Below are 144,179 nucleotides of genomic sequence, written 5' to 3'. Positions count from 1 at the left end.
GATTTCATACAGCTAGTAAAGCAGAATTCTAATTACCAGAATAAGTAAAGTAAAGACCTGAAAACTTAATCTATTTTTATTTAAGAAAGAGAGGGAGAGAGAGAGAGAGAGAGAGAGAGAGAGAGAGAAAGAGAAAGAGAAAGAGAAAGAGAAAAGAGAAAGAGAAAGAGAAAGAGAAAAGAAAGAGAAAGAGAAAGAGAAAGAGGAAAGAGAAAGAGAAAGAGAAAGAGAAAGAGGAAAGAGAAAGAGAAAGAGAAAGAGAAAGAGAAAGAGAAAGAGAAAGAGAGAGAGAAAGAGAGAGAGAGAAGAGAGAGAGAGAGAGAGAGAGAGAAGAGAGAGAGAAGGAAGGAAGGAAGGAAGGAAGGAAGGAAGGAAGGAAGGAAGGAAGGAAGGAAGGAAGGAAGGAAGGAAGGAAGGAAGGAAGGAAGGAAGGAAGGAAGGAAGGAAGGAAGGAAGGAAGGAAGGAAGGAAGGAAGGAAGGAAGGAAGGAAGGAAGGAAGGAAGGAAGGAAGGAAGGAAGGAAGGAAGGAAGGAAGGAAGGAAGGAAGGAAGGAAGGAAGGAAGGAAGGAAGGAAGGAAGGAAGGAAGGGGATAGGAGGAGAGGAGAGGAGAGGACAAGACATCCACTACTTCAATATTAATTTCTAGAAATATTCACAGTTCATATTAATACCCTGTTAACAAAATGGAACTAATCTGACACTTGTTGTCCTTGAACCTCCAAATTGGATTTCACAAAACAAAGCAATTATTTCTCTTTTTCATCACCACTCATTTTCTGAAATATGTTTTTTGAGGAACTCTCCATAGGAAAAGTAAAATTTAACTTCTTTGCAAATTTCTACATCCTATATTTAAGTCATTGTACTGTATTGTTTTTCAGAAGTCAACTGTCTGTTCTCACTCTGCAAATGTAGACAAAGACATGTCCTGCCCTGAGGATCTGGTGGGCTAATTCATAGCTCCAACATGAATGGTACATATGTTCAAGATAAAATTGTCAAGCTTGATGTTGTGAGTCATCTCAACCAACGCCCACAAGGTTAGTATTGTTGATTACAAATATACTGTTTATATGACTAAACTGTAAAGTGCAAATTGCTTGCAAATTATATTCTTAAATTGGTGATTTTAAAATGTGACATATAATAACTGCATTGTGTTTGATAAGTGAGTGATTTTGGAGCGCCTGGAAAAATATTCTGCAAAGAATGAAAACAAAATATTCATCTCACAAAGGTGATCATGCTGTAATATGAAAAAGGTGACAAATCAGAATTTTGGAATTTTTGATAAATAAAAAAATCACCTGTCTTAAATGTTTGTCAGATACTGAAATGAATGATTAATTCAAACATCGAGAATCATCAATATTAAAATGTAGTTAAGACTTCTGAGTTCAGAAGTTGGAACCTGATGGGTAACCATCTTGTCTTACAATTTCATTGAAGGGGAAAAGGGAGGAAAAGGTTTTCTCTTTCACACAACAATATAGAGGAATATCCTTCCAAAGTCAGCTGTGAAGGCGCAGCAGAACATGGAAGGAAGTGGATGTCATGGGGAAGAACTTTACAGGGAGTGGTGAGGTGCTGAAATAGGCTGCCTAGAGAGTCTGTGGATGCTCTGACCCTGGAGATGTTCAAGACCAGGTTAGACAACGCCCTGGGCAGCCTGGTATAGTACCATCCCTGGGGGTTGGTGACTCTGCCATGGGAGGGTGGCTGGAACTTGATGATCCTTGGGGTCCCTTCCAACCTAAGCCATTCTATGATTCTATGTGGCCGAAGGCAGAGAGAGGACAGTCCCCACTCACTCACCAGGCAGCTTCCTGCTCTGCTCAAGACTTTCTCAGTGGGTCACGGGGCACCCTGCAGTGCCATGTTGTTTCGCTACCTGAGTACTGAGCAGGGCAAATAGGCCCTTGTGGCCTTTTCTAATAAAGCACAGCTGATGTGCTAGAGAGGGTTTCAATGTTTTTGGGCCCACACTGCTTCTTATCACACCACTCATTACTCTTCCATCATCTTAAGTCATATTCTTTCTAATCCAGTGGGATTGTACTAATGAGGCAGTCCCGCATAGTGCCAGAATCCAAAATTGAGTTGTGAGTGAGCTACCTTTAATACTGGAAAAAGTATAGCAGTAGTAGCATGGCAGAAAAGTTAAGTTATACCAAGAGAAAGTACATAGTGCCTCCCTGTAATGGTGTGGTCCTCTCAGTGTGTGCTGTGGTTCAGCAGAAAATTTTTCCTACCCCAGCAGCTCACTCTATTGTACTTCTCATAGCATCACAGAGATCTGATCACTTTGTCTAGGAAAATGGGACAGTCTGGTCTTCACCAGATGCTGCATATCACTGTTGTAATCTGGGCTGTGGCTGCAAAATCAAATTATTGACAATGATGATTGAACTGACATCAAGATTTAAAAAACAAACAAACAAAAAGCCTGTGTGAGCTGGTCTTACTTATTTGCTGCTACATTTTGATTCAGAAAACAAGGGGAATGGGCAAGTTTGGGACAGCAGAAGTGAATTAAATACATCTTTTCAGCCTTGCAGACTGTACAAAAATACAAGTCCAGTACTGCAGAGTAGGTCAGGAAAAAAACAATACCTTTCTGGTATGCGGAGAGAATCTCTCCAAGTGCTCCCACTTCCTATACTGCTTTCAGCAAACATACCATTTGCTCTACTTCAGGGCTTCAGCCAGCCACATCTTCAGAAAAGCAAATTAGGTTCTTCCTCATAAGGACAGACTGGCTTCAAGTGGATACTCTGAACAAATTTAAAATGGTGCACACTCATCTGAATAAGAAGTAAATAAAAATAGGGCAGCATGAGAGAGCAGAGGAGATATCCCTGCACTAAATCAAAATTAAATTGGAAGCTAAGGGTAAAATGGTGGAATGAAACAAAGAGGGGGGAAATAAAAAACCAAAAACCTCAGAATGAAACACTGAAGTCAGAACCTGAAGTGGAAATGCTGAAATAAGGTGGGAAAAGAAAAACAAAAAGTCAGAATCTCTCTGGTCTCTCAGAGCCATGACATAACAAGCAAGTGAATATTTGTTTTTTTGTTAATCCTACCATAACCTTTATAGCAAATGGTTTTCCAAGCTTATCTTTTTTCTTTTTTCTTTCTTTTTTTTTTTTTTTTTTTTTTAAGGGCTTTGTTGTTGTTGTTGTTGTTTTCCAAGCAAAAAACAACAAGGGGGAAAAATAAAGGAAAAAAGAAAGAAAGAAAAAAAAGAGCTTAGTCAAGCACATGTCTACAAGACTGCTTTAATGGTATTTAGGAAACTGAGGACTGCAGAATAAGAACATGAGAAAGAAAAAAAGTCAATGACTGAAGAACAGTCTTTGAAAGGGAACTTGGAAAAACGTGGACACTCTCAGTATGCAGCTAACACAGTGCCAGGCAGATATCATTTGGTCTGTGTTGGAAGATCTTTGGTTAAGCACAGCCACATGGATGCAACCCACCTCTGAGAGAAGAAGCAGATACTTCTTTGTGTTATTTGAGTGGCATTAGGAAGATCTGAATACAACGTGAGTACATGATGTTGTTCATTGCTTTACCATGATGCCCAAGTTAATTGTAGCTAAGGAACAGATTTTCTTGTGTGACTAGTAGTGCTCGCAGTGGTTATAAAGTCTGAAATTCAGCAATATGTCATAAGCAAAGTAGAATGGAGAAGCTTCCAGTATTCAGAGATTTTACCAACATGCTAAAGAAAATATTAAAAATCTTATAGAAACAGCCATGGCTTTGTTGTAGCACACTATGCTGTCTGCAGTCCATCACTTTAATGTAGACTTTTGCTTTTCAGTCTGTAAATAAGAGAATCACCAGTACTTGTTGTATGCATTCAGCATCGAGAAGAAATAATTTCTTTTGTGTCTGATAGAACATCGGTTGTTTTCCATATTAAAGTTGATGTGCATGGGTGAAAAGACAAGAGAGGAGTCAAATTTGATGCTGTGGGTTCACAGGAGGTGCTTTGTTGTTGCTCATCGAGAAACAGAAATTTTATGATACACTTTTCACAGTGACAGTGCTTACAAAATAAACATATACAGAAAGTGTGTATCAAGACTATCAAAGAAACATTCTGAATTATATCACAGTGATGATCTATTTTTACATACTAAAATCTAAATAATTATATGAACAGTTAAAGCTCTCTTTAAAATCTTTTCAGAGACCTGGCTTTTGTATGTCCTACGTGTGTATATGAAAATATAGGTGCTCAATTTCTATATTTAAAATTTATTATGTAAATCTCACTGAATAAGGAAATAAGTACACAGAGGTGTGGAATATAAGCACAGGGATGTGACAAAGGATAGATGCACAAACATTTCAGTTGCTACTTCTAAGAACCTGTCACAACTATTTACCAGCTTCAGACACAGATAAAAGCTTGCTTCCTTTTTCTAATACAGTGCAATTTATATTTCTGTCCACTTCAGAAATGGCTAACTCAAACCATGAGCACAGCAAGTAACAGCAAGCTGTTCATAATTTTTGTGTTCCTCCTCTTTCCTTTTGTTCATTGTTCCAAGAAAGCTTGAAGCACTTCACAGAAGGTCTCCCTCACTTTGAAAACCAGTTAATGTAGTCTTGCAAATGTAGCACAACCCACCTCATTTGTTTTTAACGTCACAACATAGCACTGATACAAAACCCAGAGCAGACTAGAGAATGGGTTCAGTGGAAAAGGAAATTAGAAGTTGGGTGTCCATGATGTCTGAGGGAGAAGCTGTTACCCATCTTGAGCTGCTGGCCTTCCCAGTTTCTGACTCTAGTGCTCCTGCGGCTGAGGAACTTCGGGGCATGGGACAGGCAGAAACAGCACTGTTGTGCAGCGTGAGAGAGCTCTCCATGCTGTGGGTAGTTACAAATGAATGAGGGTAGTTCTTTTTCTAGGGCACCCTACCCCCTGCTTTTGGCCTCTCCACCAGCATTTCCTCTGAACTGATTTTTCCTATTATGACTAAACACAATGCAGAACTTAAAACACATTTAATTATCCAGCTGGTATACTTTCTTTTTCATCTTTTAATTTCCTTTATGTCTCTTTTCCTCTCCCCATTCCGTCTGCACTATAGCTACGTTGATCTTTGATAAAGCAAAGCTGGATGTAAGTCTCGACAGTTGTATTCAGATTATGAACACCCAGTCAAAATTTTTTCAAGGAATTGATAGGTTGGTTAACTCAAAAATTGAGATAATCTTTACTACCTCTAGAAGCCAGTATTTGAACTCTGTTTCTACGCAGTCTATTGCTTAATGAAATGGGCTGAACTGGTACCTTTTTCTTTCTGCACCTATTCGCATTGCAATTGTTCTCCCAGAAAGTGATTTGTTTTGTGCTGCTTTCCATTCACATCACGACCCAATCAAACTGTGGAATATAGGAAAGATCAAAAGTAGTACAGCATACTCGCCTACAGTAATTCACAGAATATATGAGGCATTAAAATTTTCATTCCTCATTCTCGTAAGAAAGACTATAAAGGTAACAGAAAATGATGCAGAATATGAATCTGATCTTGAGACAATGATTGTATCAAGAATGGGAAACAGTATAAACCAACAGACCCTTTCTTGTTGCTATCTTTATCACACAGAAGGCAGCCCTTGCTTGTGTCGTTCACACTTTTATTTCCTTTTCATATTCTCTTGGTGTATTTTTCTTAAACAGCAAGTACAATTGAAGAAGAAAATCTAACACACCTTTGCAGAGGGTAATAATTTCCCCTCTTGAAATGTCTGGTTTTGCTTAGAAAAATTCTGCCTGGTACATAATAGAAAAGATGTGGACAGAAAGGATAAAAGTTGCAGTGAAAATGATTTAACATACATTCCTGATCTGAACTACATCTACAGAGCAGATCTCAGAACACAAATGGAGTTTGGAATTTGAAAGAAATAATCAGAGAACATTAAAGCCTTAACAAAGATATGCTCTGCAAGTTTAAATGTTATGTTGAAATTTGTGTCCAAATATGCAGAGAAATTTAAGACAAATTTTACAGAATTGTTTTGTACTGGATTAATTAATTGCTCAATTTCTTTTCTCTCTCCAATTCTCTCTCTCTCTCTCTCTCTCTCTCTCTCACTTTCTTGTATTCTTAATTCAAATGTGAAAAGCAGGTGTCATATTACAGACCTTTTTTCCAGTGCCTGTTTGAGTAACTGAAAGATTTTTTTGTTTCAGGGTATTCTGGCTGCCAGAGGAATTACATCGCAATGTGACAAAGGAACAACAAAACTCTGGCGCATGAGCTGTCTATGGCATTTCAGAACCGTGCTACCAGCACTCAAGGTGTAACACCATGCATTAGCACTGTGCTTTAGAGACTGCTCTTGTAAAGCCTTGAACAATTTGGCCCTCCTGATATTAAACCATTTTAGTGCACATTTACCTCAATTTGAAAGGCGACATTCAGTCAGTGACTGATATTTTAACATCATTTGTATACATATTCTTATCAACAACCACTGTGAGATTTGATCACCATTGTTTGGTTTTATCCACCCCTGAGGAGTGTTTGAGTAACATCATACTTTTGACTCCCTGACGACTCTGCTACTTGGCTGCTAATATTCATCAGCACTCATATCATTGCTGATTTTGGAAGCTGTATTTTAGAATTTTTTATTTTTTTTTTTTCCTTTGGAATTCTAAAATTACATATTTGTACAGATTCAGTTTAAGTTCTAGTCTGCACAGGTTAAAGTTAGACTCATAGTGCTTTGAATACCAATACTCTTCATATGATTCTTATTTTATGTTTCGTAGCTATCACCTTGTCAAACAAGCATTTATGTCTCTGTTCTCTAGTCAATTTAATGCATTCTGCATTGCCCCATCTTTGTGTGGTAATCAGCGCTGCCATTCCCTATTTCTTGTGTTACAAAACTAACCTTAAAATACCATCATTAACTGAATGTGAAGTTTGTGACATATGTACATCTTTGTGGGACAAGTGCCTCGTTTACTTCAAATAGATCTGCAATCATATATCCTACAAATAAATAATATGCAAAGTAGCCTGTCATGTACACTAAACCTTAAAGATTATTTAATTAAAGGAAGATCAGCATATCTTTTTTCAACAAGCAGAGAAAGACAGTCGGATGCACCAAAATTAAATGTCTCTTCTGAATAGGTAGTATTCCGCCCAAATTTTGCTTTGTTAGACATAAATGAGTTGGTAGTCTTCACAGACCACAAAGGGTCCATCTGCTTATCTTGAGATCCAACGTGTCCACCGAGAGTATAGAAAATCAGTAGGAAATATTAATGTTTTCTGCACACTTTGCTAACTTTTGCTTTCTGATATTGATCTGATAGAAAGTCTACTGTTAGGGATATTAGTCTACACAGCTGCATGGGTTTGCATCTTTCAATTGTCTTAAATTACAAAAGTCCTTAGAAATCATGATGACGGTGAATACTTCCTGTCTTCTTGGGATCTGGACTTAAGACTTAGGACATTTCCTTCCCTTATGAGTGCTCTGACATACGAACATGCAAAAGGGAACAGTGACCATCAGATGAGCTTGTTTGTAGTACAAGCATCTAATTTGGTTTGACATCATGAGGATTCAGGCAGAGTTCAGGTTCCTGTCAAACCTGTCTGGGTTGCAACAGAGATTTAGGAGAGAGATAATGTCCATCACTTGAGAACAGAAACTGGGAGTAAAGCTGAAGAAACAGTAAGAGTGAAATGCAAGGAACTTCAGCTTATACTCAAGTACTTTGCAGAGGTTGGTGATAGCTTTGTTTGTTTTTCCAGCGAAGGAGCTGGATTTCATTTGACAGAAGTTTAGGCAAGGAGTAGTTCACTCCAACTGTAACAGATATTTCATGTTACATAGGCACTAATTGCTAGGAAAAAAACAAAACAAAACAAAGCAAAACAAAAAACAAAAAAAAACTGTCTAGTGTTTAACAACTAATAGATGATATGTATCTTATTTCACACTTGTTAAACATCAACAGCTCAGTTTAAATAACGTATTTATATTTCATTCACATAAAGCTGTTTTACTAAGCCAAAATTAAAACACTTATTTGAGAGATTTAATCTAAAGTGCAACTGTCTTCTCTAATGAACTACCCATTATTTTTCCCCATGCTGCATGTTCTAATTCATGTTTATGATGATGCCTAAAAACATGTGTGTACCAAGTGTGATTTTGCATTGTAACTATCATCTTTACATATACTTTAAATCCCCACGGTTTTATCCCTAGAAACATTGTTTTACATCTTATGACTCAACACCCAAGCATTTTTTCAGATGAATTTATTGTAATGAGCTCAGTGGATAGCTCTAGTTAATCTGTCCGGAGAGTTTCTACTCCTCAGATAAGATCAATCCCTATTCTTACAATTTACAAATTGTTCCCAGATATCAGACACCATCAGACTTGTTATTTTCATACTGCAGTAAACACTGAAGGAGAAGGAGACATAAAAGGTAAAAGGCTTTTTGCAACATAAAAGAGAATGCAAGGTTGATGTATCCTTTACTCGTGGTATTTTTTGGCAAAAAATACAATAATGCAAGTATCTTTCTGATTGATTAAAGTATTGAAGCGTATTCTTTGCTTCATAAATAATGCTCTATTACTTTTCTTCAAAGACAAGTAAACCTTGACAGACTGACCTTTTTCAGGGCAAAGAGTTGTTTCAGTGCCATAAATTATACTGTAAAACGAGTGGAAATGCTACTGAGAAGTGTGTGACAAAATAAGATTAAAGATTACTACACACAAAAGATTGTTGTTTTATTAATGGAGTCCTGTCAGTAGGATGAAAAATTCTCAGCTTTTTACTGGATGCTGAGATCACGTCAAACAGAAAATTATGAATACATTTTCTATAAGGCAACAAAATGTGTCAAAAAAACAATATACTGATTAGTTGCCCTCCCCCTGCTTTTATGTATTCACTTAAAACAATTTCAGTGTTTTTCAAATAAATTTTAAGTGCTGCACTTCAGCTTGTAATTCTAAAGGATCATACACCCTGCTGGCCTGTGATGTTACAGGCAGGTGTATAAACATAACAGGAAGATGCTTTACTAGAACAGAAGCCTAGGTATCTCCTTTGTCAAGATACATTAAACCAAGAGGAAAAGCATATAGTATTTTTGTGCCCATTATTATATCTAATAAGCATGCATTCAGAGAAAGAAAGCAAGAATACGATAAAGAAAGAAAGACAGTGATAGCCACGGAAAAATGATCCTAGCTTAAATAAGTAGCATTAGGGCTTTCTTAAATGCTATTTCATAACTTGACAAATGACTTTGCTGTGCAAACATGTAAAACCTTGTTAAAATGAAAAGAAGCAATGTAGAAGATTGTTTGAAATGGAACATCTTGATGTGTTTTATTTATAGGAAGACTCTGAGTTTGTTGTTGTTTTCTTCTATTCAGTCAATTTACCTGAAAGTTCTGATCAATGGATTTTGGCTCAGTGACATTTATTGAAATGATAAATAATGAAGGGAACTCAAGGAAAATAAAATACAGCATGGTGCCTAAGTGTACAGTACAGACATCAAAGTTTTTGTTGATGTCTGAATCAGTAGAGTTTGTTCAAATAATAACAATAATATTAAAAAATTTATATACTCATTTGCCATACAATAAACCCATGCTATACAATGTAGTTATAAATTACCACCCAGCACAGACTATTATCAGGATGAGTGGACAGAATGCCCATGTACTGGCATTCATTTGCATTAGCAACAAAGGTCTTGATCAGAATTACCCTTATTACTGTAAGCCCTACAATGACAGAATTCATGTCAGAAGCTGTAAACACATTTCAAATGGCATGACAGACCTTGAATACAAGAGCCAAAGGCTAAAGGGATGGTTAGATTAGATGAGTTTACTCACAACTCACCATCTGATGCAAATGCTACTTTGTACCTGGGGCCAGCCTTGGGTATTACACTACCCTGGGCAACTAGAGAAGGTGTCTTCCTGTCTCCCTAGTCCACGAGGCTTTCTCATCATATTGCTTTCCTTTCTTTACCTTCACATTTTTCATTTAGCTTGCGGTATTGAGATCAAATGTCTTTAAGAAATATGTTTTAAAAGCTAGATACTTTACCTGACCTTTCAGTTGAATCATCATTCTATTTCTTAGAGTCCTTTCCTAGTCTGCAAATAACATATTTCCTCACACATCTCATATCTCATATTTCCCTTCAGATTTATTCTCATGAAGAATTAAACGTTTTCATCTTTCTGAATTTTGCCACCCATCTCCATCTTCTGTCTCCCTCTGTTCACTGCTCTCCACATAAAAATTGCTATGGTCCTGGCCCTCAGAATGCCAGCTATCCTCCTATATTCTATTTTGCAAATCCACAAGTGAACACAGACTTGGCAAATTTCAGCTCTACCATCTCCAATAGCAAATGGCCCAGTTTTCTGAGAAACATGAAAACACAGTTACCATTCCCTTCATCCCACTGCATATCATGTCTATTTATTCTTTTTAGGAGTCTTGTCCAGGCTAACCTTGAATGTTGCAAGAGACACCTTGTCCACCACATCTTTGGGCAAATTGTTCTAGTGCTTCACTAATCTCACTGTAAAAAAACATTTCTTTATATTCATTCTAAATCTCCCCTTTTCTAGTTTGAAATCATTTCCCCTTGTCCTGCCACAACAGACCCTACTAAAGATAGCCTGAATGAATATACCTGATTTGTTGGAGAATTTGAATGAGAGAAGTAACATGGCTTCTAGATCTTGGTTCTCTTGCTGAAGCTGTTGATCTTTCTTTAAGCTTTGGAATAAAGACAATTGATTTAGTTCATCAAGCTGCTGAGGACTGCACTTAGTCAGATGATTTTGGAGTGTAAGAGAATCAGAAGAGGAGAGTGAAAATGAAGAGATCTCAGAGCTAGAGAAGACATGAAGAAAATATGTTTTAACAATGAGGGACTTCATAGTGCAAGTATGAAGAAGCCCTTGGGGAGGATACTGGCTCATCATTTTTTAGCTGTCTTATAAACTGGTTAAATAATGTGTGTTCATTTGAAATGAGATGTGAATTTTGCAACATTTGGAACAGCAAAGAGTATTATTTTAGTGTTCTACCAGCTCTGGTTTATTTTACTTGACTGTTTGGTTTACTTTCCCACTTGCCTTCTCTATTCTGTGGCCACATGGTTTACCTATAGGGTGGAGTCAGCTCTCTCTATTCCAAAAGTTAAGAGAAAGACAGAGACATCCACGACACATACATATAATGGAAGCTTAAGAAATCTGATTGTGACAGGGCTTTACATTTGTAATTTCAAAGCTTCTATCCTCTTCTAGAATTATATACACTTCCAGTTATTTAGAAATCATGAGTCCTCGCATGAAGAAAGGCTCTTTTCTATGCCAATCAGCAGTAATAAGTTTGTCCACATTAACTATGAGCTACTTGGATTTTCAAATATAACTTTTAACCTCTTATCATATTTGCAACATTTATGACTCAGGGACTTAGAGTAAATCTTTGGTGATAAACATTGTTAAATTGATAGACAAAACAGTGACTCACACTGAAGCTGGAAAAAGAACATTGCAGTAACTGCGTATACAAAATGCAATTGAAAAGGAAATATGAGATGTCACCCTGATAATGTCAAACAGTGGAACTTTGTTCATTTTGGTTTTGTACAGAATAAAGTTCAGGGTCTTCTGGAAACATATAAAAATAAAATGTTGTTTTAATGTGTTTGAAGTCATAATCACTTTAATGACTTTTAAATTCACAGACACATGCAGTCTTTCTCTAGTGTCAAGTTTTACAGGAGTTTACATTTTTTTCTAGATTAAATTGTAGTTACTCAATTAAAGTACAGAAATATTTTATATCTGCACTTAGTGGTCACTTGTGCTCCTTGAAGTGACAAATGCTTCACCATGCTGGCCAGTTTATTAAAGGCATAGAAACAAATGCCATTTCATGCCATGTGTCTTTGCTTAGTCAGTACTGACCTACTATGGAAGGAGGAATTATATATCCATGGGAGCCATTTTGCTCCCTGTAACCCATACAGAGAGTGTGAGAAAATTTCTATGCTATCATATTCTTAGTCACACCAAAGACTTACTGTTGTACTCTTTACAAAGAAAAGCTATATTCAGCCCAGAAACATTTGAGAGGTAGCATAAATGAATTTGCCCTGCTGAATTTTAAAATCAGTGTGTCAAGGTAATTCTTAGTTACATAGCATTTTATGATTCCAAGAATTAAATTCTGTCTTGGATTTGTTTTGAAACAGTATGCCAGGCATCAGAGCCAAGAGATTTACAAATGAGATGGGAATGCAGTAAAATTCAACTTCATTTTATTATTCTACCAGCTTAGCTTGACCTACAGCAACCATGCAAAAGGTTTCTATTAGACAGTTCCTCACTTGCTAAATAAATTGGACCAAAGATGATTTTCTTGAATGAGAAAACTCTCTAATGTTGGCTAAAGAATTTCAGCTCTGTCTATAAATATTAATGTACTTAGTAATAAATTACACACATGAATGGCACTTTATTACTTGAAACTAAACTATTAAAAGCCTTATTTAGATTGCACAGAAAAAAAAAAAAATAATGTAATTAAGGTCAGCTAAGCAAGTCCAACTCTACACACACTGTCTTAAGCTAAACCTGGACTTCATTCATGCCTCTCTACTCTTCACCAAGTGTTTTTCCCACACAAAACTCTCTCAGCTATCACCCCAACATTCCAACCATGTATTTTCCTCTTGTAAAGCATTTATTTCTGCTCACTCACCTGGACCTTTCATTCCTGCTTCTGATTTACAGTTTGCAAAAGGACTGTAAATGGAACTGCTGAAATAGGTGTACTGAAAAGGATTCTGGGATCCATGTGAACTCCAGAGATATCCACGCTGCATGGCAGAGGACAATCCCTGAGAATCTCTGTTTAGAAGAACGGAAGAGCTGATGGAGAGAAACATTTAAATACTGGCAGGTCAAAGTATTTCCAGCACTATTTCAGTGCCTGTGTGGAAGAGCTGCACCCCAAAATCAGTCAGCACAGATGGCTTTTTAAGATTTCTCCCAAAGTAAACAAGAGAGCAGAAATGTGTCTTACAAAAAAAATTTACTGTTTCATGCACTCATTCTTACTTTTCTCTACTGAAGTAACATTTGAAGTAATCATTATTAAGCAAGCATGCCACTATTTGAATATTTGTCCTCCTCTGTACTTTTCTGGTTTTGTTTGTATGAACAACTTAACTCAGAGAACATGATTGGGATTTTCTTATTCTTGAGCGGAGTTGTGAGTTTTCACTCTGTACCAAATCCAGACCTAGAGGCATATCTGGGTTTGTGAAATCTTTATTATGGGTGATGGATGGAAAGGAAGTATCGAAACACAGTTTCAGACATACAGCTAAAATTGAAAATATAAAACAGATACTTAGAAGATGAAAATGTACTTTCACTGATCAAAGAGTCATGGAGAGATAGAGATGCAGTGCAGACAGATGCCCAGCTGAGTCTGAATATAGACACTTAACCATCACAGCTATTAGGAACCCAGTTATTTTTCAAAATACTGTTAAATGTCTCTCTGCATCTTCAAGCAACAACACACATTAAAATAGTGTCCCGGAGACTATCACTGTGAGGCACATTTCCTTGGGCTCTTATTTTCCCATCCTTCATCCCACAAAACCATTACTGCCAGCTAGACTTCCAAGCTACAACTGAAATGGGTGTTGTGAAATACACTGTGCTGTGCTTCAGCTCACAATCATTAATAATGGCCCAAAACTCTGCAAAAATTCATTCTAATTTGTGTTTGATTCCGATGATCAGCTGTTATGAATCCCCCAAATACCAAATGTATGACAGAAAAATAGCAAGTAGTGCAGAGGTTAAAGAGTTTTCCATGAGAATAATTAATTCCTACTCTTCTGCATGATAGCATCTAATCTCATTTCAGTAAGAATGTAAGAACATTTTGACTGTGTCAAGAAATGTGTACGTGCCAGCCAACAAAAGTTTACAACAATTTTTACAAAGACCACTTGATAGAAACTGTATTGCTGGGACTTAAAGAAAATAGTTTATTTCCATTTGCTCTCAAATTTTCATTTTAAAGTTTTTAGAACTGCTTGGAAATGTAATTAGTGAAAATGTATCCGCTGACATACTATAGTTATACCCAAGATGACTATATATCTGCCAATATTCAGAAACTAGAATACTAGCTAAGCCTAATAATCTTAGATCACTGACTCACCTTTCCTGTGGTAAACAAACTGTAAGAGGAAAAGAAACAGCACATTTTCTTCCTTGTTTCTGGCATTTACTTCTGTTGAATAGGTGACTTCATCGTTCCCTTAATCTGTTTGTAGTTCTAGGACAATTGCCAAAGACACATTTTCACAACTATTCAAAGGCATCATTCAAGACTTGTTTACTCAAAAATTGCCAGAGAAAATATTCCCCTGAAATACAGTTCCCCATTCTCTGTGGTCAGTGTTACCCATCAGAAGTGCTAAGATGTTTTTTCTGTAGCAATTAATAGGAAATTGCCACCATCCATCATTTTTAATACAACTGATATTCATATACACCAGGGAAATATATGAAAGACAAATACCCGAATTGCTTAAGGTTGATCTCAAGGTCAGTCAAAATGATCCACAGGAAACATTTACAGGCAGCTGAAATTGCTTATAATTTGTCAGTAATCTTTTGGAGCAGTCTATTGTAGATAAGTTGTGTCTTGATAATTTGGAGTGGCCAACATGAGTTTTGATTCAAAGAGACAGGTTTTGAGTAGGTTAAATGAAAGAGAATGCGCTTATGTAATCTTAAGCTTTCCAAGGCAGGGAGATCAGTGGTAGACATCTCCCAGTGGTGCTCTCTTACACTATGTAGGTTGATGCACTAGTTTGATTTAATACCAGATTACACAGCCATAACCCTGTACTTCTTTTTTGTTTACTGAAAGAAAAAAACCCACAATGTTTTGAAAAGATGTCATTTGTGAGGGTTTGCAGAAGACCTGTCAATAGAGCATATCTGAAACAAATGTGTCTCACAACCATAACAAATTTGTAAATTGGATGTTCAACTGTTTCTAATATACATACTGGAAATGTAACTATTTTTTCCCATAAGAGATGAAGATCCATCACGGCAGAAGTTTTGCATACATGAAATAAGACACTAAGTAAAACACAGCCACTGAATCACTATAGCAGGAAAACATTGAGAATTCAGAAACATAAACTCCTGATAGAATAATAAATATGTGATTTTTGTTGTGCTCCAGAGAGGAACAATTTATGGATCTAATCACCAAAAGAGTCAAAAGAACAGGTAGAGCAAGTATTAATGTAGCGAAACAGCGTTAAGATTAAAGGAAGAGAACTAGAGGGCATTTTCATTTCTTTAATGTTGACATTGGTCAGTTATAAAGAAGAATAATATGAGATATAGTCAAAAAGATTCTATGATTTTGGATGCTACACCCTCAGCACTTGGAATTAACATTTCAGAATTCAGTCTTTGGGAATTTCTTTTTCATCCATGTTTTCTTTCACCTGTATCTTTACATCAAAACACCAACCAAGGCCTGTACAATGTATTAGGAAGTGGCTGTCTGAATGCAGTCAAAGGGTTGTTATTAATGGTTCTGCGTCAGGGTGGAGGCTGGTCACAAGCGGTGTCCCTCAGGGGTCGGTCCTGGGACAGTTGCTTTTCAGCATCTTCAGCAATGACATGGACAATGGCATCGAGTGCACCCTCAGCAAGCTTGCAAATGGCACCAAGCTGAGTGGTGCTGTCAATACACTGGAAGGAAGGGAAGCCATCCACAGTGACCTGAACAGGCTGGAGAAGTGGGCCTGTGAAAACCTAATGAGGTTCAATAAGGCCTAGTGCAGGGTGCTGCACTTGGGTCGGGGCTATTCCAGGTATTGTATACAAACTGGGGGAAGATCTCCTTGAGAGCAGCCCTGCAGAGAGGAACTCTGGGGTCCTGGTGGATGAGAAGCTGGATGTAAGCTGGCAGTGCGTGCTTGCAGCCCAGAGGGCCAACTATGTTCTGGGCTGCATTAAAAAAGGTGCAGGCATCAGGGAGAGGGAGATGATTGTCCCTCACCACTCAGCTCTTGTGAAGTCCCATCTGCATTACTGCATCCAGGCCTGGGACCCCCAGTACATGGAAGTGGGGTTCTTGGAGCAGGTCCAGAGGAGGGCCACTAAGATGATCAGAGGGCTGGAGCACCTCTACTATGAAGAAATATTGAGGGAACTGGGCTTGTTTAGCTTGGAGAAAAGAAGGCTCCAGGGAGACCTCATTGCAGTCTACCAATACTTGAAGGGAGTGTTTAAACAGCAGGGGGAATGGCTGTTTATGAGGCTAGATAGTGATAGGACAAGGGGGAATGTTTTTAAGCTAAGATGGGGGAGGTTTAGGTTAGAGATTAGGAGGAAAGTTTTTCACACAGCAGTTGGTGGCACACTGCAACAGGTTGCCCAGGGAGGTCATGGATGCCCCATCCCTGGAAGCATTCCAGGCCAGGCTGGATGTGACTTTGCACAGCCTGGTCTGGTGATTGGTGACCCTGCACTTAGCAGGGGATTTGAAACTTGATGGTCATTATGGTCCTTTTCAATGTAGGCTTTTCTATGATTCTATGAATCTATGCCTAAATATTAGAATAGTGGGTGCTTTCACACAGCTGCAGATGAGTTCATAAAAGCAGTACAAATGAAGAAGCTTTTTTTTATTTTTAACCAAGAGATATATCTGAAAATAAATAAATAAATAAATAAATAAATAAGTTAAAATTAATTCAGAGCCATTCAGATTCAGAGAGGCTGCATATGTTTGAAAGAAATTCATTCCTATTTTTCCTATTGATGCTTTACAGACTGTTCCTGAGTGAATTCAGTGTGAAGAAGAATGTAATAAATTGTTGCTTTTTCTCAGTTCTTTTTGTCATTGTTGTTCATTTTGCTCAACATTCCAAATTTGTTTCTGATACAATTTTTAAAGCAACACAGACTTCTAAGAAAAACCTTTACTTTCTGAGAATTTTTCATTTGTTTCTCTCAGTATCCTCTATACCCTTGCACCTTTCCTAGATCTTTTCTGGGAAATGGATGAATAGCGCAGCGTAGCGTATAGCATAGCATAGCATAGCATAGCATAGCATAGCATAGCATAGCATAGCACAGCACAGCACAGCATAGAATAGAATAGAATAGAATAGAATAGAATAGAATAGAATAGAATAGAATAGAATAGAATAGAATAGAATAGAATAGAATAGAATAGAATCCATTGGAAAGAACCCAGTAATTTTGGGATAACCAAAAGTATTATATACTAGGTCTGGTGCTACCAGTGCCTTCTACAATTTTACTGACAGGTTTTTCTTTTGTTTTGTTTCATTTTGTTTTGTTTTCTTCTCCTGAAATTACTTCTAGTACTAAATGTTATGATTGCATTTGTTCTGTCTATTTCATATTTTAGTTTATGTTATGATATTTTGACAACTTTAGAACATCCAATGGCAAAGTAATTCACCTAGTATTTCCTGCAGTCATTTCCACATATTGACTCCCAGTTCTTATTGGATGAAATCTGTAAATCCTCAAACTTCCATTTTGTATTAACATGCTTTTATCCCAGTGTTATAATTCAGACACTGGGGATACTTGAGTTCATTCTGATACTTCTTTCCTTCACCAGCATGAGATTTCACCAGCCACCCCTTATTTTTCTCTTCCTGTCACCAGAGAAAGAGTGCAACCATAAGTGACTGAGACCTAAACCAGTAAAAGATCAGCACAAACTGGAAATGTCAGAGAAAATCATAAATCTGAGGATTTCCTCCATTCCACTCATGAAGAGGCCTGATATCCTGATTAGAGAGCATGTGTTCTTGCTTGTCTTGTCCCCATTCAGTAGTGCCCCGTTGCCACCCTAGTCTCTGTTTTCCTTTTTAGAAGAGAAACATATTTCCACTACAAAGACCAGCAAAAGTGGATCTAATATATCTTTATGGCTTAAAAAAAAGAAGTGTAGTCCTGTGCAGGAAGCATCTTAGTAGCAGTTCAATATCTAGGACAAAGCTATGTTAGTTTAACATGCATATTAACTTGCAGAATTTCCAGCTGAATTTTGTGCCCAGTTCCCATGATAGGTTTTCATTGAGTTATATGCAGTTTGTTCTACACATTTTTGCAGAGACAGAGTTGAATTATTACATATGACAAGATCAGGGGTGAGCAAAAGGATGAACAACAGGTGAACAAATCAGGAGGGAGTGAGAGTTTCAAAAGACTTTGAAAATCTCAGGAAATCTGACAAGAAGAGAAAGACATCAGCCAATTTTTTAACCTACTTTTACATTTCATTTCAGGGGATGTTGAGTAGGAATTCTATCCTTTAGCAGAACAATTGCACAAAAATAGGTCTGCCTGTGTCTCCAGTGGTGTTATTGTGAGTTACTGCAACATCTGATTCTAACTTGGGTAAATCTCAATGAAGTGTTAAATCAATCAATAGTTTCTACTTCTTCCTAATAATATTGTCCTGGAATCATTTTATAATTGCAATAAGGATTTGCTGTGTCAGTCAATGTTCAGATGGCATTATCTCCAGGTGATACACCCAGCCATCAACCTTTAATCTGATCTGCAACAATACAGAAAAGAAGCGAAGGTACCTTGGCAAGTCTCACCCTATGAGGTTTCATAAAACTATATGCAGTATTTTTAAAGCTTAGTTCTGAAGTCAAAGTGGGAAAACAAGAAAAAAGTAAGGTGTACATTTAACCTATCAATTTTTTATGAGATACCCATGGAGGAGATTTCCAAGGTGTGAAATACTTTACTTCTGACATCTATCAAGCATCTGAGCTTAGACTGCACATGGGTACCCCTTTCCATCACCAGCTCCACTGCCAAATAGAGTGGTCAGAAACACACAGAATCCTCTGGATAATTCTGAAGTGAGACAGAAAAGGTTAAGTGATGTCTTGTGAAGATGTTTCAGGGTTTCCCCTTGACTATCATCTCTAATGTGAAGGGTATGTGACTGCAGCCATATGATGAGAGAGGATGCATTTAAGATACTGAGACATAAAACAAGAACAAGGAAACAGAATGTTTGCCTTCAGATTAAACCACTGCAGGTCAGATGCTAGAGATATGTTTTTTAATTTACAAGCTAGGGATGATACCACTAACCTGACAAGAGTATACTTTAGTCTGCAGGTCTCTGTTGGCAGCCAGTGTCCAAGGGCCCAAGTGCAATTATTTTGCCTACTTGCAGATCTATTTTTGCCTTCACTGACTGTATTACTACCTGACAAAGTCAGAAAACAGACTGACAGAGAGCAACATCTCAAAATGCCACAATGAGATCAGGGTGCACATTTCATTGTGCTAGCACTGGAGTCAGAAATAATATAAAAATTCATACAAACTAAATTTTAGCATATGCCTGATTTATCTAAGAATAAATAGCAAATAATACCCAAAAAGCCAATAAATCTGGTAGCTAAGGCAGAAAAATATAGTTATGAGAAGTTTTTAAATAAATGTCATACAAGCTATGATATATATAAAAACATAAAGGTCATGTAATGTTAACAAAAAAAAAAAAATCAATATTCTTGTTTGTTCGTTTTTTTGTTTTTTTTGTTTTTTTGTTTTTTGTTGTGTTTTTTTTTTTTGTTATTCATAAGAAGCTCTTCAAATAGATGAAACTACGTAATGCACTGTTGCCTATCTGCAAAGAAAAAATTTGCATGATTTTCCTAAAACACACAGCTATTTGACAGCTGCAAAATAGAAGTTGCATGTGGAAATTAGGGCTACAGTACTGTTGATAAAGATAAGAAATTGAACTACTAATTCACAGTTTTCTCTTAGATGAAAAGCTTAATATATCAAATATCTACAGGAACACTGCCAGACCATACTGAGAAAAAGTAAATCCAACTCCTTTTTGTCAGGTGGCACTTATCACACTTGAATTTCTTGCATAAAATATTGTCTTCTCTCCCAGCCTACTAGCTGAGAGTTCTGAATGTTTACTGTAGGTCTGAGACATTTCTTCAGAGCTCTAAAATTCTTGCTTATCTTAAATATATATATATATATATATTGCAGATAAACTAAACACAGGGATGGAATAGAGCCCTTGATCTCTCCTTTGCTTTCTAGATGTAAACATAGATCTGTTCCGACTTTTGATCATGAAAGACCACATAAGAGAATTATTGAACACATACTTAGACATAGGTTGTAAGGAGAAAGTGTTGATACTTAGAAATATTAAAGAAAAGAAAGAAAGAAGAAGAAAGAAAGAAAGAAAGAAAGAAAGAAAGAAAGAAAGAAAGAGAAAGAAAGAAAGAAAGAAAGAAAGAAAGAAAGAAAGAAAGAAAGAAAGAAAGAAAGAAAGAAAGAAAGAAAGAAAGAAAGAAAGAAAGAAAGAAAGAAAGAAAGAAAGAAGAAAGAAGAGGAAGAAAGAAGAAGGGAAGAAAGGAAGAAGGGAAGAAAGAAGGGAAGAAAGAAAGAAAGAAAGAAAGAAAGAAAGAAAGAAAGAAAGAAAGAAAGAAAGAAAGAAAGAAAGAAAGAAAGAAAGAAAGAAAGAAAGAAAGAAAGAAAGAAAGAAAGAAAGAAAGAAAGAAAGAAGAAAGAAAGAAAGAAAGAAAGAAAGAAAGAAAGAAAGAAAGAAAGAAAGAAAGAAAGAAAGAAATCGTTAATTGTTATGCGCACTTTGGTATTTGTACGTGCAGTAAGAATACTGAAGATGTATTGAAGATGTTCAGGAATACCAGGGCCATGGGCAGTTCTTACAGACCTTCACACTGCCACCTTCCTGATCCGATTTCCCTCAGACAAACCTTGAATTTTCATAAGCAGATCAGCAGCTCTGTACCCCATTCCAAAGACAAAATTACAAGAAAACTCTTTTGTAACCTTGTAAGAGAAATGAGTAGGTGAAATATATTTTACTTCCATCCAAACCCCATTTATATTTAAGTTTACCTTTTTAACTTTCTTACCCATCCAGCTGGAGCTATATTTGGTCACAAAAACCCTTTTTTAAACTTTCATGTCATGATTTTACACATCTGTATAGTAATCACTAAAATCTCCAAGTATCTCGAAGACACCTTTTATTTCCTGGTGATCAGTTCTTACTGGATTTGACTTCAGTGTTAGTGTACTGTTCACATCTTTACGTATCTTACTGGATTTGGTCTTTTTGTATGTAATCTCGGGTCAGTATCTCACCTTATCTATGAGATAAAATGAAATTAAGAATAACTTGTCACCTCTCAATAGGCTTGCAGGTAAAGGATACTGAAATGAGGCACTGATACAAGAAAAAAGTCAAACTTGCATACTTTTCTGAGAACTTTTTAGTGAAAATGGAATATATTGCTGATATTTAAGTAAATAATGTTGGAAAGCTGAATGAGTCACTGAATCATGAATTAGAGTTATTAATTCTCCAGTGATGCTTTCAGTTCTTCCTGGAACCACAAAATACTTAGGACTTGTAGTTAAACCACATACCATATCCCCGTGTTTCTGCTATGAATCTTTAAAAAATATCCTATAATATTTAGTACTAGTTTGGATGAGAGTAAAAAATAAATAAATAGATAAATAAATAAATCCAGAATTAAGGAAATAAATCTTTGGTTTGAAGAAACAAATATAGAAGATTTGCTTTTTAAACAAAAATATCTGGGGACTCTACTTGACTATACAAATGACAATACTGTCCATTTAATCACTTCCAAATCACTGTTGTCAAATACTTCTGTATATATCAACCTTGATAAAACATAGCACCCCTTAACATTTTCTTTCCCAAGTGCTGTCTTTATTTTGAGCTTTAATTGCTGATGCAGTAGGTAACATTTCTTTATGTACTTGAGTTAAAGCATGAATACTTCAAATCATGAAATGACAGGACTCTGATTCTGTTTTTTATAATTGGTACAGTGTTAGTTCCAAACAGTGCCTTTTATATGAAGCACTTTTCATACAAACTGACAACTTGATCACTGTGATGCTGCAATATTAACTTATATTTTGGCAGGATGACATTTCTAGTAACATCCATACATTGTATTTATTTTGATTTTATTCCTAATCCAAGAAATGTGCAGTGCTGTTCTCCTACAGCAAGAACAAATAAGACATTTTATTGAAAACATTCTTCCTAAACATGTCATGTAGGAAACAATACAATAACATTGCTCATTACCCCAAAGCACAAGCATTGATTAGGAAGATGCTACATAAAATGACGGCTATAATTTGCTTTTTACAAAATTAATTATTACATTAATTAGTATAATAGCATTAATTGAATGCTAACAAAGTAAAATTCACAGTCAACTGGAATTCTAAACACTGGTTTCTTTAGCTAAAGATCACGAGAGGCAATCCGTTCATATATCTCAGTATTGATGCTATTTTCTTTGCTGCAGTTCAATAGCTTTTTAACAGGTACTTGCATCAAATTCTTTAAAGTTAATTTTGACAATCATATTTGGAGGTCTGATTGCTCCTGATTGTGGATACATTAAAAACTCCACTATCAAAATCTACCTTGCCAAAATCATTGCAGTAATATCTTCAGGACTTTCTGTTGAGTGTCCTCTATATGTAAATAAAGAACCTTGAAGTGTGGCAAAAAGTACATAGCTTTTCACTTTTGTAGAGAAATTGTCTTTTCTTTGAATGAAGAGCTTATTAGGAAAGTTTCACATGAACCTCACTAGCACCTACATGATATGATTTTAGTCTGTCCTGAGGGTCTGAGTAGCTATCACAAAATTAACTTGACCGATATAAACCTGCTTCCTCGGTAACTATATAGGCTAACAGGCTACTGTCCTGACAACACTCAACTTCCATCAATGCCAGCCAAATCACAGCTTCTCAGTAGGATGAGTAGATGAGACTATGTAGGAGATAAGCAGTGTCTACTCTTACAATTTGTGTAAAAGCATTCACAATGAATCATGAAGATCTCTGTAACCACCTGGGAAAAGAGAATCTATACCTCATAGTACTTTAAACCAAACCCTTACAGGCTGTGGCTCAAATTTAAAAAAAAAAAAAAAAAAAAAAAAAAAAAAAAAGTGTATTTCCTTCTGATTTTTTTTTTAACCTTTCAGAGTATTAGAACAGGTTTGAGTTATTGTGATGAACTCTGAGCCCCCATCAATATTTGTTTTGTAAAATTCCACCATCATCATTATTTCCCTTTTTTTATTTTTTTAACCAGTAGAGAAACAATTTACTAAGACTCTAGTTCATTTCACAGATCTGTCCAAAACACAGTCAATGTTTAGTTTTTCTGCTTCCTCCAAGACAGAAAGCAAGGTCCCACTCATGCTGCAGCTTGTTTCCAGCCTCCTACAATTGGAAATGAGCTAAAAAGAGATGCAAACACTCTAGTCCCACTGAGTACGATGCTCTCTAATAGCAGGTGCTGACAAAAGAGGCTCCACTTAACCAGTGCTGTGGATTATACCAGCCATCTCTTCATGAACAACTGTTGGAAAATATGCCTGAGACCCTAATAATTGTTCATTAAGTTGTCAGCTACTCCTGCTATATAGCTATCAATTTTGTCTCTCTGGGAAAGAATTGAGAAGATAAAAAAGGAGGTAATGTTAAAGGTAACAACAACAGGAAAAAGTGAAGCTCTATTATTGCTAGCAAATCATTCACAAGGAATTATTTATCCAGCCTGCTTAACCTCAAATTCTGTTTGTGCAGTGTTTCCTCAGTCAAGTACATTTGTTGTTCAAATTAACCAGCCATATTTTTGGCTACATTTTGTTTAACTGTAGATCAAACACAGAAAGTCTACTGCAATTGTTCTCTGTTTAATGACTTCTATTACATCAGTGTTAGCTAGCCATTAATTATAAAATACATCACGTGCCATTGCCTGTTTCCCTATTAAACATAACTATATTTGGTGTAAATATTTGTATGTGGAAATTTCAAATTTGATTTTTTAATTACTTTTGTGTCACTGTTTTTCTCATTAACAAGAGAATTAATGGAAATCCAATGCAAAAGCAGTTCAATCATGGCAGAAACAAATTTGTTTAAAATGTGAAAGAAAACTTACGGAGCAATACTAGTAGTCTGCATCTACTTTTAATAGTACTCAAGCTGAATTTTCTTAAAATATACTATCAAAATACCCACTGGTTGCTTGCAATTTGATGTAGAATGTATTTTAGACACATACAAGGAAATGCCAGCCCATGCTATCTTTATGAGCCTTAATGAAGAGGGATAAAATAATGGATTTCATCCATCCATGGGGAGATATCAAAGAAGTCTAAGTATGTTAGAACTCCCTGCATAGCGTGTGGTACAACAGCAGCACCTTTATGCTAGAAGAAGTTGGTCTTAAACAATATGTTTTGTTTTGAAGCACAATATGCTGCATCTGGTTCAAAACTGTGAAAATGTTGTGCTAACAGAACCAGACTACAGGCTGGAAACAAAGGCAGGATGCAGTAAAACAGTTCTTCCACTACAAGCAGACATCAGAAAGATCTTAAGAGAAATTAAAAGGGATGTGAAATCGAGGCACAACATGGCAACAACAAAAAGTTTGCAAGACAGAGAGATGGCAGACTGCCACAAAGCCTTATAAAGGTAAGTGCTGGCAGACAGAGCTAGTGAGGTGCCATGTGCAGAGACATAGCCAGATGGGCTTAAAAGAAGGGAGAGCCAAAATCAGGAGAATTATGACCCTGCATTGCTTTCTAATTTTAGTTGCTTTGGAAGAGGAAGATAGATGTCTTCTCATGAAAGCACATACACTCAAAATTACTGTGATACTGCTAGGGGACTTGTCTACTGCATGGTGTACATTATTCATTAGCAATAATTTGTCTTTCATTAGCAATTACTAAAAAGCCCAACATTTGTTATCAGAGGATATACTTTTTTTTTTCTTTTTTTTTTTTTTTTTTCATGTTTGTGTTCATTCTTGCTTTACAGGGAAAGTGCATTGCCTTACATAGCATTTAGTATTTTTTTGCAATGGTTATTATACAGTCATTGACGTCTTCAAAGTATCTAAAAATAATCTACCTTAATAAAGAGAGAGAAAGAGAGTAAGAGAGAAAGAGAAAAAGAGAGGAAGAAAAAAGGAAACTTAAAAATATATCATATTTTTATATATAATATAAAAATAATATTCATATAATATCAAAAGCAAAATGTATATACATAAGTCTGTCTTACAAGACTTTAAAGAGAAAATTCACTTGTTTTTGCAAATCTGAGCCATCCTACTTGAAAGACCAGCAAAATTTACTGTGTACTGTTACTAAAAGGGTCGGAGATGCTGGTGATGCTAAATCTCAGTGTAAGGAAAGATCTTCATGGAAAAATCATTCTGAGTAACATTACATGACCTCATCTCAAACAGGCACTCCAATTCTTCACTCTGCTGAGGACTTATCATCAAGCCATGCTAACTGAAATAGTCAAAATATTAGCAGAGATGAATATCAGACCAGTACTGTTGATACTTTCCACAGGTCAGCTCAAAATAAAATCAAGTTGTGCAACCACAAGTATTTATTCTAAAGGTTCAGCCAGAACACAGATGTTTTTCTGTAGACGATTCTCTGAAATAGCCTTTTTAAATCTCCTTAGAACTTCATTACATTTGGCTCATTTCAGCTGCTTGTTTTGTACAGAGCATAAATTGGTCTTTCTGCAGCATGAGAAGAAAATTCAAGGAAAAGAAAAAAGAAACATGATCTAGTGTATTTAGTAAAGCATGTGGATCAGCTGAAAGTCGTATATTGTGCTGAAAAGTGAGCATCACATAGACAAGGTGTATGCTGTCATCAGTTCCTTTCACTGAAGTGCTACTGTCTCTATGTCTTGCCCCTTTTTCTCTTCCTCACAGGGTTTGTGCAATGATTATTCACCATTACAACTCAACCTGTCTGATGGTTAGTGGAAATATGCATACTGTGTGAGCACTGTGAAGATTAGATTTACAGAGCTTGGCAAGTCAGCTGGTCCTCAGCTGGAGTCGCTGTTGGTTTAACATTATTTAGATGTATGCTTAGCAGCTTCTCTTAATGTCTCTCATAATGTATGTTTTAGCAGTTTCTCATCTGTTTCTCATAATGTGAACTAATGTGTCTGGGTAAACTAATAAGGGAAAGTGGAGGATGCTGAACACAGTCTGCCAGCCCCCACTTTCCTCCCACACATCACCATCCTTTCATTCAGCATTCTTTCAAGTGGGAAAAAAAAAGAACTATGAGAATATGGGGGGAGGGGGGGGGGGGGGAATCAATTAAAGAAATGAGAACATGAGAAGATTCTGTTTTCTCCAAGAAGCTGCCATATATCTGATACCTGGTTATGTGTTTCCTTGCACTCAGAAGTTCATGAAATTGCTACATTTAGTGACATCCATCCACTGCATCTTCCACTGACGGTTTGTCTTCTCTGCATCAAATGCTGAAATCAAATGTCTGTGCTCTGTAGGCAGCACAGCTGACACCAGAAGACTCTGCATGGCTACAGAAATTTACTCAACCACCTCTAATCACACAACTGGTCTGCAGATTGCAAATCCTTTGATTCATGTTGTTTCTGCCTTGTCTGCCTGTCAAACACCATGCGCATCTACTTTCTCACATCAGTAAGACCTACATGGAAATATAAGGTTAAAGTCTGGATTATGACACCTTCCTTTTGGTTCTATGTTTTTCATTTAGGTGTCTATCAGTTGTAGAAAAATGGAAATAACACTTTTTTTTTTTTCCTTGAAAATATGAAGTATGAAAACGACAATTTTTACAACACTGTGTATAAGCATTCTGTTTTCAGAGGCTCATGTTGTCGTGCCTTCCAGCTGGCAAGAGGTTCAGTGCAATGTGACGGAGGGTGGTTCAATTGTGCCATTTTATTCCATCTTCATAGACATCATCCACTGGCTGACCAACACTGAAATACTTCTATATCAGCAGATGGGCTGCAGAATATTGTCTAAGTCCAAATGTAGTTGAACACAATGAGTTTAAAGTAATCTCAAACTGTAGAATTCACATTCTACTTGAGGATGAAAGAAAAAAAAAAAAAAAAAAAAAAAAAAAAAAAGTCAAAGTGAGATAAAAGGAAAAATGACACAAAAATAATTGGCAAAAGGATAAAATAAAGGTTGTGTTTCACAGAGAAGAAATCAGCAAAGAAGGTAAGAAGGAAATTTCTTACAGGAATAAATGTGCTGATCCCTTTTCTCAGATCAGCTAAGCCTTTTTGCAGGGTGACCCATACCTAACATACAATAGAAACATCCCTTTAGCTGAAAAAAAAAATCATCAGTGATTTCCTTTTATAAATTGAATTACTCCTGAGTCACAGTTAAAAGGAAAAAATGATGAGTAAGCCCACACCACAAAGAAACCTGCCTCGGGCAGCAGCACAAGGTGCTGACAAAACTTGCTGTAGACACAGAACTCTTCCAATAGCAATACCACAGGACTCTGAAAAGGTTCCCACTGACTTCAGAAGGATTTTGATCAAGACCTCCTAAAATTTCCAAAAAGCCCAAGTGCTTTCTTTATGCAAACTCTACCAAACAGACAAGAGTGTGTACTCATAACCCTATTTACCACACTACAGCTAAAACGATCGTTACATGGAAGCTCAGAGGTTGGCTGGTATAGCCACAGGAGAATCAAAAGCAACTTGCTGAGTACTTACTCAGAGCCCTATGTGTCTGTGGGGTCGTGATGATATGAATATATCCTCAACAATGTTACATCTGTACCCAGGATGATATAGAGCTACCTGAGCAACAGTCAAAAGTTGCACTCAACTCTCTGGAATTCAGTGAAGGCAAATCCTGCGAGGATCTGGAAACCTAGCAGAGGAATGATTAGGAACCAAGTTTTCTGACTCTAAAACTTCTGTTCCAAATACCAAAACAAACTATTGCCTGAGTGGGTGAGAGTTTTAGGACTTTCTGTATTCACATTTGCTGTTTGCGGTTGGGTAAATAAAAGATAGTAAAGTTTTCTCACATTTTTTTAGTAAACATAAAATATCTATCAAAGTTTGGTTTATTTTGTTTTGTTTTTAATGAGTATTTCTCTGTCTCCACTATTTTTCTCATTAGCTGTGAGTTTTATTGCTCCAAAACTGCTGATTATTTTTTATCAGATTCACAGGACATATGGTTTGTTTCCTGATGGTATGATAGTAACTGTTTGGATAGTTAAAATTAGTCATTCATGCAGTGTCCTGAAAATTTCCTTTGTTCTCAACAGATAAAAGTGTAGCAATTCAGTGCAACAGGCTGTGCTTGCACTAATTTCAGCTGGAAACAGAAGCACCTTAAATCTCAACAAAAAGTATGATCTTTTATGATTATTGTCTATCTCTATATCATTAGTATCATAACTAAAGAAAGTTTTTGGGATGACCTGTAGGGGAAATGGCATGCATTTACTGTAAGGATAAAAACATTTTCTAGCAGATAAAATATGATACAGTATTAGAATCTGACAATGCAAATACAAAGATGAGACTCATCTGTTTAAAAAGTCAAGTCCTAAATATCTACAGAGACTGACAGACTTAATGCTATCATCCATACAAACTATAAAAAATAGATTAGAAAAACAGTCATGATAGGAAAAAAAAAATTAAAAAAAAAAAAAATCATATTTGAAAGGTTGTGGCAGTCTGGTAAAGTTCCCGCTGACTGGAAGAGGGAAAACATAAGCCCCATTTCCAAGAAGGGAAAAAATGAAGATCCAAAGACCTGCAGGCCAGTCAATCTCACCTCTGTGCCTCACAAGATCATGGAGCAGATCCTTCTGAAGGTCCTACTAAGGCACATAGAAAATGAAGATGTGGTGACTGGTGATAATCAACATGGCTTCACCACGGGCAAGTCATGCCTGACAAATTTGGTGCTTTTTATGATGGAGCATTACCAGACAAAGGAAGAGCAACTGACATCATCTATCTGGACTTGTGCAAAGTGTCTGACATTGTCCTTTGACATTGCAAGATGTCCTGGTCACCAAATTGAAGAAAAAATGGATTTAATGGATGAACCACACACAGGATAAGGAATTGGCTGGATGCTTGCACTCAGAGAGAAGTGGTCAATGGATCAGTGTCCAAATAGAGCCTGGTGACAAGTGACATTCCTCACAGATTGGTGCTGGGACAGGTATTATTCAACATATTTGTAGGCAACATGGAGAAGGGGATTGAATGCACCCTCAGCAAGTTTGCAGATGACACCAAGCTGAGTGGTACATCTGACACACTAGAAGAAAGGGATGCTAATCAGAGGGACCTGGACAGGCTTGAGAGGTGGCCCATGCCAGTCTCATGAAGTTCAGCAAGGACAAATGTAAGGTCCCGAACTTGGGTCAGAGCATTCCCAAGCACAGATACAAACTGGACACAGAGATGCTTGAAATTAGCCCTAAGGTGAAGAGTTTCATGGTGCCAGCTGATGAAATACTCAATATGAGCCAGTAATGTGTACTTGCAGCCCAAAAGGCCAACTGTATCCTGAGTTGTATCTAGAGAAGTGTGACAAGCAGGTCAAGGGAGGTGATTCTGCCCCTCTGCTCTCTTCTCATGAGACCCAACTTGGATACTGCATCTAGTTCTGGGACCCTTTACACAAGAAGGACACTGAGTCCAGAGAAGGGTCCTAAGGACGTTCATTGCTAAGTTCTTGTATAATGTCACTCTACAGTGGTAATAACATGCTGCAGGTCAACAAAATATTATAATATTGTGGTATTATTTTAACAAATGTCTACCATGTTAAATGAAACATTTTGACTTTTCAAAACAGAATGTCTATTTTCAGAATGACTTTCTACTGAGATAATTTGAATTTTCAGTCTATCATAATTTGAACTAAAACCAAGTTGTGAAACCATGACCTTCTGTTGGAAGGAAATTCTTTTTTTCTGTGAAAGGGCAAATCCTTAATCACTACAACTCATCAAGCACTTGCTGTTTCTCTTTGGTTATCTTAGTTCAGCAGCTCAAGAAATCATCTGCAGTCCCACTTCTTTCTTACACCAAAGAGTGAACTCTGAAAGGTAGTCATAATTAATTTCCTGACCTGATATTATCCTGCATATAACTGACACCAAATGGTGCCAGAACCCCACCTTGTACTTAAAAGGGCTGTAGTTCTTCAGCAGAAAGTCTGTCAAGGGCTGTAGAAGGTGAGAATCTGGTATGCGCTTTGTTATTAGATTTCTTTGTAGACAAATAGACCTTATGTGCACATTATGTTTGCAGTCTTGCATAATACAGTTTTACTTGTAATTGTGAGGCTATTAGCACAGTGTTTTAATTTCGCTTTCTCCCGATTATTTGCATGTTCCTTAATTGGAAGCTATTAGCATATGTAAATACCCCCTTTCCATGGTGTTTTGCAGCATGAACTCGTTGTGTTAAATTAATCTGTTAGCTAAATAAAGATTAAGAGTCAGTGATTACTTATAATGTGTGAGTATATATTTAAAATAAAATGTTACATAATATCTTTGCTTTTTTTTTTTTTTTTTTTTTTTTTTTTTAATGAGTTAAATGAAGCCTCTGTGTCTTGCAGAAGATTCTAAATATACCTACTTTGTTACATTATTTATTCTAGGAGTCATGCTCGTACATAGAAAGAATAGTATTTAAATTACTTGCTTCTTGACAAAGTTAAATCTTTCATGTAGTCGCAGAAGTTATTGCTTGGCAGATGAAGTGAACACTTAACAAGTTGACGTTAGATAAAGCTTAACACAGTTACCAGAGATCCCCTCCCACTCAGAATCAAGTAGAAGGCTTCTGAAAAATACACTAATATTTAATGGAAATTGAACTTTCCAAAGTTAACCACGAGAGAATTCTTCCTCTAAGAGCTGATAGTGTAGCTTTGTACTGCAAGAATGGGTGATTAGTTTGACAATTCAAAGTAAAGAAAACACAGCTATAATACCCAGGCTTTTTAGTTAGACTTATTGCTCATAATCATCACTACATTCAGCGGGCTTTCTGCTTGCAGGGCATTTTGACTGGACAGGCTGTTGTGTAGTGGTCTAGAGAAGAAGTTAGGACTCTCAAGTGCCCTGATGCCTTGTCATGTAACACAAGAATGTAGCCCTGAACTAATATGCAGTGAGGGCATGAAAATATTAACTGAGGTGCCTGAGAAATTAATCAGCTGAGCATTGCATAGAGAAGTACTTTAAGGTCTGTAGTTTAAGACTGTTCTGTAAATACAAAGAATTAAGACTGTTACCAGCAAAGCATGGCTCCCAAAGGTCCGCCTATACAAATATTCCAGCAGACCAGGGCAAATTCAATAGCATTTTTATTTAAAACAGTTCTCCATGAGATTCAACAAAAAGAAAATAAAATCCACTCTGCTACTATTTATCAGTTTTCCCTTGCGATAAATGCTGCTTTCTGAGGGGCCTTTCCTCTAATCCTGCCCTCAGAGATTGTTTATCTGTTAACAATATCTATGATTTAGGGGCACCTCCTCTGTAATTTGTATACTCCAATGAAGGTTAACTGCTCTTAGCTGAGATTTTCATACATCTAAATTTGTTTAGCTAGAACAGAAACTGACCACATCATTTTTTTATTGTAAAACTGTGGTGGTACAATAACATTTACAGCTCATCCAGAAGCATTTTAAGGAGAGCAGGACAGGCTATTTGGTTTTGCCGTACATATCTCTTATGCGCTAGGTTACCCAGTGGTCTAGTACATGAAAGCTTTTTCATTATGTGTTTGCTGTGGGAAGTATTCCTATGTCATAACTGTTTAAAGAACAAAAATATTTAAAAAGTTGGTCTCATAAAACTTTTGCATATATCTTGCATTAACTTTTAAATATTTTCCCCTATGTTCCTCAGTTATTCATTCCTTGTTGTATTTGCCTGTACAGACCAGCTATTTGCCAGATCTAGTCAGACAAAAGATTTCCACAAACTGATATATTCTAAGAAAAAATTAAGAAATGAAACAAAATAAAATAAAATAAAATAAAAATTGGATAATTTTCTATCTAAACTATCCAATACGAGTAGTATGTGCAATAAAATTCACAGCAGTTATTTAGTAACAAATAGGATAGGTATTTAACAGCACCTTCTACCACCTATTTGCCAACTTTCCAGATACCCAGAAGAGAAAAAATATTTGGCTTTTTATTTTTTTTAAACAAATAAATAATTAGAATCATATCATCTTAGAATCAAAGAATTGCCTGGGTTGAGAAGGACCACAATGATCATCTGGTTTCAACCCCCCTTCTATGTGCAGTCACCAACTTCTGGGTGGGGCTTCTATAACCTCCTTGGGGAACCTGTTCCATTGTGTCACCAACCTCTGCATGAAAAATTTCCTCCTAATATCTAACCAAATCCTCCCCTGTCTCAGTTTAAATCCACTCCCCTATGTCCTATCACTATCCAACCTCATAAACAGCCGTTCCCCCTCCTGTTTATATGTTCCATTCAAGTACTGGAAGGCACAGTGAGGTCTCCCCACAGCCTTCTCTATTCCAAGCTAAACGATCCCAGTTCCCTTAACCTTTCTTCACAGGAGAGGTGCTCCAAACCTCTGATCGTCTTAGGGGCCCTACTCTGGATCTGCTCTAAGAACTCCAAGTCCTTCCTGTATTGGGGGCCCCAGGCCTGGATGCAGTAATGCACATGGGGCCTCACAAGAGCTGAGTAGAGGGGGACAATCATCTCCCCCTCCCTGATGCCTGCACCTTTTTTAATGCAGCCCAGAACACAGCTGGCCTTCTAGGCTGCAAGCACACACTGCTGGCTTATGTCCAGCTTCTCATTCACCAAGAACCCCAAGTCCTTCTCTGCAGGGCTGCTCTCAAGGAGATCTTCCCCCAGTTTGTATACAATACCTGGGATTGCCCCGACCCAAGTGCAGCACCCTGCACTTGGCCTTATTGAACCTCATTAGGTTTTCACGGGCCGACTTCTCCAGCCTGTTCAGACCCCTGTGCATGGCTTCCCTTCCTTCCAGTGTATTGACAGCACCACTCAGCTTAGTGCCATTTGCAAGCTTGCTGAGGGTGCACTCAATGCCATTGTCCATGTCATTGCTGAAGATGCTGAAAAGCAACTGTCCCAAGACCGATCCTTGTGGGACATCACTTGTGACCAGCCTCCACCCTGACGCAGAACCATTAATCACAACACATTGGTTGTGTTGAGCCAGCCAATTCCTAATCCACTGAACAACCACACAGTGAAAACTTTTTTTTGCTTGACCAGATTTCTACTATTTCAAATACATTTGTGATCTTGTTTCATAAACAAATTTATTCTTGATATTTTTTCCATGCTTTCTTTCAATTCTCTCTTTTCCTTTGCAGAATCTCAAAAATTTGTCTTCCTCTTTCTTTGCCTGGGTATGGAGTTGGACACTTTGTCTGGAATTTACATTGATCAAGATATGAATCCACTCATCTCTCTTTCTTTTGCTTGTTCTCTGCATTCTACATAGAAAAGGTTTAATGTTCTTATCTTAACTTAGGGTAAGCAAAGTCTTCTTAAGTCATACTAAAAACAGCATGGCTTCTATATCCCTTAGCTGCACGTCTGGACCCTGCAGCTGTACCTCTGCCTCATGAGCCTTTCTCTCTTTTACTTGCCCAGTGAAACTCACACCATCATGCCTTCATGTTACCGCTGTCTTATTTTTCCTGTGTCCTGACAGCATCCATTCCTCCAGAGGTTGTGTAGCCTCTACTTCTTCCTCTTCATATCTGTTTTATAAATGTTCCAAACTAGGAACAGATGCATTCTTACATCACCTTTCAGAATGATCTGATTTGTTTTTTTCAATATATTTGAGAGATTTGGGGAAGGTTTGATGTATTATATGTCTTTAAAAGCATTTTAGTCATTGTTATTTCCTGACATGCAATTAATTATTATCTATTGTTCATTTTGGAAGCATACAAAAAGCCTAGTGCAATTTAAACTGTTGGATATATTATTGCATATAAAATTGAGATACTATAAATTTTGAAGATAAAAAGGCTATTCATTATGATCTAGGCAAACCAAAAAACAATAATCATAATCATAATATGACATAGCTGCTTCATAGGAAAGAAAAAGCGAAATTTTCAGTTGTTACTAACATCAGCTTTAACAATGCATTTCAAAATCTATGGAACTATTTCCTTTATAAGGATTTTTCTTTTTATTCCTGTACATAGTTGCATTTTTTTTAACATGATTTTTCTTGCATCTGCTAGTTATCTTTCCTTTTGCCATTGCAGAAGTGTGTCCTAGATCAAAATGTAGAGATTGAGAAATTGTTCCAGGAATATGTAGTTTGAACAGTTAATATTATATTCAACTCTATAAAAATCCTAAATCTTTCACACAAGTAAGGTTGCATAAGCCAAGAAATACATATCCCACCACTTTCACTTTTATGATTTGGAAACCATTAAACAAAAAAAGAAAAAAGAAAAAGAAAAAAAAAGAAAGGAAGAAATAAAGATTTGAAATGCAGCCAAGCAGTCAAGAAAAGAGGACTCTGTGTCTTTAAGCTGGGGAGAAAAATAAAACCCAATCATTCCAAATGTATTGCTTTAGTCATCTGGTTTCATTCTATTAATGACCTTTAACATCTGCAAAAATATTGTGAGAAGCTAATTTTGTTTGTACTGAGGTGGTGCAGAACAGTTTCTGGCTGTCAGTCTAGGATGTGCTATAAAATAAAATTGTCTTTCTGGGAGTCTGACAAAAACCTACTGTACAGATTCAGTTTATTTACAACAGCCAGAAATGAAAAGAAAACAGAATTTTACGACACGCCAGCATTCAAAAAATGAATAGTTCTCACACGTTTATATGTATTTTAGTAATAGGTTTTCAAGATAGCCACTGAGATTAAGGGATCTATTTTGTATTTTGTGGTGTTCCACAAAAATTTTAACCAGTAAAAAATATTTCTCTGCAAATGTTCTTCTCTAGAATTGTAATAACCCATTACCCTGATTTTAAACAGAGCCCTCCTTAAAAAACAGAGACTTCGTTCCAGCACAATAGGCCTTTAATTAAACAGAAAGCCTTGTACTGAAAAATGCCTGCCTCCTGTCTTTGTAACATGGCCATAAAAAATAATGCAGCCTGGTAGAAGGGGAGTGGTGTGTAGCTGCTCCAGCAGATGGAGAGCATTTACCTTCTATATCTCCAGACCAGATAAATCTCAAGGTGAGTCAGAGAAGTAGTTGACGCCCAGAGGTCTACAGTCTGAGCACTTTGCTGAGCACGGAAAACAGAATTCAAGATAGCCAGAAAGTGAAATGAAAGTCATCCCAGATGGAAGATCCTTCTATCCATGGGAAAACAATGAAAAGTCAGGCTGATGACTCCATGGTGGAAAGTATTGCATCTCAGTAGTAGTCTCCAGATTTACCCCATACCCAGCACTGTGTTAAAAATATTACTTCTGTTTGTTAGGGGAAGGAAGTTCATTTAGAAGATTTAGATGAACACATAGATTTTTGTTGTTGTTGTTGCTGTTACATTTTAAAGACCCACTTAAAGTGACATCACAACCCATGATTTTCTGTAGGGCTTACTACAGTCCGGAGATATCTGTGATCAACATGTATCCCCTTTGACTCTCACCCAGCCCAGTTCTATTCGTATTTCCTAAAGTTTTCCAGAAGTAACTGTTGAATTTCCTTCTGGATTCGGAGAAGGATCAGAATTCAAAATAATAATAAACACAAGCCAGCATAGTAAACTGCATTGTTTGCAATGACTTAGGGTATGAAACAATCAGAACAGCACTTTACAAGGTTTCTGATTGTCATCTGAGTTACATTCATCTTCATAATACGAGGACGTGAACAAATGATATGATTCTAGTTGCATAATTTGGGGATTCTTGCCTGTTTCTGTGGAGATCTTTTCTCTATATTTTGGTGATTAGATTAGCTCTGATTAGAGCTGTGATGTCTATGTTTTTTTAAATAATGCAGCCAAACTTGGTGAGGAAACAGCAAATAATTGTAAAAATGATTTGACACTTAGGGAGAATGCCTTGTGGTCAGTGTTTTACCAGTCTGATAAAAAAAATTAATAACACTTTAGTGCAAGTTAACCTGTTTTCAGGGAGAAAAATCACTGAGCAAGAAATTCTCAACAAAGCGACAAAGCAACAGCAAGAACCAATGGCTGAGACTTCCTGGCAAAGAAATTCATATTGCAAATTTTGTAAAAATATACTGTGACAGATGCATGCAACAACAGCTTCTACATCTTACAATGTAATTTACTCATTGTCACAGAATCGTGACAATACTAATTTTGGAGTATTCCTGTGAATGCTTTCTGCAAAAAAAAACACTCATATATGTATTTCATCTTATGATTATATTCTGCAGCTTCATGTGGCCTGTATATGATATTCTCCTTCAAAGGGAAAATAGATGTTGTATCTTGTTTGCATCATAAAGCATAAGGGGCAGCATCTATGCAATACTAGCTGAGTTGAGGCATTTTATTTTCAACCTTCCTTGATGAAAATGTCACCACTTTTTGGTGTAACAGAATATTTTAACACAATAATGCTTTGAATAAAAAATGGAAGATAAGACCCTTGTCTACTAATTAGAGAATCAAATGCTTTCAATATCTTTGTGTTAGCCTGGCATCATTTTTCTAAGAAACTGAAAATAGCAGCACCTCTAATTAGTTCATAGAGCTGATTATGTAAATTGAATGCATCCCATCTTGTTCAAAACAAGTTATATGGACACATATAATCAACAACTTCAGGGAAAGTCATGCTGATCCAAAAGAACAGAGGGCTAACACAAAGAAGTTAACATGGACTATCCAAAGAAGAAAAGTGTTGTGTGAAAATGTTTTCAAAAATCAGCAGCATCTCAAGGCAGAAGTATGGAGTCAGGTAAAACAGTTAGGAATGCTTCTGATACAGCCTGAAGACCCTACTAAGATGATGTGTGGTGAAAGATGGAGCCTACGAATGTAAATTACAACAGAAATAAAGCGCAATGGTACATAAAATAATGCAAGAGTAGCTTACTCTCTGCATTGCTTTTTTTGGGGAGATTTCATTTTGATAGTAATATCTACAAAATGGGTGAAGTATAGCAAATTTTTCATAGGTAGTAAACTTTACTCTGACAACTTCAGGCCACCATCATGCTGTTTTACACAGTGAGTCTGTTCGTGATGACAAATAGAGGATAACTGAGATCGCATCATCACCTTCCTTAGTATCTTCAGTCCTCAGATAAGCCTCTACCACTCAGGAATTGACTTCTCAGTTTTTAATTTGTTTACTGGTTAAAGTAAGTCTTGCTTAGCCGTGTATTAAATGTTGGCAGCATGAGTAAATCCATGACTAAAAAAGATGGGACTAGGGTTATCTTTAAACAGCTTCATATTGGTCCAGATTTGGGTGGATATAAGAGCAGCTAGTAAGAACCTAGTCTGTTCCAATTATATTTCTGGGAGGTAAGATGACAAAGTTTAAACCGTGAATTAAAGTGGATGCTTTCTTTATATTTTTTGGTTATTTTTTTCTATCCATTTTGCATGTGCTTTTCTTTGTAGTTTGCCTTCAGGATTCTAACACCAATAAAGTAGGCAAAGCTCTAAAAATCCTGTCAATCAAAGGATCCAAAAATTCAAAATTTCTGTCACTGAAGAGAGTGGGAACAAAGAATGTTTATAAAATAAAAGCCTAAATTACTATGCTATATTTCAAATGCTTTGTCTGTAATTCTTTCCTTCATGCAATATTTAACTTTGACTAAATATTCTTGTAATAGTGGTTGTGTGTCAAGGGACTAAATAGGTCAAGTCCTCTATAGTGACAATTCGAACCTTATTTGATTACTTGGTGTTGGTCCAGATAACATCTTTGAAGATTATCCATTCCACCAAAATCAGCGCAACAAAATATTGTAAGTACAATCCAGAAATCTCATCTTCTTCCTCTGTTTTTCGAAGCTTGGTCTTTCCTCTTTACATCTAGCTTTAGTACGGTTCTTGTACTTATGAAACTTGGATGGCTGCCATAATATTTTTCCAGAAATTATTTTCAAGTTCTAATCCAGCATAGTTTCTTGAATGTATTATGTTTTTTGAGCAAATAGAAAATATTCTGTCAGTCTGTTAAATATGGATTCACTTTGCACGATTTCTCAGTTGTTATCTCCAGTAGATTCTTTTTTGAAGATTCCTTCACAGACTTCTTGACACAGCTCCCAGGACAAGTTAATGTGTCAGTAGGCTCATGAGTGTGTAGGCTGTGGAAGACATTACAACTATCTGTTCTTCATTTAACCTCGGTGGTTTTGGTAGACCAGACTAATCCAGTTTCAGTGAATCATACTGAAACATTATATGATGGGAGAAAAATGACCACAAATTATAATCAAGAGATAAAAGTTGATGAGGTTGTTTTATCATTCATTTCCTTTACTGTGGAAGCAGCACGCCTACAGTAACTTGTTCAGTGTACAGATGCTGGCTACATGCCCAACAAGTTAGTGAATGCAATGGAATTTCTGAATTCTCTAAATGTTATGAAAAGATTATTCCTTACATAACTTATGGGTCACCTGCTTCACCTGCTTCAGTAGTATTAGACATCAGGCCAAAGATAGAAAAAATATGAAAGAAGGTAGTTTAAATAAAAATAACAATAACAAAACCAGGTGGGATGAAATACTACATCATCTGTATACACAAGGCAGAAAATCTTTAAAAAATTAAAAAATTTAAAAAAATAAATAAATAAAAAGTTTTCCTCCTCTCAAGTAAGTGATTTAAAGCCACTCCCACAGCAATTATTTCCACTTTGTTGGCTTAGGCCTTGCATCTCCAGTATTTAGTACGCTAGTGTTGAATGTGGTTGTGTTTTTAATAAATAGTCCAAATGATGAGGCAGAAATCTGAAGTACTGTTCTTTCAGGACCTGCAATCTCAACTTTTTGGCATGTATCCTAGAGAGGCAACATGAAACATAAAAACATTTATTATCAAAAATGCTTGCCATATGGCCCATAATGTTCCTGTCCCTAACACTGTCACTTTGTATCAAGGTAAGACTAGTGGTTGTTCAAGAGAGCTTCTCTGTAGAGGCTGAGATATTTCTCCCCTTGTTCCAGTCATCTGCACCTATTGTCTCTGGGATGACTCCCAACAGCAGTTCATGGAGCTGCTTCTTGTGGTGTATGATCACTCCCATAGGTGAATTTGAAAAATGGTTTGAAAATGTTCCTATGGATCCTTCCAGACTATGTATTTACCCATCAATCATGGGATACGGAATCTGCAACTGACATCTCCCACAGCTTCCCTAAATTTAACAAATCAGAAGATCTTGGTTTATTGAGAAAGCCTGAAGTGTGATCAGTGTGGTACAGACTTGGGAGGGGGCAGGGTAGGGGTAGGGGAGTAGCATTTCGATGTTCAGATAAGCATTGGCATTAAAATTTTAGATACACCAATCATTTAATATGGAAAGGCTTTTCTTTCAATCTGCTATAGAAACTTTTTCAGGAGGATCCAAGAAGAGTTCATTCTTTTCCTTTATGGGCAGTCACCCAGTTATTCAGGCCAAAAGAAAAGAACATGTTACATGTAAAGTAAAACTTTCTGGGAAACTTGATGTTTAGATCTGGATTACAAAGGATTTTCCACCTTCTTCCAGAGGGTTTATATGGAGTAGAGTCTTTCAAGATAAATGGAAAAATAAAATAGGCCAACAAAACAATACCAATATTTTTTGTACTAAAAATCACAAGTGAAAAAAAAAAAAAAAACTACTATCAAAACCAGACAGGAAACTTGAGTTTTATCCCATTTATCAGCTGACAAAGGGGAGATGTCAGGAGGAGATAAAAATTTTTTCTCAGCAGTCTGAGAGCAGCTGAGCTCTTCAATCTCTTGTAACTTTTCTCAGGTAAGTCCTTTCTTCCACTTAGCTCTTTGCAGGCCCTGTATACTTTTAGCTATAGTTCCTTTAAAATTCCACAAAAGTGTAACATATATGATATAAAATCGTGAAAATCTATGTGATATTTCGTAGGAGCGTGATTCTATGTGTGGTGGATTGTAATGTATGATGATAATTCAGTCCATTTAGGCAAAGTTAGTCAAATTTTATTCACTATAAAAATGAATTAGAAATTCACAAGAGCAAATTTATAACAACTGTTGAGTTTTATGAAAGTAATTATTATTCACATTATCTATAAATTTATATGAGAGGAATGAAAAAATATCTGGGACCTGTAACTAAAGTCATAACAGCTGTCAAGGCAACTGGAGCGGTGCACAAAGCGGGGGAATGAAAGCATCCTTTGCTGAATGGTATTGGGAAAGAAGAAACTGATGGATTTTAACATCTGATGGAATATGTGAAGAGTAGGGCAGGAAAGGCAGTGAGATTTTTCATGGGCTACTGATAACATATGCCATATGAAAGACTTGTGTATAGATTAATTCAAGGCCTATATTTACTTTGCCTATCACAATGGTCTCTAAAAATCCAGTCCAAAATGTATAAACTAAAGAACTACTACAGACTTCATACATGTTAGATCCAGCTACGAAGTCCATAAAGTAAATACCAGCAACATTTGTATAATGAACAAAATAAAAGGGATTCTTGGGTATTCTGGTAATCTGTGATACCTCCAGAAGAAAAGTAGAGGCTGAGACAAAGATTGCTTAGAACACTGCTTCTGATCACCAAATTCATGGGAGGCTATGCCCTGCTGATTCTTAGGAGCTGAGCTCCCTCCAGTTTGAATAGAGTGCAGTGTTATGATAATCTTTAATCTTTTCATAAAACTTACTTCTTCACAGTATACTATTAAAATTAATTTTCTTCTTCTACCTTTCTGCACCCCTAAATTAATAAAAGGTAACTTATTTTAATTTCCATTTTATTACTCACGTATTGTTTCCAAGAAGCAAATAAGTGTTCTACATTGTAACTTTGTTTTTTTTTTCTTTTTAATTGTCTATGATATTAATTATAATTTCTAATATTTTGATAATGACATTATATACAAAATAGTGCTACTCCAATAGGGAGAAGAATAAAAGAGCCATCTTATAAGTATCTAGTTGTTAACATACTTTCATAGGAATTGTGCTCTATTCCCAGCTGCAAATCGGTCGAAGGAGAAATGAGAGGGACATATATTGGACATTTCCTCCTGTGAGTTTCTCAAAGGTAAAGACACCTTTCCTGTCATCAGCATGATAAGAATATCTCTGAGTGGCAGAAATTTAGTAGAATTTAAAGCGAGGAATATAGATGCCTATGGACTGAAGGCAGTTTCTTGAGGCTTTTGATCACTAAAGTTTAGACATGCTGATAGTTAGGTGTTTAAGCACCTCCACATATTTAGCTCTTATTCACTGAGAGGGTATTTACCTGGCAACATTATACTGTCATACAAGGATATAAACTACAAGAAAATTTGAGAATCAGAATCAGAACAGCAGAATTAATTTGGCACTCCTATTGTATGTTTTCCAGGGATTTTACCAATAGTAGTGCTAATCTAGCAACTACAATAAGCTGTCTAAAGCAACTCTTTTTAGAAACCTATTTAGTATTCATTTGTGAAACTTAAGAGATACAAAAAAGATATGACTAATTCTGAATCAATTCTTAACTGTGGGCAAATGGACCTCTGGGAGAAGGATGTGGAAAGTGCCTTTTTCTAACATGAAGAAATATTATTTCTGCACAAGATTATTGGCAGAAGTTTATTTTGTGGGATGCACTGTTGTCACAGTGAGGTCAGTGGTGTTTCTACAAATGCTGAAATTAGTGGATTTGTTCCTTTTTTTCAATAGCATATTTCTGCAGATCTAACTCCATTGTCCGGTATGTAATTTGCATGGTCTTTTCAACAACAGAATATTCCAGGTAAGTACTAGATAAATGTGGACATCCTGCAAATCATAATTAGAATGCAGATCTTTCCAATGTTCTCTTTTTGTGTTCTGAAAATTATCTGAGAGGCAATTTTAATTAATTGCATGGCTATTACACTACCTCTGAGAGTATCTCAGGACACTTCAGAATCAGTCACAAATCAACATGTATAACTTAATAGAAATAAAATACTACTGCTTTTCCACAAGTCTGGAACCCAACAATGAAAAGAGAGTTAGCCAGAGTTTACTCTTCATTTAAACAGTTACAAATACGAAAACATGCTACTTAATCTGCTTAATGTACTCATAACTTACTTTGAAAATGTTAGATAGAAAAGAATCAAGTACCTAGTTGAAGAACTATAACAGGACATAGAATAAATCCCAGTCCACCCAATTGCTGATGCTGCAGTTTAAATTAGAATATGTATTTCCTTCTGATTCAAACCAGTGGTGGGCATAGCCAGACAGGTATTTTGATATGCAGAGTTATAGCTTAACCTCAGTTTGGATTTCCAGTAAATGTATCAGGCTAGGAGGTTTTACATCTAGCGTTCTATTTGACCTGACTTTGACAATGTCCAAAAGCAATGGTTGTAAAAGGACCTGCATGACAGAAATTCACAGTACTATTCAAATTTTCCATGAACAAATATCTTCTTCACAGTTATGACAGGTGGTATCGATAGACTTGTCAGATGCATCATAGATTTAATGATATGGAAGCTACACCACTGTAGTGTTCTGATGCACTGGCTAATGAGAAATCTCTGTTGGAGCTTGAAACTAAGTGATTCTTTAACAGACAAAGCAACAAACAGTGAGCTTTAAAGGAAGAATGAAAGAAACATGTCTGCTCTACTTTTTTGCTAATAAAAGCTCTGACTCACTAGCAATATTATTCAAGTATAACACTATAGAAGAGTGACATTTTCCCACAGAAAGCCCCAAAACCTGGATCTTCTAAAAGTTAATCTCTTCCTTAAAGTGGTGACATGATAAATTTTGGGTAGCCCTTGGGTATCTTGTACTATGGAGAGGTTTGTTCATGGAACAGCTTTGCATAATGATGCAACCATGAAAATGAATCAATCTTAGGCACATGAAAGTGGAAAGAAAAAAATTCAGAATTCCAAAAATACTGGTTCTTTGTAAAACATCTACGTATAATTTTAGAAGGAATTTGGAAGCAAACATTAAATTTAGTAGTTTTCTAAAATGATTAATATTTTACTTTCTTTTCTTGTGAAATTAACTGCAGGATAAAATTAAACAAGTAAATACATAATTTAATTGATTATAAGGATTGATGACCAAGCTAGTAACAAGCGGAGTGTAATCTTAAATTTCCTGTCTCTGTGAGTGTCTGAGAGCGTTTATGTTAGTCTGATGAGTATTCAGTAAGTGAGTGAATGGCTGGAGACTGGGCAGTGCTTAGTTGTATGAGGACCACTCTGAAAGTAATGCCTCTTATTTTATTATGCTGGTTCATGATGTCAGAGGCAGGTGTTGGTGATATGGCAACAGAGGTTGAACCTTCCCACCAACATTCTATTACATGCTGTTGCAGTGACAGATGGCAGTAAAGGGGCAGTCTGACAAAATGGCAAGGAATGTGGAAATGCATATGAAGCAATGGTGTGTCACTGAATTCCTTCATGTGGAAAAAATGGCACCCAGTGACATTCTTCAATGCTTGATGAACAATTATGGAGACTAAATAGTGGATGTTAGCACAGTAAAGTGGTGGGTGGTGTGTTTCAGCAGTGGAAACATCAGTGTGAAAGACAAGACACATTCCAGACAGCCATGTTCAGCTGTAATACCATGAAACAAAGAGCAACTCAATCAGCTCATTCATGTGAATTGACTGTTGTGACGATGTTGAAAAATAGTATTTTGCAGCTGATAATTTGCTCTATCAAATGGTGTTATTTTGTTCTTTGTATCTGCTATATTTTCCATGGAAATACATATAAGATATTACTTCTCAAGTGACCTATGAATATATATATATATATGTGCACTGGCTACTGGGAATTTGATTACAAACTCAGTGATATTATCATTGTGATAGTTAACCCTTTTGCCCTACCTGGCCTTCAGCAGCAACTAGAAAAAGTCACATCTCAAGCCACATTATACTATCTGTCGCAAAAACAAATAAATAAAATCTGACAGCATCTAAAAACAAAAGCTGGACTTAAATCAAAAAGCAGCAAAGAGAAAACAAAACCAAAGCAACAAAAAGAACATCAGTGCCAGCAAACCTTGGTAGATGCACTGGTTAAGAACATCAGAATACTTTAAAAGCAAATAATTTAATACCTATGGCTGTAAGTAGAGAAAATAATAAAAAGTAGTTGTTGGCAGGAGCTGAAGCTGCAAATAACATTTCCCCTCTGCTAGTTAACACTGACCGCAATTTTGGGATAAAGCTAAGTTTAAAAAAGAAAAAAAAAAAAAAAAAAAAAAAATAGACTAAACATTAGAAATAATTGGCACAGAGGCTGATTGAGGAATCAGCCAACTCCGTACGCCAGCCACCCTTGTATTGAAACTGCTTTAGATTGAGGATTCGATGATGAAGGAATAGCTCTAAACTGAAGGTCTTTTTCTAGCACTGAACTTTACATCTTTAGGTGTACTGAGCCCTCTTTGCAACTTTGCATCTGAGGTTTGAACAGGAGTTATCCCTAGTAAGATTAATGTAACATTAATGTAACTACTTTTCTATATTGTGATCATTGTTTTGGTCACATTACTTTAATTTTGCTTTCCTGTTTATTTCAAAAACAACAACAGAAAGCAAGATTTCCACCCCCTCCCACAAGAATTGTCTTGTAACCTTTTTCCCATAGGTCCACCTGTGTCCCAACCCCAAGTTCCACATTCATCAAGGAAACATTGCAAATCTTCATGCTGGCTGACTTAACAGGATTTTTTTGCCACAGTGACTCAACAGAAACTACCTTATTCATGCATATTTTATGATTGGGACAGAAAGATAACAAAACAGCTCAGCTTCTTTCAAAAGAGTCTGAGGACCTAATTTTCCTGGTTTCAGCCCAGCTTTATGTCAACAGAATTTCAGTTACATGCACGAATAACAAACACCACACTGTCTTTTAGATTATATCCCCTCTGGGAAGATGCATTAGTAGGGAACTTCCCAATTTTCATAATTTTTTTGTAATCAAGATACTTAAACTTCAAGACATGGGATTTCTACTGTTTCCATTGCCTTACAAAGACATGCTAAGGAAAAGGAAAAAAAGAAAGAAAATCTGAAATGCATGGATGACATTGGTGCACTGCTTTAATCATCTGAGTATGTGATATTTCACTTTGTGATTATGTCTTCCATAGGCTTATAAGCTGTATAAAAGAAGCAAACATCCAGTCAAAATAGAGATAGGTCTTTAATTAATGAGAATGAACTGTAAGATGCAAAGCAGATATTTTTCTTGTCTTTTTTTTTTTTTTTAACTGGAGGACTGTCTACATTTTCAGAGAAAAAATTAGTAGACAGTATTTCAATCCAGTGCTGATGGTAATGGGACAGAAAAAGGTAAATAACACACTTAGCTTTGTAAGAAGTAACTTTCCCTTTTCTTTCAAGGTATTAATTCCACTCTTCCTCTTAGATATTTCATAGTAAAAATACTAATGGCTGTGCAAGCATTAGGAGTTTTGCAATATACTGTAATAAAAAATTAATTAGTAAGGTAGGCATCTCTACCTGCAGGAAGGCACTGGTAGATGTCTGTGACTCCTATCCTACCTATCCCTTTCTGTAGGCACAACTATAGTAAGAGCTAGCCTGAATACTGAATGTTGGTCTCTTGTTTCTGTTTTCCTTCAGTCAGATTGCTTATTTTCCTTATTGAATAGCAGTAAATGTATGTGGAATCTCTTTTGGACATTTTTATTTATTTATTTATTTATTTATTTATTTATTTATTTTTCCCACTGTTTTCACTTCTGGAGTCTTTCAAGCACAGGTAATGTACAAAGCAAAGACTGAGTAACAGTGAACTATGAAACACTGAGAAAAAAAGGGAGGGGTGAGGAGGAGGAATGAGGTTCAGTTCCCTTTTGAAATGCATAAGGAGTGCTGAAATTCTGATATCTCATTCTAGCGAAAGATTGCAATAGCCACCAGAAGTGGTGCGTATATGGTAGAGCAATCAAGTGAAGCCAAAAAGTGACAACCTTCTTCCCTGGAGTGAATCGAGGATAACAACTAGAAATTATAACAAGTTTTTGATGCCAGTTGTGGAATTTCCAGACATCACCTAGAAAGAAAACCTGACACAGAAAAGCAGGCAAGGGGACAGAAGGAAGGCAAGCATAGCTTAAGCTCTTGTTAAGCTGAATTGGCTCATAGAGGGTTGCAGTCTATCCATCAGCCAAACACTCAATCGTGAATTTGAATGAGGCAAAATTCTGTAGCCAAACATTTCACTGAAATGCCAAAACCAGCACTTAACTGAAATGTATATTGAGAGATTTTTGTTTTTCTAGTTGCATTCCAGTGTTACAGTCCAGCTGTTCTTAAGTGTACTGAGTGTGTTGCCACAGAGAAGTGGTTATACAGTAATATTTTTGAGACGATCAGAAGAATGGTACCTCTATGAAATTTCAAATGTGAAATTTAAGCTACAGCAATTTCTAGCTAGCCTGAAAATGGCAAGAAATGGAAATGCTTTCATCAATCAAGCTTAAATTCATGTAAAAATTATTTATGATATGCTTACCAACAGATAAATTACCCTGTGGTGAAATGCAGAATTTGTTTAATAGGTAAAGCTTACTTTAGCATCAGAGTGAAAATATATTTTGGACTGCATCTGGACCTTGAATTGATGTAATCATGGGAGAAGAAAAAGAAAAAAGAATGGTTTTGGAAAAGCAATTGATTATTTGTTCTGTGACAGAGAAATTATTGCCACAATATTTAACATGATCTTGCATTAAGAAGCCTTAATTGTAACACAGTAAACTAATTGCCATTAAACACTGGAGTTTATGTCACTATCTAAGCAATTCTGCCACAACTTGTGAAAACACACGCATTTGGGATATACGGGGTCAAAAAACCCTCTCTGCCTGAATTCTCATTACAGCCCATTGCTCCCCCTTACCGCTATTAGCCTTTCATAATGTAAAACATTTCTTCATTTCCAACAGATAATACTTTCAGTCGAAAGGTAATTTTTGAAGTCTATTACTTGCATTCTTAGTGAAGAGTACAATGTAGCATTTTGTTCTAATATGCCATTGAAATTGTTTGAGTAGACACACCATGGAATCAAATACAAAATGTCAAAATGGTTTCCATTAACTATGCACATTTGCACTGCTTCAGTTAATGGGCATGTTTTTGTTCTTCTCCTTCATCTTTGCATCTATAAGATGAAATGATTCTGTTAATGTAACTGAAAAGTACACTGAAAAGGTAGAGCAAATTACGAAAGCATCAAACCACAATTCCACCCACGTACTTTATTTTATAATGAAGTTTAATAATGACTAAAATTGTCTTTAGATTTAAACATCAGTCATTTCTGCAATTGTGGTTAATGTGAAAATCTCACCCACAGTAATGTTTTAGGAAAACACGGTGGAAATTGTACATTATGTTTTATACTGAGATGCCATAATGAAATCTTAACTAGATATCATTGAAATATATAGTATGTTAAAAGTAATTTGCCACTACGGGCAGGACTGAAACTGGGACTATGTCCCCGCCAGCATGATAACACATAGGGAAAGATCTTTTTTTGTTATAAAACCTGTACTGTGCTTCACCACCATTATGATGAGAGACTTTGATACCAGGTAGCTTATAAAATACAGTTATAATATCTAAATGACTTGTTTTGTACTGATAGTGCTATAAAACACAAAGTGTTTTATGAGAGTGAACATCAGTGAGGCTATTAATTTCTCTGACGAACACAAAATGGATTCATCTGCTTTTTGAACACAGAAGTCTCTTAAAGAAGTAAGATATTTTTGACAGGTTGCCTTTCCTACTCTTCCTTTTTGAGACTGTGGTATGCACCAAACCCATTGCCATGAGTGGGTTGTGTTGAGAAGAAAATTCCTGCAGCAAGGAAGGTCCCTGGGTTGTCTAAGCGCCCGCACAAGTGTCACAGAAGCAGATATCTTCATGGTTACATGGGATCCTCATGCAAAGTGCAAAAGAAGGGAGGAGAAATGGACTCACACAGCTCTGTGCCTGGTTCAGAGGGGCTCAACATTGTCCTTCTCTGTCTGAATGAATTTTTTGATGTTGAAATTTAATTTGGGTCAAAGTTGGATTAACTGCCATGGAAACTGTATTTAAGCCATTCTTAAAGAGAAAGAAAGAAAAGAAAAAGAAGAAAAGAAAGAATCCCAATATTCTGCATATTCAGATTCTCTCGGTGCCTGCAGGAATGAGCTCTCCAATAATTAAATTTAAAGACGATGCAGTGCAGCACCTCTCCCTGATCCCTTCAGCTGTCACCTTTTGGCTTTCCCCTAGATGACATATTGAGGATACTGTGGGCAGCAGTCAGCAGATGGTAGCCTGCTATCACTGCTCTCTTTGCCTCGACAGAGCCCACTTGGGCAGAACTCAGGTTGAAGACACTCGTGGTTGGCTCTGCCCCCACACCATGGAGCATGTGGCTTATTGGGCAGAGGGCCTAGAAGGATCATCCTGGCGTGTCCTGCTGAACTCCCAACCAGAGAGAGACTTAGTGGTGATGTTAAGTGGTCTGCAGTACCTGATTCAGGAATTTCAGCTGAAGATACGTCTTACATACAGGGGGGACTATTTCCTTAGGAAATAAAAAACAAAAAAGAAAAAAAAAGAAAAAAATCACAACTGCATGTTGGCTTTATTTATAAATATAAATTCAGATACAGTTACTCTCATGGCTGAACTACAGATGAGTCAGAATTTTCCAAGGCTGAGCAATTGCTGTTTCCACTAAATTTCATGGGCAACGTGCTCCTAAATATCAGATAGAGACTAAATAATTTATTCTAGCTTGATTTATTTACAGTATATATTACTCCTGCAGAACATAACTTTCTGTAGACTTCTGCACACTGAATTGTGGATGACCTAAGGAGCTACACACTCGATTATCTTGCCAGCTGTCTGCTCAGACTCAGTCCCAGTGCTCTTCAAATCCAAGCTTCTTATAATGGACTTTTTTCTTTTGCAGTATCCTGCATGGTTAACTTCCTCAATAAATTAAAATGCACACAGTTCAGATGTCCATAAGCACCAGGTGAGTCACACAGACTCTGTGATGCTGTAGTATCCTCTGGGGCCACTTAGCAGCAGAAAATATGTGCTCTATATGACTAGACTTGGGGCTGAGACCTGCAGTTAGTTTGTGACCCATTCACTTCTGCTGCCTGTTCAGAATGGCTGCAAAAGTCTGCAAGCAGAAATTATGCCATGGTTTCTTCCATGTGAGCCAAATTCACACCAGGTTAAAAATCCTCTGTTCATTCAATCACATGTCAGATTTAATGTCTAAGGCTGCAAAAATGAGGTAAAAAGCCAAGCAGTCAGATGGTCTGTAACCCTCCTTATGTGATTTCTGCAGGTGCAAAGGGACAACCCACTGCCAGTGGTACTGGACCAGGGCATGGTATCATCAGTGCTGACATGGATGTTCCTTATTGTGCAGGTTTGTGTCTCCAGACAGAGTTCCAAAATGTCAAGGCCATCATTCTGCATGCATCATGCATCACATGATACCTAAATACATTGAGCATAAGCTGCAAAGATTGATAGGCAATACTTCGGCATGTGGATCCTGTTCTCACAGGTAATCCATTAAAATATCATTTTTCCTGCTGCACAGTGGAATGTGGCATAGCAGAAAGCATCATGCTCTCTAATTATCTGGATCTGTTCTCCAATCTCTGGACTAGCTCTGATAGCAGTTACACCAGTGAGGTCCAATGTGTGCCAACAGGTACAGCAAGTAAGACACTGTTAGCTAGTCTGTTTTCACTGCATTCTGGAAAAATTCTTTGCCACTACATTCTAAGGGTCACAGCTATTGTACTCAGGTCATTGATTTTGTATGCTGCTATAATAACTAAAACACCCTATTCAGAGCTCAGCACCACAGCATGAAAACTGGACAGGGCTGTTATCAGCACCTCCTGCTCTCTGGAGAGTTCATGTCTGTTAGGAGGGTATTAATCCATAAAATGAAGGGAAGCAATATGCTTTTCTAAGAAAGCAAAGGTCAGGAGGGAAAAAACAAATGCAAAACCTGGCATCACCACCTTGTCACGCGATGCAAACTACTGCTATATTTTGGAATGGGAGAAGGAACAGCGAATGCAGTGAATGCATATAAATGTCTTTGGTGTTTGACTCTAGTAAATCTGGTGCCAGTTATTCAACTACAGCACAGACAAAAATCAGATATGCCACAATGCTCTCTACACCAAAAATAAAAAATAAAATCTCCTTTTTCACAGGTATGTTTTGATCAAAGCTGATAACAACAACATAGCTGATATTATCTCATTAAACTGAGGGTAGCATTGATTGCCACTAATGCCTTTGTGCTGAACCATTTGCTATTTACTTACTGAGCTGATCTATACAAAACAAGAAACTTGTCGTTGCCCCAAGGAGCATGGTATACGTTTCACTGGAAAAGCAAATAGTAGATCTAGATGTTATTAAAACCTTTACTACAACACGAAACAACACGAAACACATCCTTCGCAAGAAGGATGACCCGGGTAATTATAGGCCAGTCAGCCTCACCTCTGTCCCAGGGAAGGTGATGGAACAGCTTGTGCTGGATGCCATCTCCAGACAACTGGGAGAAAAGGAGGTTATCAGGAGTACTCAGCATGGGTTCACCAAGGGGAGGTCGTGCTCGACCAACCTGGTGGCCTTTTATGAAGATGTCACTAGCTGGGTGGACGGGGGGAGAGCGGTAGATGTAGTCTACCTTGATTTCAGTAAGGCTTTTGATACGGTCTCCCATGACATCCTTATAACAAAGCTGAGGAAGTATGGGATAGATGAGTGGACGGTGAAGTGGATCGAGAATTGGCTGACTGGCAGAGTGCAGAGGGTTGTCGTTGGCGGTGCGGTGTCTGGCTGGAGGCCTGTGACTAGTGGTGTCCCCCAGGGGTCTGTGCTGGGTCCAGTCTTGTTCAACATCTTCATCAACGACCTTGATGAGGGGATAGTGGCCACCCTCAGCAAGTTTGCTGATGACACGAAGCTGGGAGGATTGGCTGACACGCCTGAAGGCTGTGCAGCCATTCAGAGAGACCTGGACAGGCTGGAGAGCTGGGCAGTAAGAAACCGGATGAGGTTTAACATAAGCAAGTGTAGAGTCTTGCATCTCGGTAGAAATAATTGCATACACCAGTACAGGTTGGGGGAAGACCTGCTGGAGAGGAGCTCTGCTGAGAGGGACCTGGGCGTCCTGGTGGACGACAGGTTGGCCATGAGCCAGCAGTGTGCCCTTGTAGCCAAAAAGGCCAATGGCATTCTGGGGTGCATTAAAAAGAGCGTGTCCAGCAGGTCCAGGGAGGTGATCCTCCCCCTCTACTCTGCCCTGGTGAGGCCTCATCTGGAATACTGTGTCCAGTTCTGGGCTCCCCAGTACAAAAAAGACAGGGATCTCTTGGAAAGAGTCCAGCGGAGGGCCACAAAGATGGTGAAGGGCCTGGACCATCTCCCCTACGAGGAGAGACTTAGGGAACTGGGTCTGTTTAGCCTTGAGAAAAGAAGGCTGAGAGGGGACTTGATCCAGGTTTATAAATACCTGAGGTGTGGGAGCTATAGTGGCGAGGCTGGTCTCTTTTCAGTAGTGCGTGGGGACAGGACTAGGGGCAATGGGCTGAAACTCCAGCATAAGAAGTTCCGCACGAATGTGCGCAAGAACTTCTTTACGGTGAGGGTGACGGAGCACTGGAACAGGCTGCCCAGGGAGGTGGTGGAGTCTCCTTCTCTGGAGATATTCAAGACCCGCCTGGACGCCTACCTGTGCGACGTGGTGTAGGGAGCCTGCTTTGGCAGGGGGGTTGGACTCGATGATCTCTAGAGGTCCCTTCCAACCCCTATAATTCTGTGAAGTATCTGTGAAGAAACAATTAAGAGCTGGATTCAAGGCTATAGACACTACTGACTTACTGTTTTAATGCAGTGATGCTTAGGAACATTTTTGTTTTGAGATGTTGTGTAGTTTTTTGGTTATTGGTTTTGTGTTTATTGTTTGTTTGTTTGTTTGTTTTTGGTATTCTTACTAGAGTTTTGTCATCATTGAATGAGAAAAAGGGAGATTCCAACCATAGTGGTGTTTCTTTTTCTGATGCTGACCAACCACTGAAGCCAAGAGTTATACCACTGCAATCTTAAATGGTTGATAATTTGTAACAGAATGACAGTTCTGCTAAATAATGCAGAAAATATTGAACAGAGAAAAGGTAGCTTTTCATGCATAAGGCTGAAAAGGAACCCTTTTAGTAGTGACCAGGATTAAAAAATACAGAACACAGACAAAAGGAAGAATAGAAATGAATAGATAAAACTAAATGTGAAGATAGGGATTGAGAGAAGCAGAGTGACTGGTGGCACAGCAGTGGAAAAGATAACTACGCTTTCTTGAGAAAGTGAATAGAGCCAGCAGGAAGACTAGAATATGTGAGGAGCTTCATGATGGAGGATGGATGAATCTGCAAAAAAAAAAAAAAAAAAAAGAAAAAAAAATCCTTAACTTTTACTAAATCCATTTGACTAAGTGAGAGCTTTACACCTCAAGGTAGTGTGGCATTGGACAGCCTGTGGAACCTCTGTAATCCTACGGATTACAGAAAATCCACAGAGTTTATTTATGTGTTAAGTCTTTCTGCCAACACAACACTTGCAGTGATTTATAATTACAGCCTAACGTAAGGAGCAATAATCCTCTCTATATCTAAGTGGAGTACGTTGCAGTGGTGAACATCTCACATACCACAAAAGCAGGGACAGTCCTCCCTTTGGAGCTCAGAGGAGCTTTACACTTGTGGGTGTTTCTTTGGCTGGACATGTAAACCAGGAACAGTGCAGAACAGTATCTACTTCAAACATATGTCAATCGGTCCCATTTGCTATTTGGAGTGAGTACAAGAATATTGTCATTAATTCTTGGATGTCAAAGTTAGTGCCATGTTGAAGGCATTTATTTTTCTAACAAAATGTACTACAAACAAGAAAAAGGACTTCAAAAGTGGAACAAAGCTCCCGTTGTCAGAGCAAAATCTTAACACTGCTGAGAACATACCTGAGGATGACAGACATCCGTTGGTAAAAGCTGCCCTTGTTATGCCTCTGTATCAAATGAAAATCAAATCTGGGGAGTTGAAAACCTTCTGACTATTCTATTTAGCTATTTTTAAATGGAAATTAGATAACTAATCTAAAGTGATAGCAGGTATATTCTGGCCCATTGGCTGAAAAGGAAGGAAAAAAGAAAGCAGCTGTGGAATGTGACTCTTCATTTTTGTTTAGATAGTTGGGTTACATACCCATCACCTGATGTCATCCAACACACTAAGCAAATACACTTTTCTACTGGGTTACAGTTCTGCAGATTGCCAAAATAAGATCTGAACAGTGAAAAACATAATAGTATGTGTAATATGCCAAATGAATGTTAAAGAAAGATTAATAAGGCAGGAAATGGCACTCCAGTCCTTTTTAATGTGACTGAATTACCTTGCCATAGTATCCTATTTAACATTTAGAAGAACTGTAAATCTTGAAATCTAGAGGATACTGATACTTTATTTTTTTCTTCTTTTTTTTTTTCCTTTTTTTCTTTTTTTTTTTTTTTTTTTTTTTTTTTCCTCTGAGCTTTCTATAACACATAAACTGCTGTCTTCTAATTGCTTTTACTAATCGCTTCTGTGGAGCAATCCATCTATTAGGCTAGTTTTCTTCATGATTGGCAATAAAAGTTTTTTCTCAGGTTACTTCAAATTGTCACTAATTATATGTAAGAGAAATACCAAAAGGGATCATAAGAGTTGTCAATGTCAGATAGCTACAGCTGCATTCATATTCATTCCTGGGCAGTCTTATGAGGTGCCTAATGAAGAATTCCTACAAAGGGAACTTTTACATCACCAAGTTGTTTCTGAAATAGACACCTACATTCTTTGCTGTACTGATGTTAGCAGTCCAGTGCATGAATCTGGCTCACCGTCATCACAAAGAAGAAAGTAAGCCTTGATGGGGAGAGGGGAGGGATAAAAGAGGACCATCAAATAAAACCAGTGCAGGGTAGTAACAAAGAAACAAAAATGGGCATCCTTACAAAGCAGATTTTGTGAAATGGTGAAAGAACTCCTATCATTTATGATTTCTTGAAGAATAGATACCTATTTATAAATGAATGGCTCTGTAATAACTTGGTGACACCTTCATAAATCTTACCAATATGAAGCAGTGTGTGACACATCTGATGAGAAATATGTTTACTCCTTTGGATTAAAAATAGAAAAATACAATAGAACAAGTTCATTGGCAGGTTCAGGTGGCCACTTAGTACATAATAGAATCAGGAAATGAAAGTGCCCTGTGGCACAGAAAGAAACACTACCAGCACCCCTTTCCAGAGGACATGAGCAAGTATGTTACAGAAGGTTGGTGGGTTTTCTTTTCCAGTTTCAGTATTTGAATACCAACAAATGTACCTCTTTTTACAATGAACTAGACTTTTTTATTTTTTTATTTTTTTCAATTCTTTTGCTTGTTATTTCTTCATTAACAAGGCTTTTCCTGCTGAACAGCAGACTACATGGGTAACTTTACAAATGTCAGAAGCGCTCAATCTGGATCAACTGGAAGAATTGGCAGCAAGACTCATAATCAGGTGGAAGTACAATAGTGGCACATTTCAAGCTGTGAAGTAGTAGATCAGTTCAGAAGACTTATTCACAGGATAATGCTTGTTCTGAGATTTGTTCTGAGATTTTCTGATACTTGTTTTTACTCACCATCTCAGTGGAATGCTATATGATTATAGCACCCTATTTGCAGACAGTAATTTATAGTAAGACACTAAATGCTGTTTTATAAAGGAAACATTACATTTTTGAATAAAGATAAACTCAATATAATGAAAGAGGGGCTTAAAAATGCCTTGGAATAGGGTGTGAGAGTCTCAGACTTCTAACATGCCAGTGCTCCAGTGTAGTGAAAAGTACTGAGTGTCCTGTTCGAAAAGAATGAAGCTGAATTCTATTCTGGCAGCAAAGAGGGATCACATGACCAAGCCAGAAAGGGCTTTTATGAAAATTGGGCTTTTAAATTTGAAATGACACGATTTTTACGTTACATATTGAGATTCATAAAAGTGTTGCAATTGTATAATTTAGTAAGAAAATCTAGTATAGTTTCTTTTTGTCTGCTGAATCTCTGAATTTATATTGTCTGCGGCAACAATAAAATGCCATTAGATTAATTTCAATGATAGTACTTACTGTTCTCTCTAGAACCTTTTGCAGTGCAATGACAGTTTAATATTAAAGTCAGATTCCATTATTTTTCAAGCAGATTAACTGTAGAATATTGTCTCAAAATTACAACTCAGAGGTCTTTCTCCATTTCCTGTGTGCTAATCAGTTTGTGGCTTCTGAGTCATTCTTTCATTTCCAAACTGAAATGAATTAGATGTGTTTTATTGTTCTTTGTCAGTGGCAAAAAATATATATCAAACTTATTAAACACAGTAGTTTTCATCCAGCAGGCCATTTTGCAGGACTCTGTGGGTTTCAGCATGATTATGTGATTCTGGTCCATAAGATTGGGTCTCTCTGCCTGCTGTTTTTTTTTCTCCAGTTTGACCGATGAAATTACGTAACATACCAGTTAAAAACTGTTAACCCCACCAACATTAGATACATACTGTATCCTACACAGAGGATCAGCCTCCCTAACACCTGATGCAGAAATGAATACAGATTCCTTTGGGCAACAGTTTGGCACAGCAGGATCAGCTTTAGATTTTCCATCCCCCTTTGGGTGGGGGTGTCTCATTAATCACTAAATTGACTGATGGTAAAAAATCCATCCCAATATCACTAGCTATATACCTTCAGCTATGGTAAATGGCAAATTTCCTTGAAAGCAATGATGTTACACTGTTTTAGACCAGTGAAAATCTGGCCTTCCAAGTCTCACTGTACACCTGCACCTCTACGAAGCTTGGCTTTCCAGTCTGCTTGTTCTCTTTGGAGTAACGGATATTCATGGATGTCTGATCACATGTGGATATCAAGTTGAAGGAAAATTGATTCACTCATCTGGAACTGTGCCACCTAGGGCAGAGCATCTGTTTATCAACATTTCAAGAGAGAAGTCTTAGGCATCTAGCTATGTCTAAATCACTCCCTGTGTGCCATACTGGAACAGGACTATTCTCAAACCAGATAAGGAAAGGAGATGGACCTTTTAATATACTACAGTCTTGACTGTCTGGTTCCAGAAGTCATTCTTTTAAAGTCAAGGCTCCATATCACAATCTGCAATGAGCTTCCCCTGGTTCTTGCTATGCTGGGGAGACCACTGAGACCAGTGATTTAGTAGGATTTGAAAAGGATCTTGCATTTATACAGGCAGTAAGCATGCTTTAAATTCAGTTAAACAGGATTTGTTTTACGTTACAAGGGATTTGCTTTAAGTTACAACATTACTGCACCATGATCAGCAAATTTGTAGCTGTCAGAGTTAGAAAGAGATGTTTTCCTCTGAGCAGAGACACTGCATTGCTGCTATGTGAGGATCTCTGTGCCTTCCTGTTGTTGGTGTTGTCTGCTGGAGACAATACCAGCAGCACAGATTTGCTCACATTTCACCTCAAAGGAGGGCATCAGTATAGCAAAAGACACATCAGATTTGGGCAGTAATCAGTGTGGCTTGAAAGAGACAAGACTATTGTGCCCATCCCACACAGCTAAAAGTGCTTCACCACACAAAAATTTCAAGGAAAATTGAACCTATCATTTTCTGACCTGAAACTGCTTCCTTCTGATTGTTTCCTTGAGTATACCTACAGCTTATTTTGTTAACATTAACCTGGTTTTGTGTGATCTGCTGCATGGATGTGGGATGAAGGTAACAATTCATTCTCAGAGCATTCATCTTCTGGATGCTTGTGATACAAAATAGCTAGCAACCACATAAAAAGTGCTAGAGATAGAAAGGATAAATTGCAGTTATTAATTTAAGGGGAAAATAACCTACCCCCAGTACATAAAAATTCACGTCCACTGCCCCTTCATCAAATTCATCACTGGGATAGGCCAATTTCCTTCAGAACCATAGTCTGAAGGATAGAAAAACATGGATTCCTTTTCCTTTGCTGCCTTCAGAATTTCAAAGTTGCTAAGAACAAAAAGTCCTCCAGATCAACATGAAATGAAAGCAAAAAAGGCAGAAAATGACTACTCTCTGCATCTGGATGCTGAAGAGTTTTTGAAATCTCTCCATCTTGAATTCTTTCTCTTGCAACCTTGGACTGGAGTCCTCTAGAGTATCAAAGAAGGAAGCTAATCTATTGTGGATAGCAGTGAATTATAAACTGAGTTTGAGGTTTTCCCTTCGGGGTATTGTATTGGTTTAGTATCTCTGTTATTAAAATACAAATATAAATAATATTATTCAAAATCTACCTGTTGAAACAGAGTGTATATTCTTCCTGCCCAAGAGACTGGAAATGAAAGTATAGTCTACAAATATTAAAAATCCCCAGACAACATTATTCTCACCACTTTAGTATAATAGAAACTAAATTATTTTTAAGATAAGTGTCCTGAATGTAAGGCCTTGCTTTTATCATTTTCCCCATGTGGTGCAATGACATGGTCACACTCTACTAAGTATAGGCCTTATATGAAGGGGAAAACCAATCTTTCTGTTTTCACTGATCTGCAATAGCCCATCTACCATCAAACTCTCTATTTCCTTCAAATGCAATGATATTATTATGCAGAAATCTAGCACTACTCTGGACTGCCTAAACCATAAAGTGTGAATGTTTTTTAAATTGCCTTAGAATGTGTTTATTTTCAATATATATAAAAAGTTACAGTAAAAGTACAGGATGATATACATACATATGAAATTTCTAATAATCAATGCCAACATAAACTTTGTGGTTTATATTACATGCACATAAAACATGCATTTGAAAAAAAAAATAGCGAGCTTTTAAAGCAATTCCTTGGTAGTTACAAAATGTCAGAATTAATGTCATCATGAGGTTCTCCACACATTTTTCTATTATTCTCTTTAATTATACAATCATAAGATAATTCCTCACAAACCACCCACCTCACTCAATGTGCAAAATGGTCTTAATGAACATTTAATGCACATTTTGTTTTTTCCTTTTTGTTCAGTCTGCATCTTCAAGCCATATTTGTTGCTAAAATGTAGATTTAAAGACAGAAAAATGAATTATTCTTTTCAGTGTCACTCATCACTTCCACAATTGAGTGACACATAAGTATTAATTTATTTTCACAACATCTCTGTGAGATGAAGAGTGGGATTAATTTTATTTTATAACCAGTGCAACTGAACACATATGTGCAAACAAATATTTTCACTGATTAGCAGGCAGAATTTCAGACATGAGAAGATCAGACTCCTCAGAGCACCTAATGTCATGTAACAGTTTGTGTAATCCTATTGACTCCAGCCAAAGTTATGAGTTCCTAGTACTTCTGTAAAACAAATCCCATGGTACTGCAGTAAAAATTAATGGTAAACTGTGAAAACTCAAATCTGTTTCAACCTTCTTTGTTTTATGGCTTTATTTCCTCTAACTTGACAGCTTAAATCTGTCCATGCAATATGCAGCTAAGTTCCTCTTCAAAAAGGGACTGAGCTTGCAACAGGGAAGATGGCATGGAAACTCTAAAACCATTCTGTCATTTAACTGTCATCAACTGGCTGCAATTATGATGCTGACGTTACACAATTTATAGGTAGGTAGAGGTTTATGGACATCTGCATACCTGAAGCACAAACACACCGGACAAGAAACCGTGAGAAAGTCTTCTCCAGTCTGTGTTGAAGCACTTCTGTCTTATTTGATTTGGTATTTTCATGTAGCTTCTTGTGTCCCTTCAGACAACTCTGACCAATGAAAACAAGTTCTTTTGCTGGAGTCACATTTGTACACAGCATCACTCCCTCCCCACATAGTTCCTGAACTTATACTGAAAATAGTAGGGCAACACAGGAAGTAAAAAGGGCAGAACAGTATGTAATAGTGTCACAATACTTAAGCAATAGGGTTGTTGTTTTTTTTTAAACTAAGGTTGCATGGCAAATATTTATTTTCTATTTTCCTCAATTGTCAGTGTTGAATGCAAGTGTTGCCAGAACAGGTGACAGAAAACACAATCCTAGCCCCATGTCTCCATTGAGAAGTGTGTACTGAGTGCAATCTAACATCCAGCAATCATTGAGTTGCTTCTTTTCGATGTCACAGCTCATCATGTGTATTGACCACCAGTGGATCTGGCCTTCATGAATTTCTCTAATCCCTTTCTAAATTCATTAAGAAAAAATTACCTCTTGTGTATGAAGAGCATATCTTTTATGTCTTACAAGGTCCACTCTACGATTTCATTTGATGGTATTACATCTTGTACTGCAAGAAGAGACGTTTGCTATTATCATTTCCACTCTACAAGTTCTCTCATGTTGTCACCTTTTTGTGAAAATTCAGATTTTTATTTTTTTTAAATTTGCTTTCCAGCTGTATGAAAGACAGTCCATGTCTGTGCATATTTTCATTGCTTACTTCTGGATCCTTAGTAATTCTGTTGTACCTTTTTCTTTCATAGCATGCCTAAAGCCAAGTTACCTTTCTTAAACATGGAATAATGAAAACTTGAAATATGAATAGATGATTAATATACACTGGGGCATGATTCTGTAAAGCTCCTAATTATTTTCCTAATTGTTCTTCAAAGTCTGGTTGTATTTACAGACACAGCTGAACTCTGAGCTGTTGCTCTGAAAAACAGCTTGCAGAGGCTTGAAAATCCCTTTCCTAAATGGTGGATACTAATCTGAAGCCCATCGTATGTTATATTACTTTTAGGTTATTTCTTTTGTTAAGCTTTACATTCCATTTAGTAACATTTAATTTCATCTACATTTTAACTTCTCCTTAAAAGTTTGAGCTCCTTGACAACTTCTCACAATTAGTTTTAGATTATTGCGAATTATTCTGTACTATTTTCAGATATAACCTCCTTATCATTCAAGTTATCCATTTCAGTACATGTTCAATGGCACATTTTTAATATGAAGAATTTATTTGAACTTCCTTCTTTCTGAAAACCAAATACCCACTCCTACAACCCGTTTCTCATATTTTAACCACTTCTTCATGCATTACGAGATATTCTCTTGCTTCCCATGACAGTGTAGTGCCTTTGAGAGATTTTCCAATGAGACTTTCTCAAAAGATCTTTAGAAATATGACATCTGAATTGTGTGATCAGTGACTTTTCTAGAGATTCCAGCTGATTTATGAGCCATGACTTCAGTATGCGAGGGCTACATTGGGTCTTCCTTAGCATACCGTATTTTGCTGTTTTATTACTCAGTTTGAAGTTGCAGAATAAATCAGATTGTCACTAATTAAAATATAATTTATCAGTTTGCAGTTGTCTGAGTTATCTATAAATCTTATGAAATATCGGTGCCTTATTTGCCACCTTCCTTCCTTCACATGACCCAGTTCATTTAAATGACAGTACTGCTTGCCTTTAATTGTTTCAGTTTTTTTAGTATTTTTGAGGGAAATAATCCTGTAGTACCCTCTGGAAAATAGTAGTTCTGGGGTAGGAAGTTCTTCTGGAATTAATATAAAGAATTAATTTTGATAATTTTTTTTCTCATTAACATCACCTTAATGAATGCTCCTTTCACAATTTGGTTGGCTATTTGACCCATAGATATTCTTGAAAGATTTTTATTCCCATTTTGAGAAAAAAAAAAAAAAAAAAGATTTTAATTTTGATACCTTATTAGCTTTCCTACTGTGCATTTTTATGTGTGATCTCTTGGTCTCTTCAGAGGAGAAACTGAAGGAAAATCTGTCCTGTGATAACAAACTACAGAGCTGGAGCTAAACTTCAGAGCTTTAAGCAGAAAGCAGGCATCAGTACTGAGTTCTTGTAGGCCAGATACAGAGCACTGTGTAAAAGTATGCCACTGCACTTTCGTACTCACCAGCAGCAGAACACTAGCAAGACTCAGGATGCTTAGATTCCCATGGCAGTGTATTTATACTGGTCAAAGACTCTTTTTCCCGTTACTCCATTCTTTGACCTTAACCTTTGATTCTTTTGCTCTCTTATTTGAACAATCCTAGTTGGCATTTTCCAAGAACTTCAACAGAAAGCCTACAGTCAGTATGTATAATATCAGCCCAGACACTGGCAAATTCAGAAACAATAATACTAGTTCAAAATAAAATCTGTTAATGAAATAGAAAACTGTTCATGAAATCAATATATAATTACGTATTCTCAGGAACGCAAGTAGGAGCAAGGGATGTCAGTGATATTACAGAACATAGAGGCAGGCATTCTAGGCAGATCTCGACTTTTAACTAAATTAAATGTAAGTTATTTAATCTGAGCTTTACAGATTCATAGAATCATAGAATCAGGTTGAAAAAGACCTTCGAGATCATCAAGTCCAACCGAAACCTAACCATACTACCCTAACTCTAACAGCCCTCCACTAAATCATGTCCCTGAGCACCACAGCCAAACAGTTTTTAAACACATCCAGGGATTTTGACAAAGAAGAGGAAGAGAAACAGACCTATTAGAGTGCATCCAGAGAAGAAAATAATCTAAGTGATGGAACATCTATCCTATGAGAACAGGCTGAAAGAGCTGGGGCTGTTCAGCCTGGAGAAGACAAGGCTCCAAGGTGACCTGATTATGGCTTTTCAGTATCTAGAGGAGAGATACAGGTAAGAAGGGGACAGACTCTTTAGCAGGGTCTGTGGTGACAGAACAAGGGGAAATATCTTCAAGCTTAAAGAGGGTAGATTTGGGTTGTATATAAGGAAAAAGTCTCTTACAGTGAAGATGGTGAGGCACTGGCACAGGTTGCCCAGTGATGTGGTTGATGCCCTGTCCATTGAGAGTTTTGAGGTGAGGCTGGATCAGGCCCTGGACAACCCAGTCTAGCTGTGGCGTCTCTGTCTGTGGCAAGGGATTTGAAATAGATGACCTCTAAATATCCTTTCCAACTCCAAGGATTCTATGAGTCTATGATTCACACTGGAAACAATTCCCACCTATTACATATACTAATGTTATGCTGTGTGCAATGAACACACAACAGGGATTTCTGGGAAATAAACAATGCTTTCAGAGTCTTTTCAGGGGAGTCTTCTGCAAAACTCTGAAAATAATTTGAACCTTGCACTTAGTTCCAATTTCATTCTTTTACCTTCTACTGCAGATCCTATGAATAGAACATTGTCTTTTCTGTGCAGTCTCAATAACTGGACACTTTCTGAGTCCATGGATTTGTACAATGAAATATCTACTCCAATCTGTGTGCATAATGCTCCAGTGCCTGCCAGGAATGGCTGCAATATTGACGCCTTTCAGTGTAGATCACATCATTCACAGAGCAGAGTTCAATAAGATGATACAGTAGTTAACAAGCTTTATAACACAAAGTTACTTTAAAACATGGAACTAATCAGGGGGAAGCCTGCTTATGCATGTCAGAGTTACATTGAATTGTCAATAAATAAGCAAAGATTTGCTTCATCTATTGTCATGTATATCAAGAAAGTCATTAATCTAAACTAATGAAGCTTAAGATATATGACAGACAGTTTTAAGGAGCTCCTTCTTAATGATATGTTTGCTTTTCATTATTGCACTAAGAGAACCCATTACCTAGAAAAACAGCCAGAAAGCCTTAAATCCACTGCTTCTGTCTTTGTTCATGTCTGACAATAAGTAGGGCCTGTTCTTGCATCTACATAATGCTCTCTTCAGCGAAATAGCACTACTCAAAAATGAATAATAATAATACTAAAAATATCCAGATAAACTGCAGCAGGAAAATAATGTACCCATTGCTTAATCTTCACTCTGTTGGTTAGCTAGCTAGCTATGGATTTTTGATAGGGCATGGAAGATGAAAATTAAGGCTGGAATCAAGCAGATTCCAATTCATGTCCACTTTAAGTTTATGTGAGTATTGACTCTACAGAGCTTTAAAGTAATTGCATGCTGTTGACATGAACATACCTTTGTAGCACAGAATAAACCCATTAAAAATATTTCAAAGACAGCAGAAAAATCACAGAGTCTCCTTCAAATTTCCAAGAGTAAGATTAATGGCTTCTCTGTGTAGATTTGTGTGTTTGATATTACAGTACAGAAAAACAAAATGCCAGTCTGTTTTCAATTCACATTGAGAAAGCCCAGATATTAACAGATCAGCTTAATCTCCTGTTGTATTGGTGCTCTACAGAAGCCCCCAGTGTTATTTTGGATGCCTCAGGGTAGGAGACACATAACTGGGACAAGCAGACATAATATCAAAGTGAAAAGAGAAGTGTACTTGCACAGCTCCTGTAGGATGACATCCTAGATGGATTTAAAGAGTATTTCGTAATCAAATTACACAGGGGCCACTGAATGTAATTTTATACAAAAGAAAATTGTCAAGAGTTGGAGAAGATATTTTCAGATAGAAAATAACTTTGCAAAGATATTACGTATTCCATTGGTCCAGATTGCACAGAGGTAGTGTGATCACTTAGGGAATACATACCTGTCAGTACATCTCGCATTTCTAAGTTGTGAGTTCATTTCCAGTTGTAACTTTTCATTTTGGCTTTGAATCTTCATTTTATAGTAAAAACATGACACCTTCTGGAATCACCGCTCCTGATGAGCTCTGAAATAACTACGCCTCACTGACGGTTGTTGACTTTAAAGAAGTCTGTACTCAGATGATAACAGAAAATTGAAATAGGAAATTCCTTGATGGAACCAGGCCATTGCAAACAAACAGACTCTCTCAAAGGAAAACTTTCCAAGTCAGTTCAAACCAATTAAATGGCCAGTATAACTCAGCTCAAAACTAAGAACTACAGGGTTGTCAGAATTCTGCATCTGTGATTGTGTTCAGAAGTTTGATGTCTTTAGGTATATTTAGCCATGTAGTGATGGTTATACCAACATTCTTGCATGGTCAAAACCAGTACAGAGATAGTTTGAGAGATAGTTTGTAGTCAGACTCTATCACCTAAAATAAAGTTTCAAATAGATCTGCAGTTTTTTGTTGTTGTTTTGTTTTGTTTTGTTTTGTTTTGTTTTGTTTTGTTTTGTTTTCATCAAAGCCGTTTTCTGATGGAATACACAGTTTTTGCAAATGAAATTTTCCACAGGGAAATTTCAATTAGATTTTATGTCTTCCGGTCCCAATGAGAATTGTCGATTGCTTTGCCTAGATTGAAATATTTCATTAAATCAAGGATCCTAAAACATTTCATTTAAAAACTTTTAAAATTGGCCTTTAAAATTTCTTGTACATTGCTTATCAGAGTTCTCCGAAACACTCTTTCTCCTAAGGACGGAAATCTCCCAAATAACTAAATCCCCATAAGACAATAATGGATCAAGCTGACAAAGACAGGCAATATCTCAGTGACATAATGCTGAGTGCATTATGTAAAATACAATCCCTCTCAAAAACCTGAGGATTAATGGTCAGCTTATAATTTTGACTATTGATGACTCCTATGGACCTGGGTCATTGTCTGGTAAAGACTGAAATTTGCAGTTAACATTCGGTGTAATGAATCCCATTATATTCAGTCACATGTTTCTTAACCTGATGCATCAGAATCTTATGTTGGTATGTTAAGACTTTAGTGCTTTGAGAAATAGCAATCTTTTAGGAACCTATTTCAGGCTAGTGTAAATATGATGGCTGTCAAACACTGAGAATATTGAAGCTTTTCAGGCCTGAAGCTTGAATTTGAAAGGATCTCTTCTATATACCAAAAATATGCCTTAAATATGCTTTATAAATTATACTATATCCAAGGATCATTGTTCAATACTTGTTTTTCAAGAAATAGCACTTTCCAGGTGCTATGCCTCCACAGGCAGTAACCGCTGTCAGTAAACCTTCTACTATAAAATCTCTCTGCCCTTCAACCTATATTCTAAAATACTTCATACTTTACCTGTTTTGGATCACAAATAATAATAATAATAATAATAATAATAATAATAATAGTAATAATAATAATAATAATAATAATAATAATAATAATAAAATAAATTGTTGCAGTGGATACTTCATTGCTGAGAACAAAAATAAAATGCTATTTATCAGTATTGTTTCACTAAATAGAGCTTCCAGTCTTCAGAACTGCTGTAGGACTAATACAAAGTAACTGAGATTTTCATTTAGTTTAAGCCATCTGAACACCACATCCTGGCATAAAATGGTTCTGTGAATCACTATGGCCAATCTGTCCGAGGTTTGCTCTCATTTGTAAATACTTTGCCACTGATGTTATGTATGCAAATTTCAAATTCCCTTATGTGTAAAACACAGATACCGGTAGCTGTTAACTTCTCTGTATGAATTGATATCTAATAGATATCAAGGAAAGTAAGCTCTGCGAAGAACGTAGGGTTTTGGTTTTTTTTCTGAACTCTACTATATCTTTACAATATGAGAATTTTTTACTTTTTTCTTTATTCTCTAGGAATGCAAGAAAAAAAAAAATGTTCTGTTTACTACATAGCCATTTACATTCTGGCTTGGGATTTTCAAGATGAAAAGACTGTTTCGATTAGCACTAAAACCAAAGAGAGGTTTTCACCCTAGAAATGTCAGGCACCATTACTTTCTATAGAGTCTGAAAGCACTGCATCTGCTCACGTCAGACATGGGCAATATGTCTATCCATAGAAGAGCAATGAGGCCTGTGGAAGGAATTTGTAAAAAGCAAGGAAAAATTGTTGTCATAGATGGTAAATATCAGCACTGGTAAGAAAAATACTAGTTTTCCCTACTGTAAGGAAGATATACATAGCTAAAAGAACCTAACAGAGCAGAGTTCCTTATTTTGGGGGAAAGAAAAGTAAATGCTTTATATGGCTGAGGTGATGTGATTTCCAAAGTTTGGAATGCAACACACTTCAGATGCAACAGATGAACACGATATTGATAAGTAGTTAACAACTTCAAGTAACACTTCAAAAGACTAGTGTTGGCTTAAGCTAAAAATCTTTTGTTATATACTCCAAAATCCATTTTTACAGACAGATACTATGTCTAAGAAAAAGGTGTTGAAATTAAATCTTACTAGAAAGTGGCGAAAAAGTAAAATACCAGAATTCTTAGCACATTAACTCAACCATGTTATTTTTATACTACAAGTGCTGCTCTGAAAGTAATGCCTCCTATCTTATATTGGCCCATAAAACCAGAGGTGGATGTTGATGGTACAGCAGTAGAGACTGAACCTTCCTGATAATACTCCATTACATGTTGTTGCTGTGTGACAGATGGCAGCAGAGGGGCAGTCTGACACAATGGCATCTGACAAGGAAGAGAATATGAAGCAATGGAACATCACTGAATTTCTTAAAGTGGAAAACATTGCACTTACCCGTTGATGCATATGGAGACATCTATGGAGACCGAACAGTGGATGTGAGCACAGTGAGGCAGTAGGTGGTACATTTCAGCAATGACACTATCACAGCAGCTGTGAAACAGTGGGTAACTTCTGTTGTTGCATATTTTTACACGTGCAGCATGCAGGTTCTTGTTCACCTATAGCAAAACTGCATACCTAGTGGCAGTGACTAGGTGTTATGTGACTGAGAGTTTGATATATTAAATAGTGTTATTGTGTTTTTTGTACATGTTGTGGTTTCCATGGGAATAAATAGCAGATATTAGTCTCAGAGCAACTAGTTGACATAAAAATTTTTATTCACATAACGTTTTCCCTACTCGGCTAGAGGCATTTCTGTAGCTAAGGTTTTGCAAAAAAACATTCTATATGCATTGTCAGCTTGTATTCAAACAAATGCCTATGTATGCATCCTTTTGTTCTTTTTCATCTGGTCTGGATGCTCAGAAGGAGCTGTTACATATTTCACTTCTTCAGTGAAACTGTGTTATTTGCAGTAATCAGGTGCTTCAAGACGCATGAGTATTTATGGATTCTGTGTCTGTGAAGTAAGACAATTTGTTCTAATCAGATAAAAAAATATGTGGTCCACCAACATATACTTTCAGGTTTACCCTGCTTTTCAATCATAGTTTTTTAAACCCAGTCGGTATCAACAAAATAACATTTTAAAAATGTTGCTTAAAAACATTAAAAATACTGCAGATGCAAATGGGAAGATATTAATTATAAGATTAACTGGCAAGTAGTTTTAGGTATATGCCCATATCTGCCGCAAGTATATTTGACAACTGTAATTGCCATCAAGCGCATGAGTCATATCAGAAAAGGATTTTTTCAAAGCTATGAAATTCATTCTCTTCTGCTGAATTATAGATACTTCATTTTAAATATAGTCTTTGCTTGGAAAATTCTTGTAACACAGCTCCAACCACCCACTCAACAGATATTATTAGTTTTCAGCTTAAAATAAACATGAATTGGAATTCAGAAATTAGCAAAATGAAAAGGTTATGTTGAAAGACAAGATGTCAGTGAGAGTTCAAATAAAAACCCAACTTCATCCTTTTTTGTAGTCATTCAAGATTGTTTGATATGGGACAGAAGGCCAAATCCCTATTGAAAAGATTTTTGAGACAAAGAATTAAAGTACTAATATGAAGGGTAGAAAGGACTCCCCCAGTTGTGTTAGGAACACTACTCAATTATCACACATGATATTAAAGTTTTGCTTTACAATCTACTGAGAGAATCAGAATAAGTAAATATTAGTTTTACAACCCATATATTAAAAGTTCCATTTACTTCACAAGGCCTGGATTTCACTCACCATGTTTAAAATCACCAATAAAAAGCTCTTCAGGGCCTTGGGTAAACATTGTTTACAGTTATGGAACCTCTCAGCAGGGTTTTCTTTAAAAAATAAATAAATAAATAAAAAGTGTGTCACAAATTCACAAGTATAGTCTATGTTGAATCACAGAATCACAGAATTGTAGCGGTTGGAAGGGACCTCTAGAGATCATCGAGTCCAACCCCCCTGCCAAAGCAGGCTCCCTACACCACGTCACACAGGTAGGCGTCCAGGCAGGTCTTGAATATCTCCAGAGAAGGAGACTCCACCACCTCCCTGGGAGGTGTATTATGATAATTGGAAGGAATGTATTATGGTAATTGAATTGTCATCATACTGTTGTCAGTGTGCATCTGTGTCTAATTGAAAATACATTTCAGTGCAGTTTTAGCCATAAACAGAATGTGATAAACTACTCTTGGTGGATTGGGGATGGGTTCTGTAACTTTTGGTACCTTCTTTTTCTTTTTTGTTATTTCTTTTCTTTTTGGCATGAATTATAACCTGGAGCATCAGAAATAAGTAGAAGAATTAAATGAATAAAATTAAACATACATTTATGAATTTCAAGAAAATTCCAGTCTAGCTGAATCTTAAATCGATTTTCCTGTCACTAATGCTGGCATTGATCTGAGCAGGAAAAATTTATTAACAGTTTTCCATTGTAGATCATTTTAAAAAGAGTTATGCACTTTAGGCCTGAATACCACATGCAATAATTCATAGCAGAGCAATCCATATGCTACACATCTCACTTAATCTGTCAAGAGAAAATGTTAAACCAGGAGCAGATGAGAAGAATAGATTTATTGTGACAACATATTTTGGATTCCTTCTTTACTTTTCTCACCTAAAAATATCTGTATGGTTGTTATTATGCTTCGATAAATATTTATTCATGACTCTATGTGTGTCCTTCCTAGCAAGAATTCATTTTCTCCCACCAAAAGTCTCAGCTGAGACTGTCCAGATCAGCAGTCCAATATTCATTACAGGTCATCCTTTAAGTAACGCAATATTTATTGCTGGCTATGAAGAAATAGCAATTAATTGAGTGGATGGTAAATATAAACATAATGGATCAGAATAGATCAGAAAGTATTGTTCATATGGCTTAAAATGTTTGCTATGAATTAGTTAAAGAAAGCTGACACACAACAGCAAGAATTTATTTTTTGTTCACTCAAGCAGCTGAACTTACTTAGATTTTAAATCTGATGCATCTTAAATACATTTTAATTCAAATAAAATATTAATGGGCTTGCATCAAGAGCTTTACCTACAGTCAAAAGAAGAGCACACATGCAGGTGGGTATCACCTTCTAACTCGGAGCCAAGCCAGAACATGACATAGGTCACTCACAGTTCACATGCCATTGTCTCCAGCTTTGCTGACTTAGCTGAACTTAGGACACAGACTGGGATCACACACTTCTAGGAGCCCACAAACAGACCTGGTTTCCCCAGTGTCATGGTTTTGTGCTGTCAATATTCTACATCATGACATCATGTGCGGTATGAACTGTTTTGGTGGTATAAGAAAGTGTAACAGAGGGTATGTGGAAGTGTAACAAAGGGTATGTGGAAGTGTAACAGAGGGTATGTGGAAGTGTAATAGAGGGTATGTGGAAGTGTAACAGAGGGTATGTGGAAGTGTAACAGAGAGTATGCGGAAGTGTGGAAGGTTCATGCTCCAGATCTGTGGAATGGCAGCATCCCGAGTACTCAGCTCTTGGAGGAAACTACATATCCCAGGGGACAACGCGGCCAGAGACGAATCACCAGAGGAGGAGGACACACATATAATCTCGCTCCCAGGCTGGAACGTCCCTCTTTTCGCCCTGTCTATCGCTTTGGAGCGCTCCATCCCTGCCGTCTCGCTCTATCAGCAACGTTCCAGCCTGTCGCCTAGAGATTGCAGTAGGCCCCCGGTTCTCCGGGACTCTTTTTCTCTCTTTCTCTGCCTTGTTTGATATAGTAGTTGTAGTTATATTGTATCATATTGTGTCTCGTATTTAGTAAAATAAGTTCTTTCCTTAGATTGCTGCCGTTGTTTTTGTTCATTTCCCCCCTTCTAGGGGCAGCAGCCTCTATCACGGATAAATCTAGATAACCCGATTACACCCAGCATAGGAACAATGAATTTCAGAGTACTAATCACCACAATGGTCATCCAGTGTGGATGAAATTCCTCCTTTATGTAGCCTACTTCTGGTTATAATTATAAACAAATAAGATTCATGTATAAATTGTACAAAGTTCTGTGGAGTCAAAAATATGTAGAGATATTGGAATACTGATGCATTTCCTATCATCTATTTCCCTGACATTTATTTTCTTTTTTTTAGACAGACAAAAGCTATTCTCTAACTCTTATCACCAAAGGCATATTTAAAATAAATTTTTATTAGAGAACATTTTCTGGATAAAATTATGACAACTCAATACTAGATTCCATACTTAAGCACTCAGAAGATTTTAAAACTAAGACCAATACTTTTGTAGAGATCTTAATGTCTGTGAATTACAGTTTACCACTAAGGTACATAATTCTAGATTATAAAGGACTCCTTTTGATATGTATGTTGAACGTCCACTTTATAATCAAAATATCTATTTTTTATCCAACCATACTAACAAATTTCCAGTGATTTTGGCATAGAGAACAGCCAAAATGTTATTTTTATAAATAACATCATTATTTTCACAGATGCTGTAGAATCAAGGGTCTTTGATAAGAATGTACTACTTTTTCTATCCATTTTTGTGACATGCTCTAGTAAGTACTGTAATAGTAGTAAAGAGAATAGTAGTAAATGGTACAAGAAAAACTAGGGTACACTGCTGGATGAAAAGCTGAACATGAGTAGAGAAGGCCAAAGATATCCTGGGTTCCATCAGAAGAGGGGTGGCCAGCAGGGGCAGGGAGGTGATTGTCCCTCTCTACTCTGCCATCATTAGGCCCCATCTGGAAAATTGTGTCCAGGTCTGGGGCCCCTAATACAGAAAAGATGGGAACTGCTGTAGTGAATCCAGAGGAGGATGACAAAGATGACCAAAGGGCTGGAGAACATCTTTATGAAGAACCACTGAGGGAGATGGACTTGTTTAGTTTGGAGAAGACAAGGCTCTGCAGAGACCTCATTGCAGCATTCCAGTACTTGAGGGGAGCTTCAGAGCAGGGTGGGGACTGACTTTTACACAGGGAGAGAGTGACAGAACAAAGGAGAATGGCTTTAAACCAGATGAGGGGAGAATTAGATGTTAGGTGGAAATGCTTTACTCAGTATTGTGAGGCAGTGGCACAGGCTGCTCAGAGAACCTATGGGTGCCTCAGCACTGGAGGTGTTCAAAATCAGATTGGATGAGGCCCTGAGCAGCCAAAGTAGGGGGCTACTATTTAAGCTCATAATAAATAAACTTACTGTGTAACCTTGTAGGTCTGATGAATAACCAAATCATCCACTGTGACACCAATAACATCTATTATTACTGTTAAGAAATCAAGATAAAATTAGGAATATATTTTGGCATCTATTCATCTAAAGGATAGTTATTAATTAACTTGTACTTGGATGTTGTTTGCTTAAATTTCTTGGGACAGAATTTAAATAAAGCTTTTCTACTTACTTCTTGAAAGAAACTTTCCTACCAAATAATTGAGAAATCACAAAAGTAACTCCTTATTTTCTTTTTCACATTTACTTTTATATACATAAGAAGACAATAAACAGGTATATAAATAGTCTTGTTACATAGCTGAGTACATAACAAATAAGCAACTGTGAAAGAATAATACATTGTCTGGAAATGATCTTGGCTGAAATCTTCTGTAAAGACTGTACAAATGACAGAGAGAAGCTTCAGTAACTAAAAAAATCTACCTCTTGTATTCAGGTTGGATCTGTTTTTCCTTCTGAGAAGGTGAACAAACATCCACTGCTTTCAGAGCCTAAAGGAGGGTATTTCCTTTAATGAGGTAGCAGAACATCTCTCATGTGTGTACACGCAGGCATCCACATGTTTCAGAAAACTAAAGATTTGAGAAAGCTTGGTTATTTGTGATCTCATAAAGGTCTCTCAGCACTCTGGCACCCCAGTTTCATGCATCCGAACTGCAGACAATGGTGTTTGTGCTGGTGTTTCAGAATCATAAATAACTATGAGGCTCTTAGATGTAGTGTACTGCAGCAGGCCCAAAATACCAGGATAATACTATTTGTTTCTACTTTTTTACTTTATATGTGACTCGATGAGTAGCAAGACATCAAACCCAAGCTGGTGGACACAGTCTACACAGCAGCTCTAAGGTTGTTGGGTACCCTGAGCTCCTGTCCTGCAGGCACATCTGCCAAAGGTGACTCCCTTAGGAGGTCATAAATCCAGGGACCAGTAGGTGGGTGCCTAAAATGAAAAGGCCATAGATTGTCACTCAAACAAATACAGATTTGCAGATCTAACACATTAATGATCTTTCTTTTAGTTTTTTACTTTCGCTAACAAACAGGCTTCCTTTATATTTGCCTTCTTCTCCTGGTGATATCCCAAAAACAAATGCATTTATGTTTGTGTTCTCAAATGAGATTGCCTAAACAGGCAATCTCCACCACTGGTTTGGAGGAATTAGCTCACAGAAACTGGGCCTGCAACATCAGTCAAATGACAGCAGGCTCGATGAACATTTGTTAGGAAGGTTTTGGTATAGGTTGCTATGTGGATAAACTATTGAACTCTGGTCAATGTTTTCAACAGTTTTCTAAGATTCTGGGAAATCTAGTGAAAACATCCATTTGTTGGTCTTTAGAAGGGCAGTATGCAGGGAAGAAATTATATCTGGTGAATGGTATTCCACTGAAAATCTGATCGGTAGCCAATCTGTAACTCCCCAGCTCGTCTTACTAAAAACTTTTATTTAATTTTAGCTACATTTTATTTTAAAAATGCAGTTCACTTACAGTTAAGCAGCTCACATTCTAGGTTTGTAAATAGCTCGTCTAGTATATGGGAGATAGATGCTGGCAGCAAGCACCCACTTTCAATATTTTGATTAGTTCTGCTTGGCTTGTATCATCAGTTGATTGAATGTAAGATTGTGCACATTAAATAGAGTAATGTCTTTATGGTGAGTTGGCAATTATTAAACCACTATATTGTACCCCAAACTCCATCTTCTCCAGATAAATAAAAAAAAATCCATCACTATCCATCTAAAGTGAGATAGAATTATTAAGGCATACATATAATTCATAGAAAGACATAATAATACACTTCTAATATGCTTCAGGCTGAACTTGCAAATGCACACCCTGCTGTAGAAAGAATTCCACAGAGACAACTTATATTGGTGTTCTGGAGGTGTTATTGTTCAAAAGCTCTCAAAGCCTACTTCACAGAGCAAATGATCCAAATGCAGAAAATATCTTCCATAAACTGTGTCAGCCATTCATCAAAAGAACCAAATGTGGAATGAGCAATTCTTTATGTAAGGTGGAATGTAACTGGCCCATCTCCCATCTGCTTACTTAGTGTATTTCTATTTTGTAACCATTAAGAAAGAGCTTATTGAATCAATTTAGCTAGAATTTGGCGATAGAAGCGTTTAAAACTTCCTTTTTCCCTCCTTCTGAAAAATTCAATCAAAATACAAAAGATCATAATAGAAAAGCATGTCTTCGATTTCTTAACAAACTGTTAAAATACCGTTCATCAAAAAATCTTTGAACAGCTACAGCCCATACCCAGTGACTTTGTGTAGTTGGGTTCCCAGGCTGAGCCCAGACTTGTTGAAGACAGCAGACAGTATTCCAGCTTTGCAATTCTTCTTGTGCATATTTGCCTGCAGGACTGGGGCCAGGGCTCACATATTGGATAAATGGAACTGCTTCGGAAAACAAAACATAGTGCATTCTTCCGGTTCATCACTATTGCTTGAAAACATCAGAATATGGCAGCAACGTGCAACAAAAAAATATTATACTGAAGGTAATTTATAGGTGACATCTTTGCTTTCACGTATGTCACTGGCAATATTCCCATTGACTTCAAGTGAAACAAGATTGGCACAATTTTAAAGAAGGAGTATTACTGGGTTTTACATTTCAAACCCACAAACATAAGGAGTAGACAACAGTATCGTGATTGAGCATTTTATTTTCAAATACATTTGACACTGTATTCAAATGAAGAAACGTGGCTTATCTTTTAAATTTTCATATGGCTGGGTTGAGCAAAATGGAAGCTGCTTTCAATTAAATGATGCAATGAAAAATATTGGGACAGATTTTAATTTGGCAGGAGAAAACGCTGCATTTATCTCATTGTAATCCATCCATTGGTTTATGATTTCAGAGTCCTCAAGCAAACAGCATAAATCCACATGGTGTCCTTGCATATTCTAGCAGATTTCTCATTTGGGTCATAGAGTTAGCTGAAAGATGCATTAAAACACATGTAACTGGACAGTTTCATGTCAGCTTCCCTTTCTGAGAAGTCTCAGAAGTGCTGGTGATGACAGTGAGGTTTTGAATGAAGTTGCACAGAAGGAACTGGTTTCACATCTGTCCACTGCAGAAGAGAATACCACGTGAAATAGAACTGAAATCCCCCATAGCAAGCCGATCAAAAATTCTTTGGGGGTTCTGACATAATAGCTATAAATGAAATAAGGTCTTCAGGGCAGATGTGTAAACTATCACGCAAAAGTGCCGCCAGGATGAAAAGCTGTCTTAACCAGCTCTGACTGCCACTCTTTACCTGAGTGATGGAGTTTCTTCAGCATCGCACTATTTCACTCTCCAGGAATTTATCTGCCCATTATTTGTACAAGTGACGACAGCTCACTGTGGATGCCATGCTAACGAAAGGGCAAAAGAATGTGCCCTAAATGATCCTGAGTACAATAAACTAGATTATTCTTTGGGTGCAGGTAGTAGGTCAGAGAGGGCAGAGCTCCCCAGCTATGCACACTGCTGCACTGTAGGTTGTGTTGCTCTAAATGCAGGACCCTCTGAGTTATGGGTCTGTTAGGAGCTCCAGAGCCACGGACGGATACTTAAAGATGACCATAAGAAGACAAAAGTAGGATAGTTAGATACTTTTTGCCATTAGGAAGTAACAAAAATACTCTTTTTATAATTGCCTGCTCAAGAATTACATTTTCTGCAACATGCAAGCTTCTTACCACTTGCAGACTGAGTACAAAGTGACAGAATTAGGCCACTAGTGATATTACCAATAACTGGAAAAATGTATGATTGTTTTAAACTGAACCCTAATATGCTGCCAGTTGAAAGAACCTGGCTGTCTTTACAATAATGAAGATGAATCTTTTCATCCTTTGCTTTTTACTACAGCAATTCTAGATGTTGTGAGGAATGTAATTGGGTCAAAATTATTCTGCTAATATTTATACTGACATGCCCATTCAAATGTACAATAACTGCAATTTCCTATGTATCCAGAATTACTCCTCTGCAGACTTCAACATAGACTAGTTACTATTTCATCAGTCCATCTAATTTTATGTTTGTTTATCATAATACAGAGAGAACACGTACTGAGTAAACAAGTTGTTTCAGAAATTTAATAACTCCTTCTAGACAAGACTTGGTGACTAAATGAACACTGAGACATAAACATGAGCTAACTAGTCACAGTCAGTTCTAGGAAGGAGTCACAACCAGATAATTCAGTTTATGCACAAAAGATAAAATGCCTGTTTAAAGCTGTTTTCATTTCAGTAGGCTATGACAAATAATTCATTTTAATATAAATGTTTAAAGGCTTGATCCTGTTCCACTGGAGAGGGTGGTTTGCCACTGAGCCAGACTCTGGATGGTCAGAGCCAGACCATTAATGAAATCTGAAAACAGAACTAGTGCAGAATACCTGTTTCCAAGCATTTCTCTATATTATGCCCTTTCAGAATGCATATTTTGGAATATTCTTGTGGCTTCCTAGAAATATTTAATGCCTGTAGTATGGAGGAAAGGAAAAGCTGTGAGAAAATCTGCCAGAGGTTGGGGTTTTTCTTTTTCAGTTAAAAATGTATACTTTCTTGCTGATAAAGGATGTAACCATTAGGTAGGCTTTGACATTTCTTGTTCAGAAGATTACAGACTTTTCTGTAAAGCTCCAGTTTTAAATGCTGTCTAGTTATCTACAGTTGATGCTCCTACCATTCCTTTTTACAGCAACCATTTTTCAAATGGCTTCTGAGTCAGTCCCTCAGCCTGGTAACCCCTGTCTCTTGAACACTTTTTATTCTGCCCAGTTCCTAAATTGCTGACTACCCCAGATCTAGAAGATGAATTACTGCAATGAAAAATATTCAGCCATCAAAATGGCTGCTGTCTTTGCAAGAGACTGCATTAAATACTGGAAGTGGTCTAACATAGATATTTCTGGTACTAGTGATGCACTGAAGAAATCAGAAATATATTTACCATTTAATATGTTAATGAGTCAAGAGCTAGTGAGTAAGTATATCAGAAAAAAAAAAAAAAAAACAAAAAAAAAAACAGCACATAACTTCCTTGTGTCCCTCTGTGTATTTTTTTTTTTTTTCATGAATTGCTGTTTACACTGTAATTTCTTGTGTCTGTACAGAAGTTACACTACCTCTGCTGGTAAATTCGGCTGTCGGATCAGTTTATATGTTGATACAACAAAACATGTGCTTGGTACATCCTCTGCTGGCAACATTTGGAAACATCAGTTTGGTTCGTAGAGAACTGATTCTCCAGTTTCTGTGCTGGTGTACTGGATTTGCCTCTCTGTCCTGTAGGCCCATCTGGCTTTGTAAAGGGGATTCCCAGGAACCAGCCAGGGGGGACAGGGGACCCCCAGCCACCAGGCTGCCAGTCAGGAGATATCAGCCAATGGCTATTTGCTATTTGGCCTCGGAACAGCTGATGGCACTGTCATACCACAGCTCCGAGCCTGCATGCTGCCAGACTGTCTGTCCATCTCAAATCAAGGAGCAGAACTCTTACAGTTTTTATGGGAAAGAAGACAAGTTGCATAGTCGTTCTTCTGGTTCTTTTTAACCCCAGTCCCCTGGGAAACGGCAGCTGTGCTCAGTGAAGAGCTGTCATTCATAGAGGCCCTGTAGGCAAAACTCCACTCTAGGTGGGAGCTAATGCAGACAAGAAAACATTCCTGGCTCTCTGCATTTCATGTAAACAGGGCATCATAAGGATTACAGAAGCAGCTTCCCACTAGGATGTACAAGCCAAGTTTAGTAGAAAAAAGGGCCAGCTGGCCATGTGGAAGCAACAAGGTGAGGTTCCCTCACCTGTCTCCATTTTTCTGGGCACATCTGAGGAAGTGAAAAACAGCTAGCAGTGCTTGGCAGCAGGGCTGGGAGCTGGGGAAGGGCAGTGTCCATTACAGATTAATTATGTGAATGAAGAATGAAAAAAGAGCTATGAAATTAGTGTGAAATGATATTAATTCAGAATTGGCTAGTGCACGATTGTCTGAGGAGCATGCTGAAATTGTTCTTTTTCTGATCAGAAGGTTTTCTATTCTATCCAAAATGAAGTTTCTTTTTTTTTTTTCTCTTTTTCTTTTTTTTTTTTTTCCTTTTTCCTTTTCATTCTCTAACTTTGGGAGATAGACAGGTAATGTGCAAAATGTTCCACTGTATTACTTTTCACTCTAATAGCAAAGGGAGATTAGTTACTACTTAATCAGATGCTGTCTTCCCAAGGCACACTGATGAGGTCTGTGAAATTAAGCCATGCAGATCTCTCAGTCCCAGAGAGATGATTGTGCTGGAGGTGAATTTGTTCTCCAGGGTGAACCGTGTGATGGAGGCAGACAGGCAGGGAAAGAAGAGCAACAAATCAGCAGGAGACTGGCTGAATCAACAGAGATGCCCAATGACAGGGACTGGGGCTGTCCTAGTGCCCAGGGCTCACCTGTTCCTGATTGGACATGAAAAGTCCTGCCCTGCTACCCCAGATAGCCATCAGTTAACAAATGCATGGCAAGGACTGACATCTTCCAGGAGCAGATGCTCCAAATCATGCTTAAAGGTGTTCCTTCTGGACTTCACCCAAGCAGGGCCCATCACAGGAAGAATGCATCATTATTTTGACTACCATTTTAAAACCTCCGTCAGTGATCCAGGGAGGAACAAGCACTGTCATAAATTCCTTCCATCTCAAAATCTGAGTGCCATGGATTCAAACATGAAACTTCAAATGTGCAGAGGCCTGAAAGTGCCACTGGGGTGGTTCAACCTTTCTCTCTCAAAGCAGAAGTGATCTGACTGCAAGTGCCATTGGACCCATTAATTTTCAGCTGTGCCGGCAATTCTTCTTTGAAATAAATGAGTAGAAGGCTAGGCAGAATTGATACCATTTTGCAGGAACTTACTGAGAACAATAAATAAATAGTACATGAGAGCCCAGTATTTAATGAGTGTTTGAACATTTAAGTGTGTAGACAAATATGTAGTCAAAATACATTATTAGGAATGGCAGTGCATGTGGCATACTACCAGGAGTACTGGAATGTCTTACTACAGCTCTGTCAAGAAGAAAGTGCATACGAGAATAACACAAACATGGTAGCAGATAATGAATAGCTCCTAGGTCATCTGGTATTCACAGATGGTTTGTCTGAGACGTGATATACGAGATGCGTCCTGAGCAGGACCAGACTAAAGAGTGACTCGTTCACTTTCTGAGAAAAGTGTTGTGCTTTGGTCCAGTCCAACATACATACCATCAGATCAAGGCTTTTTAAAGTGGTTTGACAAGGATAAACACTTTCTCAAGGAACACAGAACCACGTACCATTCATACATCATTAATCCCCTATTTGATCACTTTGTTACGAGTTTTCAGAAGTAAAAAAATCTCTGTCATTCCCAGCATACCCAGAAAAAGATGCTTTTGTCCCTGTCTAAAGTGGTCGTCAACTTTTTTGACGCTTCACTTAACATCAGTCCCTGATTACTCTGACAGAAAAGATTCTGGTTATTTGTGTGTGGTTTTTATTATTATTATTATTATTATTATTATTATTATTATTATTCATTTTGTTTCCTGTTTTTGTTCTCATTTTGCCAATCAGTTGTCTCACTGGTATATCTAGTTTGCAAATATACAAATGAGAAGGGATGTTTTTTTCTCATAAAATTCAGAGTTCAGCATTGCTCATGCTTCTCCCCTGATGAGACCTGAGGAATTCTTCCTTAGGTTGCTCAGTTTTGCATTATCTGATGATGGTGGCACTCTCTTAGACTGCAACTCTTAGAATCACACATTTATTTAAGGTGGAAAAGACATTCAAGTCCAACCACTGACCTTGTGCACAAGAGACCCATTACTAAACCATGTATCTTAATGCCACATCCATGGGTCTCTTCAATAACTCCAGGTATGGGGAATCCATCACTTCTCGGGTCAGCCCATTCCAGTGCTGAACATCCTCTACAAGAAGAAATTCTTCCTAGTTTGCAACCTAAATTTCCCCTGGCACAACTTGAGATTCTCCTCTGGTGCAGCTTGAGATCTCCATATTGTCCTTGGCTGAGACTTGAGCACTGGATATGCCGAGACTGCTAACTCTTTGTAAGTGTGACCTCCTGTTGACAGCCAAACACAGATCTCAGCTGAGAGGCAACAGGCAATCACCCAGTTATCCAGCATAGAAAACACTAGCCCCAGATGCCTCTTCTCCATGGCTGATGCCTTACCCCAAGCTATAGACAACCAGCCAGATGTGAGGTGCCTGCCTCTCCTTGATAAGAACATGGCTTGCCTAAGCTCCTCTTTCTATTCTGCTGGTAGTTGTTCGGCTGCTGGCATCAAGGGCTACTGAGCCAAGCCAAACATCCTGCTTGCTCCCTGCCCAGTTTATGTCAGCAGAAGGCTAAATATCCTCCAAGAGGAGGGGGATTGGGAAGCACCGAGACTTGGGATGAGGAGTGCTGTGTCTGAGCAAAGAGGTGTGCCAAGGCACAGAGTGAAAGAGTAACAGTGAGTGCAATTCCTAGACTCTACATTGACCAAACAAAGTTGTTTTTCTAGATGCTTTTATTTTGTATTACAGGACCTTGCCATTAAAGAATAATGGGAGGTTATTGAACACAGTGTAGATTAATGAAGGGAATTCTACTGACAGGGTTTTGCAGGGATCAGGTGAAATTACCCAAAGGATTCTTTCATTTCTTAGTATCAGGAAGTTTATTACTTTGCTGACACTAGGGTTAGAGTTATACAAGATGGCAAACCCATTTTAAGACACTTATTACAAGATCAAAAACCCCGTGGCCAGATGACACAAAACACTAAAACAACTTCAGTCTGTCAGTTCCAATTTGTTCCAAATATTTTGAATTTTTAGAACAACTTCAATCTGTCTTGACAGATCAGTTTTTAGCTCATCCTGCCCGTTCTGATTTTATGCCGAATACACATCATCTGTTTACCCATAGTTGGGATAAAGCCTGGCATGTATCCATAGCCTGTACTCTTGCTAATTCATCAGAAATGTGCCCATGCCTCACTTGGGTAATATTTGTACCACAGAGGATCCAGAGGAAGAGAGATATTATGCTGTGGAAACAGCCTGCATGTGTCTTGTTGATAGAAATGGCACGTGACAGAAAGAACTGAGGAAGAAAGCAAAAGGTATAGAAGCTGTAAATAGAAGCTGATGAGGAAAAATGAATAAATAACAAGATCTGAATTAAAAAGAAGAAAGAAAAAAGGGAAAAAAAGTATATAAAGCCATGCATAGAACTGTACGTAATGCCAATGTGGCTATGCATAATAATAAATGTAAAACACTGAGAACACAGACTAAACACAGCTCAAGTCTATGCAGGAAGTCACTACATGTTTCTGGACTAGACAGAGCTGTGCTGCATGAAGTTCTGTGTTCTGTGTTATGAAGGCGAAAAAGACAGAGTAAACCTTTGTGCTTTCAAGTTGGTTAATTGTAAGCAATTGCAAGTCACTTTGGTAAAGCAGTCTGGATTGCACATATGGAGTTCCATATACTTTTGGTGTAGCTCTGTACATCTGGAAACAAACAGGAGGTATGTACCAATAAAATGGGATGACTCTATCAGGAGGAGAAGAAGAAAATCTCATTAAAACCTAATGAAAGCTAATTTAAGAGACTAAGGAGATTAAAATACCACACAATCACATTAAATTAGTAACTGAAAAACTCCTGAGAGCAGATTTAGACTTGACAGATTTCTAACTCCTTGCCTTTTTTTCTAAATGATCTCTTGCAGGTGTGACTCCTTCATTTTTGGATGACAGCAGCTCTGCCCCAGGAAGTAGACGTCCATCGCAGCTCAAGTGTCATCTGGAATCCCTTGGTTCAAAAAGAGGCTATGCCGTGATTTTGTTCTGTTCTCTCCTTCTGGCTGCTCAGGAGAGGGACAGGCATATGGAAATGGAGGGAAACATCCAGCCTGGTCACCAGCATACCGCATGTACAGTGAGAAAATGAAGCAAGTGATGGGGAGAGCAGTGATGAGTAGAGGCAGCGTAGGTGGGATAAAATTAGTCCAAGGAGTGTGAGAAAAACTGAAGGTATCTGGGTTCTTTCTTCTCAGAAATGGGCAAGAAAGCAGCATCACTAATAAATAAATATCTTTAAAACAAACTAACGAAGGCAAAACAGATATCTTTCTACAGAAAACAATTATCGAAGTAAGTAACAGGCTCTTTTTACCTAACTGGATGATTAGCAAGAGGAGGGGTGTATTCAGGATCACAAAGTCTCTGATGTTTATGCACAATAAATGTAACCACATTACTCTCTCTTTGATAAATAAAAACAATTACTTAAAAAAACAAAGGTAGAAAGTGAGTTGCTCCAGGAAGACACTAGAGGGTAAATGAACAGAGAAACTGAATAGATAAAATAAAACAAAATAAAAGTTCTGTACAGCACAACTAAAACTGGTTGAAATTTGAAATCTCAGTACTGTAGGGTTTTCTGACATGAAAGAAAAAGTCCCTTTTGGTTCAGAAAAAAAAAATAGTAAAAATGTTCAAAATTGCATTTCCATTCCTTGCGGGCAAAGCAAAGAAACCAGCAGTCCTATTGTGTGATGGTTTCAGAGGCTGCCCAGGTAGACAAGGAGCAGCTATCAATGTGTCCCAGATCAGGGTGTTATGGGAGGACCCAGCATGGAACAAGGCGTCCCAAACCTCAGCTGCCTCCTGACAAAGCTCCTGCAGGTTTCAAACCTGAGAAGTTTCCAGCAGTCAGCCAAGGATGATCTTCAAACCTTCAGAGGTTCATTTGGGGCATATATCCTTAGTGTTCTCTGCTGTCATGTGGAAGACCTACCACACTGTATCTGAGTGATACTGGTTGAACATGGATTCATTACTTCCTTGCCACAGCAGAGCAGGGTCTCAGAACAAGTGTAGCCTTCTCTTTTCCTGGACACACTGTATGACTGCTCATTGTCAGTGGGCAATGTGTCAATTCATTCAAACAAAATATCTTTTCTTGAAACAGTTTATTTTCAGCCATTCAGTGTTTTCTACAAAGAAAAAAATATATTCATATTTCAATATTCAATAGAAAATATTCAATATTCTACTGCAGAAATCTTGATCTGCGTCATCTGTGAAATTAGCAGGAAACAATTCTTTTCAGCAGTTTTCAAAACAAAGTCAGGTGCTCAGTATGCATTTTGGAGCAAGATTTAAATGTGTGGAAGTTTGTCTTGTTGGCAGGTACCAGCATGGAACAGTTGTGGTGAAACATCTTTAGGTTTGGGCAGCTTGATTCTTTCCTAATAGATGCTAGGTATGACTATAGAAGTTATATTTCCTGTGTGCTTTTGAAAGGAAGGACATTCATTTTGCATTATCTGCAGTCAGACTTTGAATGCTTCTATCAACAAAATAAAAATCCTAAGGTGTAGAATTGTCTCTCCTAAGAAAATTGATTGTGCTCATGAAAGGAACACATACGAAGGTAGAAGAAGAATGTCTGTTAAACATCCTGAGCCTGCAAGTGCGTACACATTTCCAAATTCACCTGCAGTAATCTTTCCAGCACTTTGATCACAAATTCAATGTAAGCATCAATATTCCTTTTTCCTACTTTGAACAGAAGAGGGAGATACATTTCCTTCCATTACCTACAACTAATGCAAGAAATCACCATGGAGTCTGACCTTCCAAGTTTTGTCTTCAGTAACAAAAGTTTTACATTTGATGAGATTTTTCACGCTTTAATGATTCACATTTTAATCACAGAACAAAAAGGGAGAAAGAAGAGCAAAGGGCTCCATCTCACCCTGCCCCAGAGTGCTTTACCTCTACTCTTGTGACCCCAAGATCAGGCACATAGTCGGTTTTTCTCTCAAGGCAATTCATCTGCCCCCAAATAATTTCAGGATTTCTGTGAATTAAGAAGCAATGTTGCAGAGCACAACTCGCATATATGACAACACCCTTTGCTTTTTCCCTTCCCATTTTTTGGGGGGGAAGGTCAGAGGGCCCACGGGCCTACTGCCACCCGTCATGGACATAGATTGATCGAGATAACTCCATGACACACCTCTACTTAAAAACAGAAGAATGCTCTCACTGCTCTGTATATAGACCACAGAGACAGAATTTGACGCTTTGTTAAGGACAGTGGAAGAAAGTTTCTGCACCTGGTAAAAAAATAAGACCCTGAAAGGGTCTTCGTTCTCTGTATTTATCAAATGAAAACTGTGTGAAATGAGCTTTGGAGTGCTTGCTAGACTTTAAGTGATTAAAAGAACAGTCTATTGTGATGGAACGCTAACCACAATTATGGTAATCAACTCTGAAATGCTACTGAATCCTTAATATTAGAAATATCAATTTCATTCATGAGAAACTAGATTTAGGTACTGTTACTTGATTAACTAACCAAGAGCTGTGAGGAAGCAAGGAAAGCCTGAACACAACACAGGGCTCAGATCCTTCTAGGAAACTTTAAATACTATCATATCAAGTAGAACATGTAGAACAGTTGTGCTCTGCAACCACACGCTACAACATGCATTTGAAAAAGAAAACATAGCAGCAGGGGGAGGCATCCAGGAGCAGCAAAAGGAGGTTGTAACTTGGAGCAAGGAAAAGAAATCAATGCCATACAGGCATCCAGAGGCCTTGGAAGAGGAGGCAGAGCTCAAATGCAGGGAGTACAGAACACTGCAAATGATCCATTACCTTCACATTGTGCCACAACAAAGGCTCTGAAATCTTCTTGTTTTATTCCCCCACACAATTCTTGGCACTTGGGAAGGGCAGCAGACCATTGTGCCCTGAGGAAATGCTGGGAGAAAGGGCATCCGCATTCACATCACTACCGCAGCCAGACTTACTCTGTCTGTGCTATAGGCTACTGCTGTCCGTGCAGCTGAGTAACCTGCTTCACTGGAATCTGTGCCAACTCAGGTGTGGCAGTTTTATTTGATTTCCAGCATTTATATGTGAATTTTATTGTAGAAGATGCAATCTGAAAATAGCTCTATCTACTGTTTCCTCTCCATTTTTAATAGAAGCCAGACTCAGTTTTCATACATATATAATTTTATTTTGGCAGAGTATCTCTTCTCCTTCCTTGAACAAGGGGCATAGGTCAGAAAAAAAAAAATGATGTCAGATTATGATACAAAGAGAGACATCCACAGATACTGCATTTTCTTTGTCTGCCTTTTCTGCTGGGGACCAAACCTGCCTCAGGCTCTATAGCATGCAGACATCTAGTGGCTGGATAATATAGTGCAATTAAACATCTTTATGGGACACCTGTAAAAATTCACATCATCATCTGAAGGCCAGATAGCACAGATTCTGTTGAAAGCAGATTCTTTGGCTCTGCAAGTCCATTTGCCATTCAGTATGGCCCTAATGTGGACATTCTGAGATGTTCTAACCTCCTGCTTTTCTAGGATACTATTTTGAACTGTATGGAGCTTAGGTGGACAAAATGCATAATGCCAAGAAATCAAGAAGGTTCAAAATGCTGCGGCACATCTGCTAAATGGCAGCCTGCAATTTCACACTGAGACTCACGCACTTGATAATCATTACCGGCTTTGCTGCCAAGAGCACATAGCTCTCAGGGTTTTTTGTGTTTGTTTTTGATTTGTCTCTTGAGCAAACATCTCCTTATCTCTGTGAATTACTGCATGTTTCTAAGCCATGAATAAATCTTTCCGCTACCTTTCATTTGTATTTTTTTCTTTTTGCTCAGCCACACATAAGATTATACAAGAAAAGAGATCAAACATTTTTCTAATTGTCACTCAAGATAATAAAATTCACTTCCAGCTGACCTATAGAGCAGAAATCTGGTATCTTCACAACATGAGGTTAAACATATATTTTCCAGCATTATTTTATGTTTATGTGTTTCTCTGACTTATCAGAGCTTTCATCCGTTTCACGCTCACCACTGTCAGATGTTTACATGAGAGGCACTTGAGAAAACACTGTTTATGGTGTATATTTATATTAAAGCCTAAGGGATGCAAGAAGTTTATGTCTATGTAAGATCGAGACCATTGTCTTTAACAGTGCTTATGTGCTTGAATCGCCAGCTTTCTCCAATGCTCTACCTTTCAAAATGGTGGAGTGTGTGTTTAATTCTGTATTGTTTTCCTGGGGAAACAAAAAGTAAACCACAGGGAATGTGGCGAAGAGGTGACATTTGGGATAAGGGTTGCTCTGTGCTGCCATTTTCCTGGTGCTGGTAGGAGAGGGACATGAGAACTGCAGACTCTGTGAACAACACATGCTGCATGTGGTTTATAATTATTGATTTGGCAGTTGGTTGTCACCAAAAATGGGCCACTTTCACCCCAAACGGGCCAGCTCCACCTGGAATGAGCCAGATTCAATGAGCTTTAGTTTAGTTAAGATTGGAATAGAGAAGGAATATTTCCAACCACATCTCTGCTAGATCTAAGTACATCGGTAGTGCGTGGGGACAGGACTAGGGGAAATGGGCTGAAACTTCAGCATAGGAAGTTCCGCACGAATGTGCGCAAGAACTTCTTTACAGTGAGGGTGACGGAGCACTGGAACAGGCTGCCCAGGGAGGTGGTGGAGTCTCCTTCTCTGGAGATATTCAAGACCTGCCTGGACGCCTACCTGTGTGATGTGGTTTAGGGAGCCTGCTTTGGCAGGGGGGTTGGACTCAATGATCTCTAGAGGTCCCTTCCAACCCCTACAATTCTGTGATTCTGTGATTCTGTGATTAAAGGGAATTTATGCTATCTTTACTCTCTGCTACCTTTACACTTTGTTTTTCATGGATTAAGTAACTCATTGTATACTTTATATGGAAAATTCTTTTAAAGTTTACCTAATATTTCCTTTTCTCAGATCCCATCTCCTGTTGTTTGCCTGATATCTGGGGAGGTGCAGGGTCTCTTCAAATCAAGATGAGGTCAGGCTCTGGGGAAGACAAGCAGAAATGAAAAGCTGAGACTGCCTCTGTACACAGCATGTTAAGAACACCAGCGAGAAGGATTTGAAGATACTGGACAGAAGGGCCACGGAAATGACCCAGCAATGAAAAACAAACCTTGCAGTTGAAATCATTACTTCATCAGGGAGAAGGCTGAAGAGGTAACCTGACTAGTGAGTCAATGCTGGGTAGTTCACCTTGCAGATAAAGTCTTACGTTCTCATTGACCAGGACCACATGTGTAACAGGGCCATATGAAGAGCCACTCCCTCTCTAAAGTAGTTGACTGCTCTGCTTCTTATGCCTGACACTGTATGGGTAGCAGCTGTGTGATCAGAGGAATGTCCCTCAGGTGGGTGACAGAGAAGGTATTTGAAGAATGAGTGAAAAAGTTGTTAATACACTTGAAGCATTCAAATAAAGAGATCAAAAGTCCTATGAGAAAATTAATGATTACGTCTTTAGAACAATTCTTGAACCTTACCCAGTGTGAAGGACCTGCGATTAAATAAGAAATAACGGGGGAAAGAAGTAAGCAGGACTTGAACATCAGGAAAAGGGAAAAACATCCAATCATACAAAGACCAACTTGAACATGTACAGTGGTGGTGAACTGATGCTGGGCATGTAGTCTTCACAGTGGTATTTCTTAGCTTTACTTAGAAATTTTAACCTTCATTTTAGAACAGTTTTTCTACATATAGTACTCTAAAGATATGAATACACACAGAGATTTGTGCTAACATACACAGTCACACAGATAGCTACGGTTTCATAAATAAATGTGCACTTAAACACTTCCAACACATTCTACAAGGTCCAGTCTCAAGAGACGTGGTGCATGATTCTCCAGCTGCCTGGCATTTCAGCAGGCAGTGATTCTGTATGAAGGATGAACAAATCGCAAAGAGCTGATCTGATCAGGCAGGAGCCCATGGCCACAGCCCACAGGTCAAAGTGCTCTGAACACAAGAGCTCTAGCTCTCCAAGTGCTCCTTCAGAGCTTCAGAAAACTATAGAGATATTCAAAGAGCTCATCACCTGCAATGGGACGGTCAGCCACATGGGAACATCCTGCCCCACCACACCTGTCTTCTCCCAAAAGCTGAGTTTCTTATTCTCTGTATTATCCTAAAATTTACCCAAAGGCTGCAGAGCCAGCTTTTGCCTACAAGGCACATAGCTTCTCCTAAGTATGATATCATAACTTTCTGGATCAAGTCTGTAACTGCTACCTGTGAATTTCTTCCAGCCTCCACGCCCCCTGGAAACCTCTAATTCACATATCTAATAAGTCTTTAAAATTATATGGTGCATCACTGACACTAGTAATTACCTTTAAAAACACTTCCAGTGCAGACAGTAAGCTAATTGGGAGAATTTTAGTGGCTGTAGACTTGAAAAGGACATTACTGATTGAGGGCCTTACATTACTCTTAGAACCCCTTTATCAATTTTTATGATTTCTTAGAAATGTTAACACAAGGCAGGCATATGGAACTCTAATTGAAGAGTAACAGAGCCTTGCCACACTCCACAGAGCCTCTCCTGGGTGCAGTGTAACTGAAGGAATACACAGAGAGCCCTTTCTGCAAATTCCTCCCTGTGGATTTCTGCTGAAACCAGAAAGACTAATTTAATTCTTCCCACCCCACCATGAATGTGGGTTGGCGGCTCTGTAATTAGGAACGCCTTTCATGAATGAATTTGTTATAATTAGATACAGTTCTAAAGACAAAATACAGTTGTAAGTATTTTTACCTGTGGTGGATTATATTTTTTTTGTTGTTGTTGTTCGTTTCTTTTTAAGACAAGCCTTCAAAAAAAAATTTCACAAATGTTGAGACAAGTTTACAAGCCTCTGTTCCTCAGTAGTAGGATTTATATGAGTCAAGCTTCGAAGTCCAAGGCAATGCAGGAAAGAACAGCAAACACAGGAAGAGAGCACAGGAAAGGGAAGTAATGGACTTTAATTTTTCGGTGGAGACATTACATCATTTGTTTTGCAATGTATCTGTATTTCACAGCCAGAATAATATCAGCCAGCTCCAAGATAAGGAACATGTTTATTCCGAGAATAAACTATTTCAGATTTCATCATAACATCAATATTTGCCATATTAGTATTACAGTTCCTTTCAGTTAATACCCAGTAGTTAATAATACATCACGTGCAAAGGGAAAAGATCTTCTGAATGAGTTAAATGTACATGCCAGGAACCACCAGGTTCATAGTCTACTTCACTCCAGTTTTGGAGGGTTTTCCTTACATGGTGCAAGGAGACAGGAAGATGCTCTCAACTGGCAGGTATTTTCCTTTATTTTTTTCTTTTTAGAGATTTCAGAGCTGAACCTGACAACTACAAACTATCAGGTAACTGCCAATATCTGCAGACAACCTGGCCAAGCCTTTACAGACCAGATACTATGTACAGCAATCCTTATGCAGAGACTCCACCTTGCCCTATGGCAAAATATAGAGGAGGCCAGGCACTGGGTTTGGGTTATTGTTGCAATTGTCTGAGGAGTTGTAGAATCATTGAATGTTCCAAGTTGGAAGGGACACATAAGGACCACTGAGTCCCTGCAGATGGAAGAGGGGCAGCATCCATTGAAGCTGTTACTCTGACATAAACGCTGGGCTATTGCAGAGAGAAAGCATATTTTCGGTCAACACTGCTACCTTGAGCCTTTTGACTAGTAACGCATGTGAACTTCGCTTAAATTTGGGCAGAAGATAGAAAGGAAAATTCTTATACATAACTCTAAGAAATATGAGTTTCTATAGGCTCAAGGAGCAATTTGTCAATGACAACTCTACTAATCCTCATAAACAGATGACTTCATGATGGACTTCCATGCTTTTACTGCAATACCAAGGGTAGCTGCATGTCTCTTCACACATTCCTGCAGTACACATAGTTATAACCACATGAACTGGTGAGCAGTATCCACACCCTCTCACCATGATCATACGCAGAGTGTGAGTTTCTGTTGTCCCTAATAAACACATATATGACTCAGGGACTTTGTATTCAGGAGCAGACCTTCTGGAGATGGAGTACACATACCTTGTGAAACTACATTTACCACTGCATAGTGATGACTTTGTGATTGATGACTCACTGATCTGTTCCCAGAGAGTAACTTCTACATTGTGAACCTGTTTGCATCTCCATTGTCCCCTGCTTGGAGCTTGCCATCTGCGCCTCTACATTCCTGCACTCACACAGGTCTCACCACAAACATGCTAGCAAAACGGACTGCACCAAAAGCAATGAACACCAAAGCTATTTCCCACCACATGACACTGTTTTTCAGCACTATGTGTTTCGAAGGAACTGTAAGCTAAGAACTAATTCAGCAAGCTTGGGCTACCTTTCTCTCTTTTTCTCTGTCAGAGCTGTGTCATGTGTGGCCCAGAATGACAGTCCCCATGCTGTGCAGCAGCTTGGGACATGCAGAGAAGGGTCTCAGTCCACCATTCCTAGCCATGTACAGAAACAAATGAACTGTCATAATTCACAGGAGAACAAAGGCTGGTAATTTTCTGCCTGAAATGAACATTTCTTTGTAAACTTCCATGACTGTTTGCTGTAATATCAATTAATTTTCCTTATTTCAAAGTTGTTTTTTATTCAAATAAAGTTCCTAATAATGCAAATGCCATTCAGCTTTATTCTGATGGGTCGTGTTAAGTGCAAAGGCTTGGCAGAGAAGTGTTCGTTTCTGCCAAAAATGAACTCTGAGTTTGCATAATACTTTGTGAACAACCAATGGTTTTATTAGTTTTACAGAACACATCTCCCCTCTACAGAAAAGATGGTTACTGACAGCACAAGAGATGCTACAAAATAAAATTAAATGTAAAATTCAAAACAATGAGTATTTCTACATATATTAACATTCATATGAAGCTTAAAATTAGTACTATTTGGATCACAGGCACTATTGAATGCTACTGCAAAGAAATTACATAAGCAATGATAGTTACCATTTAAAAATAGCAAACAGTGTAAATTGGAAGATTTAATGTTTTCTTCTTTTAATGTACAGCCCCATTCCCAGAATTCCACCAGACTGTGTGGACAGAACAACTGTCACATCTGTCCATCAAGGCTGAATTAGATGAAGACAAACAATACAGGCTTTGTGGTTCAACTGAAGCAGCAGCCTCAAAAGTTTCCATTTCTCATCCAAGGGCACTGTGGGAGCATTGTCTTCCTCCTCTCTGTAAAGAGAATGGAATAATTATGTTACTGAAATTCCTGCACAGTGGGTCTGAAAGAATGTTTAAGTCCATCCATGGAGACAGGGAAAACTAAAAGGAGGGGTTTCATGGACAGCAGGTGGGGGCAGTTTCAGGGTATATACCTCATGGACATAATAGTCCTGATTCTTCTCCTTTAGGGTAAAGCCAGCACTGGAAGATTTAATAGCAATGGAGGAAATGGCAATAAAAAATGCCAAGTTAAGTACAGGGGCAAGCTTGAAAGAAAGCTTTACAATTGGCTTTCTGAATCAATCAGGTAATTGCTTTTAATGTCCAGAGCACAGTTTTAGGTAGAAAGGAAAATATACTATTACACAGATTTTTTTTTTTTACCATTTACCACCCTAGGGGCCCTACCTAGAAAAGTGCTGAGTACACAGCCCTCAAGGGTGTCAGATGGGCTCAGGAGATTGAAAGCAATGGCCCATTTTGTTCCTGCTAATAGCAGTAATATTCATATTCATCAGCAGTAGAAATAAACTAATATTTGGCTTCATGCAAACATACACTCGTGCTACAGCACAACCTTAGGATATCAGCTTCTGGCCTGCCTCACTTCAGAAGCGGTAGGTATCATTTCATCCTGTTGTACTAGCAATCTCATTTTTTCTGAAGTTATTTTAGCACTCAGAATGCATACACAAGGAATCCATAAGTGCTTGGGTGCAAATGATAACCTGGGGCTACGACTACTTGCAGGAATATCCAGCGCATCTCTAGAGAGTTCCTACTCTTTTCCTTCAGGAGAACAGGAGTATAGAGGCTGTCAGTCACCTACAATACTGTCATGGAGTAGGTTTCTGCATGCAGGACAAACTGTGCAATGATTTCTATATTCTCCCTACATATACAACATACCCCCAAAGCTGTGAGGTTTGGCAGCAGCATCATTTGATGATCAGCCTGAAGAACTTTGATCCACTTCTATTGGCTACATTCTAAGAAAGACTGAAGGTCCTTTACATAGCAGCTAGTTTTAGCCATAGTTATACTTCATGCAATAGCACAGAGGACTGTCAGTTCTTCCTGGGGCTTGGTATAAAGGTGCAATGTTAAAAACAACAACAACAACAAACACAGAACGACAGCAAGTTATTCTCAGACTCTGACATGTTTTTCAGTGGGCTACTGACATAATGGTGCAGGGAACAACCTCCTTCCTGAAAAGAAAGATTTCTCTTGTGGACAGAAGACACTGGATCAGATGAAAAGTCTGAGTAAGCTCAGAAGCTCAGTGAGCTCAAAAGAAACCAAAACCCTGCATTCTTAAGGTTCTACATAGGCAAACCAATGCTTTGACAAAGTGACACTTTCTTAATCTCCATTAGTGCTAAACTAATTAACAAAACTGTTTTATACACTGCAGTAAGTAGTATCTCTTTTCTTTCTTGGAGAATCCCTAGTGTGATATAAGGGTGATTGAGTATCTAATTACTCTGTAATTGAATGCACACTTTGTACATTTTTCACTAGTTCAAGCTTAAAGCTTTTGGTCCAAAAATCAAAGTCAGTGAAATTAAGTTGAACTGCAATTTTGGCAGCTATTGTATTACTGGATTACTTTTGGAAAGGAGCCTAATTACAAGCCAAACTGAAGACTTCAGTTGTGTTTGTTACAAAAATACCCAATGCGTAATCCAACAAAAGACTAATTGTATATATTGGTGCTGATGTTATTCATGTTTACCCTTTATTCACATTTAAGACTAATTTTTCTACCATGCTAAATTAATAGCACTGTTCCACAACAAATATAACCAAGTAACACACTCTTATCTACTATGCAATCATCAAGGTACCTGCTTCTCTTACTCTTCTGAAGAGTTTATAGAAATGTGTGAAGGTTGCTCTGTAAGTTGCATCTCTCTGCCAGTATTCTATTATATTTTGTTATATTTTGTTTGTTATATTCTGTTATATTTTGTTTGTGTCAGGCAACAGAAGAAGAGCAGTCTGACAAAATGGCGTCCAACATGGAAGCATGTAGGAAAAAGAGTCACTGAAATCCTCCATGCAGAAGAAATGGTACCCACTGACAGACTTCAACAGGCATTTGCTGAACATTTATGGAGATCAAACAGCAGATGTGAGCACAGTGATGTGGTGAGTGGTACATTTGAGCAGTGACAGCAGCAACGAGGAAGACAAGCCACATTCCAGATGGCCATGCACAGCTGTCCCACTACAAAATGAAGAGTGTTTCAATCAACTCAGCCACACAAATCAGCAGAGTATGACCAGGAAACTGTACAAATTCAAATATTGGCTTCACTGTATTAAAAACAAAGGTGGCAATGTTGGAATATATCTAATTTTGTGCCAGATGCATCCCATGAATGCTCACCCAGGAACATAAAGCACATTATTCGTAATTTTGTGAGGAGCTATTGAATACAAGCTTGAAGGTGACAGTTTCCTGGATCGCACCATTACCACTGATGCAGCATGTTACCATTCCAAGCCAGAGCCAAAACAGCAGTCCATGGAGTGTCGATGTGTGAATTCCTCATTGCAGAAGAAGTTAAAGACACAATGCTCAGCCAGTAAAGCCATGTGCATTGCCTTTTGGAATAGAAAAGGGGTGATGCTTCTGGATTTCTGAACCCCAGACAAACCATCAACTCTGACCACTACAACTCGAAGATGACTTAGCTGAACACTCAAACTTCCAGAGCTGGGCCAGAGAAGAAGACAACTTTTCTCTTGCAACACGGTAACACCAGGCCCCATACCAGTCTGAAGACCGTAGAACACATCATCAACTCCAGCTCCATTCACTGCATAGTCCTGTTTGGCACCTTCTGAGTTTCATTTGTTCAGTCCAATGAAAGACGCACTGCTTGGGAATATTTTCCTAGCAATTATGTCATCATAGCAGCTGTTAAACACTGTGTCACCTCCTCTTATTCAGATTTTTACAAGAGCTGCATGAAGGCTCGCATTCATCATTGGTGAAAATGCATAGATAATGGTGGTGACTATGCTGAAAAATAGTTTTTAAAACTAACAATGTGCTCTATCAACAAGTGTTACTGTGCTTTTTGTATCTGTTATAGTTTCCATGGAAATAGAAAAGAGGTGTTTTGTTTGGAGCGACCTATGTAATACTTAGTCTAAAACTGCACAAATGTGCTTGTATATTATAATCAGAAAACTGCCTAGATTATTTACTTGTTTATAGAGTGAATTTCTACTTCTCAAATCTCCTTTGCTTGGGTTGAGTACTACATTTAAACAGAGCTTCAGTGCTTCTGATGGAATCCTCCAAAGAATAAACTGTTGGAAAATCTGAGGTCTATCATCAGAATACCCATGATTTAAAGCAAAGAAATATTAAAAAGGTAAATAAAAATCCACAAATCATTCCAAGAATGTAAATATAAATATATGCATGTTTCTAAGAATACTTACTTCTGATTTTTGCATTTGTCAATTTTACGTACTTAGATTCCTCACAGAGAATGAATTCTTTTGAAGAAAACTGGAACAAATGCAAGACAATAACTATCTCAAAAACGGAGCAGAGGAGGAGCAAAGATCAGGGCCAAGCTTGGTATACTTTTAAGAACTGAAGGTCCCAAGGTTCCCATAGTAATACAACATATTTTAGGAAAGAGAAAAGATAGAAGAAAACTTCAGCAAAAAAAAATTACTTTTCAGTCTTCTGGAAGTGTAGGAAAAGTGCATATAAATGGAATACGAAGAAATGAAATAGGATGAGCATGGTAATATGCCTTTTCATCTGATAGAGAGGAAATAAGATACCACACTGGAACAGCCTTAGGCCAAAATCATTATACAAGATCAAAACCTTTCTTCTGCTACTTAAAAGTAGTCAATCTCCCTTCTGTAGAGCTTTTCATGTTCCTCTGTCTTACCATTTTCCTTACCACTATTGTCTTACACAGTGTCTCCATGGTGTTTGTTTTTCTCCTAGAAGCATCTTGTCTTCTTACAAACAGTTAAACTAAAAAGTTCATAAAGAGTTAAAAAATACTTCAATGGACATGAGTAACAAAATCACTTTTAACACTGAATAAACATTACCAGTATTCTATACCTTCCTAAAATCAGCACCTGAAAGTATTATCAGGCATGGATTCAGAGCATCTCAGAAAAGAAATCCCACTACCTTATAAACTCTTACGTTTCTTCCAACAATTCATAAATCTTTCCATGAAGTTCATAATTTATCAAGTGTATTTCTAGCTTCGTGGGTGTTTAACAATATCAAGCTAACGAAAGTATCTTTGCTTCTCTTGAGCTCTGGGGATTGGATAAAAAGTTTTTAAAAATTACAGAAAGTTCTGCTTTGTAGCACTGCCCTGCCACAAAATCTGGAGCTAGTGATAAAATACAGCTAATAACAATCACTTCTGGTACACATTTCTCACTCTTTGAGTGAGAATTATCAGTTACAAAAATATTGTCATTAATCCAAGCAACTTGGTCAGGTTTTGTATTTATTCAAAGATACTGTTGTCTGTTAAGCATGAGTTTGTATGCAAGTGTTCACTGCACTGTTTTCATCCATTTAACACTGGGGGTTGGACTTGATGATCTCAAGAGGTCCCTTCCAACCCCTACAATTCTGTGATTAGAATTACAAATTCTAGTAAGAATAACTATCTGTAAATACCTGTATTCTCAGTTCTAAAAATGTAAAAACATTCTCATTAAAACTTCCTTTGTGATTTCATCAAGGCAAAACAAAGTGTACACCCACTTCATAATGCTGTACAACATTGTAAAAGAAAAGCATATATGTTGTAGGCTTTCTTCTTTATGTCTTTAGTCATACACATATACTTGTATGTCCTAATAGCCTTAACATTATAGAGCTGTTACATAATCTAGAATCTCTACACTTTAAAAATCAGGTGCAGTTTAGATAGGAATGATTCAAGCTTTTAACCACTTTTCCTCAACACAATCCACTGCATTTTCCCTGTAAAAGTGAATACAATGTAGCAGGGTTTCTCTGTGTGTGTGCTTTCAGAGCCGTGCTTTTGTGCTCATATTGGCGATAATTATTCTGTGAGGAAGTTTTTTTTATGACAGGAGCTCCTGGCTACATTATCAGTTTCCAAACAGTAGTGTATAAACCATACAAGAGTTATGGTAAGCAGCTGTAAACTATACTATCAGAATGTTTTTCATAAAAAGGCAGATAACAGTGCATTGTGGATAGCAAAGAATGTGTGGTGGTGATAGATAGCTGCATACCAAGAAATTTGGGAGCCTTTGTCAATGTGGAGTATCTTATCTGAAGCAAATAACAGAGGTTTGATTCCTAGACTACTCTATGACTCTGTTTATCCTTGAAAAGGAAGCATAATATGTTGTTTCTTTTCGTGTGTATTAAGAGGTTTCAACTCTTTTCCACTCCTCCACTAATGTTTATGCATTTCTAAAGAGAGATCTGAAAATGACTTAACAAGGACCATTCCAACACGGTACTTGCTCTGGAAAACAGGCACATCTCAACATCATTTTATTCCTCTATTTATGGCTTAGTCACTCCCCTTACTAAAGCTCTGGGCTGCAAACGTCATATATTTTTACCACAACAATGATCAGTCCACAATCACTGCCACTATCATTGCCATGATGGACTGCTTGTGGCTACTGAATCCTCAAATTGTTTCTCTTGTGTCAGAGGCATGCTGCAAAGGCAGCAGAATCATTATGGTGCTTATGAATTACAATTCCTAGCTATGGGAAAACAAGTTAGGCTGACTTTACAGCTTTCACCTGCAATATCAACATACATCCCACCACCTGAAAAGGTAGGTGGCTTTCAGCCACTTCTGAAGCTCTTCATCTCCTGAATGTTCTGAAGTTTCTGGCATTCTTCCAGTAGCTCTCTGATTATAGTGAGTGGCTCACAAGCCAAAGGTATTTGGCCCTGGGTCCTGTAGTCATGCACTCCAACACAAGTACATTCTCAAGTAGTCTGAAGTGGCAGCAATTTGCTGGGCACACTACCGAAGAACAATAGTTGGTATTCTTGATTAGCCACGTCTCTCTGTGCGCTGTGTGACTTCCAAAGACTGAAACTCACACCAATCCTTTCAAGCACCAAATTTAAACTCCTGGAGACAAATAATGACAGATGAAAAATCACTTGCTGAAAGGCAACATAAATATTTACATATCATCACATCTAGGAAATGAGTATTTGTGTTTCTAAAGAATTTGTGTTGATAATTTCTGGAGGTTTTGGTTTTGTTTTCTTCTAAATCAGGAAAAAGAGAAGAATGGCCACAATAGCATAATGATGCATGGCTGCTGAAAGCTCGCCCCAGCTCTGGATCAATGTTACAGGAAAGTGTAAAACTCCTAAGTGTTGGAACTTCCTCACAGCAACTTGTTTGTGAACTTCAGGAACTGCAAAAGCTACTGGTAAGAGAGCAAAGACGTACTGACTGTAATGAGAACCTCCTTTCAAATGTGAAGTTTACTGAGATATGCTTAGGCAAAGAAATATGAACACCAGGCCTCTCTCAACTCCATTTCTCAAAGACAAGGCCCAGCTCCACTGCTCAATCCCCATTTGAATGCCCACCCATATTCTGTATTCTATTGCCATGATACAGTGCACAATACTGCAAAGGGGGAAATGTAACACTACTTTTTTAGTAATAGCTCACTCCAAACTGGCCACCTTGATCCCTTGTTCAGCGCCCTGAGGAAGGGAGCAGTTCATACTGTTCACTCACAGAATCTACTGGATGAAGTCACCACACTGTCCTCCCTCCTCAGTCTACACTGTGAACCTAATGGTGTGCCAATTTCTGCATGTCTGCTCATACCTCACAATATTATTATACAGTCTCCTCAGTATCAGGCATGTAATCTCTGTCCATCCCAACCTAAATAAATCCTTCCTGTACTTCAGACCTACCACAATTTTAGCATTTTAATAACATTTATTTTTTTGTTTATTCTAATTTTGAATGTACTACTAGGAAAACAGCAATTATATTAATAATAGCCTTTTATCCAAAGTCATTTCTACAAGCATCGTTTACCAGATGCTGAATAAACTTGTAGCTACTGTCAGTCTGTGGTCTACTAAATCAGACATGCAAAAAATGTTCAGGAGAACAAAGTAATGTAGATAGGTAGCTGGAATACAATCTTTAATTTACGGATAGAAAATAAAATAAGCTGTCTCTGAGACATGTCAATTCAGGATAGCCAATCTGTTTAAATCTCCAATTTAATTGGAGGTTAAATTACTTTGTTTACTGGTTATGCTCAGTTGAAAATAAAGTTTATCACTTTCAAGAGAAAATATTTCCATATCATTTTAGCAAATTACTTCTTAGAATTAGGTTTTACCACCTTCTGTTCAAAGAATCTTCATTATGACTTCATTACTAGGCACTTATCTGACCTTCTCTTAGTAAATGGGAGCAAAACCATTTAACTATAATGTGTATGGAATCATGCTTGCATAGCCTGGTTCAGAAAGTGATATAGATATAGAGGCATGCCACAATGAATTCAGTATCACTGTGAATTCTAACTGATATTCAGCTATTTGAAAACAGACATGTTGCTCATTCACACATTAAGCCATTCCGCTGATGCAATGGAATCACGTCTATCAAATCAATTACATATAAAGCAACAAGGATTACAGAAAGAATAATAAAACTATTGGAAATCACAAATAATACTTTAGTGAAAAAATAAATTGCAGAAAAGGTACTTATGTAATGCCCCAAAATACAAGAAATTTTGAAAATATTGACAATTCACGTATTTTAAAAGTGCATCAGAATCCAAGTTATTTACCTTTAATAAAATGGTAGATCTAAGTTTTTCTTTATTTGATTTCTAGCGGGGGTTGAATTTGTTGTCCCCATTTTTATGCTTTTTTTGTATAATAGTGAGAATAACCTTTTTCCAAGATCACATGGGTTTATCAAGAAATAGCCTGACACCCATAGCAAGGACTACAAGTGAAGTATCAAATACCAAAAATCTAGTATTAATACTGTGGGGTCACAGCACTATTCTTTCTCTCTTTTCTGTCAGAAAAGGATCTGGGGGTTCTGCAAGAGAGTAAGTTGAACACAAACCAGCAACACATCCATGAAGCACGGACAAGCAACAGCCTCCTGGAATGCACTAGGAAGTACATTTCCATCAGGTCAAGAGAAGTGATACTTCATATTTACTCTTGGTTCCCCCAGCTCAAGAGAAATACAGACATACTGGTGACAGTCCAGCAAAAGGCCACAAAGATGATTATGGGATTCGTGTCATAAGAGAGAGTTAGAGAGCTGGTACTGCTTAGCCTCAGGAAGAAATGACTCGAGACAGACCTTATCAAGGGGCATAAATACCTTAAGAGATGAAGTACAAAAGACGGCATCCGACTCTTCGGTGTTATCCAGTGAATGAATGAGACAATGGACACAAATTTAAATACAGAAAATTTCATTTAAGCTTAGGAAAAATCTTTTTTAGTCAATAAAAGAATAGGTTGCCCAAAAATATTGTGAGATCTCCATCCACAGAAATATTCAAAATCCAACTGGTCATGGCCCTAAGCAGCACACTGTAGCTGACACTTTGAGCAGTTGATCAGACTAATGTATCTTCAGAGGCACCTTCCAACCACAAATATTCTGTGTTTCTACTGTTCTTCAGCCTGAAATTAAAATCAGTTTTTTCACTTTCCACACCTGAAAGCAAATATGCACCAAGCTTTCCCTCCAAATTTCTTACCACCTGACTGGCTTTGTCATTACTGGATGTGATTAAAATAGGTTATAAGCAAGAAAAAAAAAAGATTTTGTTTTTTTTCCTATGGAAACAGAAACAAAACTTTCAACAACTGCAGTAAACAGTTAGTATCAAGTAGTATCAACAGTAAAAAGGATGTAAAGGCTATCCCATAAATAATGTATTTTAAAAACATTCACAAAACAGATCCCACAGATTCATTAATCCCAGGCATTTTCTGTAGAAAATTAGAGTCAAAAGAGGAAAACTAAACAGCAACAAACTAATCCTAACATCAATCAGGTTAAAAAAAGCAGGAGCTATAAAGTTCTACCTGCAGCAACCTCTTCCTTAGTACCCCATCTGAGCCCAGAACTAGAGGCAGTTATTTTGATATCTGGTCACTCTTATGATTAAAAAAAAAAAAAAAAAAAAAAAAAAAAAACCAACTCTTTACCTCTTTACCTGAGATTACATGCTGTGATATATGATATATGATTGTGTCATCTCTGCCTTCAATTCAACATGCTACTACAAATTGCATTGAATATCAACACATGCTATTTGATCATGTCACAAGGGTTCAATCCCGTCAAGGTTTCAATCAAAGCTGAAGATTTATGAGCATGGTCTGCATAAAGCCTGCATTCTGATTCTGTCAAAACTAATTAGACCTCTTACACAACCTCTCTCTACTCTTGTGTATTCACCACCTATATGGAAATATTTGTGTCCTTTCCTTGACAGAGTGAAGAGGCCACAGAAAATGAATGTTTCTCAGAGTTCTACAAGAGGCTGATCCACAATTATTTGGAATAAAAGAGAAAATACTGAAATCTCTTCAGACAGGTGTTCCAGCAGCCTTGGTAGAGAAGCATCATGTCAGAAAAGAAGTCCACCAGTAAGTTTGGAATTGCAATAATTAAGACATACCAGAGCTTTCAAGTAAAAGGTAATCTCCTCTTTGAAAGCAAGAAACACTCCTTGGATTATCAAGCACATCCCACCGTGCAAACTATTACTTCCCTATTTGCTACTGGATCTTCATAGGAATATTCAGTCCATGTTAGAAGCTCCAGCTGAAGGATCATTACTCATTCCTAGGAAGGAGAGAGTGTATTTTTTGAAGAATGTCTGAGATCAATGTGGGGACCTACTACTGTTCCTCAACACCTTCCTCCTGGAGAGACCAGCATGAGGAAAGTGCTAAAAAATAGGTAAAATTATTTCCTTCTCTCCTTTCTGTAGGAGAAAGGTGATAAAGGCCACACTATTTCCTTCTATACTTGACATATCTAGCTCCCACCTCCCTAGAGACAAAATCAATAGCAGTAATGTATTGCCAGCCTTTAATTGGTTTGCTTGTTTTCAACTGATGTACCCAAAACTAAAAAGAAACCCTGGACAAATTAATTTCTGATTAGCAATTCAATCAGGTGTAGAGAGCCAAGTGGCCATTTCTTCTGTGGGGTACACAACGACCAGAATCACAGTTCCTTCTCAGTGCTCCAAAGTCTATAATTAGCATAGCCTAACAGCAAATACTACTACTTCACATTAAAAATTCCATCATTTGGGAATTAAAGCTTCAGATTATTTTGTGAAGCATGGCCAAGATAAAACTTGTTGTTTAAAACAATCCTTTACAACTATCAACAAATGTAATAAATTTTCAAACGTGAAAGCAAAAGGGAAATTTTCACATTTCAGCTCCAACATTGTAAAGTGAAACTATTTCATGCTTAAAATTCAAAGACAGCGTGTCAAGTAATTTCACTGTTACAGACTTGAATTACCTGCACTGGCCTGAGGGCATTATTCATTCTCTGAGAAAAATTGTACTTTAATATTGCTATGATTTTCCGAAATAATTTTAATGCAGAAGCCTGGATGAATCTGAATCATCCATTTCAAGATTAAAGTGATGACATTCTCTGACTGTAGAGAACCATTTAATTGAGAATTGAGCTCAGGGATATGCCCAAAATCAAATATGTGAATGAGAAAACAGTATTAATAAAAGGACTAGTATTTTGCTTTCTTTGCTTAACTTCTGGTATGTTGATACTAAATATTATATTGAATGCTTACGCTATATCAAAAGATCATGAAATTGTTGGCCACTGTCCCAGACCATTTAATAACCTGCCACATGCAGGAAAGATAATCTTCCCACTAGGCTTTAATGGATCCATTTTTGGAAGTACTGAATTATTAATCTCTTTTAGGGGTTATCTGCTGCCTGATCATTTGTTAACTTTATATGAAGTTGGGTTCTGGAACCAGAGCACAGTCTGAAGAGACTTAACTCCACAACAGAGCCTGAAGTGAATTACGAATTTCCGTCATTGACCAAGATAGGGCATGAATTTACTGTACAAATAACTGTCTGTACTCTAAAGCTTTTTTAAATACATCAATAGTAAAAGAAGGACTAGGGAAAATGCGGGTCCACTACTGAGTGAAGTGAGTGCCCTTTAACAAGGGATGCTGTGAAAGTGGAGATACTGACATCTTCTTTGTTTCAGTCTTTACTATTAAGGATACTCCTCTGGCATTCCAGATCCTGGAGGTAAGAGAGAGAGGCTTGGGGACTGAAGTCTTCACTAGGGACAAGGAAGAGACGGTCAGAAAGCACCTAGCCAAAATCAACACACACAAATCCTGCATCCCAGTGATGTTCACCCATGTGTGCTGACAGACTGATGAACCACTATCATCTTTGATTGCTGAACCACTATCACCTTTGAATGAACTAGGCAAATGTGAGAGGTGCCTGAAGACTGGAGGAAAGCCAATGTCACTCAAGTCTTCAAAAAGGGCAGGAAGGAGGATCGGGGAAACTATAGGCCCATCAGCCTCACCTCTGTCCCTGGAAAAGTGATGGAACAACTTTTTCTGGGTCCCATCTCCAAGCAAATGAAGGTTATCAGTAACCAACATGGGGACATCATGCTCAACCAACTTGGTAGCCTTCATACGATGTCATCGCTGGCAGGGCAGACAAGGGGAGATGGTATATGGCCAATGGTATTTTAGGATGTATTAAAATGAGTGTAGCTAGCAGGTCGAGGGACCCTCTACTCTGCCCTGGTGAGGCCACATCTAGAATACTATGTCCAGTTCTGGGCTCCTCAGTTCACAAAAGATACTTATAGAAAGAGTCCAGCAGAGAGCAACAAAGATGATAAAAGAGCCTTGAGCCCTTTTCCTGTACAAGGAAAGTCTGAGGGAGGTGGCACTCTTCAGTCTGGAGAAGAGAAGGCTGAGAGGGGATCTCATAACTGTCTATACATATGTCAAGTGCAGGAGTCAAGTTGATTGGGGCAGTCTTGTAGGTGGAGAGCAGAAACTGGAAGACAGGAAGTTCCACACTAATACAGGGAGGAACTTCTTCATTGTCAGAGTGATGGAGCACTGCAACAAGCTTCCCAGAGAGGTTGTGGAGTCTCCTTCTGTGGATATATTCAAGATCCATATGGATATCCACCTGTGTGACCTCCTGTAGGGAACCTGCTTTAGCAGAGGAGTTGGACTCAATAATCTCTGCAGGTCCCTTCCAACGCCTACAAATCTGTGATTCTGTGACAGTGTATATTAAGAACTTTTCAGCAGCATGATTCCAGTTGAAACTCTGGGTGAATTAGTTCTCTTATGAACATATGGCAGATAGCAAAAATGAAGCCACTATCTAATTAATTCTACCAATAAAATAGAGTGATCATGAGTACCTTATGCTTTTTATTTTTTAAATACTTTATTGTAGAATATTTTTAATGTGATAAAATGTAGTAGGACTAATTAAAGAAAGAATGTGAAAGGATTCACACTTTTTTTGAACATTTCTTAGATAAGCTTTCATGCTATCGGTATCAAGGTAGAGCCACATTTATTACAAAATCAACCATAAATGCTGGTCTCTGACTCACTCCTTTCAAGCTAACTAGATGCCTATCATATCATAGTATCATAGTATCGTGCGAGTTGGAAGGGACCTTAGAGATCATCGAGTCCAACTCCCGGGATTCGAGCCCTCTGTGTAGCAGAGCAGCACTTCTGCCACTTGCGCTACAGGGGGATTCGAACCCCGGGCCTCTGGTGTTGCAAGCGGCAATTCTACCACTGCGCCACCGGAGGCACACGGAGGCACACATGCCTAGATAGTAAAATTTCTTAAATTTAACTCTAAGAATCTCATTACTAGAGTTTTCATTATAGTAAAGCATTGATTACCTAAGTGGAATGAGCTTTAGGTGTAACTGTTACAGAGTACTGAGTGAATTTATGTTGTAATTGATAGAAGCCAGGGGAGCAATACATGGACAGCTTTACTATCTTAAGTGTGGATAATTCAGGTTCCCAGGTGCAGTAGCTATTCTGCACTGAATTCAAAGTCATCCTTGCTCTCAGAGCCAATGAAGGCTAAAACCATCACTGAGGGCAAGAAGTAGCAACCAGTTTGATGAATAAAATAAGGTGAAAAATTAGCCATAAGAGAAGTTAATTAATTAGTCTCCTCTTGTATCTGCATCAGTTTTGACGAGATTTGCTGTTTGATTTAGAAGGTACAGAATTCTAAAAAAAAAAAAAAAAAAGGAGAAGGGATAAAAAATAAATAAAATTAAAAAATGAGGAATTCTAACAAAGCTAGTACCCTGTTTAAGAGATAACACTAAGAAATTAACTAGTGTTTTCCACAGCTAAGAAAATCCATCACAAAACTTTAGGCATAATGTGCTGTTGTCCATTGCAGTAATAGAAGTTTCAAGCTACAAGAAGTAACTATGATCTAACTGACTGAACCACTGTCTACTAAAAATTCAGTTCACAAAATCACATGATCTACTCCAGCAACTAAAGAATCTAATTATTAGTATGTCAGGAAGGCAAATCAACTTTGTTACCATAGTATAAAATAGGACAGTACAGTGTTAAAATTTACAACTGTGGCAACATATAACAACATTACGCTGTAATTAACTCAAGTTTTCTCCTTTGGCAAAATTTCCCCATGAGAATTATTTCAACATTTTGGTTTTTCTGCTACTCTTCTACTTACATTAATAAAGATTTATTCTTGTTGTTTTTCCTCTTCTACTACTGAAATGCAGCCCTGATGACTCTGTCGCTAAGAGGCTGAGTTGGTCTGAAGTTATCTCCTAGGATTCCATCACAGCCCTCTAGAAGTTCTGCGCCCTTAACATGTGTCCTCAGTCTACGAAATTCCTCTATCTGAAAGGCAAAAAACAGACATGAAGATAAGATACATTTGGCATTATGGGACTAATGATCAAAATCAGCATTCCCTGCCAATTTTGCAGTACTGAAACTTTGGAGTGTTCAGGCACCATTATTAACATTTAAAAATAGTTGTTAGTGCTAACAGAATAGAGAAAAATGAGAACTTTTATACATGTGGTTTGGAAAACATACCCTTTGCATTTTCATAATTTCTTTTGGGCTCTCTAACCTTCTTACTCACTGTAGATTACATCCCACAAAATCAATCTATGTTGTGACATGAAAGTAATGATTCTGGTCTCTCAAAGGAGCGTAGGAATAACACAGTTAACTGGAAGTCGTTTTGTTATTCTTCCAGTGATAAATATATTGCCTAAAATTGTTGCTTCGTTTAAATTAAAATTATTTGTTAAGCCAGCAGAATTTTGAAAAGATTTAAGATTTAGCAAAAGGTTCATGACATTTTATACATAGAAATACGTTTTTACAATAAAAATGAAATATTACTTCAAAAGTTCTGTAGATGTGGGTGCTTAGTACACTTTCTAAGATAAAATCAAAATCGTTACAAAACATTTCAGATCTTCCAAAACAATGCATTTTGGGGATAGAGATTCTTTTCAGATTTTTCACTCTTATCTGATGTAGGAAGACTCAGAGCTTCCATCTTCATCTGTTGTATCAGCTTCAAGTTCTACATGATAAAAGGCTATGAAAACCAATGCATCTATCAGTAACATTATGCCTTACTGTTCAGTAGGGTGATGACAGGTTTTTGGTTTGTTTTTTTGTTTTGTTTTGTTTGCTTTGGCATATTGTCAAACTGGATATTTCAAACCTCCTTGAAGGCTGAATTCTCAAGGATGAGGCTCTGTACCTGCACAGTCTCTATTGGGCCGCACTATCCAGCTCAGCTGTAACTTGAAAAAGAAGTTACACAGAAAGTAAAATGAAGCCTGACTTTTATATTATCTAAGACATTACAAAAAATTAATTTCTTCATGAAAAACACTCCATGAAGGATTAAAGGAGAATCACACAGAATCAGAGATTTGTAGGGGTTGGAAGGGACCTCTAGACATCATCAAGTCCAACCCCCCTGCCAAAGCAGGTTCCCTACACCACATCACACAGGTAGGCATCCAGGTGGGTCTTGAATATCTCCAGATAAGGAGACTCCACCACCTCCCTGGGCAAGTGTGATTCCAGAATTAAAGGAAATTGCCAAAGCAGGTTCCCTACACCACATCACACAGGTAGGCATCCAGGTGGGTCTTGAATATCTCCAGATAAGGAGACTCCACCACCTCCCTGGGCAAGTGTGATTCCAGAATTAAAGGAAATTAGGTACTAAACAGCAAGTAATGACATTTTTGTTCTTGTACTGCCCATAGAGAATACTTTCTTACTGTAGCTTGGAACACAACTGCCTTCATTGTTGTGTTCCACTCTATTGCAGAAGTGACAGAAACTTATTTAGTTGATTTAGAGGCTAGCTTTGCTCTGCTGCTTTTTCCTCAAAAAAACTGTGCTTAGATATCAACTGTTCTGCTTCTGGCAGCTGAGATACAAGTCGATAGCTTAGACTGTAAAATGAAAAGAAGAAAGAACTATAAAGCTCCTCAAAAGTGCTTTTAGAGACAGATCTCAACTTTGGAAGAATTTTTTACTGTTTATTAAAAGCATACTGAAAACAGACTCACTGCAGGCTACAGAACTGAAAATGTCTTCAGGAGTCAAGTGCTGGTAAATCACTGAATGAATTTGTAAAGGTAGTGTCTGTCACCATCACCAAACTGAACCAACACTGGAAAATCTGAAATAATTGTTGTTCTGGATGGTGCATTTTACAGGAATTTGGCTTTTGTTTGACCTTTTAAGAATGAGAGGCTTTAAACACATGTGAAGGGAAGAGTAGATGGCAAAGCCAGCAATTGTGAGTTATCTACTACAACTATGAATGCTCTGCCCCAGTTCATACAGTGAAATATTGCTCCAGGACATTTTGCTCACAAAGCATCTTCCATTTTCCTCAGTCAGGAAAGTAGGACTGATCTGATCCTAATTTCTGTTCTTCCATCTTCAGGGAAGTGAGGAATTGCAGCCTCACTCTAGACGGATAATAGCTCCTAAGCCCACCAGTGACTGGTGACCCCCCTCATATCAGGGTTCAGAACCCAATGACAGAGGTCCTCTTACACACATGGTAGTCTACTTCATTCTCAAGAAGTGGTTCTGTCAGAAAAGAACACTTAGATGTACTGACGCTGCTTTTCATGTTTAATTTCCACGTGAAAAGACAATATCTGTGCCTTGCTCATACTGCTTCATCTAATATGGAATCATTCACTACACCCTCTTCATCTTCTTATCCCAACCTGTTACATGTCACGGCTATAAAGTACACTCCCAAGAGGAATATACTTTAGATACACACAGATGAACTTCCTTGAATATTCACACACCTTCAGCAGAAACAACCATCTACAGAAGGTTTTCCCAAGCCCAGAAGACTGCAGTGCTGTTCATACTGAAACTCGGCATCAAAAGTGAAAGGATAATGCAACAATGTTAACATTCCTACTGCTGCTGAGTAAAAATAAAGTTAGCTTACATTTTGTGGGCTTTATAAGAATGTTTTTTGCCAATCCCCTGTATTCAGATCCTGAATTTTGCTTTATTCTGTTTTACTTAAATATTTGCTGAGGAGTATCTGTGTGTTCTCTATAGGAACATTTCATTTACAGAAATGACAAATAGAAGCCTTTCCCTTTTGTTTGAAAATACATGCTTCATTGAATTTGCCTTCAATACCTCTTTCCAGAATAAAATAATGTGAACTTCACAAACTGTTTTATTTCACAGGCTGTACAAATTCTGCACAACTCCCTCTCCACTCCATTTCCATATACTAGCTACTGTTTCTGTCCTTTAGGAGGACTTGACTTTGAATGAAGTAGGTGAAAGGACTAGAGACCTAGCCCTTCAATACAAAACCAGTTAACTCTGACAATGACTGCAGAACAACAGCACCTCACTGCATCATTGTGTTCAATTCCTACTCTGCCTGGCTTAGATAATCTATTTGTTCTGGGCTTCGGTGTACCACAAAGCACATAATTCACGATGTCCTATTTAAAACATATATACAGTTGAGAGAAGCATAAGAAAGTGGTTTTTGGTGTTTTCTTTTTTCAATTTTTTGCCTGTTCTTTTCAGGCCTGATAGGAGAGATTTTTCTATTTTCTTTAATTGTATTTCAGTAGTGTACATGCATGAGCAAGGAGTCTTATAAAAGCAGTCAACACAATTAATCCTGTGCTGTATATTGTAATGTAAAACAAATGAAGATGACAAAAAACATAAAAGGAAAGCAAGAATGTGCAAAAAGAACACTGCAGGATGCAGCTTTTCACACAGGGCCTGATCTCTTTCCAAAAAAGTTCAGTAATTAAACTTCTCCAAGAACTGTATTTGCAAAACACTGCTCTCCAGTTGCCTGCACACATTTATTTTATTCAGACCTCACAGAACTACTTACAAAAAACTACTCCCTAATGGAAGTGCAGACTCATGGTACAGAATATGACTGGTACTAAAGAAATAGCAATGGACTCTAGAAACTCACACTCTGATGCTGCAGCCTTGATTTGTTATTTTGCTGTTCACAGCATGAGTGTGATCCAGTCTTTCTCTGTTTCAGAGCCACATCTCAGCTGCACACTATGTCAGTGGCAGTGCAAAGTCCTTCAAGCCCCTCCATGATTTGTAAGCTCTTCACCACTGCAAAGCTTACACTGGACTGGATTCATACCAATCAATGTTCTTCAGCAACACAAATGCATTTATTCCTCAAATTAAGCTGGGCGAGGTCCAAAATTCTATTATTTTCCCTATAAAGCTATCTATGTGAAGATCTCTGTTTAAGAAGCATTCAAGATGTGCTCAATAATTAAAGCAAGAAGACAATGCTGAATAATGGATTTTAATAACAACGGCACGGTATTTCTCTTCTGGAGATCTATCCCCTTCACATCACATTCCACCATTTTGTCTTGTGGTAAATGAGAATATACTTTATTAAAGTGACTTTTTTTTGCTTAATTCTTCTCTCATTCACCCTTCACACAATCTCCCAGCACACACAGATACCTTGAACTGTTCCCTCCTTTGTCCACTGACCAGATTAAAAAGGAACAGAGAAAACAAAATGTGTAACTCACATGAAACAGACTGTTATACAATGACTTAGTCTTATGAGTATGGTTTACATACTGTGTAAACTTCCAGTGAAGTCCTCTTGTTTACCCATATCATTTCCGGGCAATTAGCTGCCATGCTAAAAACAAACTGCCTTTAAAGTTATTCAGAATGTAATATCACCAATAGAGTTATGCTTCCATCTACCCAGTAGTAAGCAGCCATAAAACTTATTCTTCATAAGCAAGGAAATACTGGATTCAAGACTGATAGGATATGTTTAACTTCCAGCTAACAGAAATAAGCTTACTGGGAGCAATCACTATTACCTGTGATTAGAACTATTATTCACTTTCCATGTGAAAATAAACAGTGCTAGTTCAACATAAGTCCTTAAAACATTGTGCTGAGATTACTAGCAGAATTTTAGATTATTGAAACTGAAATAGTATGAACATTTATATCATCTTTTATACTTTTTTTCCTTCTGATTACACATCCTCCAGATCAGGCAATAAAAATTAAGGGATTCCAGATAGTTTCAGTTAGGTTATATCCACGATTCTCAAGTTGGGATTCACAGAATGCAGGAGAATAACTGTCAAGAGCTTTCATTGTTTTTACTGGGCTTATCTGAAGACAAGTTTGCAATTTCTCTAATATGATTGTTAGATATTATAAAAAAAATATACTTTAAAATACATAGATATAAAATTAAATTTAAATGAGTCATTTCCATTTGACATTTATTACGAAACAGAGCTAAAAAGAAAGAGCAAGGTAAGCAATGTACAGCTCAATTCAATACAGCTAGCCTGAAATATGTTAACATTTTTTATTCTCCAGGATGTAGTGTCTCCCTGTGCATTTTTGTTCTTCTAACATCAAAAAGCAATGGTATTTGAAAGCCTACAATTACAATGAACTAAATTTCTTTTGCCTGTTGACTTCTTTCTTTTCTTTCACATTGACTTAAATAAAGAATTATTTTAAATGCAGATGATAAATGATAACAAGGTTCTTCATCTCTGACCTTTGCATTGCCTTTAGTGACTCAAAAGGTTAACCTTTACTTTAAAAGCCATGTACTGATCTAATGGGATCTTCACAGAGAATAATGCCCTGATATATGTATTTGCACACTATAACCTTTAGCTCATAACCATATTCCAAGGTCACTTTAAGCACAACTGTTACCTGCACTTGGGACACAGTCAAAGGATAGCGAAATAAAATCCAGGTGACACCTTCGCTGCAGGGCGGAATTGTTAGGGAGCCCTCATATACCCAGTAGTCACGCAGTAGAGGATCTGAAATTAAAAGATTTTTAATGACATTAAGGAAGATGATTTGCCTTTTAATTATGATGACTTATGATAGCCATGAGCTTGCTCATATGATGAAGTTAGTATGCAGCAATCTAAGGGGTGAATTTATGACCTGCTAAGTACTGTCACCTATTTTCTCATGTGAACACACGTGAGCACACACTCATTACATAACAGTAACTTCTCCTTGTAGATTGATTACTTTAAAGATGAAAATGCCACTTTATAGAAATGGCAAATAACTTAAGCCTAATCCTTTAAACTAACAGAATAAATAAATAATACGTTGGGAAAAAGTCTCTGTGTTTCCTGATTCCACATTCTCTACTGCATTAACTGTTGTCAGACTTGCCCTCTTTTGGGCCTAGCTCCACATATGGAAAAGGAACAGAGGAATGAGAGCTCTTCTTGCCACTCTGGTCAAGTAGAACCTCAAGCTTACTACTTCATGGAGCTTAAAGTTCATAGCTGGATTGAAATTTCTTATCTCTAATGCAGACAACTTTATTGTGAAAAGACATTCCATTTTGAAGGTAGAAAGGCTGTGATGATCAAATAGTGACTAAATTCTACATCCATACTAAACTTTTCTGTTCATAATTCAAGTGCCATATTTTTCAAGATGCACTCCTGTCTCCTAGCTCTGGAAAAGCGAGTTGGACTTCATAGAAAAAAAGCTTAACAAATCACTCTCACAAAAACACATGACACAGAGTTGTCCTCTGCTGCTGTAGGCCGCATTCACAAATGATTTCCTGACCCAGATGAAGAAACTGAATATACTGCCTGATCATAAAAGAGGGTAGAAACAAACAAACCTGGAGAGGAACTGAATGCTTATGACATGGGAGACCTAAGGGAAGGCTGTGAGTAGCTTGACAAGGACAGGATGGGAGGCTGGAAATTGAAATAAATTTGTTTGGTTGACCTAACCTGTTACTGCCATTTTGCTACTAGATAAGAGGAATATCAGTAGAATTAAATCTTACTAATGAAACCTGTGCTCCTCAGTGGATGGATTTTGTTTTGTTGGTCTCATTTGCTTTCTCACAGAATTTCATAGCAAGAAGTTGCACTGTCAAGCACTCAAAAAATTAAGAATTGCAAGAATTAATTCAGCCCACCATGTGCATGCACTGCGCTGTCTCATTACACGATTACATACAAAGAACCTTCCATCATTCAGTTGCAAAGATGGATGACTCCATTTTTAAAAAGCAGCAGCTAACATTTGGCTTTTTCAGTACTATCTGTGTGGTCCTATGTCTATTCAAACCTTGCTCTTTATAAAGATTGTTCTTTTTTATTTTTTGTCTTTCTCCTGCACTCATTTCTTCAGTGTCCAAGTGCTTCACATACATTAGTTCATCCTTCCAGCACCTCAGTGAGGTGAGAAAGGACAGATTACCCCTAATTCTTAAAGCTGGGCAATTGAGGCACAGAGAGATTAAGTTGAAATGCATCTATTCATTTGAAGTGTTCAATATGAGATGCTTAGAACCTGATTTCTCAGAGTAGTTAACTTTCTATAGCACTTAATGCAGTCAGAGCACTGCTCCCATTGACTTCAGTTGCAGGTGTAAGCACTCAGCACTTCTGTAAATCAGACCCCTTGATCTCAAGTCGGGTACCTAGAAAATGAGGAATACACAGTTAGAGATCATTTATGAAAATGTTGGTTTATGTGACTTGATCAGCATCAAACCAGGAACTGTGAAGCATGGGTCCTGTGAAAGTAACTTCTGGTAAAGCATGGTTTATAATACTTATTTATGACAGGGCACAGGCAGCCTTAATTCCTGCAATTTCTAAATGCTGAGCACTTGACCTTGCAACCTAAATAACACTCCTTTGATAAAATTAATATAGTTTAATAAATAATGAGGTTACTTGGAAAAATTGTTTAAATACCTTATTACTGGGGCACGGAATTTGGTTCAGAAGCATTCCTTGAAGTATTTATTTTCTAGAATTTTTTTTTTTAAGTTTTTTTTCAAGGCAAGGTAGAGTGTTCCTAATTGTTTTTCTTTGCTATATGAATTTGAATTTGCCTCCCACTGACACTAGCCTTTGTATCCTTTACAACTGCTACTGCATTATGGCACTGTCTTGTCACTACTTCCAAAACACTAACTTGTTAAGTGGGTAACCTTCTAAATTTTGAAGTGAAAGCAGGCCTCTGTTTAAATAAATCATCTCCCTAATTCACGTTACAGTAGAAAAAGGATTACACATCACTCTCCCTGTAGGTGAGATAATAAATCATCAAGAAATCCAGACACAGTGTTGCCAGCAGAGTATGGACTGCAATATCACATTCCACTCAAGTGAAAAAGGTGTGAATTTATCCCAAGCTCAACAGGGACTTCTTTCCTACTGCTATTAGTATTGTTACATGGAAAAATGTATTATCACCTGATGGGATATATTCTCAACATTGCAGTAAGACTCTTCCTTACTTCAGGACTGTTTCAGCCTTTGCAATTACCTAGTAATCCACCCACATAAAAGTAAGTAAAGGCACCTACCTGGTAATAAAGAGTTGGGATTAAAACAGGGTATAGTTTTGGACTTTCCCTGAAAAAATGAATACAAATCAATCTCATCTCTAGCTATGATGAATGGAATGGTAAAATACTGCATGTTTTCTAAAATGAAACCTTGATTTCCTGTGCAAAACACTACCATCATTTAATCATCACTGTTTTTGTCCTTGCAACCACACAACAGTTGTGGTTTTGTCTTTTTGATTTTTTACGTATTTTACTTCTAAGATTATCACAGAAATTTGTTAACTTACTGCCTTTAGTAGTTGGGTTCTTCTCCAGGCCCCAGCCTTACAATACTATCTCTACATGAAATTCAGGACTTCCATACAAAATGAGTTTAGAAACAAGGGACAAAACGATCATTTTCTTGTCTGACAGAAAACACTTCTTAAATACTCGTTGCACCTATTTAATACAATAAAATTTTATGTTTGCAGAAGCATATTTGATTGACCCTCCAAAAGTCACTAGCATAAAATGCTTGCAATGACAAAGATATTCGCCATCTTCCTCTACTCAGCTTTGTTTTTAATGATGAAACTACAGAGTTCTGTGCACTAATGATTTCACAGTTGCCTGAATAAAGTTTGTAATTCTGCATATAATTACTGTTTACCATATATTATTTTCCTAAAAAATCTTAAACTCTCTCCTAATAAGTCTCTCATTTTTCCGCACTTCACCATCCTCTGAAGCGAACGGCTTGTCTCTTCAGGCCAAAATAGAACTGCTCATTAATACAGCACAAAATACTTTGAAATCAGAAGTAAACATGATTATTTTTGCAATATAGACAGAGAGATGGAAATAACTTTCCCAAGGTAGTAGTGTTAGCATTCTGGAGAGTGCTCAGAGCTTCTAAGTACAGCTATGCTTTTTATCTGTTCTTCAGTATCCCCACATATAATCCATCCAACAAGGCAGCACTGTGTCTTTGTTGATTTCCCACTGCAAGCTAATACAGGTGTTCAATGCATCTATTTTTTTCCTCTATCTACAAACAAAAGCCACACAAGTTTGGAGATGCTGTTACTAGTGTTCACTAAGCATTTTGTCACAATGCTTACATTCATACTGACTCCATACTGATAATCACTGGAAAGGTGGTACTTGAAATCAGTTACTAATATGATGGATCAAATTTTCTAGACATCACAAAAAGGAATTTAACTATGAAGTCTGTATATTACCTGAAAACATGTGTAAAATACTGAGCTTCTGATATAGGCCACTGAACTATGGCTTTCACACACGGTCTTATTATAAAGGAGTCTAAAAACATTATGTCAGTTTCAGTGTTTCATGGACACTTTTCACACACATACTTCATCTCTGGTTTGTAAGGGAATCATCTCTTCAGATGATCTCTTACCTTGTACTGGATGTCCTGGAGAATTTCAGTTACAGCCTTTAGGCCTACATGCTCTTTTCCTATCTGAAATAAAATAAGCAAAAATGAAATTTGATCTTTTGCTGTTTCTGAACCTATAAGGCAAGACAGAAGTCAACCAGAAAACTAAGTTCTGAAATTGTTTTGAGTTAAGCTACCCGACCTCATGTTAATCAAATACACTGATACACAGCAATTCCAAACAATGAAATCCCGATGCCCTATAAGGGCATCAGCCAAAATTAAACAGGATTTAAATAACTTCAACACGAAGACAGAAACTGACAGAACAAAAAAAAAAAAAAAAAAAAAAGAGAGAGCCACAGTTTAGACTGGTAAGTTTTGACTAAGCCTGTTTTGTAGCATATACTGCAAGTAAATTCAAAATCATGCAGCATTGTGACACATAAATGCCAAGGATACAATTCGTCCTTACCAGCTTTTTGTCAGAAAAGCACACATAAAGGAACAGAATGAACAAACATGATGGACACCTTTCAAATTTACTCCTAAGGCACTGCTAATCTGGCTGAGGCTCAAGGGAGTGTTTTTTCCCTGCCTGCAGAGTGCAGAATGGCAGATCCTCCCCCTCCATGCACCTCTGGGCTTCTGCAGGCAAAAGCCGAGCTCTCTGCAGCACTACCTTTACTGAGTGTCTTTAAGGTGTAGAAGATGGGGCTTCCAAAAGAAACCAGTTTCCATGAACACTGTTTACTCTGCATGCTGACTTCAGTTGCTTCTGATCTACATCACCATCCAAAAACTTTAGCTTTTACCTTCAGAACAACACTGGCAAAATAAAAAGATTCAGAACAGCCTTCCTCATTTTTGCCAATGCATACACATAGGTGAAGAATGAAGTAGACGTGAGTCAGAACAGAAGAGCTGGAAGATGAAAAATCTGTCCATTTCTTGGGACTTTTTGGAATGGAATCAAAGAATCATTGAAGCACTGAATCGCAGAACGGTTTGGGCTGGAAGAGACTTTTAAGATCATGTAGTTCCAACCGCCCTGCTTTAGACATCTCCCTCCAGACCACACTGCTCACAGCCCCATCCAGCCTTGCCTTGAATGCTCCCAGGGAGGGACCATCCACAACCTCTCAGGGCAACCTGTTCCAGTGTCTCACCACCCTCACAGTAAAGAATTTCTTCCTAATATCTAGTCTAAATCTACCCTCTTCCAGTTTAAAACCATCTTCCTTTGTCATGTTGCTATATGCCCTTATAAATGACATAGTTGTTACTGGAAGGAAATAATTGAACATCAACTTTTACTTCTAGAAAATTGAGAGAATTTTCTCTTTTCTCAAAAAAATGGAATTTCAATTTAAAACCTTCAAATTGATAAAAGATATTAAAATCATTTCAAACATGTCTGGAGCCTCCAATACAAGATGAAGAGCTGTTGGAGTAGGTCCAGAGGAGGGCCACAAAGATAATAAGAGGGTTGGAGCACCTCCCCTATGAAGACAGGCTGAGGGAGCTGGGCTTGTTCAGCCTGGAGAAGAGAAGGCTGTGGGGTGACCTCATTGCAGCCTTTCAGTACCTGAAGGGAGCCTATAAACAGGAGGGGAGTCAACTCCTTGAAAGGGTAGGTAACAGCAGGACAAGGGGAAATGGTTTTAAGTTGAAAGAGAGAAGATCTGGGTTGGACATTAGGGGGAAGTTCTTTACTATGAGAGCAGTGAGGTGCTGGAACAGGCTGCCCAGAGATGTTGCGGATGCCCCATCCCTGGAGTTGTTCAAGGCCAGGTTGGATGGGGCCTTGGGCAACCTGGTCTAGTATTAAATGTGGAGGTTGGTGGCCCTGCCTGTGACAGGAAGGTTGGAGATTCAGGATCCTTGAGGTCCCTTGCAACCTGGGCCATTCTGTGATTCCATGATGTTGGTTCTAATTTGCACCAACGTCTGTTAGTTAGGACAGTGAGACTATTTTTATTAACCTTAAAATGATGTGTTTGAGAACTATGGTACACAACTATTGCATTTCCATTACTTTAGTGGGAAAAATGGTCACTGATTTTCCTCTCTCTGTTCCTTTCTAGATGAAAACTTTTTTACCTAAGTCAATTTTAGTTATATGAACCCCTTCCTCATAAATGAAAAAGCACTTTGGAATGCTTAAGAACTCAGATTAAGGTGGAAGTCCAGAAGTAGAAAATGCACCATTTCAGTTTTAAGAAAATGTATCATTTCAGTTTTATGTTTGTTTAAGAACTTACCTATAACTTTCTAACCATCTCCAAGGTTACCTCTGCTGGAATTAGAAGGTAACTTACATAAGCAATTATGACACAGCCCTCTAGGATACAAAACTGAGAGAATAAAAACTTTCTAACTTCCATTTTTAGAAGTTCTATCTCAGTAATGGATACATAACCAATGTACCTTTACATTCCAACAGAGGTAAAGCTCAAAGGCATTCACAAACTTGTAATGAAATATGACAAATTAATAATATCACTGTGAAAGAAAAACCATTTGATCTAAGCATGAATTCTAAACTTCTTCCCACAAACCCATTTAAATAAAAAAGTTTGCCACTTCTCACAAGGATGATGAGAAACTGAGAGTCTTCTTTATAGGGTGCAGCCCTTGAAAAGTTTTCAACAGCGATTAGACTGTGGGCCTAACTTCCCAGTTCCCCAGTTCCTGCACAGCACCTCCACCTCCTGACAGTCACCTCAAAGGCCTGGCGAGCAGTTGCCTACTTACAGCCAGATGGCTTGATTACGTATTAAGTCTTCTTTAACTAAAGTACATTAAATATACCATTTAAGCAAGATTTACTCGTTTAGCATATGCATAGAGAACAGGACAGAGAAGTATCTTTTGAGTAGAATCCCACAAGTAATACATTATTTTATTTTATGAAATTGTTAAAAATGAAATGTAAAGGAACTCATTTTCCTCACACAAATGACACTGCATGCTAACACATGCAACCCAGGAAACTTACCTGTACAAATAAAGCAATGATAGCTATGCCATGCTTCTTCCCTACTGCTTCATCAATGCTGCTGTATAGTGTGGAGTTCCAGTGCATTAGATGAAGCTAAAACAAGGAAGTGTAAATAGATCAGTACAGAAAAATTTTGCAATTAAAAAAAAATAAACATCAGAAATTAAGTTAAATTTACCAAGCCTCCACATGCTTGAGCATATAAATGCATGTACATGCTTATGTCTGTGCATGTAAATATAAATGCATTTCTATTATAAACATCAGGAATTCCAAGGGAAAAAAAAAAATAAAAAAAAAAAACTGCAGAAGAAGTGATTTATGGTCAGTTACCAAATGTCTGTAACAAAGGTGTAGATAAGAGTAACTCTCTTACTTTGAATACTGAAATAACCAATGTAGTCAATCCAACCTGCCAGCGCTGCCTCTCAGTCTTCCAGGTATGCCTATGATTACAGACATAGGCTGCCTAGATATACACTTGACTGGCTGACTGTTCTATCTCAACAATACTTGCCTCAAACATCACATTGTAAGATGAGTCATTCAAATCTCAGTAATAAGAGTAGGTGAAGTGATATCAGGAAAGGTTAAACAGAGAGAAAGTTAAGCAGAGAAAACAGCTGGAGAAGCACCCTCGGGACAGTGGAGAAAGAGATGCTAAAGAGGAAAACGAGGGCCTTCAACTGCCTTCTTTCACAGGGAGTAGGATCTATAGGATTTAATGAATGGATACAGGTCAGGCAGGAGAAACCGCATGGTAAACATGAAGTCTGTTCTAGCGAGGTGTCAGCACTATCTGGCAAGATCTGGGAAGTGATGTTTGAGAAGAGTGCTGGAAAACTGACTAACAGACAGGAAGGAAGGTCAAAAAGGTGTAAGGAAGGATGGAAGGAGGGGGAGGCAGGGAGAGACGCTACCATCTGCTGTGAGCTAATACGCATTGCAACCACAAGTTTTTCCAGTACCGATGCTAAAAAGTAACCTCTGCAGCTGGATTTGGTAACACTGCAGAGCTTAAGCATCCTAAGCACAGCTGCTTTTAAGTCTATTTGCTAATAACTTCTGCACACTCCAAACACATAAAACAGCTTAAAAAAAAAAAAAAAAAAAAAAAAAAAAAAAAAAAAAAAAAAAAAAAAGTATGGGTTCTTAAATTGTTAGAAGTTATTTGTTTTGAACATGCTTGGTGTCATTTTTTATTGTGCATTGCAAGCTTTTCTATAAATTTAATTTGCCTTTGGCTTTTAAAGGAATAAAAACAAAGGACCAAGCAATAACAGCCCAGCTTCTAACACTCACTTCAGCCAACGCAGAACGGCAACCACTCAAGAAACCAGAGCACCGCATTCCCCAGAGAGCCTGGAGTGTGCAGGAGCCGTCCGCCAGAGGGGGCTCATGCAGTCCCATCACCCCAGTCAAACCCTGACATTCAGGAGGGAACGTGAGCCAGATGCGGGCAGGCAGAGAGCACACGAAAGAAAAAGGTTGCAGTGACTGCAGTCCTGATGGCAACGTCCTTGGTGCAGGGGAGAACAATGCTACATGGCAACGCTATTCATTTTGTTTGAAATGTCAAAGCAAGCTTTTCCTTCGGTGACTGGAACAATAGATCTGAAAGCGATAGCCAAATTTAAAAGGAGTATTCCTTCAACTGTGTCAACAGGCAGGTCCTGGCTAGGGCTGCCATGACATTCAGCAGCTTGCTGTGCTCCTTTGGAGGTGAAGTCTGTAATCTGATGTTTCTCCATGTTCTGACGACAGTTTATTTCTGAAGATTTGAAAGGAAAACAGCCTCAGAGAAAAGAAAATGAATGAGCACTTCGCAATTACCAGCAATAACCCCAGTGCATCTAGAAACAGGTTGTTGTCCTTTCTCAGCAGGCTTATCAGAGCAGAGACTGGTTCCTATACTAACGATATATATTGGCTAGGTATATATGTGTGTGTATATATATATATTCCTCTTCCCATATCTCCTGGAACATGAGAAGAGTAAGTAAAATACGAGCTACTCATTTTATGGTTATCTTTAGGCCTTGCCATTTACTTGGGGAAAAAAGATTCACTGCAGACCCTCAGAGCCTCCTTCCTGTCCACCAACTCAATGGAGGTCAGAATGGTCTACTACAAAAGTAAAATAATGCAAAGAGTAAAAATAGATGTACTCAAGGCTAACGTAGGCACAACTTGACAAAGTCCACATTTAGTAATCCACATTACTAAAGGTACTAAAACAGACATTCATTACCTTCTGGTCTGAAGATTTCCATTACTTTGAGGTTCTGCTCAAGAATGCCTTAAATAACTTAGTCTCCTTGAAACAAGAATCACTATTTTGTACTGGGTTTCTGTAGCTCAGCATAGAACAAGTTTCTGGTCAGTGTTAAAAATGCTTCTGCATTACTGCCTTAGAGGCAGCAATAATTACAGTAGATGAGTAGTCTGTTTTTTACACAGCAGGTAGTAAACTTGTTGCCATAAACACTTGTGGAGTCACATAGTACCAGCAGGTTCATAAATGGGTTGGATGAATTATGTCCACAAACAGATTAAAGAACAGGCAGAGATGTAACCTTAGGTCCAACTGAGGAGTACAACACAGGAAGTGGTAAGGCTGAGGTGCTCCTCAGACAGCATCTCTTACTGCCACAGCTACAGATGGAATACTGGAACACTGGTCTGATCCTGCAGGGTATTCATTATGTTCCCATGTTTTGAATCTAGGTGATGTTAGAAATAGCTCTTCACAGACAACATTCTGTTACTAGAGGTACACAAGATGAAATTACACAAACTAATGAAAAATAATAATGTCAAAATATATCCTAACAAGGAAATAGGCCTCACATCTGCTTTCCAATAATCCTGTGCACACACATTTAAATAAATAGATGTCAACATCCGCTTAAATACATGGAAGCCAAATCAAAATTATTCTTGTACAGAACAGGAAATATGCAGCTCAGGTGGAGGCTGGATAACACAATGAACAAGGGATTCTAAAAGGAGAACATTAATAGGAAAGTTCTAAGGCCTAATTGTCCTAAGTGTCCTTAGAAAAATGTTCAGTCCAAATTGTGGTTTATCCTATGTATTTTTTTGTGATTTTCTGCAGCTCTTTTGCCTTCTGTTTACTAGGGGTTTTGTTTTGTTTTTGCACTATGGCATCAGAAAAAAAAATAAATAGTTAAAAAAAATGATAGCAAAAAGACTACAAACATAAAATCTGAACTCAAAAAAGGATGGTGCACAAACAACACAGCCTGTAACTTTTGTAAATATTAATGGGAATCAGATGTGCACAGAGGAAAGACTTCACTTGAAACTATCAATATAATGTCTGCATACAGTGATGACTTCATAGCAACCAGGGCAACTTACTAGATCAATGATCCACAGTTTTACATTGATTTGACAGCTACATTGATTTGAGACACTGATTTGAGAGTGCCTGCTCACAAGAGGTGGGTGCCAGCCCCTGATGCAAACACAATCATATGGGTTTTTTAAATAACCAGCACAGTGTATTGGCAGCTCACCATTGTGAGCTTCATTGTAGGTAGCAAAAAACTAAAGCAGGAGAGATGCTGTTCAAGTTGCCAGCTAACATGTTGATACTCAGCAATTAGGTTGTTTCTATACAACCAGAATGAGTGAGCTGTGCTGCTGACTGTCATAGCTGGCTTGGAATGCTAGACAATGTACTTTTACAGAAATACCAGAAGAATGTGAGAAACTCCTTAGCATTGCAAAATCCAAAATTATCTGGAACCTTTTAATATTCCAGATGTAAATTACAGAATTGTAGCAGTGAATTACATTGAATTACAGAATTGTAGCGACTTAAAATCCTTAAAGTTTGATGAACTGAAAATTCATAAAGGCAAATAATAACCAAAGTACTGATAGAGCTGATCTGTTTTGGGAACAGCTAGAGAGATTCTCCCTGACAGGAAAGATTAAGGAATTATTTCAGGCCTCAGAATTATTTAGTATAGAACAAATTTTGAGGATCCTCTTAATTTTCACCTGGTTCCCACTCAACCAGAAGACTTCTGATCCTAGTCATGATGTCCTTGCTCAGGAAAAACAGACACTGACATTAACTAGTTACCTATCTCAAATCAACACTGCTGCAAAACTGAGTAAGGACCTGAGTTTTGGGCTTTAAATGCAGCAAACAAACAGAAACCTCACACTTCAATGAGTTCCTTTCTCTATCATGGAAAACATTTCTTATATCGAAAAGAAAAGGCCTTTTACACAGAATAAGTCACTGGGATGATGAATGCTGGCAAAAATTGGAGTCACTCTATATGACTTTGTACATTTATTAGTTCTGGAAGCCAGCTTCTATGAATAAAAAAGCATTACAAAAACATGCACATTTTTCTTCTATGGCACTGGCTGCTCTGTGGATCATTGCAAGGAGCAAAAACAATCTTTTAAGATTTGTTGCTGGCCTTACTGTATTATTAATTCACACTTGAAACCACAGAATCACAGGATGATGTAGGCTGGAAGGAGCCCCTAAAGGCCAACTGATGCAAATCCTCCTTCCTCCACACAAAGTAGCACCAACTTCGAAGTCAGCTACTAATTCAAAGTTGGATTAGATTGTTCAGAGCCTTGTAGTCCAAGTTCTGTGTAACTCCAGGGATGGTGGTGCCACAACCTCTCTGGGTAGCCTCTTCTACATTTCATTTCCCTCACAGTGAAGAGCTTTATCTCCTTGCAACCTAATAGCAACTCTCTTGCTGCACACTAACTTCGTCTGCCCTTTCACACTTCTCCAAAGAGCTCAGCACTGCCCCTCCACTCCCTGTGAGGAGCTGCAACTGCCATGAGGCCTTCCCTCAGCTCTTCTGCTCTGGGCTGAGCAAACCCAGGGAGCTCAGCCTGTCCTCATACATCTTGCCCTCCAGACCCTTCATCATCCTTGTAGCTGTGCTCTGAACGCTCTCTAATAGTTTAATGTCCTTATATTGTGGCACTCAAACAGCACCCAGTGCTGGAGGTGAGGCAGCAGAGCACAGAGCACAGCAGAAAGCCCCTCCCCTCTCCCAGTGGCAGCACTGGACCTGGCGCATCCCAGGGTACAGCTGGCCCTTTGGGCTGCCAGGGTGTGCTGCTGACTTAGATTCAGCATGCCGTCAACCAGCATCTCCAGATCCTTTTCTGAAGGGCACCTGTCCCCCGGTCCATTTGTATATCCAGTGTTGCCCTTTCCCAAGTGCAGAGTCCAGCACTTGTTCCTGTTAGATTTTATGTGGTTGATATAAAAACAAGTGCTCTGCTAACTATTGTAGAACTTTACAGCTGTTCTCCTGGACTCACCCAGGTTTGTTAAAGACTGATACATTCCCATTTCATCCACAACATGCCATAAAAGCTGAGGAGGGAATGGTACAAATGGAAAATTCCAGATGCCTAATGAGAGCTGACATATAGTCTTTCTCCTGCTTTAAGAGGGTTGAAATGAAGCTGAGGATTTCAGCTAGTAATAATAGATGGCAGCGCAACCCAACCATATAGCAATGATGCATAATTTCAACAAACCAAACATTCCATCAACAATATCATGTAAGGACAAAATGTGGAGAGAAAAAAAAAAATGCCTTACTATTATACATGTGCACAAGAATTTATGAGTTGATACTTGACTTGGCACTGAATTGCTTCAGGAAGCAATTGACTAAGCTGCTGGCAGTGACCATAACATACAGTAATTAAGCTTCAAAGTCTCACAAGGGGACCAAACCAAGGATATGACCAGGGCACACAGGCTCAAGAAAAGTGATTAAAAAAATAGAAAGTTAGTTATTAACAGCCTGAAGGAGAGGTTTAGGAAATTAAAGTTAATGGAATTGATACAGAGGCTGTTGGAAAATGTCTTGTAAGAAGCAAGAGTACATGTACATACTTCAGAATACAAAATGAAGCAAAAACTCATAAAGTATAAAGCCTGCATGGTTCAGTCAAGAAAAATATACACCTTTTAAAATGCAAATAAAAATAAATGATTCTATTATGAACTCTAGATAAAAGCAGTATGAAGAAGAGGAGGCAGTAGTCAGGAGACTTAGAGTGTTAATCAGTGTACTTGGTTTACGCTTGTAGACTTGAATTTTTCTGCCAAAATGCCACTGAATTTCAGTAGGAATTAAATCATCTTTAACATTTCATACATAGATTGTTGTCAAAACAAAGGCATGAAGGGAACTCTGTGCCTATCTTTGAAAGCAATGCTGAGATCAATGCTAAGACAGGCTGGAAGCAGTGCCAAGAAACACAGATAATGCTTAAGAGTAAAAAATCTCCCAAGTCATATAACATGGGAGAAGGGAAGGCATGACTTCTGCTCAGCCTCTGCTTGTTATAATTTATTTAAAGTCTAAAGATCTAGGCCTAGTCCATCATTTAACTGTCAGGCTCTTGAGTATGCAATGAACAAGACGACATTTCCTAAACAAAAGTGAACTGTAATCTAAAATTGGTCAAATAAGGTGGAAGCAATAAGTCAGAATGGAGTAGAGTACAGAGCTGTTCAGACAACTTCGCATCATAGTGTGAGATAAAAAGTGTCTTAGGAGAAAATCTAAATTCACAGCTAAAACACTCAGAATAAATGCTCATTTGCAATATCAAGTTCATCCAGAAGAACCTTACTATGCTGTCCTCTCTGTGAATACCTTTGAAAGAGGGTTGAACTGTAATGTGGTTGTAAGGGAAATTATTTTATTTAGGTTGTATAAGGAATGGTTGCAAATACACTTTCCAAAGTCTGTTCTTTCCACAAAATCAGCCATGCAGCAATTGCCTGAGTGTATGGGAGATTGGTAATCACAGCCTGAATCAGCTGAGGCAAGTATGGGGTCAGCTGTGGGAGCACAGGTGAGAGTGATGTAGCTGTGCTCCCGGAAGGGGTGGAGCTCTACTCCATCCCCTCTGAGACCTCATTTAAGGGCTGACTCCCACTGAGGCAGCATCTTTTGGAGATTGCTCACCAGTGAGGACTGCCCCAGCTTCTTCAGCCAAGGCACCACCACTGGTGAGTTTTCCTTTACTTATTCCTTCTGTACATTTGCTACCATCTGTATATTAACAACCAATACACTGAACTAAAAAAAAAAAATAGACTACAGAAGAAGTTCTAGGCCATTGTGCAACATACCTTCAGGCGTGTCACTGGAAAGACAAGGAATAGTGGAATTACTAAACTATTTGTTAAGTCTACAGAAGTGTTCTAGAAGTCACTGTGGCAAGTATCTTGTGCTATGGAAATATCTACCACATAAACCATATAGAAAAAGAATAATGAAAATATTGCAACAACTAACATTAACCAGGCTTCTGTGTTCCCTTTGAAGGATCTAGTACCTTGCAGTATTCTCATTTCACGTGAGAAAGAGAACTGCTGGTCCACTAAAAAAACACATAATTACAATTACAACTTCTGAGAGAATCAAAATACCTCAGCTACAAACAGTAAGATAAAAAGAAAAGGAAGCAAAAGTAATAATAATAACAATTTTAAAAATCCATCTGAGTTCTGTTTCAGCTGTTAAGAAAAACAGCAAAAAATGGGCATCCTTCTTCTAACTAAAGATAGGCCAGCTTGTCACAGAGAGGCTTCATTTCTAACATTAAGAAACAAGAAAGTGGCACAAGGAGGCTGACACAGAGCCAAACACCACTGCAGTCTCTCAGCACCAAAAGGGAAGCAAGATACAGGCATAAAATGTATGATTAATGCAACCACACTGCCAGTGTGGGAGAAGAATGAAGGAGACCAGTCTCCAGAAAGCTCTGCAAACCCAAACTAGACCCTTTTCATCCAGGACTTGAAGAGCAGGTCAAACCTTCATCTCAGTAACTCACAGAGGCTACTGACATGTGACATTAGCTTGTTTGTTTCTTAAAAAAACTACTGGATACAAGGGAAACTGAGGACACTATAATATGTAATTCATCTGTATTTATTTTTTCTTCCTGTTTGAAAGCACAGGCAGCGCTTATTTCTACTGGCATGCACAGGAGATCAAAGCAAAACAAGAATTAAGAAAAAATGAACACTTTTCCAACCTCAGTAAAATTATACAGGCTAAGGAATGAAAAAGGCAAAACACCCTTGACTCTATTTTGCTGACTTTCAGTATTCAGAAAGAAAAGCTGTATAGTTCTTACGGTCAAATTTATAAGTTGGGTTCTTCACTGTGCCACATTTCTGCTCAGAATGTGAAGAAAGGAGTATCACAGAGGAGAATACTGTTCCCTGATACCACATCTGGCCTCAGAAAACATGCAGTCTGTGGTTTCCTGGGTCTGCACTTACCTGCACTAACAGGAGCACATTCACATACAAGCCTTTATTTTTCCTTCCCTTGAATTTTGAAGGCCAAAAAGGAATAAACAAGGATTTCTTCATCATGCTGTTACTCCAGATTGTGGTCAATCTGCACTGTTGTATGTCTGCACATGCTTTTTTATCTCCATGTCTGCAAAGTGGGAAGCTTTTCTAAAAGGACTGGACCTTGATGAATAGCTGATGACATTACAGGCTAGCAAAAAAGTGGTGGAGGTTACACAGTTAACACTGGAAGTGCTATTTATACAACCAGCTACTTAATATGAGCATGTCCAGTTCCACAGTGTTGACTGCAATATGCTGCCCTAGACTTAAAACCGGATTGTTTGTATATGGAAGGATTTAAATCAATGATTTAATTCTCAACAATAGATTCTTCAATGAAGGCAGAGAAGGAAAAAAAAAAAAAAAAAAAAACCTAATTCCCTCCTACTTCATTAAGATTTATTAATAACTTATTTGATAACTTATTACATATCCTATGGTATTGTGTGTGCAAGTTAAGGGTCTCTCTAAAGAGATGAGAACCTGCAGCTGTATATTATCTTTTTAAGTCATAATCTCAACTACTCTCCAGCAAGCAGTTGTTCATCCATACTATATTCCTCTAGGAAACTGTGACCATTTGTTTTCTGTAATGTTGGCTGTGTTTTCATTGGAATAATAAACTTTGTAACGCATATCCAACAGGTGCCCTATGAACTGTGCTTCTGCACACTGCACAATGGTATTATACTTTTCTCCACTCCCCTAGATGCATGGACTCCCAAAATTTTGTTGATGTTTAACTGTGCCTCAGTTCAGTTCATTACATGGCTTAATGTTGGCAGAATGGGATGGTAGAAATAAGCAGTGAGACCACCATACTGGCAACAGTGAGGCCTACAAAGCAAGGAATCAGATAGTCCTACAGTTAAATTGCTCAATTGCCTAAAATTAACAGCCTAAACTAGCTATTTTGGTACTGCAGTGTCTGAAAATCTCTCTAGAACTTAAGTATATAGGAATCATGAGTCAGTTCTCTGTCAACTCTGAAAAAGGTATGTGTGCCTAGCAATCCCTCTGAACTTGTTTTCTATCAATTCATTGGCAATATAAGAATTGTCTCACCCACACAGATGGAGGCAAAGATTACTTTATTCTTGTAAGGCACTTGGGCATGAGAGTCAATACTTGAGGAAGCCTTCAAAGCTCTTCAGCTCTTAGGTAAGCTTCAAGTTTTATCCTTCACCTCTTAAGAGCCATATATCTACCATTAACACAAATTACCAAAAAAAAAATAAAAATAAAAAAAAATGGGTATTTAGGTTGTCACCAGAAAGCTGATGTTTCTCTCTTTCACTCATATACTGAGGCTAACATAGAAGTTGATCTTGACACAAGCATTAAGCATGGAAAGAGAGCAAATAAAGAATCTTCCTTCCCAACCATCCTGGCCGGCATTAGAAATAGTATGGTCAGCAGGAGCAGAGAGGTAATCATCCCCCTGTAATCAGCACTGGTGAGGCCGCAGCTCAAGTATTGTGTTTAGTTTTGGGCCCCTCAATAACAAGCAAGACATTGAGGCCCTGGTGCGTGTCCAGAGATAGGCAACAAGACTGGTGAGGGGTCTGTAGGACAAGTCTTATGAGGAGCAGCTGAGGGAGCTGGGATTGTTTAGTCTGGAGAAGAGGAGGCTCAGGGGAGACCTCATTGCACTCTACAACTTCCTGAAGGGAGGCTGTGACGAGAAGGGGTTTGGCTTTTTCTCCCAGGCAACAAACAGGACTCAAGGAAATGTCTACAAGTTGTACAAGAGGAGATTTAGATCAGAAATAAGGAAAAACTTTTTCTCTCAGAGAGTGGTCAGACACTGAAATGGCTGCCCAGGGAGGTGGTGGAATTCAAGAGGTGTCTTGATGAGGAGCTATGAGATATGGTTTAGTGGCTTGTGGTAGCAATGGTAATGGGAAGACAGTTGGACTAGATGATCTTGTAAGTCCTTAAAAACCTTGTGGTTCTATGACATTATGAACTTCTTTCAGAACTGACAGGTCTTAGGCAGAAAGAATTAGGCACAGTAGTGAGGGCAAAGTGCCAAGATGTCCAGAAACTGACACAAGATGTAAGCACAGTGCTAGCAATGACCATAGCAGAAATTAGAAAATGACACTGAACCAGACCAAAACCAGTCAAAGGCAGACAGCCATGAAAAAAACAATACGGAATAGACCTGTGTGCTCAAATTAGGGCTTAAATCCTCCTCAGAAATCTCATCTTCCAAGTGACTACACAAGTTCTTCTCCTGTATATAGCACAGTTAAAACAAAAGAAGACATCTTGTTAAAGTTCAGAATGGGCTTTGTAGTAAGGGATGTCATAGAAGCCTCTATATTCATGACTACAAGCACCGTGACCAAGACAATCCCAGGAGAAAGGTGAAATAACACTACCTTTGAAGTTGTCTACAGTTCTTCCACAGAGCTTAACTGGGTATTTCTCAGAAGCTAGTCAAGTTAAATGCATGTTTCTAGCACAACAGCCCATTTCTACGCATATCTCAACCACAAATCCACATTACAAAGCTCACAGATCATATTCCATGATCAATGAAAACTACATTTGAGTGAGCAATACAAGAGCCAATCATGTTGACAAGTTACCTAGAAACCAAGTATACTTCAGAGACTGCATGTGCCTATTTAGATCAAATTATCCTTCAACCACGATAAAATCATAACACTGAAAGAGCTTAGCAACTACCAATACTAAGAGTCATAAGCTGCCCCTGTGTGCTTTTACAATGATGGTAATTTTGTTTTTATCTTCTTGCCAATTTTCATTTAGTATACTGTGAGGGAACAAAGACTTTTTCGTTAGTTATACTAATAATGAAAAGAAAGAAAAGAAAAAAAAAAAAAAGAAAAAGAAAAAAAAAGAACATCAGAGAAGATATCTGAATTAGATGACCAATGAGTGTAAGATGTATAGAATAATACAGAAAAATACCGGAATGCCTGCACTTTTGAGGCTAACATCACATGTAATACAATTCACTGACAGCCCTGTAATTAGTCCTAGGACTGATTTTGCCTGTGGAGTGTAGTGTAATGCTATTATTATTATGCTTCTAAAAGGCATGATGTGTACACATAATATGTAGAAGATTCTATATAAATCAGTGCAGATTTGGAAATCAAAACATATGCTTTGGTCTGTTTTTCCTGAGTTTTTCCACAATTCTGTTCTCAAAAATTAGATAATGTTCAATGGGTATCCCTACTTTTAAACTGTAATTGATCTTTTATCTGCTTGTCAAAGATTCAGCTCCACAGCTCACTGCAGCTTCCTGAGGAGTGGAAGTGCAGAAGGCAATGCCAGTTCTTCTCCCTGGGATCCAGTGACAGGATGGGAAAGGCACAAAGCTATGTCAGAGGAATTTCAGATTGGAAATTAGGAAATACTTTTTTTACCATGAGAGTGGTCAAACACTGGAACAGGCTTCACAGAGATATAGAGAGGTGATTGATGTCCCATGCCTGTCAATATTCAAGAGGCATTTGGATAATGCTCCCAGTAATACACTTTTACATTTGTTTAGTACTGAAGTGGTCAGGAAGTTTGACTTGCTCTTTGAAGATCCTTTCCAACTCTCTTCTCTCCTCTCCTCCCCTCTAAACAGCTTTAGATTTTAGTTATGTATATCATGACTTTTAACAAAGGCACTGCAGGGCTGCAACTATTTTTTGTTTTTTTGTTTTTTGAACAATTAAATATTTAAATAATGTCTGGCCATATCTCTTAGAATGTTGTTTGGTACAGTTATCAGCATCCCATTCATTATCACAGTCATTACACAAATGAAACCATTTTCTTTTAAGAAGCACTGCTTCAATCATGGCTGACAGTATTATTCTGCAATGATTCCAAAATTTAGAGAGTGTTCCAAGTCACTTAGTAACAAACTACCCTTCCATTAGAAAATGAGGAAAATTTCTACGCAGTGTTCCAAACCTCAGCATGAAGGTATGTAAATCATACCAGAATCTGCTCTGTTTGCCTCCTCTTAAATCAAGATTGCCCAAGCTGGATGTTCTTCACTCCTGTATCATACTTTATTCAGGTAATAGGATTTATTCTTCAGGTTTAAACATTTTCTTTTACAGTTTATGACTAGGATTATAGTCCCATTAAAACTACCAGCAGAAATCCACAGGTTTCAAAACTAAGCTCATGTATCAGAAACTGCTGTCAGTATGCATTAAGTTCTGCTTGCCATTCACACCTACCTAACCCCACTGAAATTTATAAATTTCCATGTCAAGAGGAGATGACAGGGAAGCACGTGCCTTCCATTTCAATTACAAATAATGTTTTATCTTTTTAAGCAAAATAATTTGCTAACAAGCTAATAAGTAACTGAACAAAACAGACAGCAAGACTAAAAGTGGTGAAGAATACCTAAGGTTGGCAAAGAATAAACTTCTATGTTGTAAGTACATCACTTCCGCTGAAGAGACGGCAGGAAGGGAATGCATTCTGTACATGTTTGTGATTACATATCTCAGTACAGAGAAATCCTCACACCAAAGTCTGTAAAGATTTGAGAGCTGAGAAGTATATTGGTGGCAGCCTCGCCTGACACTTGAAAACCATTTGATGCAATCCACAGGCAGGCACTATTTCACATGAACACAGAGGGGAACTTAATAGCTTAAATTGGACAGAGGGTATGAAATGCTTAATTACACAAAAGTATATTCTAGCAGATATTTCAGTAACTGTGAAAGAGACTACAGAATGAATTACTCTGCTCCTCATTACACAACAGAAAGGAACACTGATTTTCCTGTGCAGAACTGATTCTGCTCCTTCAGGCAACTGGACTTTCATCTGTTCAAAACCAGATAGTAATAAAAGTTTTAACCTTCCTGCATATCTCTGAAACATTTTAAAAACGGTTTTCTGTCAATCCTCTTCTACTGAGAGTTTTCACATGGTTCACAGCTAATACAATCCTACATTTTAAAGAGGATGGATTACAGGGAATTATGTTCCTGGTCATATACAAGCACTGAAAGGAGCCCTTTTATTCCCTTAGTTGCAGTTTTATTTCAGAACAGCAGCCTGGAAACAACGGTTTCCTTATGTTCAGATTATGGATTTGGTTATACCAACACTTGAGTAAATATGAGGAGGAGATACCATTAAGGCATACTTTTCCCTACATTTTCCTTCATTTCAGAAGCTGTTAAAACATATTAATTTTTTTACATAAAAAGGCATTGATGTCATCCCATGGTTCACTTTCTCCTGCTCTCCTGTCCTTTTTGGACTATGATTTGGTTAGGTCTTGCATCATAATATGCCATGTTGATACAGAGATCAGGTACAATGGAACTCCATTTTTAGTTACTTCTATAGCAATAAGAATAAATGCTCATGGCTAACATGAGCAGTCAGTTGCTACTCCTGTTTCCATCTGTCTCCCTATTACACAGATGTATTGGTTGTTAATATACAGATGGTAGCAAATGTACAGATAGAATAAGTAAAGGAAAACTCACCAGTGATGGTGCCTTGGCTGAAGAAGCTGGGGCAGTCCTCACTGGAGAGCAGTCTCCAAGAGATGCTGCCTCAGTGGGAGTCAGCCCTTAAATGAGGTCTCAGAGGGGATGGAGTCGAGCTCCACCCCTTCCGGGAGCACAGCTACATCACTCTCACCTGTGCTCCCACAGCTGACCCCACACTTGCCTCAGCTGATTAATCAGAGGTTCAGGCTGTGATTACCAACCTCCCATACAACAGCAAATACAAGGAAGAAAGCAGAGCCTCATCAGAGTTTTATAATCCAAACTCTCAGCATGAAAGAGAGAAATATATAGAATAGTTCCTTTCTTGCTTAAACCTAAATGAAGTTCAGGTAACATACATGAGAGCACAAGCATGGGTTTTACTGCTCTGTGAAAATATATACTTCAATGCATGTCCTGACTATTGGTACCCTTGTCCACTTACTGACAAGAAACAGACTCTAAGTGTTAAGATAGTTACTGAAAACATAACACAACTGGTGGCCAAAGGTCAAGTAACACTATTTATGTGCAGCAGAAGTACTTAGTGAGAACAGTTTCTGGAGAAAGTTGCATGTCTCCTTCCAGTTTCTGCCCAAAAAGCAAGAACAGTCCTTCTGATCTGTTTATTTTTTTATGAAATAAAGAGAGAAGTATTGTAACAGCACTCCATTTTTCCTTTGATTAAAAAATAAATGTGTTATAGTATTTATCTTTGACAACTATTTATTCTTATGTCTCATTTTCCTGACAGAGCAAGCACAGATATTTTAGTGAATACAATTAAGCTTGTGTATTATTGTTAGCATTCTGACTTCTTCAGTCAAGAAAGGTGGAAAACACATCTTTGCTGAACTTCAGACAATAATAAACGTAACAATGCACTCAGCCTCCAACTCACATAAATAATGCTTTTTCTTCAGTGTGAACAATTTCAAGCTGTTCCAAAAGTTACTTAAGCTTAGGAATTACATCTACTTCACCATGAACCTATATATCTTAACCATGTGCAGAATTCCAGCTGTTGAGTCAGAAATAATAGATTGTTGCACTAAGAGACACAGGATATTACCTAACTAATATGAGATACTGCTAAATTTCTATAAAAGTGGATGTGGTATCAGAGATTAAAGATTAATGGGTTTGAGTGCACCCTCAGCAAGTATGCCAATGACACTAAGCTGAGTGATGCTTCTGACATTTTAGAAGGAAGGGATGCCATCCAGAGAGACCTCAACAAACTCTTAAGGTGGGACCACATGAACTTAATGAGGTTCAACACAACAAAGTGCAAGGTTTTGCACTTGGGTCAGAGTAATCCCAGATATGTACACAGACTGGGAGAAGAATTCGTTGAGATCAGCCCTGTGGAGAAGGACCTGGGGGTCCTGGTGGATGAAGAACTGAACACAAGCCAGCAGTGTGCTCTTGCAGCTCAGAAAGCCAGTGGTATCCTGGGCTCTGTCAGAAGAGGGGAGGCCAGCAGGGAGGTGATTACCCCTCTCTACTCCACCCCAATGAGGCCCCATCTGGAGTACTGCACCCAGGTCTGGGATCCCAATACAGGAAAGATGTGGAGACGGTCCAGAGGAGGGCCAGAAAGATGAACAGAGGGCTGGAGCACCTTCCATACAAAAACAGACTGAGTGAGTTGGGCTTGTTCAGCCTGGAGAAGAGAAGGCTGTGAGGAGACATCCTTTCAGTCTTGCAGTATTTAAAAGGGGGTTATAAAAAGGAGGTTAATCAACTTTTTACTCGAATAGACAGTAACAGGACAAGGAGAAATGGTTTTAGCTCAAGGAGGGAAGGTTTAGGGGTGTTGAGGGAAGGTCATTACTATGAGAGTGGTGAGGTGCTAGAAGAGGCTGCCCAGGGAGGGTGTGGATGCTCCACCCCTGAAGGTGTTTAAGGCCAGGTTGGATGGGGCCCTGGGCAGCCTGGTTTGTATTAAGTGTGAAGGTTGGTGGCCCTGCCTGTGGCAATGGGGCTGGAACTTGACAATCTTTGGGGTCCCTTCCAACCCATGCCGTTCTATGATTATATGATCTAAGAAGTGCCTTCTTCCAGACTTGAAAAATAACACTTTTTAAAGTCATCCTTTACGAAGATCATTACACTGACAATCTAAAGCTACAACTTCCTGGCCCTATAAATAACAATAAAATAGTCTTAACAATCTTCAGCCCTGAAAAACAGAGGGCAGCCAGATAATAAATTGCTAGCTCAGATGGATCTCTTTAAACTCAAAGCTTCTACATTGTTTTTTTATAGAACTGCTCCAATTTGCTAAGAGTTTAATGAAGCATGCAATCTGCGCCTAGTTCGTTGTGTTATTAATGCACTCAGTTAAATCAAGCTCTTAGGTTTCCATATTACTGCTTATCTGCTTGGCTTGTCTTCCTCTCACAAAGGGAGGAGAGTTTAAAACTCTTTAAAATGCTTTGTAAATTCATCTCTAGTTTGTAAGGAAAAACATCCTGCTAGACTTGCCCTACTGGCAGCAGTACCAAACTACATGCTTGGTGCTCATTGTATTTATATATTTATATCTATAGCCATCTATTTGTGCTCAAACAAATACCACTCATTATAGGGAGAAAGCATAAACTCCCCCAGAGTGCTCATGCATATGCAAAACAGGCATCTATCACCTATGTTCGGTAATTAAGAGGCCCGGTGAAATTCAAGCCCAGTATGTGTTCAGAATATGTTGATTTCCCACAGCTGCATAAAAAAATGCTGATGTTAAAAGTTAAGAAAATAAATTTCCCTAGTCCCCTAGTCCAAATGTTTGTTGTTCACAAAACCAGGTAGGTGGGGGAATCCCTGGGACACAAAATCATCCATTCTGGACTCTCAGGTGTACAACTTCATTAATGGTTACAAGCACCTCAAGTCCAATATTTAATTTGGACAATTTGAGCTGGATTTAATACAGCTGCTGTTGACAAATGCAGGAAATGAAGTGTGTGTAACTCATCTGTCAGGCAGACTGCAGTTTTCTTTTTTGCAACATGAAACAGAAGATAATGAACTGGCTCAAACAATACACCTGTGCACAACAAACCTTAGATATGATGGTAGCAACTACACTGTCACTTTCTGCCAGAATTAACCTGCATAGGGATCTGTTTGCAAAATTCAACATTAATACCATATTTAGAGTGTATCGTAAGTCTTGAAGACATTATTAGTTTGTTCCTACATGCCACCAAGGCTGTTTGCAGCGTAATTCTTAATAAAGGAGGAGACTGGAAATTGGATTCCCAAGAACAATTCTCGATATAATTTATGTCAACATTTCTTGACCACCACATTCTGAATCCACCCTGAGGAACAGCACCATGCAGAGCTGCTTCATTATGAACAAACTACTTCCTGCATTATAGGAACACCGTAGTAGCATGAAGTCTTATTACCCATACTAAACTATATTAAGCCAGGTAATGACGATGAAAAGGTGATTCCTCTGCTTTCCTTCTGGTTGGTTCTGAACTGCCAGGATCTGCCTGAAATCAACCTATGCAGTCTACATGAGTGACTTTATATCTGCCTGGCTTTTGTGATGGACCAGTGCAAAATCAACACCAGAAACTAACATCTGACCCCAAGGAAGGTATCTAAACAACCCTAAAAGTTAGATTGATGGTGTAAGCCAACATGCCTTTTACAAGAAATATTGCTTCAGGCTCCTAAGGAATTATGGTAGATATTTAAGGCAAAAGTAAACAACTCTGAAAGAAAAATCTTGACAGTTTATTTAAAACTAATACAGAGAACAGTAAATGAAATAAAAATTGCAAAGCTCAAGTAATTAAACATCAGGTTTTGTATCTGATACATTAGTGTTGTAGGGTGTGAGTGCTGAAGACATTCTATTCCAGATGTATATCCCAATTTTCTGTCCTAATGAACAACTCAGGAAGACAGTTTTGCAGCTGAAATGTAAAGCACTAAAATGCTGAGCTAAAAGAAAATCTCTTTTGAACTTCCACAGGGTCAAGCTAAGAACTGAAATCTCTTGGATTTAAAGGGTTTTATGCAATGCAGTGTCACTCTTACCTCCATGGGAAAGGCTTTAAAATTAACTGTGTGTTCAGAACCACGCTGGTTTTCTCTCCCCCAGTGAAATCGAACATCATGTAGTTCAAACTCATGTCCTCGAGGTAATGGCCCACCTATTAACACTGGGAAAGAACACAAACAGTAACACACCCAGCTTTGTAAGAGACAAGCCAATGGATATATTTTCTAAATACAATGAGGACACTGCTGCAAGCTTATTGTCAACTGAGTTAGAAAGGAAAGCTGACAGGTGAGACCTTTACTTTAGAACTTCTGTGCAGGTACAGAACATAGGCATTTATAAACAACAGTGAAAACACTGTCATTCTGTGCTCTTAGTTTTATGAGCCAGAACAGCTGGTTCATAACACAAAATAAAAACACTGTACCTTTATCAGAAGAGTGAATATGTTTATTGCTGTTATCAAGACAGTAGCCACATGCTCTAAACAGATGGCAGAGGTTGTGAATTGAACTGGTCACTACCTTCAACAAGTCCATGCTTAATTTTCATCACCTATATTTGCTATGTATCACAGAAGCTGAGAGAAAATTTTGGTTGCCAACATTTGCCAAGGTAAAGGTAGTAAGTCATAAACCACCTGTCAGCCCTTGAGATACAGTACACCTCCATAGCCAAATATAATCAATATATACAATCAAACACATGCTTATTTCCTTATAAACAGCTTCGAAACACCCCTAGCTTCTTCCTAACATAGTTTTTTAAAGTAACCAGGACTTCTTAAAAGTATCTACCCATAATTACTGCACAAAGCAGCTACTTCACATTACAGTTTGATTCCTTTGCATTAATAGAGCCTTTTACCCTAACAATAAGTACTAAAAGCAAGCAATTTTGCTCAGACCTTTTTGAGTTCCAACCTACTTCAGAATTAATCAGTGTAAACATTTGGCCCATGGATTTGTGAACTGGCTTCACACCAAATACTACTCTGCATGCTATAGGTAACTTTATGCTGAAATCGGTGAGTCCACGCTTCCACACAGGGCTGGGTTTTATTTAAGGTCACTTATAATCTTCCTCATAATCCATTACATTCTGGCTTACATTTCATTGACTTTGAAACTTCAACTATCTTTGATAATTGATAAGGATTATTTAATTGGATGTACAATTTTAGAGAACAGAGGTTCCATAATTAAACAAAAAGTTATTTTGATGTACAAACTAAGTAGCCTTGGAGTAGTCTGGACCATAAGATACACTGTAGTTGTAAAACAATTCAGCAACTGTATCAAAAAGGGTTCCTAAGAGGAAGTGTTCTAAATGTAACTATGAATTCAAACTTGCTTCTTAAACTTTCTTTATCTATATTCTACTCATACCTATATCTGTAGGGAAAAATCTGCAAATCTAGTGAATATTTGGGATAACAACCAATTAAAGTACCTAGAAAAATCTAGAAGAATAAAAAGTTACATGATAATTAGGGTTACTTCTTTGGAAAGCAGAGCATTTCTTGTTTTAAAATCCTTTTCCTAAGAAGTGTAACTAGACTAAATGTTTTCTATATGAAGGAGTTCTGTATCTGCACAAGTTTCTAAGACTTCATTTTTGAAGCTTAATTTATACACTGATCCCATGATAAAAGTATTCCAGTGCATGAAGTATGTTTATCTTTCTTTGCCTTTCATCAAATTCTGATCCTTGTAAATGCATGAAACATTTAACTACACTTTTCATCAATTTTTGATCCTTACTAGAAAACAAATAATCTGACTTGCAATCTACTAATGGCTTAAGAGAAGTCTCTGTTATATGGATCCTCCAAAGCAATTTTCAATATCCAATTCCATAACACAGTTGGTCATGCTTATTCCGCCTAATGTATAACATATGTACGATGATCAAATTGAAAGCAGCCTGTAAAAATGTTTACAATTAAATAATAAGGATTGGAGAATTCCAGATGGAGCATGTCCTGAACTGAAGGACAAAATAATTCACCAGAAAGGACAAATTGACTTTTAATATGCACTTAATCAGTTTATGTTTTCCACAAAGAAGTTCTTCTTTGACTGACAGCATTACAGTAGATGTGACTCTCTTGCACATCAACTGGACAAAGTTTCAAAAGCACTTAGTGCTCAACAGTTCCCATTAAAACAATCCGGCTAAATGGACTTGTCATCAGAGATCCCCTGTGAGGAAGAGAATCCGCAGGAGCTTCCGCAATCCCTGAAAATTAGCCAGAATACTCGGTCAAACACAGCTTATTAACTCTTTTCTTCTCTTTGCAGGGATAAGTAATGTTGTCCTCTCCCTCCAAATGTGGAAAAATTATCCCATTTAAAAATGGAAAATCAGGTAATACCAAACCAAGAAGAAACTGAAAGTAAACCAGGATTTCCTAAATTCTAATCCCACAAACCTTCATTCTATTTCACTTTTCTTATATTTCACTATTTTTTATATTTCAACATTCATCAGTCTGACATCAGTCCGCATTCCAGTTTAACAAGTATTTTCTTTCCCTGAGTCTCGAATGGTTTTGCATATACATATAGGTGCACTGGTCCCATCTTACTATCTATTGCTACCAAGTTACAAACTGCCCTCAGAAAAGAAGGTTTAATGAGCTGCATTTTGGCATGCAAGTGGCAATGTTGTTTGCAGTCACTCCTACTCCAGAGAATTCAGTGACCTTCCTGATCTAGTAGAGAACCTTACTCTATGAGAAAAGAGTGCTGCTTCTGATGAAGGCAATAAAACTGACAGGTGGTACAAAAATTCTGTTCTATTGGAAATCTGCAAAGATCTGTGCAAAGAAGTGTTCTGTTTTGCAATAAAACATGAAATTTACCACGGAAGGGATATCATAAAGGGAAACATAATTATTAAAAGAACAAAGCCTTCTGTTGAAAAAAATCACCATAAAACTGAACTGATTCCCTCACCGCCAACACAGCTGCAACTTGCAGGACTACTGGGATCTCAGAAGGAAACAAAAGTTGGGCTGTCTCGTGGTTTGACAACATTCAGCTGCTTAAATGCCCCCAGAAGGCAGCTGCTAGCTAAGACTGGTCAGAATAACTTGGACACTCTTCAAAACACATGGTAAGAACTACCACAGGGCTGGAAAGCACAAAGAGCTTTCTCAGCCAGATTCCCTTACCATTGTCTCCTTTGTAGGAAATAGTTTTATCTACAAGAAAGGTCTGAATGAAATACTGTCATTTCACTAAACTTGAAGTTGTTTATCAGCTTCTAGTTATTTCTTGAATGAACCTGAAAAACCCTTGAAGAAATGAGGTCTGCTTTGCTACCTGCTCTTCATCAATATTACAGGTATGTATAACTGGAGTATCTGTGTTAACTGACTAGTTAGTATTCACAGTCCGCTCAAATTAATGTGAAAAGTTTAGTTAAACTCACACAGACTTCGGAAAATTGACAGATTTTTCCAGTTTGACATCATGCTGTCCTAGCAATAGAAACAGCACTAGCAGACACATTCGATGACAGCACCACAACAGGGTCCAACCCTTGCTCTGAGAGTCCCCGAACGTGCTCTGGAGCAGCCTCACTGCCCATCCAGCTTGGCGCTGACACGTTCCCTTCCCAAAGCCAGTCCCAAAGCAGTAGCACCCACCCCTCCTCCGAGCTGCAGCAGCCCCTCCTATGCCCCAGGATGCGCGCACAGCAACCCGAGAGGCAGTGAACGCCCAGGGAACGCCGCTGGAGAAGCGTAAGCAGTGTCGGAGCATACCTGATTTGGACTTGAGGGCGATCTGAATGGAATGCCCGTCGTTAATCACTTCGCAGTCACGACAAACGACGTAGTTGGGTGACAGGCGCACTTCTAGGAGCGAGGGGTCGTATTTGGCTTCTCTCGAGTTCAAGTTGATGGGCGACTGGTACTCCCCGTTGGCATCGGGAAAAATCAGCCCCCACTCGACCCCTGCAGCGCCGGGAGAAATCGTTGTGTGGCGATCCGTCCCCGGAGCCCCCGCCTCGCCCCCTCCAAAGACGTGGTCGTCACAGGCCGTCCCCGGGGCTCCCCGGCTCCCCCGCGATGTAAACCCTCCACCATCACCACCACCACCTCCTCTGCCCGTAAGGAAAGTTTCCCCCGCCGCAGCCGCTGCCCGGCTCCCGCTCCTCACCTTCCTCGTAGCCCCACTCCGGAGCCTCCTCCCTGCGCGGGAAGGGCTCGGCGCCCTCGATCAGACTCCGGTCAGCCATGGGGGCTGCTCCCCTCGGGCCGGGGCTGGCTGCAAGGCTGACGGGCGAGGCTTCCTCACGGCGCTGCGTCGCGCTCCGGCCCTGCCGCCGCCCCGCGGGTGGCTGGCGTTGTACGGCGACGGGCAGGGGCAGGGGCTGGGGGCGGAGGGAGCCGTGCGCGAGGGCCGAGCGCTGCCGCACGCCGCCGGGGGGCCGGGCACGGACGACCGCCCCCGGCGGAGGGTGTGAAGGCGGTCGCGGAGCTGTAGCCCGGTTGGGCTTCCCCGTGCGGCTTACCTCTGCGCTGCCTCGGTGTGCCGGCGATTCTTTCTGGCAGCACCCCCGTGTGTGTAGGGTATGGACAGGGAAAGCCTGATCAACAGCTGCAAAGTTTGCTTGCACCTGCGGAGGAAGCACTCCAGACGCCAAGACAGGACAGGGGCACACAGCTGGAAAGAGGCATGGTACGAAAGGACCAAGGGGTCCTTGTGGACACCAGGTCGAATGAGTCAGCGGTGTGCCCTTGGTGCTGGGAAGGCTTCCAGTATTCTTAGCTGCATTAGGAGGAGTGTTTCCAGCAGGTCAAGGGGCATGATCTTGAGTCTCCTCTGGTGCCAATTGAGACCGTTCCCTTTAGTTCTATTGCTGTTTATGCAGGAGAAGAGGTTGACTCCCACCTCACCACAACCTCCTTTCAGGGACTTATTGAGAGCGATAAGGTGTCCCCTAAACCTTTTTCAGGCTAAACAATCCCAGTTCCCCCCTCTGCTTTTCATAAGGCTCCAGACACCTCACCAGCTTTGTTGCCCTTCTCTAGACACACTCCAGGGCTTCAATGTCTTTCTTGCAGTGAGGGGCCCAAAACTGGACACAGTACTTGAGGTGCAGCCTCACCAGATTGTACAGGGGGACAATCACTTCCCTGCATCTGCTAGCAGTGCTTTTTCTGAAACAAGTCAGCATGCTATTGGTCTTCTTGGCCACCTGGGCTTACTGCTATCTCATGTTCAGCTGAGCATCAACCAACACCCCCAGGTCTGTTTCTTCCACACAGCAGTCTTCCAGCTGCTGTAGCATTGCCTGGGATTGGTGAGGCTGAAGTTCAGCACCCAGCACTTGGCCTTGTTCTCACTATGGTATGGATCCATTCCATAACCTTTCCTGGCACCAACATGAGGCTGCTGGGCCTTCACTCAGGTCCTCCATACAAATCTTCCTGTAGACTGGAGTCACATTAGCAAGTCTCCAATCCTCTGGGATCTCTGGTTGATCAGGAACACTGTTAGATCTTTAAGGTCTTTTCCAACCTGAGAAATTCTATTATTCTGTGACAGGTGGTGAATAGTGGTTTGGCAATCACCTGAACCAGATCCCTCAGCACCCTCATGTGGATCCCACCCAGCCCCATGGATTCGTACTGTCCAGGTGGAGTAGAAAGGTTTTTAACTGTTTCCACCTGAATTGTGAGGGGTTTATTCTGCTTCCCATCCCAGATTTCAAAGCTGGGGGGAGACTACCCTGAGGATAATTGGTCTGACTTTTGAAGACAAATGTGAAAAGGGCATTGAGAACCTCAGCCTTTTCATTATCCTCAGTGGTCACGTTCCCCACTACTTTAAGTAAAGGATGAAGATTATCCTTAGCCCTCCTCTTACTGTCAACATATTTGTAAAAATGTTTTTTGTTCTCTTTTGCTCCAATGGCCACATTGAGTTTAAGCTGGGCTTTTGCTTTTCTAATTTTCTCCCTGCATATCCTGACAACTTCTTTGTACTCTCTTTGAGTTGCCCATCCCTTCTTCCACAGGAGGTACATTATGTTTTTTTTCTCCCAGAACCTCAGGAAATGTTCCCTTTTCATTCACATCAGTTTTCCTTGCTGACTCATCTTGCAGCTCAAGGAAATAGCCTGCTTCTGTGCCTTTAACACTTCCTTCTTGAGGAGCAACTAACCTTCCTAAAGCTCTTTATTCTTCAGGACTGAATCCCAAGGGACCTCCCTATCTGTGTCCTGAACAGCTCCAAGTCTGCCCTCTGGAAGTCCAAGGCAGCGGTTTTGCTACTCCCACTTCTGACATCACCAAGAATCAAGAACTCTACCTTATTGTGGTCACTCTTTCCAAGACAGCTCCCAGACTTCACATCTCCTACCAGTCCTTCTCTGTTTGTGAACAGTAGATCTACCAGGGCATATCCCCTGGTAGGCTTGCTTACCAATTGTGTTAAGAAGTTATCTTCCATACACTCTAGAAACCTCCTGGACTGCTTCTTCAGTGCTGTTCTGTATTTCTAGTATATATCAGTGAAGTTGAAGACCCCCATGAAAACAAGGGCTAGTGATTGTGCGACTTCTGCCAGCTCTCACAGAATGCCTCTCAGTCTCTTCATACTGGTTAGGTAGTTTATTACAGACCCCCAGCAGGATGTCCACCTTTTGGCCTTCCCTTAATTCTTACCCACAGAGATTCAACCTTGTCATTCCCAACCCTGAGCTCAGCAACTTCAAAACACTAACACAGACAGCCATGCCATTACATCTTCTTTCTTTCCTATCCCTTCTGAAGAGCCTACAGCTATCCATTGCAGCACTCCAGTCATGAGAGCAATCCACTGTGTTTCAGTAATGGGTTTAGAATTTGGATGATGCTTTGTGGAGCTAGGATCTGGGCTTTCTGATCCTTGTGGGTCCCTTCTAACTCAGAATATTCTATGATTCTATGAAACTCAACAAAAGGATGGTCCAGTTCAAGGATATCAGATCCACATATCTTCATGTGTGGATCTAGAGAACAGTTGTTCTGTCAAGGGAAAAAAAGTCAGATCTTTGCAGTTGACTCTCCCCTAGTGTGGTAACCAAAAATTTTGCATCAGATTTTTTTGGGAAGAGGAATGGAAACCCAGTGCTGACAGTCAGTCTGCACTCCCTGAGAACAACGAAGAGAGGCAACAGAAACCATCAAGTAGAGATGGTAAGTGGAGGTGTCCTTTCCTTACCATCCAGGTCTTCCTGACAGAATAATATCCTGATCTTGTGCTGTTGATCTGCTCTGTGGACCTGTGTTCCCCAGCTCAGCAGTAGTACCTATGACTCCTACTGAGGGCTGACATGAGAGAAAAAGTTATCATCAGTGTCAAATTGAGAGTGAAGCAGAGGAAGGAGTGAGCTGGAAATTTTTTAATGAAGCAAGAGTGCAGTGATTCATGAGTTTTGTGCAAGGTGGAAAGAAATCATAACAAAAATATATATTAGGTTTTCTTGCGTGCTTTTTTGTTTTGGATTTTTTTTTTTTTTTTTTTGGGGGGGGGGGGGAGGAGAGGAAGAAGTGCATAGCTTTTATAGCATCAGAACAAAAATACATGTTTCCTTCTTCATGATCTTCAGTTGCTGTTCTCACTACTGATGTCTGAAAGGAATACATTCTATCTGATCAAACTACATCAGTATGCAGCTTCTTGTGGGGAAAAAAGAAAAAGAAAAAGAAAAGGAAAACGAAAAATTTACCTTTTTCTCTTATGTTGAATACCTGACATCCTTACAAACAGAATGTGATAATAGGATGAATGTACGTAATTTTCTCCCATGCCAAATTGGTTTGCTTGGCAAATTTTATCCTCTAAATCTATTTTAAACACAAACTAGTTATTTTTATTAAAGTCAGTACCTTTGAATTATTGCTGACCCACAGGAGGAAAAACAACATTGCTCTAAATCATCATTGATTCTGGCCCATCTGATGGAAATTCATTTTCCTCTTTAAGCAGACTCATATTTTGAAGAAAAAACAGGTTTAGGAGGCTGGGTTCATTCCAGTGGCCCTTGAAGCACAGTCCTTCATTCATGCCCTCTATTAATTCCTTTCCTGTGGTAGCTTTCCTGTGGGACGTCTGTTCTAGACTTTCACGCTTATGAGTGGCAACATAATCAGACCTGTGATTTCCTGTTTTGTAATAAATACTTTTAATGGCTTTTCATAGTTTTCATGGCTTTCATTCATAGCTGAAGTGAAGTACTAAACTACTTACATTTGTTGCCCTTCCTTTTAACCTTTTCATTCTTTCCATATCTTTCTGCAAAATTAGGCAAAGCGGCTTATTTATTTCTCAACATCTGTTCAGTTATTCACTGTGCAAATATTGTATTTTTTCCATAATTGATGTCTGGCATAGAATGATCTAATCAGCTGATTAGATTCTGCTGAAGATGGCTATGAGTTGGTAAAGTGTGTGAGTAACAAGGGATTTCAAGCTAATTTTTCTGCAGTGTAAGGGTTCACAGGACTGATTTCACATTTAGCTCCAACCACAATCAACCTAAGCAATCTCTGCACAAGCCAACTCATTTGTTTATGGGTCCATCTTCAAGTAAAGGCACTCAGATGGAGAGAGTGACATGATGAAAGCCTTGTTTGAGATCAGTGGCATTTGCTCTCTTTTAATGATGTAGACACTCTTGAAATTGTTGGACTCTTTATTAGTCCATGTTTTTTAGTTTGCACGTAAGGTTACAGTTGACTTAACTACAAAAACTTGATTACTTGGTAATGTAATACATTTAAGTGCAGGGTTTATTCTGTAAAATTTCACTGCTTGTGGAATTACTCATTGTAGATT

General features: G+C 38.2%; 1 protein-coding gene across 2 annotated transcripts; it reads right to left on the bottom strand.

Moving 5' to 3' along the window:
• Nucleotides 1-90,464: 90,464 nt before the first annotated feature.
• On the bottom strand, nt 90,465-139,815 carry CA8 (carbonic anhydrase 8). 2 transcript variants are annotated; one of them, XM_072328849.1, is made up of 9 exons: nt 139,512-139,815; nt 139,115-139,306; nt 135,378-135,502; nt 117,390-117,485; nt 114,410-114,472; nt 113,017-113,065; nt 110,358-110,470; nt 104,779-104,951; nt 90,465-90,935 (listed from the first exon to the last, which is right to left on the bottom strand). In XM_072328849.1, exons 1-8 carry the CDS (start codon nt 139,588-139,590, stop codon nt 104,817-104,819), a joined length of 852 nt encoding a protein of 283 aa, XP_072184950.1. In that variant the 5' UTR covers nt 139,591-139,815; the 3' UTR covers nt 90,465-90,935; nt 104,779-104,816. The 2 variants fall into 2 exon arrangements, with proteins under 2 accessions (XP_072184950.1, XP_072184948.1); XM_072328847.1 differs by lacking the exon at nt 90,465-90,935 and adding an exon at nt 99,338-99,372 and having other exon boundaries at nt 139,512-139,738.
• Between the last annotated feature and the right edge of the window lie 4,364 nt (nt 139,816-144,179).

Source organism: Excalfactoria chinensis, chromosome 2 (assembly GCF_039878825.1).
Source record: "Excalfactoria chinensis isolate bCotChi1 chromosome 2, bCotChi1.hap2, whole genome shotgun sequence".
NCBI lineage: Eukaryota > Metazoa > Chordata > Aves > Galliformes > Phasianidae > Excalfactoria > Excalfactoria chinensis.
The sequence above is the reverse complement of the archived record's forward strand: the minus strand, read 5'-3'. Positions and strand labels throughout refer to the sequence as shown.

What these genes read in the sequence shown, in the direction of transcription:
- CA8 (XM_072328849.1), bottom strand. Translation starts at nt 139,590, where the DNA reads ATGGCTGACCGGAGTCTGATCGAGGGCGCCGAGCCCTTCCCGCGCAGG. An exon ending in CGCCCTCAAGTCCAAATCAG is followed by an intron (nt 135,503 to 139,114) that starts GTATGCTCCGAC and finishes GTTCTTTCCCAG; the next exon opens with TGTTAATAGGTGGGCCATTA. An exon ending in TGACTGTGTCCCAAGTGCAG is followed by an intron (nt 104,952 to 110,357) that starts GTAACAGTTGTG and finishes TTTGCCTTTCAG; the next exon opens with ATAGAGGAATTTCGTAGACT.